This window comes from Myotis daubentonii, chromosome 13, assembly GCF_963259705.1.
Source record: "Myotis daubentonii chromosome 13, mMyoDau2.1, whole genome shotgun sequence".
NCBI lineage: Eukaryota > Metazoa > Chordata > Mammalia > Chiroptera > Vespertilionidae > Myotis > Myotis daubentonii.
The window spans coordinates 30,160,695-30,304,873 of record NC_081852.1 but is presented as its reverse complement, the minus strand read 5'-3'; the positions used below and the strand labels follow the sequence as shown (position 1 = coordinate 30,304,873).

General features: G+C 42.9%; 2 protein-coding genes across 7 annotated transcripts in view; both read right to left on the bottom strand.

The window, feature by feature from the left end:
* MRLN (myoregulin) overlaps nt 1–13,192 on the bottom strand; it is a 13,939-nt gene extending 747 nt beyond the window's left edge. The window contains exons 1-2 of the mRNA XM_059662660.1: nt 12,943–13,192; nt 1,677–1,788 (exon numbers count right to left, since the gene is read on the bottom strand). The gene's annotated coding sequence lies outside the window, so the exon portion shown is untranslated. The remainder of the gene's footprint in view (nt 1–1,676; nt 1,789–12,942) is intronic.
* Nucleotides 13,193–24,696: 11,504 nt separating this feature from the next.
* Nucleotides 24,697–132,027, bottom strand: CCDC6 (coiled-coil domain containing 6). Of its 6 annotated transcripts, none has more exons than XM_059662653.1 (9): nt 131,577–132,027; nt 81,750–81,899; nt 65,224–65,352; nt 48,796–48,899; nt 46,784–46,944; nt 41,193–41,349; nt 38,541–38,680; nt 30,002–30,126; nt 24,697–28,988 (listed from the first exon to the last, which is right to left on the bottom strand). In XM_059662653.1, the coding sequence occupies exons 1-9, from the start codon at nt 131,877–131,879 to the stop codon at nt 28,794–28,796; spliced, it is 1,464 nt and encodes a 487-aa protein (XP_059518636.1). In that variant the 5' UTR covers nt 131,880–132,027; the 3' UTR covers nt 24,697–28,793. The 6 variants fall into 6 exon arrangements, with proteins under 6 accessions (XP_059518636.1, XP_059518637.1, XP_059518638.1 ...); XM_059662654.1 differs by having other exon boundaries at nt 38,580–38,680; XM_059662656.1 differs by lacking the exon at nt 24,697–28,988 and adding an exon at nt 37,899–37,976.
* Between the last annotated feature and the right edge of the window lie 12,152 nt (nt 132,028–144,179).

Here is a 144,179-nt window from a genome sequence, read left to right as displayed (position 1 = left end):
TCATCATTGAAGTTTCTATCTCACTCTCCCTCTCCCTTCCTCTCTGAAATCAATAAAAATATATTTAATTTTTAAAAAGAAACTAAACAGCTCAAGGAACTATCAAAATAACTTCTTTTTTATGTTATCAGTATTTATAAAGTCTTATCTGCTAAGACATTTACATTATTTTACAATGGTATCGGTGAAACTGTCATTCTTCCAACCCATAATATAGTAGGTATTACAAGGAAATGAAAATTTGAAAACATGGAAAAAGGCAGGTAAAAACATTTCTTTTTAGTTAAAAAAAAATGAAACACCAAGCTCTGGCCAGTGTTGCTCAGTAGTTGGACCATCCGATGAGAACCAAAAGGTCTCAGTTTCAATTCCCAAAAGTATGCACCTGAGTTGCAGGTTCTACCTCTACCGTGGGTAGGGCGCAGTCAGGACATGTGCGGGAAGCAGCCTATCAATTGTCTCTTTCACATTGATGTCTTTCTCTCTCTCTGTCTCTCTCTCTTTCATCCTCCCTCCCTCCCTTCCACTCTCTTTAGAAAATCAATGGAAAAAATATCCTCAGGTGAGGATTAACAAAATAAAAAATAAAACAACACAAGGTCTTTTTTTTTTTAATATATATTTTTAAAATATATTTTATTGATTTTTCACAGAGAGGAAGGGAGAGAGATAGAAAGTTAGAAACATCGATGAGAGAGAAACATCGATCAGCTGCCTCCTGCACATCTCCCTCTGGGGATGGGCCCGCAACCCAGGTACATGCCCTTGACCGGAATCGAACCTGGGACCTTTCAGTCTGCAGGCCGACACTCTATCCACTGAGCCAAACCGGTTTCGGCAAGGTCTTTTTCATTATCTTGATTTTTTTCCCCTCAAGATCCTCTGACTCATATTCTGGTCATTTAATATGATATCAATCACTTAATTTCCTCCACATTTCAGTGTTAATCAAACAGTTTAAAAATAGCTGGAATTTTAAAAAGTATAATAGAATTTGTAAAAGTGTTAATTTGTGGTCGGGTTAACATACTGTTGGAGCATTTTACCAAATGTCAGTCAGGTAGGGAGGTTAGGGTTAAGGTTAGGGTTAGGGTTAGGGTTAGGGTTAGGGTTAGGGTTAGGGTTAACTCCTTTTTCAGGAATGCAAGGTCAAATAAGGATTTTGCAGATGCTTACATCAAAGTTTCTTATAGACACTCAACTTGAAATGAACATCAGTACTCTTAAAAAGTGGCAAGTTTGGGTTAGTGCTATTTTCACTCAAAAACAAAAATGCAGGTTGAGTTTTAAGAGAGGAGAAAAAGAGGGGAAGGTAGATGAGATTTATGCAAGTGTCATTATCTCCCACTTTTAGCAATCTTGATTAATTTCTGTAATAAATAGCCTCATTCCTAAAGGAAGAAATAATGTGCCTCAAATTACACAGCAATGACTAGCAAAGTGAACACCTAGAAGTTCCCCCACATTCAACATTTTGCCTATGCTACGGGAAGAATAACACACGGCTTAAAGTGGCTTTCTCTCCTATAAACTCAGCCTCCAGACTGTTTCCTTTGTTTGTGCCCTGAAGGGTACCTTCAATTTCCTCCAACAACAGTAGGAGAGGGACTCAAATAGGAAGTGAGGGAAAGACGAAACAACTGGTAAAGACTGAAAAGTAGAAATCCATTTCTCACCTCACTCAATCCCAGGTTGTGGCAGATAACACGGCTCTTTGGTTTCCTCTCTGTCTGCTCTTGCTAGAACAAAGTGCATTCAGCGCAGGTGGTCTCTTAGCAACCTTGGATCCTGGGTCAAAGCACATTAAAAGGTTTTATTGGATCGTGAGCTAGTGTATGAAGCTGAGGGGCGGGGTGCCTGCATAGAGAAACTCTAAAATTACTCTCAGAGAAGTCAGGAAGATGTTGAAGGGTGGACTTTTGAAAATATGACCCTTTAATTTCATTTTATCACACAATTGGGTAGCTAAAAACTGCACCTTTAACAGAAGAGTTAAATTGAATTCTAGGATTTTCCTGGCAGGGCAAACATTCATGATACTTTTTAAAACTACAGTTCTTCCGGAGGTGGGGGGTGGAGAGAATGGGAGAAATGTTGTATAGTGTACATACTTGTAACTAGTAGATAAATACATCCTGAAGACCTAATACATAGCACAGTGATTATAGGCCAAACAAAAAAAAAATACAACACTATTATGAACATTAAACCAAAGGAGACTTGATTTAGTTATTCCCAACTCTAGAAGAAATGACAATTACGTGATCCAACAGAGATGTTGGATAATGCTTGTATGGCAATTATATTACAATATAAATGTATCAAGTACAATGTTGCATGTTAAATATAACTCAATAAAAAAAATTCCTAAAATTACTTAAAATATTTTTGCTTTAATATCTACCATAACAACAAACGTCTTTGCCTACGTTACAGAACATAACTCAGGAAATTGTCTGCTATAAATTCTATAAGTTTTAAGATTTTTATGGGTAAATTAGAAAGTGGAGGAGTGAATTTACTACAAAAAACCAGGCCATGAAATTCAGTCACAAATGGAATATTTTTTTGTCTAATAAAATGATTATTATATGAAATAATAGAAGCACAGCTTAGAAAATTGTTAAAATATTTAAAGATGATTAAACCAATACCTATGACCCCCCAGCACAATCTTAGGTATGTACCCTGAAGAAATGTATGGCTATCCATACCAGGAAACATATCCAAACATTATTTATAATATCTTCACCCCAAATCTCATTAGTAGATGATAGATAGATTCATATAATGGATTTTTTAAAACAATAATGAGCTACAGCTACATACAAAAACAGAGTTGCTTTTTAAAAGCATAATTTGAAAATTTTTAAAAGCTGGGCCTAAAATAAAATACACTTGAAAATTTTTAAAAGCTGGGCCTAAAATAAAATACACAGTGTAAGTATAATCATGTAAAGCAGAAAAACAGAATTAAAAGTACATGGTTTCAGAAACAAAATAAGAGAACAAACTGATAGTTTCCAGAGTGGAGAGGTGCAGGGAGATAGGCAGAAAAGGAGAAGGCGATTTAAAAGTACAAACTTCCGCCCTACCTGGTTTGGCTCAGTGGAAAGAGCGTCGGCATGTGGACTGAAGGGTCCCGGGTTCGATTCTGGTCAAGGGCATGCATGTACCTTGGTTGCGGGCATATCCCCAGTGGGGGGTGTGCAGGAGGCAGCTTATCGATGTTTCTCTCTGATCGATGTCTCGAACTCTCTATCCCTCTCTCCCTTCCTCTTTGTAAAAAAAAAATTAATAAAATATATTTAAAAAAATAAAAGTACAAACTTCCAATTATAAAATAAGTCATGGGAGCATAATGTATAAGGAATGTAGTCATTAATATTGTAATCACTATGTACAGTGACAGGTGTTACTAGATTTATTGTGATGATTACTCTGTAAGGTACATAAAGGTTGACTCACATCTGAAACTAATACAATAGTATATGTGAATTATAATGAAAACTTTTTAAATTAAAAAAAAATGCAGTTAAGTGCTGCTTATATGGGTGGCAACAGTGTAGTGGCAAATTTGTCCAGAAAAGCAAGGCATTGGCTACCACAAATTCAGGATGGTGATGGTAAGTGAAGGGAAAGGCAAAGATGGGGACTTCCAGCAATGGTTCATTTCTTGTCCTGGGTGTGGTTACATTGGCAATCACTTTTTAACTACTTATTCTACTCTAAATAAAAGTTTTATTTTCTGTATGTATGTGAGACTTCACAATAGAAATATTTAAAAAATAAAACAGAAATAACCTACAAATGTGAATGGTGGTCATAACAGTCAAGTTAGGGTGGAATGACTGTGATTTTTTTTTTCTGTTTTTGCTTTTTTCATTTCTCATATTTTTCATTTAAAATAATGTTGCTTAGCTCTGGTCAGTGTGCTCAGCGGTTAGAGTGTGGGCCTGTGCATCAAAGAGTGGCAGGTTGGATTCCCCATCAAGGGTAGTATGTGGGTTTTGGGTTCGCTCCCCACTCCTGGTCTGGGTGCATGGGAAGGGCAACCAGTCAATGTGTCTCTCTCATCTCTCTCTCTTTTCCCTCCCTCCCTTCCACTCTATCTGAAAAGCAATGGAAAAAAAAATATCCTCAGGTGAAGATTAACAACAAAATAATAAATAAAACAATGTTGCTTATATAACTTTAGAAAACTAAAGAAATTAATCTTCTTTCTTCCTTATATATTTAAAAGTAATATAACCTGATTTTATTTTTGTCAAACCAGTCATTTAACACATGATGATATCCTGGTCTTCTGTAATAAATGCACTCTTTTGCTAAACAACATGTTCTTGTCTCATTCAAAATACTCATGAGAAACAGGAATGTGTTTAATTCCTGTTTGGTTCTTCTCCATGATGTCAGATCTGTTTATAGATCTAAATCATTGGAAGGGCACAAATTAGTATCATCACAAGTTCACAAACACACTCAGATTCTACTGTGGGTCAAGTGAAGAGGATCTCAGTACGTCGATTTACATTAGCTAGAAGCTTAGTAACCAAGTGTTTCTTCTCTGAGATTGCAGGGGCATTCTTTTGGGAGAAAACTATTTAACAGCAGCATATTTTAGGGAACAATTTTGTTATTGAATAAAACATACACCAAAAATATAAATAAATTTCAAACAAGTGAAGTATCCTAGAACATATATAGTGTGACTAGCTCAAGACCTCGGTCTTATCTTGAATCACAGTATTTAAAAATTACAGTTAAAATATAATATCACCTCCAATTTCTAATATAAGACATTGTAGGTTGTTTTGGGCCAGATATATTTCATAATTTCAGATGATTGCAAATAATTTCCCTTCCCATTTGTATGCCTCTACCTACCTTTTTTCTCTCCTATTTCCAGAAGATACTGGGAATACATTTATTATTTTATAGAATGTTGTACTGAAAATAAAATGAGTACTCTTTTATCTAGTTTTTAAAACTTATCTTTATTTTTTCCTTTTGATTCCATCAAGATTCCAAATAATCTAATTCAAATTGAACTGTTCATTGTTTATTGAATGGTTGAAGAGTGGTATCCCACAAAGTAAGTTAGACAGAGAGTAGCGGCAACCTTTGGTCTCTGGGAGTTAAACTTCATTGTATTCTCTGTTCTTCACCCTGACATCACCTTGTAGGGTCTTGATTAAAACCTTTACAATCATATTTTTTTAAAATATATTTTATTGATTTTTTACAGAGAGGAAGGGAGAGAGATAGAGAGCTAGAAACATCGATGAGAGAGACATCGATCAGCTGCCTCCTGCACATCTCCTACTGGGGATGTGCCCGCAACCCAGGTACATGCCCTTGACTGGAATCGAACCTGGGACCTTTCAGTCTGCAAGCCGACGCTCTATCCACTGAGCCAAACCGGTTTTGGCTACAATCATATTTTTATATAAAATAGGGTTTCTAAAATCAACTCTGACTCCTGAAACCATAAGAAGAATGTGTTGGGGCCCAGCCTGCATGGCTCAGAGGTTAAGCATCTACCTATGAACCAGGAGGTCATGGTTCTATTCCTGGTCAGGGCATATGCCCTGGTTGCAGGCTCAATCCCCACTCAGGGGTGTGCAGGAGGCAGCTGATCAATGATTCCCTCTCATCACTGATGTTTCTATCTTTCTCTTCCTCTCTAATATATATATATATATATATATTTTCTTTCTTTCTTTCTTTCTTTCTTTCTTTCTTTCTTTCTTTCTTTCTTTCAAGAAGAAGAGTGTGTTAATTAAATGGCTAGGTCCTCCAGCAAAAACAAAACAATGCAAAACAACAATCTCATCTATTATATAAAACTAGAGGCCCAGTGCACCAATTTGTGCACAGGTAGGGTCCAGGAGAGGGGCCGCGGGCGGTTGGCCGGCGGCCCTGCCCCCAATCGGGGTGGTGGGGGCTGATTGGAGGTGGGTCTGGCCAGGGGGAGAGGTTGTGGGAGGGCTCCAGGGCGTGCCCCCTGGTGGTCAGTGCATGTCATAGCAAGTGGTTGAGCAACCTTAGCATATCATTAGCATATTATGCTTTGATTGGTTGAATGGACAACCGGACACTTAGCATATTAGGCTTTTATTATATAGCATTATTCCTACTAATTATTGCCACTAAGACAGTGGTTCTCAACCTTCTGGCCCTTTAAATACAGTTCTTCATGTTGTGACCCAACCAAAAAATTATTTTTGTTGCTACTTCATAACTGTAACGTTGCTACTGTTATGAATCATAATGTAAATATCTGATATGCCGGATGGTCTTAGGTGACCCCTGTGAAAGGGCCATTCAAGCGCGAAAGGGGTCGCGACCCACGGGTTGAGAACCACTGCACTAAGACATCACCCCTTTCTCAAAGTCTCTTCTATTATTCCCCATATTAAGTGTGGATTCTTGGTCAAGACAAAAAACAGAACATACTTTGTAAAGTCTTTTTCACTAAAAGAAAAACACTTTTCATTGGATTCAAGTTTATAATCTTAAACATGAGTCACATTTCAAAAATATTTTCCTTTTTGACAAAAATGCGCTTATCCTACTTGTTTCCATTAATATCTAATAGTCAAGATAATATTGACAGAAGTTCCCCAGAGACATATGTTTAAAAAAATGACACATAATTGAAATCTGTCCATCTTTGCTTAACAGGTCCCTTAAGTATAATAATGACTCTTTGTTGAGGCCATGTGCCAGGCCATGCTATGCTCTATCAGGACATGGAGCAGCCACCCAGGCTACTCATTATCCAAGTTGGAGCCTGGATACTACTAACTTCTCCAGTCCCCAGATGCCACCCATTTTCAACTACACGGATTTATTAATGTTTTCCAATTAAAAGTCCCGTTTTAAAAGATCTGTATTCCAATGGAAACTGACTGTACTGAAATGGAAATATCCACATGTAATTATTAACGGCCACTCTCTTTCTTTGATCTTGGCTCTTTGCAAAAGTGAACCAGTGGTTGAACAGTGGGGTGGACAGTCTTGCAGTTACTCTCTGGGCCTGATGACCCTGGTTTTGCCAGAATATCTTTACAACAGCTGTTGTCAGATTATTCACGTCAAAACAATCTGTTCTTTGTAAATGGAACATCCACAAACCACCACTAGCAACCAGGGTAGCTGAAAGTACAGTTTTTCTTTTTAATCTATTTTTCACCAGCTTTTACTACCTGTGATTTCATTCTTGTTTATTGATTAGTTCGTTACCTTCCCACTGATCATCTTATAACTGACAAGTTTCTCCCCTTGACCTCCTTATCATTAGCTGGACAGAGAAATAACAAGAATGCTTTTAGGACATGGTGGTTGAGAGATGGGTCTGGAATTAGATGGATAGGGCTTGACTCAGATCTGCCACTTGCCCTGAGACCTTGGACAAGTTACATTAACTCTTCGTGCCTCAACAGGTCTATAAAATGGGGCGATAATAACAGTACCTACTTCTTAGGGTAGTGTGAGAATTAAATAAGATAATAGTGGTGCCTAACACATAAACACTGAATACGAGATGGTGACTATTATTATTCATCGTCATTTAGCACATTACCTTGTAGATGGTACCCTTTGAATGAACCATGCTTTTCAGGTACTTTTAAGCACCTAAACATGCAAAATTATCAAACACCTACTTATCCTTTGAAACCCAATGTTACCTCCTCTGTGATCCATCCTAACTTCCTCAGGTAGAATTTATTGCTCACTTGTCTGTAACATTTTGTAGCTCATGATACTGTATTGTGGTTGCTTGCATGTACCACCCCATAGGTAGTTGCTGTCTTCCTCCTAGGAAGTGAGGAAGGCTTTACCCATCCTGGACCCCAGTACCTTATAATAACTGCATGGAAAGTAGAAGCTTTCTTGGAAAACTGGAAGTGCATGTTGTTCAAATTATCATTACAGCAAGAAAAACACATATAAGAGTGAGAAAAAGTAGGTTTACAGCTGTTAATATGCAAAACGGAGTTTATTCTTGTATTGTTATTTATTATTGTATAGTTTGTCATTATTATTAGTTATTTCATATCCTTACTTATGATTTATTTTTTATGTAATGATGGCTGGTAATTCAACCTACTTTAGCCCACCCCTGTATATTAAGTCTACTTTTCCCAGCAAATATTTTAAAAATAAAATCTCAAAGTTGGGTGTTTTCAATTTGTCTCCATATGGGAAAGGTCTCTTTCCCATAAAAGTTATATTCAATAAAGTATCTTTTAGAAACTTCGGAATCATATGGTAATTATGTCTTGTTGATGTTTTCACTTCTGTGGGGTTTTTTTCTTCTTCTTCTTGTAATTAGGAAACCAAGTCAAGTTGTTGGAAGGCAACAAAAATTTGGCACTGGCCCTATGGGTTTTAGGATAGGAGTGTCCTGTTGGGATGGCTACCGTTTCTATGGTATAATGAAGATTTGTCCCCTTAAGACTCCTGAAATGGGTGCTGTGTGGCAAGGCAGGAGACATGAACTCCTGAAATTTGAGTCATTCGGAACTTAAATGAAAAGTTGGGCCTTTTTAACAGTAAATGGATTTTGTTTGTTCTGTAAATTTCTAAAATTTGAGTTCAAGTTGCATTTTCTGAACTAATTAAGCTTCATTTGATTCTCCCAAAGCTGAGTTGTGTGAGAAAGGAAGTGTAATGTACATCTGAAAAATTAATTCATCAATCATATGTGCCTTGCATGAGAGAAAGCTTGATTGAGAATCATAATAAATGGCATGTGGCTTTCTACTTAAATGATTGCAGGCATGATTATTGTACCTTGTTTCCTAATTAAAATAGGACTTCAAGGAAATTTTTCTCTTCCCAGCTAAAAATAAAACCAACAGTGGTGAAGGGTCTGAAATATTACAGAAATGTTGGCACTGGAAAAGACATGTGAAATTCTGTAAACTTCTCATGTGACAAATGAGAAGTACGAGGTCACAGTTACTTTCCTTCAGAGCTACTAACATAACTGCCTCAGCAATTTTTCAAAATTTCTGATAAATTGGATTCTGCGTTTCATGAGATGTAACTATTTGGAGATAGTCTACCTTCATCACCTCCCAACTTCTTTGACTCAGGCCAAGGTGAGACCAAAGAATCCAGAATAAAGATGGTCACAAGTGAAAACTAGAGAACTTGACCGGGCAGACTCATTAGGCACAGAACTTGACAAATTGGACTTCAACTGAAAACAACTTGGGCTTTGTCACACATGGTCAGTGGAGTGGGGAGCGGGCAAAGGTCTTGGGGCCAGATGGAACTGGTTTTAGATCCTGGCTCTGGCTGGTATTAGCTGTGTAGCCTTGGACTAGGCATTTCACCCCACCAGCTACCCCATCTGGAGAACAGAGATAATGCCAGTCTTCCAGGGGGTTGAAAGGATTTTATTCATAACTATAGTTAAGAAGGGCCTACACATACTTTGACTCTAATCTCATAAAACCTTATGAGGTGAGTTAGTAACACTCCTATTTCCAGAGAGATTAGGTAATAAGATCACACACCAGGGATAACCAGGGATTTGAATGGAGGTCTGTTTGGCTCTAAAGCCTTAGCCTCTGCAGTATCGCAGGACTGGAAAAAGGTAAAACAAGAGCCCAGCATGCCTGACATGGGATAAAATAGTGGTTGGTATGAAGAAGCAGCAGAATCAGAAAGATGGCAGCTCAAGTACAGTTCAGAGAGGTGAGTGATCAGATGGACAAGAGGAAAATCTGGTACTCCAGACGGACAGGGGGCCCCACACCTGGGTGGAAGCCCTCTACTTCTTTTCTCTTCAACTGCACCTCCCATGCCTTCTTTCTATGCCAACACCTATCCAGTCTGGGCCTTTCTGAGCCATCTACAACCATGTCTCCAATGTTTTAAGTAACTATTTTAACCCTAAAATGAACTATTTTTCTACACATGAACAAACATCTCTCAACCATCCACTACCAAGACTCTGAAGGCTGAGATTTCCCGCGACCACATTCCTGCCCCAACAGGAGATTGGACATTGCCCCTAAGAAGACATAAATTATTCAGCTACAGGCACTTAACATTAAGAAATATTCTAGAACCAAGAGAATCAAAATGTTTTCAAACTTCTCCCTGCCAAGTTCCCCAACCCTCCCCATGAATGACAGCTGTAGTGGACTCTTGCAAGGTCAGTGCGCTGCCCAGGCCCTGGCTGGGGCCCTGTCCCCGCAGGCTTCAGCAGGAAACCCCAACACAGCAGTGCCATCCAAGCCCCAGCCTCTGTGGAATGAGAAGTGGGACGGGGCGGGGCGGGCGGGGGGGGGGGGGAGTTGTTTTTTGTCTTCAGGATTCATACATCCAAACAAGTGTCATCACAGGTTTGGGGTTGGTGAGTGGAGGACAGGAGAGAATCTCTGGACCTGTTTGAGTTCTAAAAAGCGTTTGCCAAAATCTCTTAAGCTTTCATCTTGGCCAGCAACATACACTCCTCTGCATAAACACATTGGTAGTGATTTTTTATTCATGGAGGTACAGGCGTGATATCTGATGCTAGCTAAATGTTCGTTGGAGTCCAATTTAGCTGAGAGGATAGGTGACTAGGTTGGGGAACCCAATTTCCAGTTAATGAAAGTCTGTGACTTCTTTTTAGGCAGAGTTATTTTTCCAGCATTTAGCATAGAACTCGGAACAAAATAGGTGCTCAATTTAAAACAATGTGGGGTGGGGAGGATAAGGTATGACTTTAAGGTGCCTTTTTTCTGTGCCTTACAAGCTCATTACTTAGGAGGTGAGCCCAAGTAAATCACTGAGTCGTTTTCCAAGAATGTACAGCCTTCCAAGGGGAAGTCTGAGCAAAAATGTTCGTTTCTGGTAAATAAGTTTTGGGTGGGAAGGCCCCTGTGGAATACTGACACTATCCTGTCCGTACTCCTCATGTATCATGGAACAAGCTCACTCTGATTTGTATCATGAAATGTTTTCTATCGTCTACAGTTAGAGCTTATTGGCCCATTGCTATGTTAGCATTGTGTTTTGCACACTGTAGGAATTAAATAAAAGATTGCGGAAGGAAAGCTTATAGAGGAAAACAAAAACTCCCCCTATCTCCTGAGTTACAGGGTGACACTTAGGCAAGTGGGTATTCCCGGAGACAACCCTCCTTTCTGTCTCATCCAGACTTAGAATCAAATCTAGCAAGGTGGCCAACCAGTCCTTTGTAACCATAACCAAGAGACAAATTTTGGAATGGTGATTAGAGTTGAGCAGGTAAGTTTATCAAACAGTAGCTTATGCTTTGAAATTGTTGTGCAAGGTTACCCATCATCGCTGATCTTAGCTGTAGCCTAATGTTCTGACTGCTAATCATACACCACCCTTTGAGGCTCCCGTCCTCAGCATTCACACAGCCTACACCATCCTAAAGATGAAGTTACTAAAAGCAGTAAAAGCTAATTATTGTCTCTACTAGAGGCCTGGTGCACGAAAATCGTGCACAGATAGGGTCCCTAGGCCTAGCCAGTGATCAGGGCTGATCTGTGGGGCAACTGGCGGGGCGATCGGTGGGTGGGAGGAGCCTTCCACTGGCACTCGCCTTGGCTGGCCTAGGGCCTTCGGGCTGGTAGTAGCTCCTGTGTTGAGCGTATGCCCCCTGGTGGTCAGTGCGCGTCATAGCGACTGGTTGTTCTGCTGTTCAGTCAATTTGCATATTAGGCTTTTATTATATAGGATAGCTTAGATTAATGTGTCCCATCAAATACCACATGGAAGGTTCTAGGTTTAAATTTGAAACAAATGAGATGGCTGAGAAAATTCAGGTCATGGATTTATTGGGGTGACCACTTCATAAGTCATATAAATGTCTCGTCATGGGGTTGCCCATCTGAAATTAATATAATAGTGTATATCAACTGTAAATTTAAAAAGAATAAAAAATTTAATTGAAAAAAGAAGAATCAGAAAAAATTCAAATGGGGGATTTCCTAAATAATGTTACCATACTTGGCCACTTACTTTCATTATGAGTAAACCCCACTACTCTGTAAAACAGGTGATGACTGTTATTTTACAAACAAGGAAATGAGGCTCAGAGAGGCTGACTTCTTGGGTAAGGTCACACTATCTGTGAATGGTCCAAGCTGGGGCTCAGTACCAGGCGGGCATCTGCCTCCTTCCAGTTTACTGTAATGCCTCCCTTATACATTCGATCTAGGCTCCTGACGCACATTTCAAGGGAACTGAACACAAGTAACCAAAGCCGAAAGCTGTATTGGTTTGTAGTCCTGCAGAAGGACCGGAGAGTCAGGTTTCATCTCTGCCCATGAGGACCGAGCTGGGCACCGGCCGTTCTGGGCAGCGGGGGCCTCCTTTCCAGACAGAAAACACAGTGACCTACTTTGCAGGGCTCTCCGAAGCAACCGTTAAGAACGGCCTCAAAGACAAAGCCTTTGGCTAAAATAACAAGAAGGCGTTGAACCCGTGGCACAAGACAGGTGCCCTCTCTGATCCAAATCTCACACATGGAAAAATGACAAGACCCACGTCTCCTGTCCAACACTCCCGTGTGATACTTTCCACGTGTGAAATTTCTCTTTGAAATCAGGGAGGTGCCCTGTTTGAAGAGGAAACACGGGGGAGACAGGAATATCAAGCATAGCCACAGGCTGGTTCAAGTCATTTAAATACCATTAATCCCTTGCGTCTCCTCCTGCCTTCATTTAGCTAGAAGGAAATGGAAAGACTAGAATTCTAATTCATTAATTTATCTACTATTGTGCTTTATAAAAGTTGGAGAGATGCTGAAATGCAGGGAGGGGAAATAAGCTTCATGAATCTAAGTTTGAACTTACTATATTCTCTCTCTGCCAGAAACAGAAAAGTTAGACTAAACTTTCCTCCTATATCAACATTTTAAAATGCTACATTTTTAAAAACAACAACAACAACAAAACTTACTGTTCAGGGGTTAGGGAGCGAAGTCCAAAGTTGAGGAGATGATCGCTCTCTTTTGTGAAAAACACCATATGCTCTTAGGTGGCTCAGGAGAGTCACTGGGCTGTTATTAATAACTGGCCTAGAGCTTTATGAAGAAACATGAGCCAGGCCATTACGGGAGGAGGCAAGTGGGAAGGAATTGACAGACACAGGTGGGATAAATTATGACAAAACTATACTTAGGCCCACTCGGGAGCTCAAATACCCCATGAGGAGGGGGTCAGCCCTTTCACAATCACTAGAGCCTATGTCAGTGATGGCGAACCTTTTGAGCTCGGCGTGTCAGCATTTTGAAAAACCCTAACTTAACTCTGGTGCCGTGTCACATATAGAAATTTTTTGATATTTGAAACCATAGTAAAACAAAGACTTATATTTTTGATATTTATTTTATATATTTAAATGTCATCTAACAAAGAAAAATCAACCCAAAAAATGAGTTCGCGTGTCACCTCTGACACGCATGTGATAGGTTCGCCATCACTGGCCTATGTCAAACACTCTTTAAAAAAAAAATATATATATATATATTTTATTTTATTGATTTTTTACAGAGAGGAAGAGAGAGGGATAGAGAGTTGGAAACATCAATGAGAGAGAAACATCGATCAGCTGCCTCCTGCACACTCCCTACTGGGAATGTGCCCCCAACCAAGTTACATGCCCTTGACCGGAATCGAATCTGGGACCCTTTAGTCCCCAGGCCGACGCTCTATCCACTGAGCCAAACCGGTTAGGGCTCAAACACTCTTTAAGAATTCACCAACCAACTAACAAAAATATCCTGTTCAGCTCTCTTGTAAAATGATGTGACACATTTAATGTAATACTATCCTCTGTTCTTCTGAGAAAGGCTTTCTCAGGGACATACGGTTAACTTCTCAAATTTGTGTACTTTTTCCCCTCTTTTTATATTGACTTCCCCCATTTAAAAATATATATGAACCAATGAATTTTCAAGTGCCCATTATCAGTTTTTTTTTGAGATTTATTTACCTGTGAGCATATCGCCTCTCTCCCTTAGGGATCCCAAAACAATTCCTGGCAGTGTGTGTGTGCATGTGTGGGTTGTGTGTGTTGGGGGCAGGGAGGTGGGTCTTGGGAATCTACAGAAGCAAAGTCTGAAGAAGAGAGTGTAATCCTGACCAGGATTACTGGTTTGCAGAGGCTGTCCTCTCTTGAAAAGCCATATTTCAAAAAAGTCCAAGTCTATGCCTCCAACTACTCCCAGCAATTGACATCAAATTGTTTAGACTACTAACAGTGTGTCTTCAGATCTAAACTATATTAAACACTGGCTCTGTACAAAGTGTTGAAAGAAAACTGATAAGACATAAGTTACTGAAATATATAAAGATATAAATTGAAGTAAACAAATGCTCATCAAATTGCCGCATTCTTTAGGTTCTAGCTGCCTGTTGCCCTGGCTCAGGCCTGATAACTGTCCTTTTATCAAACTAAACCCTTTTTCAACTAACTGCTGGGGAGCCCCTCACTGCAAACCTCACACAATGGAGTGTTATTCTGCCTAAGTAATTGCCAAAAAGTAATAAATCAGCGACCACCAGTTTAATAGATGGGTGAGAGTGCTTAGAGTAGGAATAGAACCTACATTTTTTTAATACTCTGGTCAATTTAATATTTTTGAGTGTCCACTGAATATATGTATCTTTTTAGAACCTATCCACATACTATGGCAAAATATTTTGTTCATTGTATAACTCAAATAGAAATTTTTTAAAGATACAATTTAAGAATTTTATCTTGAGGCATAAACACTCAATTCTGCAGATGACTAGGGAGTAGTTCAGCACCACAGTCCACCACTTCTCAGCTATTGTGGGTTGAACTGTGTCCCTCAAAAATATTTGTGTACGTTTAACCTGTGAATGTGGCCTTTTTTGGGAATACCATGCGACAAAGGAAACAGATGCTAGAGTGATGTGACTCCTAGCCAAAGACTCTCAGGCAATTCTCAAAATGAGGCCCTCTGCTTGACTTCTTTTCCTTATATGTGATTCATAGAATCTCAGAAATTCCAAAGGACTTTAGTGGTCTCCTAACATTGCCCTTAACAGATGGGGAGAGAGGGACCCAGAGATTCCAGTGTTTGAGTTCTAGTCTGATGTCTACTGAAACCTCCTTGAGCCAGGCTGGGTGGACTTGACATCCTTAAGGAACTCAGCCAAGTGGGCAAGACAAGGAAATAGATGAACACACTCAACAATTTCCCCAAACCTATACCATGTCTTGGCACTGAGCTTGCAAATGCCATTTCTTCTGTCTAGCAAACTTTTCTTCCCTTAGTTCCTCACTGTGGATTTTTTTTTTCCATCAGTGAAATCCTAGTTTCAACATTACCTGCTCTGGGAGGGTTTCCCCGTACAATCTAGTATGGATTCCTTGATCCACATGTGTCCTCCCAGAGTGCACTTCGCTTATCTTTCCTGTAATGCTTTTTTGCCTCTTTTCCCCACATGAACATAAGATCCTGATGACCACTTCTAGACCTTGGTTTCCATTGTCTGTCCCATTCCTAACATAAAGCAGCCCCTCAGATATTTGGAGGTATGTGCAGAGCACAAGGGCAACAGGTGGGAAGACTGACTGATGACCGAGGTGATGCCAGGGCCAAGTTCAAAAGAGAGGTAGAAATTCACCAAGGAGTCAACAGGGAAAGGCATTCCAGGGAGAGCTCTTAACAGGAGCAACTATGGGAAGAGTTGGTGGGGTGGGGAGGGTAAACTGCATGTAGCTTGCTTTGCTGGAAGACAAAGAAACAAGGCAGAAATGGCCAGAGATAAAATTGAGATTAAGCAGGAATACATTAAAAAAAACACAACTTTAATGTTCTGTTTCATCCTTCCTAGCAGTTTAACTCCAACCAGGTTATTTAACCTCTCTCTATGCCTCAGTTTCCTCACTTGTAAACTGAAGATCTTAACAGTCATCCTCACATAAAGTTGTTGCAAGGATTGAGTTAACATGTGGGGAACATTTAAAAGAACAAGAGCAAGAACTAGGGAAGTGCTTGCTATTTTTATTATATTAAAGACTTCGTCCTATAGGCCAGCTGGGGGCTCATGCTTCTATTCTCAGCAGGGGCCCAATGTGGTCAGCTTTTCTTTACAAAGATTTGTGGGGTTGGGGTTAGTGGAGCAGGTCAGGGCAGAAAAGCAGCTGGGAACTATTTTCTACAACAGCCCAAGAGTGATAAGGACTGAAGTGACTTGGGACAGGAATGGAGGGGACGAGTAGGATTGAGCAGCCTTTAGCAGGCAAAATTGGCAGGATTTAGTGCCTGGCTAGAATTGGGTGGGAAGAGATTGCAAGCAGTTAAGGACGCCCCCCAGATTTCTGGTTTAGGAAATTTGGACGGGAAAGATACAGAAAGACAAGGAATATGTGAGCACTTTCTATGCATCAGACTCAGAGTTAGACTCCTAATGCCAAGAGACGCTGAGGAACTGGCCCAGGGCCACAGCGAATGAGCAAGTGGCCGAGGGAGACTTGAAACTCTGTCTCCAGTGGCCAAGTGGGTGCATTTTCCAACACACTCCATTGCAATCCAGGAAATGGGTCCTACCCAGGGGTAAAATTTCTGCCTTTCACATCACAGCTCTTAACTCATAAAGAGGATCAACAAGGAAAATTCAGGCACTGAGGGAAGGTGGGGGTGAGGGGGTTAGGGGGGCTTTTGAACTTTTAGGGCTTCCACACCCAAAATAATAACGTGTCTTACCTCAAGTCACCTCACATTGGCAAATTCCTTTTGTTCCATTTATTTTAATGTCAAAAGTGTTAAACAAACTTGAATACTTTGCCCCTCACACCCATTTTTGTTGCTGGAGGCAGATCTCTCAGGTTCATGTCTTACCTTTCTATTAAAAAGTATTGCAGTCTAACACTGCCATTGAGTATAAGAAATGAAGAGCAGAATCTCTGCCTCCAGCCCCAGCCTCACAGCTGAAGGTGGCGGAGGAAGCCTCGGTGGTTTTGGTCCCAAAGAAGCTGTGGTTGTGGGGGAGGTGCCAGTGGGAAGACCTGCCTCCGCATGGTCTTCGCAAGGACCAGTTCCCGAGGTCCAGGCCCCTACCGTCCTCTGAGAACTACATCGTAGACACTGAGGCGAGGGCAAGCAGGACAGGAAGACTATGATCACCTCCAGCCTCTCTCCCACCCTGACAATGACATCCTCATCAACAGGGCCGACAGCTGGGAAACATTCCTGAGAAGGGGACCCCGGAGGTGAATGAAGCGCTCTGCCTGCCTCAACGTGCCTATCATCTTCGTGGGCAAGAAGGACTGGAGGCAAGACCAGGAGAGCGCTGGCCAAGGAGAATCAGGAGCCCACTCCATCTGGGGAAGGCCAGGACACGGCCAGGATCAGTGCCTTCGGCTACCTTGAGTGTTCAGCCAAGACCCAGGATGGGGGTGTGGGAGGTATTGGAGATGGCCGCTCGGGCTGGCCTCCAGCTCCTCCAGAATAAGCACCAGAGGGGCTACCCCATTCTCTGAGATACTCAAGGCCTCCTCCATTTCCCACCAGTTCTCCCTCCACAAGGGTTCAGAAGCACCCTCTGTCCCCATCCCCACCCTCTTAAGGCTCCCTGTTTCGTGTCCCTCCAGCCCAGGAACTGCATGGAGTTTCCCAATCCCCCAAGCCCAGGGCTGGTGGTGGCAGGCCCTGCCTCCCCCCCGAGCACTCTGGGTCCCTGAGGCTGTCCCTGCTCTCCCTCCAGAGGAAAACTCTCCTGCGGCTGCCTGGGTCCAGGGGTGGGGCTCTCGGTCCCTTTGGCCTCCCCAGACCATCATCACACCTCAGCACTTCATACATCTCTGGGTGTCTGGGGTAGGGGACTTGGAGGGTGTAACCCAGAGTTGGGGCCCCTGGTATTTCTGCTTTGGCTACAGTGGGTGGGGGGCATGAATAAAAAAGTCACAGACTTGGACATGTGTAAAAAAAAAAAAAAAGAGGGAGAGAGATGAAAAACACCCTATGGAATTGCGTATTCAAGCTGTTTTTAAGCATCTTTTCCCCAATTTCATTTCAAAAAGCTGGTTGGAGGTTTGTTTGTTTATTGACTTATTTATATTAAGTAGAACCTGGCTTGATAACTGTGTGTTGAATGAGAGTGCCTGAAGTTAGTAAGAAAACCCAGCAAATCCTCAAACAATAAAATTCAAGAAGCAACACATCCCCTTCTCACAAGCTCAGGGCCCCTCCCATTGCCCTTGGAGCAGCAGAAGGAAGTGTTCCTCACACTCCAGGCTCCAGACATCCCTGCAAATGCAGCGGGAGTGGGAGAGAGCCTGATCTCGTTGGTACTTAGCGGATTACACGGGGTCCAGGGTGGCTGCGGAGCTCTTGGAGGAAGGGTGACTGGCTTCTTGCAGGGAGGCTCATGCAAATGAAGGTAACTGGCAACGTGCCCGCAAGGAACTGCCCTTTGGTCCTTGATAACACTTATCAGGAAATTAACTTCCTGTCCTTAATCAGACCAGGACTTTTAAAGAGATGAGACTGGCTTGGGCATGTGGGGGACAAAAAGGAGGAAGTGACAACCATCAGTTATCAAACTCTTGTGCAGTGTCTCCGCCCCATCCGGTTTCAATTTCTGGGCAAGTTGAGGGAAGGTTGTTTAGCTGATAGAAGCAAATGGTGGAGCGTTTGGCCCAGCCTATCAGATATGTCATCACCTTTTCAAGGTGAGAACTTGATAAGAAGAAGCACAGAAGTACAGCGTTCCAAATCAGATTAGACAAAACAGAAAAGTTCTGAAAGGTAATCTGACATCTTTTCACCACTACTGCCAAGAAAAAGAAAAGGTCAGTTTTTGAAGAAAGCAATTGTCTTTTTGTAAAATTGCATTTTCAGAAAGTGAATGTTGACCAAGAAAAACTTAGGGATATGACAAGCTAATTCGACATCTATCATCAGCACAGTCCTGGGGCTGTAAAGCCACGGAATGCAGGAATATTTAGTAACAGCCCGCATATATTGAGAGCTTAACTTGTCCTGAGTTCTAAGTCCCTATTGTAAGAACTTTCTATATAGTGACACATTTATTCCACACACTCGACGAGGAAGATGAGACGGACTCCAAGTGGGATGCAGTTTACCCAAGGACCTCAGTGTCAGAGCCAGTATCTGAAATCAGGTCCTAGTGCCCATCCTCTGAAGATATAGATAAGTAGCTACAACAAAAGCATGTTTTGATGAAGAAGAAAAAAAAGAAGCCACACCTATCAAATGAATTTACTCTGGTCTCCTTGTAATCAGATTGGACCAGGGGGTAAATCTTCAAGAAGTATAATTCTTAGAAACTGATTAACCTGGAGAGATAAGATGAGTGTTGGCACCCTGTTTATATATAAGCGGAACTTTCCTTCAGAGACAAAAACGGGCTCAAACATGCTTATAGATAATTCTATTTATGGTGCAAAAACAACGAAAAATGTAACTCTCGGTGCAGGCTCATAGGAATTTCAAGTCAAACCTGGCTCTGAGTTTGAAATGTGGGTATTTTTATTCTAACATAGGAAGAGACTCTCCAACGCATAAAATGGGCCCAATTAACATGAATAACCTGCGCTTTGTCTGAATGGTGATAAAACGTATTTAACAATTGAGGATCTTAACGTCAATGTAAGGTACTTATTTTCCTAAAGCACACAGAGTAAGTAAGAGAGAAAAAATCACTTGGTATTTAATTGCTTTGCAAATGAAATCACTGCTTTTCCCCTCCAAGCTGCTACGGTTTCCATCTCAGCAAATCAACTCCTGATGGCTGGGCAGAACTGGTCTAAAGTATCTTTTATGACCAAGGAAATAAAAGGAATTAAGAACTTCTTTTCAGATGAGGGTCTGGAATTGGAAGAGGGAGCTCCTCAGATTAGGAAGGGAAGATGGCTAGAAATATGGGCACCAGGAGAATGTCATCAAACTTGTGTTGGTTATATAGCTCAACCGTCCCTGTCCTAGACTAGAACCATGTCAAATTAACAAATTCACCCTTAAAAAGAAGTTAGGAGGAGAGGAGAGAATGTTACAGGTTTTCCCCATCCTACATCTATTTAATTACTTTTAGTGAACCCTTTATTTAATAGCCAAGATTAAATATGTGATGATTCTTTTAGAGATGGAGCTCAGAGCATTAGGAATGTGTTTTCCACACCCATGTGGACATTTAAATTTTTTTTTTTAATTTAAAAAGTTTTATTTATTTATTTATTTTAAAAAAAATATATTTTATTGATTTTTTAACAGAGAGGAAGGGAGAGGGATAGAGAGTTAGAAACATCGATGAGAGAGAAACATCGATCAGCTGCCTCCTGCACACCTCCTACTGGGGATGTGCCTGCAACCAAGGTACATGCCCTTAACCGGAATCGAACCTGGGACCTTTCAGTCTGCAGGCTGAAGCTCTATCCACCGAGCCAAACCGGTTTTGGCAATTTAAAAAGTTTTAAATTTTGAATCATGCACAACCACCACAGAGAAAAACCCCAAAAGTTGAATCTCAGATTTCCACAAAGAGATTGAGTCCAAGTAAAATAAAACCCAATGAGTTCCTCTCCCTAATCACTTTTTTAAACTCATGTGTACTAATGGGGTCTCATTCCATACTTAAGTGTAGACTGTTTCTTTTGGAAGCCTCATTACTGAGGTACCTTTTTGAATACCCAAACCCTATTATGGTCCTGAAGTTCTATAAAGTCAACCCAAAACGTAATGACAACAACATCACATCTTCGCTAAAAAAATCGGAACCCCACAGGACAGCTGCAATCAGTGGCCTTTTCCAAGTGAAAGGGAAGCCTGGACCCTGTCAGACTTATTACCTGTGGAAATGTGTAGGTGGGAACAAAAAAGAGAACATTTTCTTGTTTAACTTCACCAGGACATCAATCATGCCAATCCAGTTACCCAGAGTCAACAACTCACAAACCCATAAATTTATGCTCAGTTCAGAACAACTTCTCACCTGTCTCTCATTTTGGAGGGAGGTATATGAAATACTGCTGCCTTGACCTGCCTGGAGTGGCTCGGTTGGATGGATGTCGTCCCGTACACCAAAAGGTTGCTGGTTGGATTCCTGGTCAGGGCACTTGTCCGGGTTGCTGCCTCCATCCATGGTGGGGAGTGTGCAGCCAAATGACGTTGTGCTTTCACGTCAGTGTTTCTCTCTTCTCTCTTCCTCCCTCTCTAAAAATCAAGAAACTATTCTTACAAGTATATTTAGCTGCCTTCTGGCAAAAATTAGAATTTTCAGTGGTGGCATCTCTAGCACTGACCTTCCCAAGACTCCATTTTTCCTTTCCATTCTTAGACATCTCTTGATCCCTTCCTCTCCATTTCTAAAAATTATATTATGGAAATGTTAAACATACAGAAGTAGAGACTAGTATAACAAACTCTCAGGTATCCACCACCTAGTTTAGGGAATCAACATTCCACTTTATTATTAGCTGGACTTGTGCTAGGAAGTGCCCAGGCAGGCCTCCTCCAAACGCGCTTTAATTTTCACCTCTCAGCCTTTCTCCTCCCTCCTTTCTCTTTCTCCTGCTTATTCAAAATTCTAGCCTTGTCAATCTTCCCTCATTCCACAAATACCCTACGCTAGCAGCTCACAAACTCAAAAGCCTGCAGGAACCACACTCTACTCACCTGTGGGCAGAGTGACCACCGTGCTTGAAGGGGTATGGCCCTATTGCAATCTTTTTCAAGAAAAATCAAGAATCTGAATTTTTTAAAAAATAAAAATCACCATTTCAAATCAGAGGTGATGGATGTGCTAACTAACCTTATTATGGCAATTCTTTCGCAATATACACATATATCAGACTGTATGTGTTAAACTTACACAATGTTAGATGTCAATTATTTCTCGATAAAGCTTGGGGAGGAAAAAAAGGGAAATGAAGCATGTTACATTTTTTTTCATTCTTGGGGGAAATTTTTTGTGTGTGTGCATGAATACTTCAGGCCAAACCAAATAAATGATGGTGAGAGGTATTTAGTGCCCAAGCCACCCACCTGTAGCAGACCTGATGGAATGCATCACACCCCCTTGGTCCACCTAATTTCACCAAACACTCATGCATCTTGCCAGCATCCCTCATCAAACTTGGGGTGGCTTCCCTTGGCTTTGCTACTACAGCCTTTCAAGGAAGCCTCATGCACAATTCAGAAAATCTGAATGTGGGGGTCATTCTCCCACGAGCACCTCCCACCAATAGGTGAAGGAGTTTGTGTATCCAAGTCCCAGCATTCCTGTCCTCTGGGGGTACAATTCTGAGGCCCCTTCTTAATTATTCCTTGGGGAGACCCCATGGGATAACTCCAGTTGCCCACCATGCTAACAGGCTCATCAACACATCCTTCACTGGTCTTGTCTCATTTTCCCACTTTCTCATTCTACTTTCTGGCATCATCTCTCAAGCAAGCTTTCTACACCAAGTCCTGTGTCAGTCTGTGTTCCGGGAACACAACCATCACTTGGAGGGGTGCTCTGACCTCTAGGTTTCACACATGCTGTTTCCTCTGCCCCTGATAATTCTTCATTTAATTCTTACCTCTTCTTCAAGAATTTGCGTAAAGACCATTTCCTCTGGAAGACGTCTCTGACCTTTCCTCTCTCCTAATGCTGAGGGATCCTGCTGCACTGTTTCCACAGCCACAATGCTGACACCAGGTGTCAACTGGAAGCTACCGAAGAGAGGAACAGTGGCCTTCTTACCCTCCACCGCATGCCTGGTACTATACACAATGGCTGGCATAATACAGGTTTAAAAAATATTTGTGGAATGAATGCAATTATATTGGAAATAGTTAAGAAGTTACCATGCAAAGAACCTAATACTATCTATAAAGTTTTAACAGTATGTTCATTGGACCCTAATGACCCTATTCTCGTTCTTATTTTGTAGGTGAAGAAACTGAAGCTCAGAAAACTCTCGACCCAGACTGGACTTGAACTCATGGACATTTTCTACTTGGCTACCTTATACCTCGAGTCTTCGTGCCCAACATTAAAGTGACTAATAGGAGTAGTAAGTCAGTTCCTGAGGTTAACAATTTCCGATAGTGGTTCAATCCAGGCAGAACTATCCCCAGTAGGGGTGGGGGTGGGGGGGCAGGTGGAGAAAAGTATGTCAACTAGACTTAACTTGAATTCCAGGAGTTGCCTTTTTAAAGTCCCTTAGGAACATTTAAAGAGCACAAACCTAAATCCACAAAAGACTTAAAGCAAGTTTTTTGTTGCTTTAAATTTCAGCTATTGTAATTTTTTTTTTTTGTCTCTAGAAGTTCAATTTGTCTTTTTTTACACTTTCCATTTTTCTTACATGGTTGTGCTTTCTTCTACCTTAACACATGGAAAATGTTTATTATAGGTATTTTCACATCTTTGTCTATTAATTCTATCACCTGCTTCACTTCTGGGCTGTGTCTAACTTTGGTTTTCTTTTTTAAAATGAGAATGTTTTAGATCAATTACTAAGATCACTTTTTGGGATAATTAGTAATCTTGAAAGTTGCATTGTCATTAGTAGGGTATTAAAAATAAGATCTTTAGAAAAAGATGTAAATATATTTATTTCAATGTAATTTAGAATTAGGGGTGATATATAAGTGAAGAGAAAAACTTAAGGAACAGGAAATAAGTTTCTCATGTCAATATAAACATCAGACACAAACCATAACTGACCACGCACTGACTTTTTCCTTTATTTCTAAAGGAAAGGTTTAAAAGTTTGGGCCTGGATTAGACATTGGTGACTGAATACAATTGCATTTCCAAAAATTTCCTTGACTTAAATAGCTTATGTGTTTGTTAAAACAAGAACCCAGATTTCCTTAGTTTTACATAAACACAAAACATTTGCTAAACCAACCATTTCAATTTTAGAAGAAACATGTGGATGAACACACAGGCTCTAAAAGGCATTAAAGGGGAAAAAAATGCTTGTGCAGCTTAAACTTTACCTATTTGCTGTTAAAGCATCGGGTGCAAATCCTGTTTTCTTGCAACTCTACCTGAAACCAGAATGGCTATCTCTGTTACACAGTCCAGAAAACCGAAGCTGGTGGGTGGAAGAAAGACTGGAAATCTGAGGTCCTGGGTAACTTCCTGGTCAACATTTTTCAAGTTACCACTAAACTCTAGCTGCCAAGAGTAGAGAAGCATTTTGAAATTTTGGTCATTTCAATTCACCACATGAGTAACCAAATTTAAAACTCACTTAATTAACTATGATAGTTACCGTGGAATCCTGCTTAAGCCAGAGTCGATCAAGACTGGCTCAAGATTTATTTAGCACTTTTACATAGAAAGGGACTCAGGGTTAAACCATTTGAACTCCTAACATGGTATCACAACTGGTTTCCTGAAGACTATGTTCCTAAGACAGCATCCTGCTAAGTACTGTGCTTGCCTCTCAGGACTAACCGCTGGGCCCTTAAATGCAGCTGGCGAGCATATGGAAGGCAACCTATTGTTTCTCTCTCTCTCTCTAAGCACGTCCGTAAAGATTAAAAAAATAAAGAAAGACACAGAACAATACCAGTCCCTTTGTGTTCTCTTATTAAGTTTACTTTCTAAGGCAGCCTTTGGTACTTAGAATCTAAATTTGATATCTATCAGAAGCAACAGGGAAACAATGTTCATTTTCCCACTCAAAGAACAGAAATAAGGTTTAAGGCTCATGAGGTACATTTTAAAAAATTATCTTTATTTAGGTTTCTGATTCAGCACATGTATCAAAGACTAATCAACATAAAGAAGTAAATAAGACATTAATTGGAAGTCTTACATCTCTCTACACTCTGACCGAGAATGTCAAGATTGCCACTATTACAGAACTCCAACCTCATCAAGTTGTAGACCAGCTGTCATGAACACACAGTGTGCACAGAGGTGCAGAGGCAAAAGACAAGCTAGCACTTGGCTCTCTTCTCTTCCTTGCTGATGTCTTTCTGTTTGACAGTCCACTTTGCTTTCCATGCTCAGTTCCAAATAAAGTCCAAAGCAGCCTCAGGGTCAGCCTGACCGAATACGCTTCCGGAGGAATGCATTCTGGAACTGCTGTGCCTGCAGCTTTGTTTTTGCCAGGATGAAGTTCAGATCGAGATGTACAATACAATCTAGATGACGGTGCAGACTCAGTCAAGAACTAAAGTTGAGCAGTAACCCGAGTTAAGGCATGAATGCACACACGCACACGTGCACACACACAGCACCCACACCACCATGAACATAGGATTCCTCCAACTGCCTGACGAGAGGCAACCAGGACTTGGCAGTTAACCACAACTGCTGAGCATTCTGGAAAACGCTCCCCATAATTTTATGCTAACAGCTGTGTGTGTATGTTTTATATTTTAAAAAAAATTAAAGAGAAATAAAGAAAACTAGAAACAAAACAAAAACCTAAAAACCCCTCATTTCTTACAATGGCTCTTGAGCATGGAACTCATGTAGCAGCGTCAATGGCTGGCTCTTTAATAATTTGGAAATAAAAGGTTGTTTTACTATGTATTTCTTTGGTAGTCATCACTACAAAGTTTTCAGTGTTGGTTACCTAAAAGACAAGTACTAGACAGAAGATCAAGTTACACAGAGAAATTTCTTCTGTACTGATTAAGATAAAAATATTGAGCTCTCGCAGCACAAGTTACTATGCTTTTTTTTCTTGTCTTACTGGGCACCCTCTATAAGCAAGCCTTCGTGCAGGAGAAGTTTGTGCCTGCCTAACAAAGGGTGATACATATTCTACTGTCCTACAATTGAACAGGTAGCAAAAATTCACATTGTCAATTATTTCTGGTCAAATCAGAAGCCAATTATAAAGGGACTGCAGCACTTGGTGTCAAAGCCACATTCTGGTCACACATTCATTCCATGGTTGTGGTCAGTATCTCAGGAGCTCAGCATTTAAGGCTCCTTTCAATCAACGAAGGAGCAAGGTGAATGAAATCTTAAATACTCCCACCATCTGCAAATTTCTATAATTCTGCCTGAAATGCCCCAGCATGCTCTTGAGAGAAAAGCAGGTCAGAGCCCAGAGAAGTGTCAGGTATCAGGTTAGCGAATTTGGTTTCGCGTAGAAGGCATGGTAACCTGGCAATGAAGTACTTATCCTATTAGCAGCACAGTGGTAGCCAAGGGTCTCTGTCAGCAAGACAGGAAAATGAAGCTACTGAAGCTACTATTGCTCCCGCCGGCCTCCGGGATGGCTATGGGTTCTACAAAGGCCTTCCGGGAGTCAGTCCCGAGTTACCCTGGGCGAGTGGGCAACAGGAATGGCAGTAACCACGGTCAGCCCCGAGGAGAAACGGCTGAGGTGAGTCAGCTTCCCATGGGTGGGTGGGGGCTCTTGCCTCTCTGAGCTGGGGGTCTGAATCTGCCTTGGCAGGCATTGCCCAAGTGCGGCAGGCTCCACACGGGGTCACAAAACACTTTAAAAAGACACGAAACAGCATAAATTCAAAGTAGTAGTGTTTGTTCTATCAGTTCTGAATGTCCGCAGGGAGAGGACGTTAGATTTATGGTGAGAAGGTGCCGTCTGAAGGAGCTGTGTTCTAGTTTGAAATGAAACAACTAGCCTGGGGGCCCAGCACTCCATCTGGGCAGACGTCTGAATGCCAAGAACCTCGTCTCTAAAAGGCATTGGTCAGGAACTACTTGCTCACTCCAAGTGCTTTGTCCTTCTCCAGACGGCGATGCTCTGACCTTTGTGCTTTCAGGAGGTAATAACTACACTGACAGGCAGCAGAGGGACGGTCACTACATGATGGACTTCCTCGTTTGAGTGCAAGACACTGTCCAACAGCACTGAAGACTATAATCTTGTAGAAGATTCTTGTAAACACAGGCCATATTTCTCCTCTAAGAAAAACCAAGAAATGTACCATGAGGGCAAACGCTGTTTGCCTGCTCTCCGAATGCCGCGGAATGGCAATGTGCCAGGAGGGACAGTGAGCTGTGGGTGACATCCTAGGGTTTCAGCTGACCCCGTCTGATCATATTAAAAACCTAAAGCCTCAGTAATAATATGCCAAGAGAACTGTACTATGATTATGTATATTACACACACATTATAAATAAAATTTATATAGACGTACGATTTCTTCCAAACAATTGAGGAGTGACGCTCTCCGTTTGGGGGTGGGGGTGAGGGGCTGGAAGCAGGAGGAGGTGAAAAATCCTATTGTTGCTTTTACTCTCAAGTTCTTAAAATGCTAGTGAAACACTATTATTCAACAAGACTTTTTTTTCTTTCTGTGACTCTTAAATATGCATTCAAAGGCAAAAATGAAGGTTTCTATACTGTACAATATTAAATATCTACAATGTCATGGTTCCTTATTTTTAGGAGTGTGTTCAATAAAGAGCTAGCTATTAGAGATGGTTGTCACAAAACATGGACTCTTAAAAATTACTGATAAATTAACTTTCAGTCCTCTGATTATATCCAACGGATACACATTCTCATCATAAAATATACATTCTCTAGGTAAGGTATTTCCGTCCACAGCATATATAAATATGCAAACACAGGTGGTAAAAATCACTTTACTACCAAAGTACAAAACAGTAACTGCCGAAAAGCAAAAATAAAGATGTTGCAGTCTTAAGAAAAGAGTGACTCACAGTGTTCCACTTGGAAGTGAAACCCAACGATTTATTTGTGCTAAATGCATGGGGATAACGTATTCAGAATATACTGCTTTGTACACACTGCGCTTCTTATACTGGGTGAAATAAGCAGCCACCAATACTAATGTGCTACTCTCCTATACACCTCTTCTCTCGTCTGCCAAGCAATAAAGTACTGTGTGGCCATTATGCCAAGATATTTCTATAACATTCATTTCAAATAGTATCTTCTAATAATTTCGCACCTTTAAAATATTTGTTCAAACTCTATTTTAGGGAAACACAAATAAAGACTGGAAAGGGAAAATAGCTGTTGTTTGTTATAATCGCATTGCCTTCTGTAGCAGAAATCAAACAGCACGCTCTAATCAGCCATCGCAACCACGGTGGGAGGACAACATTTATGGACGCATGTGAGAGGGGGCCAGTTTGGGAAGATTAACATTAAGGAAAAAGAAAGAATCACACTTTAATATACAATAATTACCCATCCCATGTAGGTGGAAAAGGTACAGCCATGTGATCCATTACTTTTGGCTGTTTTACGAGAGACGTGGATGTTGATCTACACTGAAAATAACCTATAAAAAGGGTATCTGTAGAAAGCTCTATTAACAGTCTTGGGCACTGATCCATCTAACTTTCCATTCTCCGCTGAAAGCTAGATTTCCAAATTGTAGTGCTGAACTATTGGTATGTTTGGTAAACACCATTCTAATGCGGGGGAGGGGGTTGGTGAGAACAGCTCAGTAATTTTTCTGCAAATTCATGGGGGGAAAATATAAAAAAAAGATATCCCTTTTTATTTTACAAACCTAAAAGCCAGGAAAATGAAGCTCTGGGGCCAAGCAAAAAACGGCACATTGCTGCTGAATTACCGAACAACGCGAAGCAGAGGTTCCAGCCGAGGAATGGACGCACGTGTCGATTCAAGTAAAACACTGATGGAAAGAGTCGTCTGGTTAGTGTTGTAACCCACAACACTGGCTGCGTTTCCGACAAACATTTACAACACAATTAATAGTGAAGCCTAGATAACCTCAGTGCAAATAAGTCAGATCCAAATATGCCAGGGGAAGAAGCCTTTGGCATTGAGTAGACGGCTCCACGGTGCGAGTCCCAACATGAGATTCAGACTAAGCACATGCATTAAGGCTGGGAGGAGGGGTGCACCGAATGTGGCGAAGGGGCGGGCTGCGTGGTGGCTGCCGAGGGGACCGCGGGCTGCATGGGTGGTGGAGGTGGGGGCGGAGGCGGCTGGACCGGGGTCTGTGTGTTGGGAGACGGAGGCGGCGTGGGCCGTTTGAATTTGTCAGGACTGTTGCTTCTCCGTGGCGAAGGCCTCTGTAGAAAGGACAGGAGCAGTAGGTCAATTTAGGGACAGACAATTCATTTCTTCCACAGCCTGACTCAAGAGCTGAGGCCAGTGAAATTCTGACCAGTGATTTCCTTGTCCATCCCTACTGATTTCTAAACTAGTAATGAAAACTCCAACAAAGTCAGGTTTATGCCTAACACCTATGAAAAAGCAAAAACACTATGAAACTTGCCTTGACCAAAGTATTGGACTTGTCCCCTTCAATAAATCAGTCCTAAAAGTAAGGCAGAGCTGTCACACCTCCCTTACATTAGCACTAACAAAAGTTTTCAATATCCTAAAAGCTTAAGCTAAACCAAAAACGTTCCTGCTTTTACATAGAGCCCTCAAACCAGCAGAACAGCTTCAGAAAAACCTTAATGCTCTTGAAGAATAGTTTCTTGTTTAAAGATTTCCTTACTGGGAATAGCTTGAATGCAGTCTTGTTCTCAAACCCCTATTAGCTACATTTCCAATTGCTCTATTAGCCAACTAAATAACCAGTTCTAAAGAAAAAAAGATCCCCTGAGTGAGGTTTGAACCAGATGCACTTGAGGTTCCTTCTAATTTCAGGAGGAAAAATTCTGCGTGAAACTAGAAACAAAGCTAATTTCAGAAAGCATATTGAGGGCCAGTGAACTGTGAAGGTGCAGACAATAAATATTCTAGACATTATGGCAACTAACAGTAATTGGTTATGGCAAGGAGCTGGCCAGAGTTCAATCAAGGCATTGGCCAGAGTTCAAAGTTAAGTTTCACAAGGGTGATTTTTCAAGGAAAGCGAAGTTGAAATTTTGCTTCAGGGATAGATTTTAGTGTCAACACCAGAATTCGGTATCAGACTGTTAGGAAGTCTCTATGTAGTTTTTAAGGTGAACTGGTGAAGGGAGGGAGGGAGGAAGAATGGTGAATGTCTAAGGGCATCGATCCTGGTCGCCTGAGGAGGACCAGTGAGACCGCCTTCTGGGGTAAGTGCTGCTTCCCACCACATGGTACTCACTGTGATGCCGTGGGATGCTCCCATATGCTGCACATGAAGACCCGGGGAATTGTAGTAAGACATGCCGGCTCTCGTCAGTGAAGTTGGTGGCGTGAAACCAACCGTGTGACTTGCATATGACAGACCTGAAATATAACAAGACCTTGTAAGCATTATTTCAAACTCAAATTATCTGTTGTCCTTGACCATCTAGGAGGCTCCAAAGTGCAGAAGTTCTCAGTCACCCACAAAAATGAAAATAGATGAGGTGCACAATGGGCTAAGTGAATGGCCGGCTGGGTGACAAGGGATGTAAAAGTCAAGCCCTGGAACAGAATAGAGAACCAGAAATAATCCCATGCATACATGGTCAAACGCTCTTCAACAAGAGCGCTGAGAATTCACCATGGGGAAAAGGTAGTCTCTTCAACAAATGGTGTTTGAAAAACTGGATACCCACATACAGAAGAATGACACTGGACCCCTAACCCCCATGTTATAGCACACACAAAAATCAACTAAACGTGGATTAAAGACTTGAATGTAACACTAGAAACTGTACCACTCCTAAAAGAAAAAAACAGGGAAAGGCTTTCTGATATTGGTCTTGGCAATAATTTTTCAGATATGACACAAAAAACACAGCCATAAAAGCAAAAATAAACATCAAACTAAAAGTTCTGTTCAGCAAAGAATACAATCAATGGAGGTAACCTACAGAATGTGAAAAAATCATGAATCAGATCCGCAATTAGCCGAAACCGGTTTGGCTCAGTGGACAGAGCGTCGGCCTGCGGACTGGAGGGTCCCAGGTTCGATTCCGGTCAAGGGCATGTACCTGGGTTGCTGGCACATCCCCAGTGGGAGATGTGCAGGAGGTGGCTGATCGGTGTCTCTCTCATCGATGTTTCTAACTCTCTATCTCTCTCCCTTCCTCTCTGTAAAGAATCAATAAAATATATTTAAAAAAAAAAAAAAAAAAGATCCGCAATTAGTATCCAAAATATATAAGGAACTCCTACAACTCAATAGCAAATAAATAAATAACCCAATTAAAAAATGGACAAAGGCCTATTCTCCAAAGGTGACCTACAAATGACAAATAGGCATATAAAAAGATGTTTAACGCCACTAATCATCAGGGAAATGCAAATCAAAACCACAACGAGAGCCAAACCGGTTTGGCTCAGTGGATAGAGCGTCGGCCTGCGGACTGAGGGGTCCCGGGTTCGATTCCGGTCAAGGGCATGTACCTGGGTTGTGGGCACATCCCCAGTGGGAGGTGTGCAGGAGGCAGCTGGTCGATGTTTCTCTCTCATCGATGTTTCGAACTCTCTATCCCTCTCCCTTCCTCTCTGTAAAAAATCAATAAAATATATTTAAAAAAAAAAAAAAAACCCACAACGAGATAGCACCTTACACCTCTATTAGGATGACTATTATACTATGCGACAGTAAACAAAGAAGGATCTCATCCTTTGAGACAGCATGGAGGGACCTAGAGAATATTATGCTAAGCAAAGTAAGCCAGTCAGAGAAAGACAAGTATCACATGATCTCAATCATATGTGGAATCTAATGAACAAAATAAACTGATGAACAAAATGGATCCAGAGACACAGAAGCATGGAACAGACTGTCAAATCTTAGAAGGAAGGCGGGGGTAGGTGAAAAAAGATCAACCAAAGAACTTGTATGTACATATGCATAGTCCATGGACACAGATAATGGTGTGGTGAAGGCCTGGGGAGGGGAGGAGGGCAGAGTGGGCTAGAAGGAGTCAATGTTGTAATACTTTCAACAATAAAGATTTTAAAAATAAATACATAAGTAAATAAATAAAATTAAAAAATATATATATGTAAATGTTGGCAAGGAATGTGCAGAACTTTGAACCATCGTGCACTGCTGGCAGGAATGTACATTGGTGCAGCCACTATGGAAAACAGTATGGATTTCCTCAAAAAATTAAAAATAGCACTACCATCTGACCCAGCCATCCTATATCTGGGCACTTATGCAAAGAAATGAAATCAGGATATTGAAAAGCAATTTGTGCCCCCATGCTCACTGCAACAGTATTCACAGTAGCCAAGATATAGAAACAACCTAAATCCTATCAATAGATAAGCGGATGAAGAAAATGTATACGTACAATGAAATATTCTTCAGCCTTGAAAAGAAAATTCTTTTTAAAGAGAACACGAATGAACCTTGAAGACATTATCTATACTAACAAAAGGGTAATATGCTAATTAGACCAGGAGACCTTCCGGATGTCTTTCCGGACAAAGCCATGGTGGTGGGACCGAGGCAGAGGCGGTTAGGAGCAAGCAGGTCAGGAGGGGAGGGAAGTTGGGGGCAAGCAGGCCAGCGGGGGGGGGGGGGCAATTGGGGGTGAGAAGGCCGGCTGGGGGGGGGGGCAGTTGGGGTGAGCAGGCCAGCAGGCAGAGTGGTTAGGGGCAATCAGGCAGGCAGGCAGTTAAGAGCCAGCGGTCCCAGATTGCGAGAGGGATGTCCGACTGCCGGTTTCAGACATCACCCGAGGGGGTCCCAGATTGGAGAGGGTGCAGGCCGGACTTGAGGGACACCCCCAACCCCGTGCACAAATTTCATGCACTGGGCCACTAGTGCTAACATAAGCCAGTCACAAAAGGACAAATACATATATGAGGTATCTAAGTCAGACTCATAGAGGTAGAGAGGAGAAAGGTGGTTGCCAGGGGCTGGAGGTAGGAAGAGATAGGGAATTGTTCCATGGGCAAAAGTTTCAATTATACAAGAATAAGTTTTAGAGATCTGCTGTACAACACTGTATAATATACAGTTAAAAATTTGTTAAAAGGGTTGATTTCATGGTAAGTGTTCTTATCCCAATTCAAAAACAAAGTGAACCCTTGCCAGGAAAAATAATGAGACAAAACCACTGTGTGTGCTCATGCACAGGTGCGATCAGCCGTAAGGCAAACAAAAACCACCACAGAACTTTGCAACTGCAGGATACTCAATGAAGAAAACAAAAGCCCTATATATGTCAATGTTTCCCCAAAGAAACTGATATTCAAGGAAGAAACAAGCCCCAGCGCACTGTAATGTTCTACAGTCTCCCCCTAAGCCCTGAGAATGATCTCCAAGTGTTCTACAAGTGCATCCCCTCACTATTAGATAGGGCTGGGTTGAGGTCCTAACAGTTGTTTTTTTCCAAGCATTCCTAACGTGGTCATCACCCACGTGCAGTCAAGCAGCGCTGGCCATTTCTCGTTTGGTGCTGTTGGTCTGGTGGTCCAGAGCATCACTTACCTATTACTACGTAAAGGTGGCTACCTTTACATCTTTGTGTTCCCAGCATCTACCAGGGCCTCTAGCACAGGTCAAGCTCCATATGAATGAATGCAGTAAAAACGGAAACGAAGGAGCAATTTGGGGAGTTTGGGTAGAAATATCTACTGTCAATCACTGTGTTTCCAAGATCAGCTGTTGGATGCCAAGCAGCATGAACTCTCGGTGGGGCTTGTGTTTTCTCCATTGAATAGCCTGAGGGTGCAAAGCTCTGTGGCGAGTTCTGCTTGCCTCTTTTCTGAATTACATCAAACCCAGAAGCAGTTGGGGAGGCTTTCCCACATTGTACAACATGTGGAAAGCGTAGCCATGACATGGAGCCACTCAGCCCACCTGTAGCTGTCCTGTCCTGGAACTTGCTGCGCCTCCACATCCACGGTTAAGGGTTGGCTTTATTTCTTGGTTTGACTAGCAATAGGTGCTGCTTTCTGTTTGATCTGTTTCCATTTCTGACTGTGGATATTCGGCCCACGTTTACAAAATGGAGGCTGGGGGTAAAGTACAAGGCGTTGGGAGCTAAGTGGCCATTCCCTGGGATGTTTATGCAGGGAGCGGGAAGAAGAGGTTTTCTTTGAACAGCTTTGTGGAATATACAATCCTAAGTCTATTTCTCATGAAAGCAGCGAAATTTAAGAGAAATACTGTAAAAGTGGATTCTTATCCCAGGTAAGAGAAGCTCGGAAGGTTCAATTCATAATAACAAAAATAAGACCCAGCTTATTTTCTAGTATTATAAGGTTTATTATTATGTTAAACTGCTAATCAAAAATCTTCAAAGACTCCTACTGTTTATCTAAATTTAAAAAACTTCTCCTCTCTGGCTATTATAATTCTCTTCTTTGGCCTATGCATTTGGCTCCAAACTATCTCTTGATGTTCCCGGTCAGTGGTTATCAAAGCCCTCGACCAACCCAAATCAAATGAATCAGAATCTATGGGGAACAGGGTCCCAGGGCAGCAGGTGTGAAGAATCACAGTGACCTTATTTATCACTTGATTCTGACCTCCACATCTCAGTTCATACTGTGCCCTTTGCCTGGGATAGCTTCTCTTCACACAGGACTTACTAGTAACTAATCCTCCTACTCCTCAACCCCCACCCGGGTCAATCAGGACCTCACGCAGCCTCCTGGAAGAGGCCAAGAGCCCAGACTCCACAGCCGACTGCCACATTACCTCAGCATCTAGTTCTGCCACTTGGCATTGAGCCACTGTGGACTTCTACTCCTTCAACTGTAAAATGAGATTATCGGAGTGACCTCTCAAGGTTGTTGTGAAGATGAAATGAGTTAATATTGCAAAATGCTGAGAGTGCCAGGCACCAAGTGAAGGCTCAGTAAGTGTCAGCTTATGAAGGCCCACCTCAAAAGCTCTGCAAGCTGGTAGCTCTCTGCTATTTGAACCTCTTTTTAAACTATTTCGCTTTTTTTATTGTAAGTTATTTTAAAATAGTTTATAATTCACAAGAAGCTATAAAAATACTACAGGGTTCCCATGTACCCTTCCCCCAGCTTCCCTGAGTGACACCTTACATAACCACAGCACATTATCAAAACCAGGAAACTGGCATTGCTCCAATACAGGTGACGACTATTCGGATGTCATCTGGCTTTACGGTATTCTCTGTGTGTGTGTGTGTATGTGTACCGCTCAATGTAGTTTCTTCACCTGTACAGATTCGGGTCACTGTCACCACAACCAGGACACAGAACTGCTCCATCACCACCCACCAAGAAACTCCTTTGAGTTAGTCCCTTTAATCCTAACCCCTGGCCAGGACCAATCTGCTCTCCAGGATTGTGATTCTGTCACAATGAGAATGTTATAGAAATAAAATCACACAGTATGTAACCCTTTGAAACTAGCTTTTCTCATTCAGCATACACCCTGGCAATCACTGGAGAATGGAATTAGAAACCATGTGGGTGTGCATGGTGGGCAGTGGGTGGGGTGCACACCCTTTTTGAAACTTAATTATTCCTCACCCTGATGAAGGCACATGAAAATATTCTAATTGGGAATGTCTCTTTCTTAGTCTGTATAAAATAATGGACGACCTGGAAAACACTCTCCCCACAGCTAATCCACATATACAAGTCCACATATAATGAACAAGGAGATCTTTCCTAAGTTCTAGGAAATTTACCTTTCAAATTGTGAAACAGGATTCAACATATCTCAACAAGCTAGTGAAAATGCAAGACTGCCAATGTCGAATGGCGAGGGAGGAAGAAGAGCCAACATGCCTAACGTGGAAATAAAAACTGCAGGAACAGCATCATCCCACTAAGGAGTGATTCTCTGACAACCACAAAGTCTCCCCCCTACAAAAAACAAAGTGAGAGAAGTGGGGGTTCAGGAAGAGATTAATCAGAGACCTTATATGCATGTATGCATAACCCATGGACAGACAAGAGTGCAGTGAAGCCCTAACCGGTTTGGCTCAATGGATAGAGCGTCGGCCTGCGGACTCAAGGGTCCCAGGTTCGATTCCAGTCAAGGGCATGTACCTTGGTTGCGGGCACATACCCAGTAGGGGGTGTGCAGGAGGCAGCTGATCGAAGCTTCTCTCTCATCGATGTTTCTAACTCTCTATTCCTCTCCCTTCCTCTCTGTAAAAAATCAATAAAATATTTTTTTTTTTAAAAAAAAGAGTGCAGTGAAGGCCTGGGGAGGGGGCAGGAGCAAGGTGGAGGGGGTCAACGGGGGCTGGGGGGGGGAGGCAAAGGGGGACCCCTGTAATACTTTCAACAATAAAGATAAAATAAATAAATATAAAATGTAAAAAAGAAAGTGAAAAGAACACATGAAAAATAGGACTGCAATGGACTAGAATAGGAGTAATTCTGCTGCCAAATAGGAGATACAATCTACTTTGATGATATTATAGAACTTAAAATAGGATACAAATATTCTCTCTTAGCCTGGATAAAAGAAAAAAAAAATCCTGGTGTTATTTATTATGTAGTTTAAGGGGAAACCAAATAGCTTATTTATACAAGCAAGCCCCACACTATAGGGACAGGGTGTGATGAAAGTCAAAATTATGAAAATAGTATATCTTCTTCAGAACACTTGTTATAAGAGAAGTTTAATGTTGCCAACAAAGGTCTGACTTTATTTTTCAATGACCACAACATTATATTTAATGAACTGGAAATTACATGCCTCTAAAGATTTCTTTAGGCTTAAATACGCAGAACATTAAGCTATAGGTAATATGAATCGGCATCACCCACCAACCATAAAAGCTACTCTCCATCTTGCTTCTTCCTATGTCATGCCTTCCTTTTAGGTCAGTAAATGAGGAAGCAATAAAGACCTTTATCATGGTAATGAAACCCAAATGCTCTTTGGGGAAAATTGAGAAGCAGCTAAGAAGGGAAACTTTGGGAGAGACAGACATAAAGGCCACTGGGAAGTAGGAGAAACAGTTTCAGGAATATCCTCTGGGCAGGAACAGAAGTGATGACCATGACACAGATCCAGACAGAAAGTTGTTTTTGTCTGCAAACAGCCTCTCTTTATGCGGCTGGGTGCCAGAGACAGTACGCTGGACATCTGTGAGCGCACCGCCACAGCCACGCTTGGTTGTAGGGCTTTTGATTTCACCTCTTAAAAACAAACAACCCACAGCGTCACAGAGCTGGGCTGGGTCCTACACTCACAAAACCAAGCCATTCCTACCTCGCGCTTTCCCTCTGGCTACCTGCATTGCTGCAGCACCTCCCCTTTACCAACCTGAAGAACAGACAATAGGAGACGTCACCCTAACACGAGGCGCGTTTACTTTCCCAAACCACAAGACCTTTACTGCCATTCCCCTTCCAAGCAGTCACTCCTTCTCCATTCCCCCCACTACACACACACACACACACACACACACACACACACACACACACCCCCCCTTTCCCCCCCACCTGTTTAAAATCTGTTTAGCAGCAAGCACAAGTTCAGTCTCTTCACGTCAGTCACAAGACTTAACCTTTGGCTGCTACGTTTTCATTCCTTCCTCCCCTCCACTCGCCAGCCAATCGCCCTGGCCCCGCTGCTTCCTCGTTCTGCCTGGCTCCCAGCCTGAGAGCCCCATGCTGTGCTGGTCCAGGAGCCAGAGACCCCGGGGAGAGTTTTTGGGGTCAGATGAAGACAAGCACGCCGTTGAGGGAGAGGCTTCTGAGGAGCAAAGCCAGCTCCTTCTGCATGGCCTCGTACGAGGGCCGAGTCCCACTCACGATCCACTGAAAATAGCTCTCAAAGAACCCAGTGGGAGGTGTGCAGGAAGCAGCTGATCGGTGCTTCTCTCTCATCGATGTTTCTACCTGTCTAGCCCTCTCCCTTCCTCTCTCTGAAATCAATAAACACAACACCGTCTTTGCAACAAGACACGCCCTTCCCCACCATTTTCTGGCCATGAGACTAGTAGCTTCTGATTCACTGCATCCTCAATTTTAACATGGGAAAAACAGTGCCTAGGTCAACTCTTTGGCGAACAAAAATTAGATAATATAGGTAGAACATAATGAAAAAGCCATAAGATATGTGCTATTTTCACTGTCCTTATATATGTATTTATAAATACCCAGGTCCTCAAAGTGCTCTTTGAAGCAGCATCACCATCTTATTAGTTCCCATGTTAGTGAGTCAATAAATCTTAAGCCTATTAAAAAAATAAAAAGGATACGCTATGACGCATCTTAAAAATCTACCCACGGTTTTGTCAATGCATCAGCATTTAAAATCGCAGACAAAGACAGTCTTTTAAAAACAGTTTGGGGAGTTAAATTCCTTTTAGACTAAAAAAGAGAGAGAGAGAAACACCAGTTCCCACTATAACATTTACGCTTAAAAATTACAAGTTAAGCCCTGGCCGCTGGCTGGTTTCCTCAGTGGTTAGAGCATCAGCCTGTAGACCAAAGAGTTGCAGGTTCAATTTCTGGTCAAGGGCACGTGCCTGCCCCTCCCATAGGGGCAACCAAGTAGATGTTTTCCACGTTGTCGATGTTTCTCTCTCTCTCTCCTCCCTCCTTTCCACTCTCTCTCTGAAAATCAATGGAAAAAATATGCTCGGGTGAGGATTTAAAAAAACAAACTACAAGCTAGGACTCAGTCTTGATAGTGATTTGTTTTTATGTTTCTCAAAAACACATGCCCACCCTCTTCTCTGTTTGCAAGACTTTTATCTGATAAAAGGGAACACACTCAGGGTTGCCTAGTAACGTACCAGAAATCAGTCCCAGAAGCAGCGAGCACAGGTACTCACCCGGGGAGATGGGCCTGCTTGAGCTTGGAGAAGGAGTGTAAGGGATCGGGCTGGACACAGTGCGAGGTCTTAGTCCTTGCGCAGACATCTCATTAAAACACCTAAGAGGAAGGGGGAGATGATCAGGACCGCCTGCATGTCAACAGTTCTTAAGAGAGCTCTGATGAGCCAATGCTTGGGGTTCACATCCCAGTGTGTAGAGAGCGATGCTGTAGCTAGGAGACACCTATGAACATGGGCTCTTGCGAGTCACTGCTCAGCAAACCTCTCCCCAGGGCTTGGGTTGGGGAATCTGGAGCTCCTAGCTCAGCATGGGGACCTAGGGACACAACAGAGAGGCCAGGCTTCTCTCCATCACACAGCAGCTATAGAGACTCCACCTCTACTGTCACAAGAATCACAGAGACGCCCGTGTTTAATGGCCACATTTAAACTGTTCTTTGAAACAAACTTGGCCAAACAAGCCCTCTGGGGTCTGTGTGATCAAATTGAAGCTTAAAGATATGTCTTACTGTGAACCAAATGTTGATCCTGTACAAGGCAAGCCTTCTTAATTAACAGAGTCACACGTTAGGATGTGATAGAGGAGAAATTACTGTGTGAGAGACGTCCTCGTAAGTTATCTTCCACAGGCCTCGCGGCCAAAGGAAGGAACGGGCTGGGATCTGTGTCCCGGGGAAGATCTCAGCCCTGATACTCAATCCGTTCACGAGCGGAACTTTAGCGCTGTCATTGCTACGCTGGCTTACTCGACAGGAAGAAAGCCATGCTGCTGAGTCTGACATACACCTCTCACCTAGACACCCACCACTGACTCTTCTCTGCTCTGTAGAGCAGCCCCCACGGAGGCACAGGCTGGACTTCTTGTATGCTACCATCCAGCCAGCAGCTAAGATGGCTTCTTGGTTTTTGAGGAATAAACACACTTGTAGATGCCTCAAGTGTCTATTTTTTTTCTCCCAAATGTGGTATCATCATTCCCGGTAGGGAAAGGAGATGATGTCTTTATTAGGAAGCTGTACTCTGCCTGAAATACTCTGACGTGCAAAAGATAAAGCAAATCTTCTGGCGTGGATACCAGTTCTGGGAAAAAATGTTCATCTGGAGCCTGAAGGAGCTTTAGTCGTGTCACCATAGTTGGAGGAAATTCCAGAGCGCATCTGGCTCAAGGTCAAGCACAGGGTCCCGTGTGTGCGAACAGACAGTCTGCTCAGTGCCTCAAAGTAGTTAATAAAGTAGTTTATAGGGCTGATGTGTTTTTAATCCCAATGGTTTTCAGAGGATAAGAATTTCAGAGAGAATGGGACACTGTCAGAAAGAAATCAATGAAATTCAGAGGTAAAAATAATTTTATATAAACTTTTGAGACCGAATACTCTTTAATACTCTTTATTTCTATTCACACGAGGAAGCATATACATAGATTCCTTAATTAGGATGCCCCATTACTCTGTTTTTATCCTTTTTTTAAATTATAAAATTATTGACCTTCACTACCGAAAAAATCTCAAACTTTTCTTGAAATGACAATACCACTGTCCACAGCAATTTGGCCCGAAGCCTTGTTAGCGCCCTGGATCTAGTCAGTAGCAGAAACAAAAGCAGAGTGCTGCTGTGTAAACACTGCCCACATGCGCTCAAGCAGACATCCCCAGCACTAGCAGACCCTGGTCTCAGACACGGGCTCCTCGGCTTGTGGAGGGGCCCAGAGGAGGCTCGGTCTCACCTCCCACACTGCGATACCGACCAAGTAAGGCCAGGGCACCCCTGATCCAGAACAGGAAATCTCCTTGCAGAAATCACCTGGTTCTGAGGCAGGCTAATTCCCCAACTGCTGGGTTTCGCTGCTGACTCAGCAGTTTTTCTAAGGTGAGTGTGCTGCTTATCTTCACAGTCACCTTACTCCCAGCGTGGGGGGTGGGGGTGGTGGAAAGGGGAAGGAGGAGGTAGCGGGGAGAAAGAGGAAAGTCTGGATGAGAGAGAAATGCTGATATCACTTTCTCTGGTTAACCAAAGGCTGACTCTTATTTCAGCCCATTTCTCAGTGGGACAATCGGGGGGCTTGATGATACTCTTCCGCAGATAAATGCAGTGCATTATTTTTTTAAAGTAACTGCAAAAAGGCTCAAAAGTTACCAAGAATGTTAAGGCAAGGCCTCTGGCTTTCAACAACCTCCTGTCTCCTGCTAATTCTTTCACCCTGTGAGTGCGTTTCCTCGGGCTGTACCAGGGCTCGCTTACCTGCATCTACAACTTCAAGTGCTCCCAGGCTTTAAACAGACGTAACCCAGGATCAGACCCGTTCACCAACACATGCGAACTAGCCTCTCTACACATAACCCTGCCTCCACTGCTCCCCCTACAAATAATTCTGGGAAGGACATTTCCCCACCTATCTTCTTGGGTTTAAGGGAAATGGTCACTTCTTGTCCCCCATTCTCAGCATCTGCTTTGATGCAGTGGTGTTCATCATCACACCAAAGAAATGTTAGAGCCATCCCCTTCCACATCTAACAGGATGTGAACAGAGACCTTTTAGAGCCTTTGTTAAAATAAACCAAAAACAAACAAACAGACAAACAAATAAGCAAGGCTCATAAGACCAGTGCACACCTTTCGTCATCCATTTCCAAGCTGGACTCGCTCTCGGAGAGCTGTCGACAGAGGGCTTCTCTCCTCTCCATCTCCCTTTGCAGCTTCCTCTGCAGCCGCAGGTTCTCTTCCCTCATGTGACGCTCCTCCTCCAGATACTGCGCCATCTTCTCTGAGTCTGAAAAGCCAGAGTTCTCAATGAAAACGTGGCCCTTGCACTCACTCACTCACTCACTCACTCACTCACTCACTCACTCACTCACACATAAACCTTGACCAAGACACCGGCAGTCCAGCTCCTGGGCTATAGACGAGAACTGCCACAAGCAGGAGTTCTCGCTCTCTCATACTTTAAATCTGGATTTAAAGTTTACCCTGAGTAGCAACGTTTATCGATGATCTGCATTTAGACAAAAATGCAAAAAGCAGTGTTGGGATTTAGGCATCTTCACCCCCACTCCCTTGCCTTCTAAGGGGCCTGAGGTGGAGGAGGAAATGGTGGAGGTGCAGCTAAATCTGGACTTAGCAGCTACCAGAACTTCCTGCATTCCTGGAGCTCCGAGGGGAGGGGGCTCCATCAGGGAAACAGAACCAGCCCCCGGGCTGCCCTCTGGGCACCATTTCTGCTGCCCCTCAACTCCAGACACAGTGTGGCAAGTCACCTATGGAGCCATGACACTGTCAGCACACCCGCGGCGCACTGCGGTGGAGGTGCACAGACAGCCAGTGAGCTACAGCATGCTGGGTAACGGTTATAATTCCCTTTTAAAAAATACATATTGACATAGTAAACAACTTTCATGTTTCAAATAAGATTAATTTTGATTCTGTGTATATGTGTGTGTGTGTGACTCACTCACAGCCGTCCCGAGCCAGAGAGCAGGTAAAGACCTGCAGACAGCCTGGCTCTTGGGATGGCACCTTGATTATGACAAATACCCCTTCCTGAGGAACTGGCCATACAGGGGTGGGCAAACGTAGGTTCACAGTGGTGGGCACGTGAAACAGTTTATTCTTGTGTTAGCAGTCAGCAATTACTGTATTATTTACTTGTATTACAACTGTAAACCTACTGCTGCCCACCGCTACCTGTTGAGGCCTCCACTCCAGCATCCATCTCCCAGCCAGAGCTGTCTAGCCCCGGGGAGACACTGGACCTAGTCGGATTCTCTCTCCCAGATTCCTGAAATGCAGAACGGACACCTTCACGAGGTTCTAGAATCTCCTGCTGAGTCCCTGGTTTGCAAGCCCCGCCGTTGTGAGGTTATTCTGGGCAGCATTCTGGCACATTCCAATAAATGGCATCACATGACCTCCCCGCTCTTTTGCTGGTTTACCTCAGACAGAATCTGTTGTTACTAAGGAACCAAAATAACCTTACACAAAACTCCGTGTCTACCCATCTTCCTGCTTCTTCCTTTTCCCTGTCTTAGCCATGAGTTTGGAAAAAGTAAAACCTCAAAAAAAGGGGGGGGGGAGGGGTAATATCTACTTCTCTATTCTGAAAAATAGCTACCCAAAGTGGCCACGATCACGTCTGAGAGAGTTCTACAGGTTTTGCTCCATAGTTCCAGCCCATTCCAAACTTAAGGAGTGGAATGCCACATTGGCCATTTCTCTGCCACAAACAGACCCTATTTCCACTTCCAAGTCCATCGAATTAGTTTCAGTTTTAAGCAACTCTAGGAAGGTCTGGTGCTTTAGCAAATAATGACTTTTGAGGATAAATATCCCATGACTTCTAAGACATCATCATTACAGAACACATAAAAGCTACAGGATATCCTTATTTTAGAAATTTAAATAAAAACACCAAAATTAATGAACACTATTATGTACACTCAACACTAGATCCCTCCGTTGTTCTCAATATAATCAAAAACCTGCTGCTTCATCCAGTTGCAAAAGTCCCTTTAATTGAAGGCATGCTGGGAAAATATTTACAAAGCACGCTTTTAATATACATGATTTAAATTACTCCATCCCAAATATGCCCGGGCGCAGCGTTTCTCAGCAGCGCTCCAGGAAGCATTAGATTGGCCCCTTGAAGTACTTATTGTTTCCAGAACCAGAAGGGCGCTGTCAGAGCAAGTTGCCTTTCTTTTCCATAAATAGGAAAGAAAGCTTCGCAGAACTGAGGGTTGATGAGACTTCAAGAATAATCAGTTAAGAGGAAACAATTTTTCAAAGGAAACGGCAACGCTTTCACATCTGGGGAAATCAGCAGGGGGAATCCTAAAACAATAATCTACAGACAAGAAAGCCGGTCAGCAGGAGTGATGGCTGGAAGCCTTCCTGGCTGTTCAGCAGTTAACAGGCCAGCGTTGGCCGGTGTGGCTCAGTTGGTTGGGTGTTGTCCAGTGCACCAGAAGGTTGCAGGTTCGTTTCTCCGTCAGGGCACATGCCGGGGTTGTGGGCTTGATCCCTGGTATTGGGCATGCAGAAAGCAGCCATTTGATGTCACAGCCTCACATTGATGTTTCCCTCTCCCTCTCCCTTGCTAAAAATCAGTAAACTATTACTTAAAACAAACAAACAAAAACCCAGGGGAGCCAGAGGCATAGAGAAGACACCAACCAGGTCCAAAACTTCTGGGTGTTACTGACCCAGGCACAGAGAGATGTCATTCCTTGGGTGCCCTCTGCTGGCACACCGCCACACCTGATTTCAAGAGACTAGACTTACTTCCAGAAGTCAGCTCTTACCTTCCCTCACGCAGAGCTCCCTAACACGTAGGGGCCACAGTTTATGCACCCCCTATCTTCAGCCATCTTGCAATATCTAGTCCAAGATAGTCAACTGAGACTGACTTCTAGTCAGAGTCCAAAGAGGTGGTTTCCACATAATCCAAAGGTGACCTTCCCAGTCTGCCTTCACTTTCAAGTTTATGGTTAGAAAATACCGATGCCCAGACCCCACCCAAATCAATGAAATCAGAACCTTGAGGGGGAGGACTCTCGGCTGGTCTATTAGAAACTCCCCAGGATTCCAATGTTCAACCACAGTTGAGAACTATTGGGAGAGAGCTTCAAGTTCAGATCAATTGGACTTGGAGGATAAGGATGAGTGAGGTAGATGGATGAGGAAAAGTTATTAACTCATCCTCTAAACCCAATCCAAACCACTTGTGAGCGGCTGACGGCCACGTGCGGCTGTTCGGTTCGGCTTTCTCTGTTCCCACACTGATGGGTGCCTCTGGTGGTATCTGCAGTCTCTTCAAAGACCAAATAGTGCAGGAGGATGGAGGTAATGGGAATGAAAAATTCTTCCCAAATTTATTCTAAAAATGTTGTCTGGGACACAAGGCAAGTATACATGAGCACGAAAAATGCAAGCTGATGGCACTGGAAAGAATTCAGAAAGGTGCTAAAGGACACTGTGTGCCCAACACACCAGCAACTCAAAAAACATCCTAAAATAACTAATATTTGAGAACTCCCTGACTTGTTTTCATGAAATATATTTAGTGGTTCTCAACCCAGAGTATATGTCAGCATTACCTACATTAAAAAAACAGAGGGCCAGGCTCTACTCCTAGAGGAAGGCTAGAGACCTGTATCGAGTTAGACAGAATAACGGACTCCCAAAGGTATCCAAATCCTAATTGCTAAAGCCTGGGAATATGTGACCTTACGTGGCAAAAGGGGCTTTGCAGATGTTATTAAGTTAAAAACTCTGACATGGGAATTTGTCCTGGATTATCTGGCTGGGCTCAACAAGGTCCTTATAAGGCAGCGGCTCTCACCCTGTGGGTCGCGACCCCTTTGGCGGTCGAACGACCCTTTCACAGGGGTCGCCTAAGACCATCCTGCATATCAGATATTTACATTACGGTTCATAACAGTAGCAACATTCCAGTTATGAAGTAGCAACGGAAATAATTTTATGGTTGGGTCACAACATGAGGAACTGTATTTAAAGGGCCAGGACGTTGAGAACCACTGTTATAAGGGGAAGCAGAGTCAGAGTGAAAAGGAGGTGTGACAACGGAAGCAGAGGTGGAAGTGAAGCCAATGGAACTAAGGGGCCATGAGCCAGAGCCTGCAGGCATCCGGCTGGAAAAAGCAAAGGAATGGATTCTCCCTCTAAGCCTTTTCCTGCTGACACCCTGACTTTAGCCCAATGAGACCTCTTCTGAGCTTCCGATCCCAGAACTATAATATAGACATTGGCAAAAGTAGGTTTACAGTTATCTGTATGAAAAATGATGCAATGACTAACAAATAATACAAGAATAAACTTTTGTTTTGTGTGCTCACAACTGTAAACCCACTTTTGCCCACTCCTGTATAGTAAATTGTGCTGTTCTAAGCTACTAAGCGTGTGGTCTTTTGTTACAGCAGCAATAGGAAACTAGCACATTGTGTTTTTTAAAGGTTCTTGATGCACCATCCCAGACTGAATAAGAGCTTACAATGCATTTTAGAAAAGAAAACAAAGATGAAATCACTGAAATTTACCCTGGAGGTGTTCTTGAAGAGTAATCAAATGTGTGTACAGACGTTCATTGCAGTTACGGCATCACCAGCAAAAAGGGTCTATTGGTATGGGACTGGCTAAATAAAATGTGGTATAACCAAATAATCAAATATTGAAGCTGCCTTTTAAAAAAGGGAGTAAGATATCTCTATAAGTTGGCAAGGAAAATTACAAGATATAGTAAGTTAAAATAGAAAGATGCAAAAGAGTATATTCATTGTACTACTATTTGTATTTTAAAAGTTTATACAAACACATATACGTGAAAAAATGTATAAAAAATGGGTAATTGCACCCAGCTGGTGTGGCTCAGTGGCTGAGCATCAACCCATGAACCAGGAGGTCACGGTTCGATTCCCGGTCAGGGCACATGCCCGGATTGTAGGCTCTATCCCTAGTAGTGGGTGTGCAGGAGGCAGCCAACTGATGATTCTCTGTCATTATTGATGTTTCTCTCTCTCTCCCTCTCTCTGAAATCAGTAAAAACATATCTTTAAAAAAACCTTTTTAAATGGGTAATTGTCAGAATTGGGTGGTTGGGGATCAGAAATAAGAGAGAGACTTATTTTCCCCTGCATACCTTTCACTACATTGCCTATTTGAACAAATAAATTGGAACAACCTAAAAGCAGAAATAGCAGAGACCCCCACAAATGCACAATGATCTCATCAAGTATTCAGAAATTTAGTTCCTTTGACTTCCAACTCAACACTCCGACCTTTTCCAAAATAATAAATATAAATTTCAAAAGCACTTATTCAAGTACCATGAACAAATGTTAGCTATGGCTAAAATTTAGCAGTAAGGAAGATAAACACCCTAATCTCTGCCCCCCAAATATATTGAGGTCTCTTGCAATCCTAGAGATGGATGCAGGGGAGAAGGTTAAAAATATTACCCTGAAATTATTTGAATTATTTTTTAGAAGAATTCTAAACAGGTGCCTGGCCCTACTACAATAATTTTTAAAAAATAATGTATTCCAAGATGACAGGATAAACATGTATTGGTAATGAAATACATTACGAATTTGATTAACACAAATCAAACAGTAAATGTCAGTAAAACCCTTGGTACTTGGTAAGTGGATTAATTCTGCAGACAGAAGACAGGGAAACCAGAGGCTACGTACGCTGTAACTGAGCGGCCCTCAGCTGCTTCTTCAGCCTCTCCACTTCATTCTTTAAAAACCGGATGTGGCGCATCATGTTTTCTGGAGAGTCGATCTCCATGGAGATGTCTCTAGGTGATGGGGGAGCTGAGACTGGCTGGTCTAATTTCTCCTGCAGGATTCTTTATGGAAAAGAAAAAAATCCAACAATGAAAAACTGTTTGCCTTTGAAAGACAAAACATACTAGCCAGAGGGCTTGTTTTAATAGCAACCTCCTGTAATGAATGAATTGCAGAACCAATTCACAGGGTTGCTGATCTCCTCTGCCCATTTCACATGAGCTTCTGGTCACCCTGACCTGGTATTCGGGTCCAAGGGCAGCGCGGAAGGACCCACCCTCCTTTTCCTTCCTTTAAGTTGCCACTGGTAATTAAGCATTCCTTAAAAAAAAAACAACCTCTAACATTTGGTTCTAAGTAGTATGTCTGGCATACAGAAGGCTCCAGAGTTATCTACTCACTAAATGTTTGACATGCTGGTTGAGGACATGGAGATACTAACGGAATGTCACTCTCTCAAAGCTGAAGGTTTACGAACTGTGCACTTTCAATCTCGGTGGATGGTGGCATAACATAAAGAGACTCAACGCATAAAATTCCCTGCTGAAAACCAAGCTGAGGGCATGGCAAACTGATGAGAGGCCCTTGGCTTCTGGCCATAGCTAAGGCAAAAAGTTAAAAGCAAAACAAAACAAAAATTATTAGGTTAATAATTGGCAGTTCCACCTTCCCCACTAATTATCGTTAAGCACATAAAATGCGTATTTGTTATATTCAACAGCTTTTGACTTATAAAATGTCAATTTCCGATTGCTCAACCCAATAATCTGCAATAATTCGGTACTGATTGTGTTCTGCAAAGGGAGACTGAATGGCAACAGACCTCCATGTCCCCTTTTATAGGTTGCTGGGGGGTGGTTTTGGTTTTGTTTTGTTTTTAACTTTTACCTTTGAGTTTGCTCAACGGCTCTAGCTGAGCAAACCAGTATGTTAAATGTTGTAATGGTCCCTACATTTATTACGTTAAATATTTTTCCCTAATTCCATCTATTAGTACAGCTACAATAATGCAAAACGCAGCTGGTTCAGCTACATCCTGAATATTTCCCTGTAGATATACAGTGCCTCTACTTGCACTTTTCTTAAAGCCTGTGGTATGTTTCTATTTTGCAAATCTTGAGATGAACTCAGAATGATTTATGGATTCATCCAAACACAATATTTATGGCAAAAGGACTCTGGTTAGCAAACAAAAGGTCCTTGTAAGGTGGATTAATGAACGTTTTCAAGAAACTCCCTTTCTACACCCATCCTTACATCCCTCATACAGAACTCCTCGCTATTCTTCAAGCCTGGCTCCAGCCACCCAAAGTCTGCAGCACTTAGAAATAAGGGCCTGACAGTACCTTGCACAGAGGGTTCAAGAAATGTTTGCCGTTGAATGACATTTCACATCCGTGTACGTACATTTAACGCAAAGAATGCTAACCTTAAATATGTACGAGCATTTCTTTGCAGCGAGTTTTAAGACAATTACATGGTAATTTTTCTATCAAAATCTCAGTCTTCCTAACAAAGTACATTTTATAAATATATAATAACTGCAGGCACGTAGTACATACGCTATGCAGTTTAGAAAAGAACTGGGGAAGCCAGCTCAATCAAGTAAAAAAGCTGAAACTATAGCCATCCTTCAGAACAATTTAAAGGTGAACAATACCACCTTGACTAATTTCTTCATAGCCTCTGACACCAAATGGAAAGAAATTCTACTGGGCCAGTGCGAGCGAAGTGTAAAGAGGTGACCAACATGAAAAGAGGTCAGGAAGCTTTCAACATGTTTTTCATTTGACAAATTAAATGACGTGCATCAACCATGAAATTAAAGGTCCCATTGTTATTCTTCAGTCACACCCAGAACAGCACCCTGGCCACATACGCAATCCCATATTAAACAGTAAGACTAAACAAACCGCTTTTCAGCTTCAAGTTTATCCATTCTTTTCCAGAGACGATTAACTAGTGCTTCTTGTTCTTGCTCCAAAGTATTTTCAAGGTCAATCTTCTCTCGTCTCAACTGGAGGAAGGAAAAGAAGTTTCACTGAGAATAGCAGGCCACTTAAACTTTGATAATTAGATTTCTTGATTGGACCATTATGACCCTTTTACTTGGAGAAACTGCAAAGAAATGGCCAGTTTTCTAGCACAGACACTTTAAATGCATCTAGTTCTTACACTCTTGAGAAAACCAAGACAGGTTCATTCTTTGATGTTAAAGCTTAATTGCTGTCTGGTACATCACTTGTTTCAGCATTTATTCAAGGCACATGGAAAATCTTCCTTTAAGAGAGTTCAGGGGGAGTTCTGCTTACTAGTCATACCGGGACTTACCTGAATGTTTGCACCCCCATTCTGCCCCCCAGTCCTGCATGTAGTTCAACATTAAAGATTATACCAACATTTATATAAATACCTCAAATGCCCATATTTGTTAATGGGTGCACATAAATATGTCCCAAGATATAAAAATAGGCACAAAATTATAAACACCAAATTCACAGTACTGGTTACCTCCGGGGAGGTAGGAAAGAAGGGAACTTTGATTTGAGGAAAGGTATACAGTTGTGGAGGGAACCCCAAACTATTCTACTTCATAGAAAGAAGCAAACTGGGGAAAATTCACTTAACCAATCAATATTGAGAAATATGAAAATACTGACATCAACGCCAGACACTGGTTAATAAGGAAGTAGCGGGGACCCCAGAAGTCAGAAACGTCTGCCTTTGTGAACTTAGATTTTAATGGCGTCAAGATAGTAAATGAAACAAATAAATTACATATTTGGTAGAGGGTGATAAGGATATGAAGAAAAAGGCTAGTGAGAGGGCTAGAAAATGCAATGATCAGTAGACCTCACAAGGACAGGTAGAGGGAATGTGCTGCATCATTTTTTGTACTTGTCTATGTATTTGAGATATTAAATAATTTTAACAGGAAGCTTCTTTAAAAAGAGAGAAAGGCTATGTGACTGCCCCTATGCTGTCCGTGCAACCAAACCCAATTCACCTTTTCCATCACTGAGTCAACAAATTATCTGTGATTGCACAGCTGCAAAAACGCCACAGTGGCAGATTTCACGTTTCCTTGGGAGGTCACAGAGGCAAGCTCCTACTGATCAAAGATCCCTGCATATGCAATAAAGTGAGACCAACACCATGTACAAAATGTAATCTTTTAACGTAACCAAAGTAGACTTTATCCAACAGGTAAATGAGCCTGGGTCACAGAGTCAACTGAAAATACAGCTTCAGGATTATTTTCTTTGCACGAGGGGAGTAAAGAAAGGGTGGGGGATGTCAGAGTCAGCCAGACACATTTTGTGCTGTGAAGCTGGGAATAGGCTAATTGGACGCATGCTCCTCAGAATGTTAAACAGTTCCTACCTGAAGCAATGAGAAAAGACCTGGAAAGCCGCAGAGAACTCCTATACAACTTAGTGAGATTCTGTGCTGACCACATTTTTGGCCAAGCTTTGAAGTATGACTCACGGCCATTTTTTTTTTTAAAGAAACAACATTCTAAGGCATTTGCCCATGAAGGGCCCTGTTCCTGTGTTTGACTAAAAGCATTATAGCGAGAACTTGGCAGGCAAGAAAAAAGTCAAGTAAGGCATCATTTTGTAGTAGGGAAATGTTATGTCCAGTTACGTTTCATTTTGGAGTAATCATGCACAGTGCTAACCAATAACTCTGAACATCCAAAGCTGCCTTTGCCTATGGATAACTTACTAGACGTGTGGCTCTAGCAGGTACTCACCCGCTGTGAGCCTCAACGTCCCCATCTGTGAAATGAGAAGGTGAGCCTACATGATTCCTGAGGGCCCTTTCAAAGCTACCCATTCTCCATCAGTGTCAGTCTCAAGACGGCCGCTGTCTTCAGTCTGGGCTGGCTCGGAGCTAGAAGCAGTGAGACAAATCATCGAAACCGCCCATTTCATTTCAGAGCTGAAGGAACACAGGATGTTAAGGAGAAAGTAGGATTTGGGGTAAATGATGCTATGGGTTGGGAGTCTACCTCCTTTGCCAAGAATTCTTGGGAGTAGCGGGGTAAGGAGCAGCTTCCTGAGTCTGAGAGTATGAGGACACAGAGAAGAGAGCAGGACAAACGGGTTGAAAATGGACATGAATCTCAGCTTCTTTGGGCACCAGCTATCAATTTACTGCCCGCTTCAGCAAACCGAGGCTTCCTGGGGGTGAAACTTGGGACTGCTTTACCAACTGGCTCTCCTAATTTATTCCCATGAAGTGGGCCACACAGGAGGCCCCAGCTCAGCAGCCTAGACTTGGGTGTTTCATTACGCGGGCTGGCAGCGCTGTAGGAGTCCGTATTATTTAGCCCCCAAAGAGCAGGGTTTCCGGACTTGTTTTTTCAGCTTTAAAAATCTCTCAACTTTTCAGCATCGCTGGGGAGTTTGGATGGACATTAAGGGGCAGAGAAGACAGAGGGAATGGTATTATTTATGATTACGATGAAGTGCCCATTAAATTCCTTATCAGACTTGACCTTCCATCTCCTGCTCATTTATTTCCACAACCTACCCATTTAGAGCCGAATACAGACACCACCAGTTCTGCCAATTCAGGCAGAAGGAGATATCAGGTGCTTCTGACATTGTCCGTATCTCGAACAACCCTCAAATCTGGGAGAGTACGAGTATATGCTAAGTTTACAGGGTAAGTCAGAAATTTGTGCTTGAATCACAACAGTAGCCCAGTGGCGCATTGCTCTCACTATGCTGGTCTCTATCTGTAATGCGCTCCCCTATTCCCTTCCTAAGAATATCCCGTTGCTTTTTTTAATTCAGTGTTCATGCAATTGGCATCTGCTCATCCATCGCCACACATCAAATTCTCAGGCTAACCCAAGCCCCTTCTGCCTGCTTTTTCTGGGAGCATCGATGGATATAGCTGATTCGTAAACATACTCATTTGAAAGGCCGCTTGTAATTAAGTCAGTTCAATGGACTGCCAGATTCTTTACTTCTCTTCAGTAGCTCTCCTTCTCATTACAGGTTAATTAACCTCAGACCAAGGGTTCTTATTATGTTCCCAAAATAAATACAGAGCTCCTTTAATGGATAAACTTAGTGTGTATAAATTTAGCCAACTCATCTGAATTCACAGCTCTTCCTGCCCGTGTCTTCTCAGTGGGCAGATGCTGACCTCTACCAAAATAGCAAAAAAGAGAGGGTGCAGCTGAGAGATGGCTCCCCACACTATCGGATTTCTGCCTCCCGGTAGCCTTTTCCCATTTAAAGAGAAGTATGACGCTGGCTGGGGTGGAGGGAGAGGTGAGGGGAAGGAATGCTTGGCAAGAACGTCTGATGAGAACGTTAGCCTCACCATGGTACTCAGCCACAGAATTCTGAAAGGTTTTAATGGACCTTTTCAATCTACTTTGAAAAGTTTTAGTCTAACTACCATATAATCATCATTTCTACGAGAAAATATATCCCAAACACCTGATTTGAAAAACAAATTTTGGGGGAGGGGGGGGGAGGAGAGCTTAAGATGTACAAATTGCCAGTTACGAAAAACAGTCCCAGGGATGCAAAGTAAAGCATAGAGAATATAGTCAATAATGTTATAATAACTATGCATGCTGTCAGATGGGTACTAGATTTAACAGGGTGATCACTTCATAAGTTACATAAATGTCTAGTCACTACGTTATACACCTGAAACTAATATACTGTGTATGTCAACTGTATTGCAAAAAAGTTTTTTAATAAAAAAAATAATTTTGGAAAGCAGCCTATTACAACAAATCCGAGATAATAAAGAGAGGGCCCTGGCTGGTGTGGCTCAGTTGGTTAGAGCATCATCCTGAGCATCTGAGGGTTGTGGGTTCAATTCCCACTCAGGGCACAAACCCAGGTTGCAGGTTCGATACCAGTTAGGGTCCATATGGATGGCAACCAATAGATATTTTTCTCACACACTGATGTTTCACTTTATCTCCCTCCCTCCTTCTCTCTCTAGAATAAAAAAACACATCCTCAAGTGAGGATAAAATAAATAAGTAAATAAGTAGAAGTAAAAGAGGGGGGGAAGCCCGTGGAAGGGCTACCATATAAACTGAACTCAGACAGACAGATTGTGACAACATAAGTAAAAAGCACTTAGGATGATGATGCTATAAGGAGTGGACCTGATGTTTAAAAAGAGAAATAGCAGAGTACTCTCTAGATTAACCTAATTCATAGTTGGCTAGATTTTTTCTTTTTTAACAGGAAGAGGTTAATCCTAAGAAAACAACTGGGTGATGGGGATTAGCACAACAATCTCCCCAAACCTTCTGGTTAGATAGTATCTGACGGCCATTAAAAGTCCAGCCCAATTTCCTACCAACTTATTATGTTATATCATAGGTGTCCAGAGTGGTGACTGTGGAGGTTTATCAGAATCATCTGGGAAAATAAAAAGCACAAAACTAAGAAAACAACTAAATTGAAGTCAGAAAAATGAGCCCAGTTTTTGCAATGGACTGAATGTTTGTGCCACCCAATTCGTGTTGAAGCCTAAATCCCCAATGTGATGGTTTGGAGGTGGGGCCTCTGGAAGGTAAGTAGGTTTGGTTGATATCATGAGGGTGGCCCCCCTTATGGGATTTCTAATGACCTTTCTAAGAGTCAAGAGAGACTCTGCAGCATGCTGTTCCCTCTCATGTGAGGACGTAAGGAGAAGCAGGCAGTCTGCAACCCTGAAGATGCCCCTCGCTAGAACGCCATCAAGCTGGCACTGATCTCAGACTTCAGGACTCCAGAACTGCGAGAAATAAGTGTCTGTTCTTTATAAACCAGTCTGTGTTCTGCGGTATAGCAGCCCAAGTGGGCTTAACGCAGTTTTGTTCCTAGTAGAGACAGTAAAAGATCTTACTTAGCTCATTCCATCCTACTTTGCCAATACGTATGAGCTAATCAAGGTTTTACGTATTGAGTCCTCACGCAATGTTGTTGACTGGTTCTGTGACTTTAATCAAAACAATGCAGGCTAATAGATATAAACAAGAGTTAAGTTCCTATGGCATCTCATTAACACGATCAAGGTCCGATGGTCATCGAGGACCTGCTGTACACGGGAAAGAAGTGACTAACAAGATTCATGAGGGAGCTATAGAAATATATCATGTGCAACTGACACAAAGGGGTTAGAACCATGCACAATGGTCCTTGGTCCCTGGCAAAGCCTTCACACATTAAAGCGACAGAGGCAAGTAAGGCAAACCTTAAACAGGGCCTCAGCTGGCATCTGCTCAGGCGATCGGTGGAATTGTGCTCAGCACTGGCTATTCTCCTCAGCTAGAAAACATCTGACCCTTACCTTCTGGCAAAAATTTTTTTTTAAGAAATCAAGCAGCCAATTTGTGTTACAGATGAGTTAAGACAGGTGCTCCTAGACCACAGAGCCCCTGAGGTACCTATTGAATTAATCAAGCCGAGGCTGGTTCAGAATTAAAAACAAGTTCTAGGTCAGTGGTTCTCAACCTTGGCTGCCCATTAGAATCACCTGGGAATCTTTTAAAATCCTGATTTCTGGGCCTCGTCCTCCGGAAATTCTGTTTCTTTATTATGGGGTGGGGTCACAACATTAGTAACAAAGAAACAGAATTTCCGAAGGACGAGGCCCAGAAATCAGGATTTTAAAAAGATTCCCAGGTGATTCTAATGGGCAGCCAAGGTTGAGAACCACTGTTCTAGGTCATCACAGCGCTGAGCACAGGAAGAGCCAATGGAAGTTTGTCAGTGAAGAACAGGAGAAAAGGAAAGGAAGGACAGTTACGTTCAAGTTTAGGAGGCCGAAAATTACAACGGAAAAGAAATTTATCTATGTACCTCAGAAATATACTGAGAGAGGGGGAAAACATGCAAAAACATCGTAAAGAACTATTTATACAGCAAGATAAATAGGGTTGTCTTTTGGATGAAAGTTATATTGGTGATAATTTGTATTCCTACCTTTTCCTACCCCCACCCACTTTGTAAAAGAAATTTACTATTTTTAATAAAAGAAAATACTTAAAGACATCTAATCCTAAAAAATGACAATTTCCTAATATAATTTAATAGTAAAACCCTTAATTTAGGATGTTAACTTACATATATAAAATACAGAATAAGCCCATATACTCTCAAAGGATAAATGACAGCTTTCTGAAGACTGAGAATTTCTCACATTGCCCAGAGTTAAACTTCTTTATCATAGTGTACAACTGTTTTCTTCTAAAAAATTATGTTCCTATAAAAATAACTTCAGGATAACATTAATATCCCATTAACATTAATGTGAAAATGACACTATTTCATAGTTTATCAGCTCAATAAATTTTGCTTTAGTTCAGTGATGTTGAAAAACAAAGGCCTTTATGAATTCCCCACACTTATAATTACTCAGATTTATATAGTTTCTGGACTTAAGTTTTCATCACGATGTAAAACAGATGTGATACTAGGTTTATAATTCTAGGGGACTCTTTTACCAAATAATTACCATTGATGGAAAGCAGGTTTCTGCATCTTGGATGGACATCCTTTCACTACATCAAGGAAAAGTGCTTGGAAAGAAGTCATCTAGTGTGTATTACAAATACACTATTACATCGGGGGCTACTATCTGTCCATTATCTAAAATAAGCTTCCTTCACAAAATAACATTTGGGAAACTTCTCTTAATGTGCTTTATCTAAAATGAAAGTTCTTGGATAAAAGAAATCATCTCTTTCTAGTCATGACCATACCCATCCCACTTCTTTACATAGAGTTGTTAGATTTATGACTAACTTTCATTCTCTAGCCATGGTTCAGCGAAGGGGGAATGCAACGCCTCTTCTAAATCATCAACCAAATTCTTATCTTGGTCATAAAGAAATAGACTTTGATTTCGAAATTATAAGCAACTAGGAAGTCTGGGCTTAGTATCTCTGGGTTTTATTACCCTTGCTGTAGCACACCAATGTCCTCCAACTTAACAGGCAGTCTCCACCCCCAGTGCTTTACCAGAAATGCACACTGTGGGATCATGATGAGGTTCCTTTTTACAAAGGAAACACGTTTAATATTTTCCCGGCCGTCGTGTAAGGTCATCTGTACTGTACAAATTGGTCCACATCGCAAGTGGTATCTGATGATTCAAAATAGAGTCTGACAAGATGGAACACAGTGAGTCTCTGTACTTCACTGAAATGAGGTCCAGGGAAGGAATTCTAGGGATTGGGGGAGGGGGAGAGGGAGGTGGTGGTGGTGGTGGTGATGGTGGTAACCACATCACATAGAGATACTTGTCTGTGTCCCTGACAGAGCTGAATCTACTTTCAAAGGTCTGGAGTTGGGACCCCTCAGTTAGCTTCATGACCTCCCGACAGCTCCTGGATTACAAAGCAAATCCACCGCAAAGCGAGCCTACTGGAACTTCAGATATCGCCCAGTGCCCCTAGTTTACCTACTTCCTGGGCACCAAATCCCACTAACTTTTCAGCTCTGCGCTGAGGCGTTTCCCCCTTCAAACAAACAGTAGGCAGAAAGCTTGTACCCAAGCTTCTCAAGTCACCCAAACACCCTCAAGGATTTGCTACAATCAAATTCCCACTGAGGGGACTTTGGGGTTGACTGTGATTATGTCTGGCTGTGCCCCCAGTGCAGCTCATCTGAATGTGCACACATAGGTTATTACATTTTACAAAAAAAAAAAAAAATTAAAAGCCGGGCAGCAAATTATAATACACTGACTGCTGTTAAAGAAAGGAGGAAGAAGAGGAGGAGGAGAATGTAGGACAAATATAAATAGCAGTTGTTTGGGGAGGCTTGTAGTCTAGGTAACGTTTCATCATTTTTGTACTTCTATGTTTTCCAGTTTCTTGAAAGAGCAATAGATTACTTTTAAAATGCAAATGTTTAATAATAAAGATTCCAAGGCTTCCATAATTTGAGACCAGTATTTGAAATCTAATTTCAAAGCAAGCATAGTGTTCATTAAATTTCATGCCCTTAATGCAAGTGAAACCTCAAGGAACGTGGTTGTTCTTTGAAAAAACAAAAACAAAAAAGGCACACAGACACCAGCAGGTGCTGCCCAGAGCTATTACAACAGAGTTCTCCCACTGCCAGGGGCTACAAGGGCAGCTGTTAGCATGAATAAAATGCTTGAAAACCCAGTATGGTCACACTACCCATGAATTTAAGAAATACTTTGTTCCACCACCACCACCACAACAAAAAATCAACCAAGGGACACAAATCTGAACATGAGCCACTGGCCACTCAATTCACAGCTCAGTCACCAGGACATGCAGATATTCTGTGTAACTCACTAGAGTCGGTCGCTGCAGCTACTAAAATAAGTAGCATCTGCCTTGTATGGAGACTGACTATGATGTCAGTTTGGTTTGAAAAAATTAACTTCCAGACAAGTAAGGCAGAACCACCTGGTAGCCTTCACTAAGAACCCCTGTTCTAAAAGCTAGAAACCTAAAACTTGCCTTTCTTCCTCATAGAACTTAAAATATGCCATGGAGAGAGAGAGAGAGAGAGAGAGAGAGAGAGAGAGAGAGAGAGAGAGAGAGAGAGAGAACAAAACATAAACCTTGTCCTGAGAATTGCAAAATATTACTTAAAGCCCCAGCCTCTGCGACTTGGTGAGAGACATTGGGCCAGTGGGTGTCGCCCCTGCAATGCCCCTGCAATGCCCCTGGAAGCCAGAGTCCTGTCAAGCGTCGGCGGCGGATGTTGTCTGCTGGCTAAAGGTAATCACTGGGCACCTGCCAGCAGAGGCATGCATGAGCCTTGGTGCAGCTCCATGGCAGCCTTCCGCATGGCCCTCACTATAAAGGCACGCTTGTGCCCTCAAAGTCCCTGTGCACAGACTGCCAACCCCTCCCCACCCCCTCTTTCCTTGTCTGGCAACAAAGAGAAGGGATTCAACTTCAAATCTTCTTCCTGGGTTATTTTCTCTGTTCTCAGCACCTCTATTCCATGCAGTAACTGCACGCACTTTTTACTGCATTCTCCTCTTCCAGTCCTGTCTCCTCTCACATCCCTGGTTCCCTGAAACAAGCTGGACTTAGCTCTACCAGCCCGCGTGTATCAATTAACAAACAATCAAACCCAGCACCAAGGAGCTTCAGGTCCTCCTCGGTTGGTATGGGGAACGGGGTTGCAACGGGAGCGCTGCTCCTCTCCACAACACTGCACAGAGCATCGCTCGTCACTGTCCATAGGTTCACTGCCCTCACTAGACCAGCCTCCGTGAGGCCAGGGGCCTTTCTCAGCAGTTTGTGGCAGATGGCAGGCACGTAATCAAGGTGTTGAATTAATGCCGGATATGTGCCATACAGGTGCACTGACCGTAGCATGGACAAAGAGGACGTCAAAGTGGTGGGCTCACAGATGACATCTGAGCACAGAGATTCATAAAGTAACAGGTAACCAGGTGAAGGAGGGTGGTGAGACATTTGAGGCTCAACTGATGCGCATGCACATTTATATCCTATGTCATCTACCACGGACATTAGGTGGAATCTTCCATTATTAATGGCAGCAGCTACAATTTTTGGAGCACTGACTAGATGTGAGTCACCAGGGATATGGTGGTGAGGTCAACACCTACCTCTACCTTCCAGGGGACTTAGAGGGAAGACACAATTTGTTTAGCTGTTTGCTAATTACTATTTGTGTACCACGTGTTGCAAGAGAAGGACTGAATGTTAGCAGGTACTTTACAGCACAGACCCCCGAGTGACTGGGAGCGGGGCGTCGGTTAGATGAACGAGGATGGGAGCGGGAGGGAGAAGTAGCCCAGGCAGAGGAAACAGGTCCATGGAGACCTAGGGCAGGAAAGCACTGGGCACATCAGAGCATGTTTTTCAAACTGCAGGTCACAACCCATTACTGGATTGTGAAATTAGTTGAGTCAGTTGTGACCTACATTTTGCTAAACATGAAATAAGGTTGAATGGAAAAATCAGTGCAAAGCACATACGGTTGTTGGATGAAACCTGTCCCAGTCACATATACAGTTACAAAAACATCAGTGCCCTGGGTTGCCACGTAAACTTATTTCTGGCTGTGTAGTCCACACTGCAACCACTGTGCAACACGCATGGAGCGTGAGGAGCGGCACAATGGAAGATTAATCCTCCCAACCAGCCTCCAGGTTAGGGATTATGTCTGTTTCACAGCAGAGAACCAACTGCTTGCCTGAGATCACCCAGCTTATCCAGATGGGAGGAAGATCTGAAGCTACAGAAGAACCTCCCAACTACACAAGGCTAAAATGCTGTCGGTACAAATGGGTGCTAGTGAGTGGAATTACCATTCCAATTCTAAATCCAACCTGCAGATATGGGTATCTGTGCTTTAAAGGACATCTCAGACAAGAAAACATACCCCAAATGACAAGATTAACTGAGAAAACGACCCTGGTGTGTCTGCTACAGGGCAGGCAATCCTGCTCGTCATATTGAGTGTTTGCCGGATTGCACCGCCAATTCTCCACTAGCTGATTCCGGTATTTTTCTATTGTACTACCTAATAAAGGGTTAAGTATGCAGTCCACCCGTTTCTGGCTGCTGTTTTCTTCTTTCCCATAAGATAATTTTCTGAGCCAAGTGCACAGAAGGCCCTCACATCTGGTGGGCTGAACTTCATTTAATAAATAAACGAATGCATGCCTCTTAATGCTGGTTATCCTTCTCCAGAGAAGAAAAATCCTTGTTGGCAGAAATCATTCAGATCAAGATTTGTTGACATAGAGAATATTCCAAGTTCTAAATGTTCTTACCTAGGAAAATGTGAATGCCAAATAAGCAACTGACAGTGAATACATATTTGAATAAAAGTCTTTAAATCATGGCCACCACCAGTGTTTGTTCCAAGCCCCCAGGAGCACTAATGTCCTGTTGACTAGATTAATCCAGTTCATTAGACTAATGCTAACTATCAGTGCAGCAAAGGCCTCATACTTTCACATTATTCTGAACATGCTTTTCTACATTATTTTCAGAATGCTAAATAAATGCCCAAAAGGTAGCTAAAATAAATGGTTAAGAACTCCTTAGCCGTGCAACTTGAGGAAACCTCTTGTTCTCCGTCTGGGTTTCCATTTCTGAAAAAGCAGTGTAAGCAGGTTAGGACACTTACAAGCCAACTCGGTCTACCGAGTTGGCAAGTCACACGAAGCCACCTCCACTGCTTTCCAGAGGCGAGGGGAGCAGGAAACTTGTCCCAAAGCCTGGGAGGAGACCCGAAGACCCTGCCTCTGGATTTCCTCATGATTTCCCCACTGTCTCACATCTCCGCCAGGGGCTGGAGACAAAGATAGTCCTTCCCCAATTCATAGGATTTTAGTTTTCCAGGTCTAAAATCCTATGGATTCATATATTGCAAAACACCAACAGAACAGACCATTTATAGCACAGAGACCTTGATGATGGAGCTTAACATTCCCTACTTGAAGAATGAAAGGATCCCAGACTCTGGGTCTACGAAGAGAATAAATGCTATCTGACTAAGTGTCCATGCGAAGGCCTGACTTTTGGAGAGAAATTTACAAGGAGGGCCTTCTGCCTTGTGAGTTAATTGGGGCCTACTTTCAAAAACAGCCCAAGACGGAGTCTCAAACCCTGTTAACAGGGAGTGGGCAGGTGCCTACTTGTTGGGGTCCTGCCCCAGCAGGTCCAGGGATTTCCAAAGGTGTGGACCGAGTCGGCGAAGAAGGAATGACACAGAGGCAGCGTTCAGTTGATCAGCATAGTGAAGTTCTCTCTTTATTCTCCTGTTATATCTGTATTTATACCATTTGATTTTAATCCTATCCATTCTATTCCAAAGGTTAGGGCATTTGTTATCTCCATTCCAAGGTCACTACTCTATTCTGTTAAGCTACAAGGAAGTAACTGAAGGAGATTATCCTAAGTAAAGATTATGTAGCTTAAGCATGACTGTTCGTAGTTAAAGTGATTAACTACCCTCCTGGCACTTAGTTAAGGAGTTTTACTGATTCCCTTCCTTAATCCTGTTAATCCCTAACTCCAGGGAAAAATCCGAACCTGGGGAAACAACCTTTCCCAGAGAGGTGGCCTTGGTTAAAACACATAGCGCTAAGAAGGGGAGCAAACATATTAAGAACAGTATGCCATATACGCCAGGTCCCTTGAAACATATGCTGTGCAGATGTTTCTTCCTGCAGCGACTGTGTCAAGCAGCAAGGATGGACCGGCTTCCGGCAAATTCCCCCTTTTTTATTTTTTTAAATGATAGCGCGTGTAAATCAGAGGCCACCTCTCGGATTGGGTTAAGACTCGGAAGACCTGTTTGTGACTGCCAACAGGTCAGTCCGAGGCTTAACCCTATATCAGCTCCCCACACCTACTTAAAAGCCATTACAATCCACACTATACCTTTAAAACAAACATGTTATGGCCAACACAAATCCATGGTAGAAGGCCTTCCAATATTCCTTCTGCACATGCAACCCATTAGGTTCAAAATATGGATTATTTACAAATTAACAGCAGCATCCAACTTATGCTGAGTGCTTATACAGGAAGCACTGTGTGAATCACCTTACACTCTCTTTCATTCATGGCATCTAACATAAGTTTGCTACCATTGCCATTTTATAGATAAGGAACCTGAGGCTCAAAAGTGAACTGACTGGGACAATGGGATAGCCACACTCAAGAGAATGAATTTGGATCCCCTACCTCACACTATACACAAAAATTAATAACTCTAATGGATCAAAACCTAAATGTAAGAGCCAAAAGTATAAAACTCTTAGAAGAAAACAGAGGGATAAATCTTCATGAACTCCGATTTGGAAATAGATTCTAAAATATGACACCAAAAGCAAAAGCAACAAAAGAAAGAAATAGATAAATTAGATTTCACCAGAATTTAAAACTTCCATGTTTCAAAGCACACGATCAAGAAAGTGAAACACACACACACAGAAATGATATACCTGATAAGGCACTTGTATCTAGAATATCAAGAACTCTTAGAATTCAATGATAAAAAGACCTCGAATAGACTTTTTTTCTAAGAAGATACACAAATGGCTAATAAGCACCTGAAAAGATGCTCAACATCATTAGCCATCAGGGAACTATAAACCCGCCAGGAGATACCACTTCATCATCAGTGTGGCGCAGCCACTTTGGAACACAGTCTAGCAATCCCTGTAAAAGGCAAACAGAGACATCACAGCAATCCCACTCCTAGAGATACATCTAAGAATAATGAAACAGATGCCCACACAAAATACTGTATATGAACGTTCACAGAAGAATTATTTACAACCAAATGGCTGAAACAACACAGATGAACATCAAATGATGAATGGATAAACAAAATATGGTATGTCCATACAGCGGAACGTTATATGGCCAGGAAAGGAATGAAGTACCGACACATGCTACAACATGGATGAAAACATTATATAAGTGAAAGAAGCCCATCACAATCACAACAGACCACATACTATATGATTCCATGTATATAAAGTCTCCAGAATGGGCAAATATACAGAGACAGATAATGGAGTGGTTCTTGCTTAAGGGGAAGAGCCAATTGAGTAGCAGCTGAAGGGTGCAAGGTTTCTTTCTGAGCTGATGAAATGGTCTAAAACTGATTGTGATTATCGTTATACAACTTCGAATATGCTAGAAACCACTGGATTATACATTTTAAATGGGTGATTTATATGGTGTGTGAATTTTATCTCAATAAAGATGTTACAATTAAAAAAATGGGAAATAAGATATTGAGCAGAGGAAACAGTTCACACCTGGTTTCTTACAAGCAATGTGCCCAGGCCCTGAACACTATACTGAATTGCCTTCCAAAATAGAAAAGACGACTCCTCAGTCACCTGTCCAAATCCATACTTCTTCCAGCAAAGCACGTAGGGCATAAGGCACCTTGAAAATCACCTTCAAATAGCTTCTAATTTTAATTTGTCAGATAGAAGAGCATAGGCATGTACCACACACTAATCATTATAAAGCATAGTACAGTACATGCCTTTGCTCTTCTGGTAATAATGCATAATACAGGATACATTATATAACATAGATTACAACATACTGTATATAATATAATACAGATGGTAATCCCAAGAGATGACCACAGAGAGGGTCAGATCACATCCAAGGAAACATAAAACAGATTTATTTCCACCCAAAGAAAAAAATAAACATTTCCCCTAAACACTGACTACAATAATTTATAGCGAAGCAAAATACAGAGTAAAATCTCCAACATTTACTCATCCTGAACATATCCAAAACAAAGGGGGAAAGTTCTATGATTATGTTCAATTTCTCCATGTTAATTAAAACAGGAACTTGATATCCGGGATCTGAGGTTTATTTCTGGTACACGTCTTAGCAAAGCACGTATTCCGTTGTGGAAATCCACCTCTTTACTGTTGAGGTCTGAAATTACCTAAAAATGCACTAAGTCATTAGCTCAGAGAGAATGTGTGCCTTGGGCCTCATTTTAAAGGGGTTCAGTTAGTGAAACCACTGAAGAGTCTTAAGGGGGTGCAGCAAGCCATCCTCTCTCAGGGACTCTGGGATGAGACTGCCCTACTCTCTGACACTAGGCTACTACCTCCCCCTTGTGGCCACCCTGGGGGTTACAGCCCTCATCCCAAGATCTCCTTAGGAGCTTGTGAACACACACAAGAGCAAAGCCGTTTCCATTATTGACCACCTTCACTGTGAAGGCCATGGCCATGTGAAGTTCTCGCAGTACCAACTACTGTGAGAATGTCATTTGGTTAATTCTTTATTAACGTGTACCACTAACAAGTACTTGGTATATCAGGGACTTAACAAGAATCTTCAAAGCTTTAACTTGAATAGAACTAACTGGCTATTGCCTACCCTGAGAATTAAACAGGTGAACTTTAGGACAAAATGTTTTTAAACTGGGGGGCTAGTCTGTGTGGGGGGAGCCTTCTAAATTTAGATATTGCACCTGAATTCTGAAGATAAGTGGTAAAAATAGATTACTCTGAATATATATAAAATAGCAAAACCTTGGGAATGGAACTTATTTTTCTCTTTTATCTGAAAGGGACAGAGGAAATATTTTTAGGGCCATTATTCATAGTCTTGGAAAACCCAGTCACATTCTTACTTCTGACATATAGGTAGGGTCAAGAATAACATGCAAAGTCAGCTAGGTAAGTTTCAAACAAACCCTGACTTCTCAAACCTCGCGTTCCCATCACCATTCATTCGCAGGCATAATGAAGAAGCTAGTGCGGTTCTGAGGTGACTTAAGAACCAGTCAGCATGGATACACAGAAAGATACACACAGAGAGCCTAGAGGTGGGATAAATCAGACCACTTTGCATGAAAGGGTTAGACAAATCATCAAACTGGCAATCGGGATCCATATTACGAAGAGCTGGAAGGTGTTAATCAATATACTGAATTTTACATGGAAACCAGATAACAGACGCTGTGATCAGCCTCTTATTTGTCTCAGGGGAAGTAACATTTCAGGACACTACAGTGGGGAAAGCATGAAGGAGGGTGTAGGCCAGGGACTGACAGGTAACTCTGTCCGACACACCAACCTGTGTGGACCAATCACCGCTGCCCACAGTTCTACGTGCTGGAGTCTAAGAGCCAGTCTGGACTCCTCAGGCAAGGGCTCAACCAAATACCAACGTCTGCCAAGGGCAATGGACAAAGGGATTGTGCACTGTTTCTGTCTTCCTTCTGCACCTTTCTAAGCTTAGCATTCCTGAATTTAGTGTGTCCTTCTCTGTTTACAAATGGAAAAGTTGGGCCAGAGAAATGAAGTTAATTCAAGGCCACACAACTAGTTAGTGGCTGAATCAGGTGTGCAACCGAGACTCTGATTCCATATCTGAACCCACAAATCTAGGTGGGAGAAGACAGAGTTCATATACGGTTGCTAGTAATTAAAAAAAAAACAAAACAAAACAGAAAAAAGCTAACGTTTGTTCTGAAAAACCCTTGAAATAGAAGCAACACTGTCTCGGGAACTTTCACAGAAACTATCCTGTGGTTAAAAACACATTCTTCCCCCTTTGCAAATAGGAACCTAACGTTTCCTGCCTGCCAATCAGAGCAACACAACATCTCCTCAAGGTTTATTCACGGCGGTTAGAGAAAGAGAAAGTGTGCGTGAGAGGGAGCAGGTGCTGTGCAGACCTTCAGTGCTTCCTTCAGAAACGAAGTCTCCCCGTGGGAAGAAGAGCTGAGAAATGTTCTTCCCTGAAAGTCCTCATGGCACCCTCAGGCTTGAAAGAACAGGGGGTGCCCCGAGGGGGGAAATGTGTGGCGAGAGCCTTCCATGCTTACCTGCTCTAAGGTCAGCTGCTTAGAAATGGTATCGTTCTCCAGCTTCTTAATTTTCTTCATCAGTTTGTTGACCTGGAATTCCTGCTCCTGCTCGAGGTGCTGCTCCAGTTCGGCTTTCTCATGCTGCAACTGGAAAGTGAAACACACACAGACGCTGTGGAAACCCCGGCTCCAGGGGCTGGTTATACGGAGAGACACCACCGCAAGAGCGACGCTGCTCACCTCTGCTCATATATGCCCAACGTGTGCCTAGTAACTGCTGCTCACCGGTCCCCTAACTTAGAACCAGCAATTACACTGCACACACACACACACACACACACAGGCACTCGATCTTAACCAAAGGCCGAGAGATGAAAGGACAAATACATTACGAGCATCAAACCATGATTACATGGATTTCAATTTTAAAAAACATAAGTGGTTGCCTCTGTAGAGAGTAACTGGGAGGCTAGGGAATGAGGAAGGAAGGAAACTTACTTTTTAACATATAACCATAGGCATAAAAATTAATAAATTAAAAAAGAAATTTTGTACTGTCAGTAAATGAATTACAGTTTACTCAGAGTTACATAATGTGTGTAGAGAGGAAATAAATGTTACAATCACAACACATACTTCCTAAATTATTCTGGATGCTGTTTCCCAATGTTCTAGAGAACATGCTTTGGCAAAAATAATTCATTATCTTCCTATAATGAGATCATGCATCACACCTCCTACCATCTTTCTTAAAAACCAAGAGGGGGAAAGCCTCTTATTTATGCAATTAAATAAGCTGGAAGAGAAAATACAAAAAAATAATTTACTCCAACCTTCAAAAAGGAGTAACAGAAACCCAGCGGACACAAGACAAGTGGGGTTTTCAACAGTCCCCATGTGCTCGTTGGACATTCTCAAGTGGGGGGTTGCTGGTCCATGGCAGGGATTGGAAGAAACAGTGTGCAAGGGCCTGCTGCGTTCAGAACCCACGGGAGATTAAGTAAAAGCTACTGAAACACAGCGAAGGAACTCGCGCTTTATTTGGTTTGAGATGACACTGCTCCCTCGTTTTCCCTTCAAATGCATTTCTTTGCACAGACGCTGTATCCCAGGCCTTCACATGCGTTAGGCAGGCATGATCACCCCCACTTTTTATGTCACAACAAGGTTCCTGGACCAAGGCAATTCGGCTAGAAAGCAGCAGAACCTGGAACCAAAACCCCACTCGGAACACCAAACGGGTGTTTCCCGCACTGGATCCTGAGCAAACCCCTAAAACAGGTCAACTCTAGACTCCTCCACCCACTCATGCCTAGTGCACCCTCGGTGTTGTCAAGCCAAACGATTAAGCACAGACAATGATGCCCCGCAGGCTCGCCCAGGGGGTGCCGTGTCTCTTTGTAAACCCCGCAGAGGGTGCGATGGACAACAGTGCAGGCTCACCAGGACCTGATCAGCCTCTAAACGGCTACCTGCCCCTGCCCACCTCTGACAATTCCCGCTGCTCTGAACGCACAGAGTTGGTGGGGGAAAAAAAAAAAAGGTTAAAATCCAACATCATCTTCTAACGCTGGAAATGTTGACTACACAGAAGCTGTTATTCCTCCAACTGTTTTTGATATGCAACTAAAAAAAAAAAAAAAAAAGAAAAAGCTGGTCAACCTTGCAGGGACCCAGAAAAAAGCAGATGTGAGGAGGTGCTTACAGTGACAAGTCTATTTTTAGCCAGCTCTTTACAACTCAGGTTCTGCAAGATCAAGCAGTAATTAAAAGAACTAAGAAGAATGGACAGCGAACAAGAAGAGTTCCTGGCATTTCAGACACAAAAGGTCCAAATGGGAAAAAATATGGCTTATGAGAAGAAAAAAACAAAAAACAAACACAGCAAAATGGGTACATCTATCTGTGGATACTATGCTATAGTTGAGATAGTATCTTTACCTTAAAATAGTTTATCAACACTAAGCTTAAATGATATTTACTGGTTTTAGAAAAATGAACTTTACAACCTTTAAATCATTTGCTAAAGCTTTTTTGTTAAAGCTGTGGTTTCCTCCAATATGTTTCCAATTGCTGCTATTTTTATTTGAGAGAACCCCCCCCCCCACACCCATCCTTTATTAAGGTTAGGCTTTGGTCCTGGGGGAAATTAACACAATAAAGGATGCAATCTGAAGTTGGAAAATCTCTTCCCCACCAATATTAATCTTAAAAAAGAGAAGGTTCTCATTGGCTTACTGGAAAATATTCATATTGGGACAGATGGTGTAATTCTATCAATATCTGATTAATAAATCTGTAAAAGCTCTCCATTTTAAGAGGTTTCTCACTCTCAAAAGCTATACTCCAAGGAAAATTGGACGGTAAAGCTGTCGTTACCAGAACTCAAGTTAGGTCCCTTGGTTACACTAACCCATTTGGAAAATATCAAGTCACCCTGAGATCTGTTTGCCAAAAACTCAGTTTTCATCTTCCCCAAAAGACAGATGAAACGAACAGCTTTGCTGCCTGCTGTGTTCTGCCATCTCTCAGGTGACATGCAATGCAAAAGCAGGGCATAAAGTTTCTGCAGAGAACACTGGGAACAGAAAATATGCTTCTTCCTTGAAACAAAGAAGCCAGCAATAAAAAGAGAAACAGAGAGAGAAACACAGAAACAACCCCCTCCCCCCAAAAAATCCACGAGATGAGAGTTAAGATGAACAAATGAACAAGACGGGGGGGGGGGGGGGGGGGGCGGATTCTTGAGGAAACTAATAACCATGGAGTTTGCCTCATTACAGTTTGCATGAGAAAAATTCAGAAATTGTTTGTGTTTTAAATAGATACCATGCAAATTCAAACCATTTGGCCCCATAGGCTTAAACCAATACCCTGAATTCATCTATTTTAAAGCTGTAGCTCGTGACACTACAAACACAAACCCTAAACGGAAGCCTGGTTGAGGCTGGCCCAAGACTAACTATCAGAAATAAACTCCTGTTTCATCTCAGAGTAGCATCTTCAATACGGGCATAAAACTCAAGGCATGATTTTCAATTTCTAATCAAAGTCTTAATGCTTTTATGAGCAATTTTAAATCTCCCAAGAAGGTCAAAACATCCTGAACTAGAACAAAAAGAATTCAAACTAAGAAGTACATAGTCAAGCACATTCTATTAATGTGTTTAAAATATAGCTCATGTGTTTGCCTTAAATATACCTAAAGCAAAACGCTTGCTTAGGTAAATTAAGTTATTTTTCAAACTCAGAATTTTCTGTAAATGCACTTTTTATAAAGTAAATCTCAAACATTATGGAATAGCCTTCTGTGTGCAATATACTGTTTACATTAACGAAAAAGGCAGCCCTGTGAAACCTAGGTCACATTATATAACAGATGATCCATCGAGGCGCAGTACATTTTTCAATGGAATTAGGATTATATAAAGATTTGTTCCTTAGGAATCAGCATGAAAAATCTATCAACATTAACTGAAAAAGTCACTGGCAAAGCTATAACTCTAAATCTGTAAAATTCCAAGTACTACTGAAACGTGAGCATTTTCTTATTATATCTGATTCCATGTGTGGAGTCCCAAAGCAAATTTCCAGCCCATTAAAAAAAATACAAGTATAGCGTTAATTTGACCTGAAACAGGCTAACTGTAAGCATCCATTCAGTTTTCAATAATTGTTGTCATATCATTTGCCAAGGCTTTCTGGTGACCTTTCTGTGATCCAGTCCTCTTATATAAGTGAATCAGGAACGCTTCACTACATTTATTCTGGGCAAAATTCTCTCTCGCAGGTAGAGGCACTGAAAATCGTTCACCTGAGAGACGCACCATAGGTGCACATGCAGGTGGGCTGGGCGACGTGTGTTTGCAAACCTGGGCTTGTTGCTAATCCAGCCCAGGCCAAGTGAGGCGAGCCTTCCGGCCACCAGCCCCAGGACTCAGCTTCCTCAATGCAACTTGAAAATACACTCAAGATGCCCCTGCCTCTGTTTTCACTCGTCAACACTCATATTTCTCTTTTGTGTACTCACCACAGTCCCACAACCATCTGCTTTAGGCAACATAAAGGCCACCATAAGACAATAGCCGCATTAAGTCATTGGACTGTCAACCATTATCACGTTATTAACATGAGCTTTGAAGAAGAGTTCAAAGAGGCTCGAACACTGAGTCTCTCAAAAACCAACTTTTCACAACTGCTGCACTGAGCAGCCTGAGCAGAAAGTCAGCCTCCCACCTCAAACGGAGAGAACATCACCACTTAATGCCTCCCATGCCCACACTGATTCCCACCTCCTCCCCCTTCTGTTGCTGGAACCATTATTCTCAGTCAACACCTCAGGTCGCTTCAGTTACCCAATGCCGTTAAGTCAGCCTCTGTAGCAGCTGTCAAACACGCCCTCTTCTTTCTGAGCTTGTGCCCCAGTCTAGCTCAGGTCTTTGGTTCCTCTTCACTGGGCCAGTCAAAGCCTCCTAACAGATCTCCCAGGTCATCTGAGCAGACAAACCCTGTTACTTCAACACCCTGCTCAAAACCCTTCCATGGCACCCGGGGACTTAACTCCTTAGCATGGTGTTCAAGTCCCTCCACGTAAGTTTCCCATACTTTTCTTGTGCTATTTTCACACCCAGCCCCTTTGACAGTCTAAGGAAGGTTTGTAAACATAAATGCCTTCAGAGTCTAGGCATCTAGCAAACTAAAAATGAACGGGTCTAAGCACACAGAGTGGTAGCAACGGCCGGTAAAGGCAAAGCTTACAAGGTTTTAACATGAAACCCACCAGGCTGGGCAACACTTCTGGAGGCTCCTCTGGTCCAGGGGCTGGTCACACTGGACCCCTCTAACACAAGCTATTGCACACTTCCTGCCCCTAGTGCCCTCCGCCTCGAGTCCCTGAGTCTCTCTCTCTCTCTCTCCTTAAACTTACTGAAACTGGGGAATAGCTCAAAAGACATCTTCCAGTGTCTTCCCACACACCCTAGCACAAGGAAGACTCCCCCTCCTTTAAGCTGTGGCAGGTGTATTTTAATGCCTAGTTCATTGTGTTTTTCACATCCTTTCTATTAGCGACTTCTAAAAGCGGTCAACACTGCAAGGCATTAGTTACTATGTACCAAGCACTTTATGCACGTCAATACACTAAACCGCAATATTCTATGGTAGATACTATAGTCTGTACTTTACAAAGGATGAAACCACAGGTTAGAGAGGTAAGGTAACTTGTCTAAAGTCACACAGCTGGTAAGGGGTAGATTCGGGGTTAACGCCTAGGTCTCTAGCTTCAAAGCCTTTGCCCTTACCCCTGATGTGTGCTGGGACCCTCGAGCACGGGGCGCATTCTCAATCACCTTTATAGCTCTGTGAAGGGCACTGACCAGGACTTACTCAATTCTACTCCAGAGCATCTAGAGAACAACTTATCTATGCAAACACCGATTAGATGGATAATAATATCTCCACTTCCTACGAGCTGTTTTCCCCTAGATTCAGCCTCAAAATGAGCACAAGTAGGCAACTACAAGCAATACTGTTAGTATACGAATAGAGCCTCCTCAGGTGACCATCACCCACATAAAGGAATATAACATTGCCAGCTCCTCCAAAGCCTCACGTGTCCCTTCCTGATCACAGCCCATCAACTGGCGGTAATCACTCTACTGATTCTTCAGGTATTTGCTTCCTTGCATCTTTTTTTCTTAAAAGAAATGTTACTGCCTATTTACTTCTAAACATTAGTTTTGCCTGATTTTGTATTTTTTGCCTACCTTCTTCTGCTAACTGAACTTGTGATTTCATTCACCCATGCTCCTCAGTGTAATTGTGACTTCCGTTTTTATCGCCTTAATCCCACTGGTGAGCATAAACAATCTATCCCCTCTATGAAAGTTGGGCATGTGGGGCATTTCTAGTTTTTCACTGTTATGAACAATGCCACAAAGAGCACTCTGCTCCACATCTGGTGCACACGTGCACCCATTATGAAACATATCCAGGAGTGGGACTGCCGGGTCACAGTGAGGTAATGGCAAAGTGTTTTCCCCATGGCTGCAACCGTTTCCATTCTCCGAGGGCGGTGCATGAGAATTCTCTAGTAATGTCTTGTGCTTAATCTCATCTTTCCCGATTACTAATGGGGTTGCGTGCTTTCTCATTTGTTTACTGACCACTGGCTATCTGCTTATTGTGTGAAGAGCCTGTTGAAAGCTCTTGCCGTTTTCTTCTGGGTTTTCTTATTGGTTTGTAGTTTTGTGTCAGTTATATATGTTGCAATTATCTTCCCCCGCTCTGGTGTGTCCTTGTGTTCTCTTTACGTGACTTCCTAGGATACCTCTTTGGTTGTCTCCTCTAGGAAACACTCCCAAATTTGGATGTGTAGCCCAGGCTTCGCTGTTGAGAACCTCTGTCCCGCTGCTTATCTGTTATCTCCACTTGGATGTGCAGACGTCTTGACTCAACTTCTGACCTCCTCACTCCAAGTCTGTCTTTCCCATCTTACATAATTCTAGTCGTCGAAGCCAAAACCTCTAAGTCTTCCTTGATCCTGTCTTGCTCACACCCACTTCAAGGCTTTAGGAAGTTGTTCTCTTTGGCTGGAATGCTCTTCCCTCAGAAATCCACATGATTATCTCCCTCCTTCCCACGATTTTGCTGATACTACCTGAATGACTAACTTAAAATTTCAACAGCTCCTTACCTGTCCTTACAGTGTCCTAATTTTTTTCTGCAGCACTGAATATATTCTCATAGTTTTTGAAGCTATCTTTTAAGTTTTCACATGAACTAGTTATTGCTGAATACAGAAATACATTTAATTTGGGGAAAAAACCCAACTCAATTCTAATTATTTACCTGTAAGTTTAAGATTTTTCAATTACCCAATCATACATAAGTGGCAGTCTTAATTCCCCTTTTCAATCCTTGTATCTTTTATCTTTTTCTTGCCTTTCTGTACTGACGACGAACTATAATGATGAACAGAAGTAAATACAGCAGGCATCTTATCTTGTTCTTGACTTTAAAGGGAAAGCTGTTAAACTGTCATAATTAAACACAATATTTGATAGTCTTTTTGCAGACACTAATACATTTAACTTCTATTCTTAGTTCACTAGGATTTTATGAGTTATTACATTTTATCAAGTCCCTTTGCTCCATATATGAATATGATCATGATTTTTTCTTTTGAGTCTGTGAATATGGCCAAGTACACTTACAAATTTTCCATTTTTCCATTAACCTTATATAAATGCAACTGGCCACAATGCATTATCCTTTCAATATGCTGTTGAATTCATTTTCCTTATATTTTATTTAAGATTTTTGCTTTATTTAAGATTGATATTTCACTGTAATTTGCCTTTCTTGAACTGTACTTAAGTTGGAGCATTATGGTTATGTTAGCCTTAAAATAAGCGGGGAATCTTTTTTTTTTTTTAACTTTAGAGTTTACAGAAGATTAAAATGATTTCATCCTTGAATGTTTGGTACATGTCTTAGTGAAACCATTTAAGTCTGAAATTCTTTTTCTAGGAAGTCTGTTGATCAATGATTCAATTTCTCTAACAGGTTAAAAACTCGTTTTCTATTTTTTCCTCATTCAGTTGTAGAAAGTTATGTTTTTCCAAGAATTTTGTCCATTTTATCTAAAACTTCAAATGTACTGCCATTGTTATTCACAGGTTATTAACTTACCTTTTAAATGTAAAAAAAAAAATGCTGTGATGTTCCCAGTTTCCTAACAAAGATTTCAAGCTTGGCTTTTATTTCTTTGAATGTAATAAGCTCAGTAGTCAATGTCTGATAAATCCAATATCCAAAGTATCTGTCAAGTCCATTTCTGTTGTGTTCTTTCTACTGGTTTATCATTCGTGAAATCTCCTATCTCCATCTGCCTGGTTCTCCTTGTGTGTTGGACAACGCAGTTGAAATTTTGTGGCCTAAGATGATGGTCTCTTCCTCCAGAAAATTCCATTCTCTTTTGCCACGCACCATCCAGTTTGGAACTACCTTAATCCTAAACCAAAGCTTCATGTTCTCTGCCTTCCCCGGATGATGCAAAACTGGTACGCTCTTATCCTGAAGGCATAGCTCTTCAAGACTCCAGCTTGAAGTGGGGCGATTTATCCTTGTCTCCAGCCCTGGCCAGCCGCAAGATCTGACTTCAGTAACACCAGCCCCTCACAACTACCAAAAGCACAACTCAAGTTTCTCAGCTGTTTCTTAATGAATAGCAAATGCTCTCAGTACAAAAGCCACCCTGAGTGCTAGGGTCTTCTCTCAATTCCCATCCTCCCCAGACCAATAGTTCTTCACTATCTTGTTAGTTCTTTCAAATAAAAATTTCAAAGCATTTTGTTTAGCTTTTATTCATCTTCAGTGAGGTTTGTCTGAATTATCAAATCTGTCATTTTCTAGAGAGGAAGGCACAAGTAACTTTTTCAAGGAAGAAAAATAGCTAGGTCCTTCCAGAAAACTGATTATTTTTTAAATGTTATTTCCTTGTCAGTATTGTCAACACCAAGGACTAGTGTCAAGCCTTCACTTCTGAGCAGATGGCTCCACTAGAACAGCAGACTTCCCATCCACTCAGAGTACTTAAAGGGCTAAGTTTGAGTTTCCTGGATTTCTAATAGTATGATGCTGCTTAAGGTAGTAATACCTTCACAGAAACCTGGTTAGAAAGGTTAGAAAATGATGGTCCACAAATAAGATAAAGAAGTCGTTTAGGCTCTGGAGTTAACCTACTGCCCTGAAAATACATTTCATACAAACTAGCAGTTTCTTTTTCCAAGGAATAGAGAGTGCTTTGCCCAGAGAAAGAATTCATAGTTTGAAAATGAACTGACCCAAAAAATACAAAACATTGCAACATTTATAAATGCAAAGTTTTTAAAGCATTTGAAAAGTGTTTCTAGTTCCTGAAGGACACGGACGTATCCTTCAATAACCCAGACTCACCTTTTCAACTAGAAATAAAATGCTCACCGCTACTCCAATTCAACCTCTCATGACCAGCTTCATTGAATTATTTTTACTTCACTTTCCTTTTACTGTTAATTTCTCTCTGCCTGCATTTTCTCACATATTGTCAGGAAGCTGGCATAAGAAGCTTCTAAGTCCTTCCTCTTGCCCTTACATTTTTGGGAATCCGTGCTGGTATATCAAATCTAACCACAATGCCAATACACATACACACATTTTGAAAGAAACTCAATGATCTCTTAAGACTATAAAGGAGTGCATCAAGGTCCCGTCCTTTCTAATCACAATACACATTATGTAGGACCGAGAAACTTCTGGCATGCAACTGACAGGAAAATTCTGGTTTATAATTTGGACTCTGGTGGTTGCAGCATTTGAAATGCATTAAAAATATCCCGGGAGCTCTTGGCAGATGTATCATGAATTTGATGCATAAACTCCCTGCTCTATGAACAGAAACAAGGAACAGACAAAGCTGAGGGTCAGATAATTTGGAATGAAAAGCAACATCTAAAAAAAAAAAAAAGGAATAACACCCCCCCCACACACACACAATTTAGCCCCAGCTGTTTCCTAAGCTATTAGGTGAGAGCATTTTTTTTGACCAGCAATGGTAGCCCTGAAAAACTAAAAGCCAAAAGGACCACTAGTTTAGCCACCTTAATGAAGAAGACATTTCAAGGTCTCTTCTCCCTGCCGTCGGGAGGACCAAGTTTTCATCCAAATGGATGCAATGACAGTCTTAGCCCAGGTGCCCTTGAAATGAACAGAATTACACACATGCATGTCTCCCTGACCTGACTTTACTGCCTGCACAAAGTCACTTCACTGTCATTTTAATAACCTGGGTAACTTGGAGGGGGGAAAGCTGCCTCAGATTCTGGTGTACTAGCACCTGACGGAGAAGAACGGGATTGGGAGTCTGCCCTCACTTCTCATACCTGCAGACACATGCCGGCTACCCGGAGACACAGCCTTCCTGGAGTCAGGGAAGCATCCGCTCCAGAAGACCGAATTCATCAAGATGGTACTGGAAGGAGAAACTACTAGGGAATTTAGGGGGGAGAGGGAGAAGGCAAATGAAGTGTGGTAAGCCTTTGTCTAGATAAACAGGCAGGTTTGGGGACTTGTTAAAATTCTTCCTCCCAGGTTTTATTCCTGTGCTAACAGAGATGAAAGAATCATGCGCTGCATGATATCTTTCTGAACTGCTCAGCTATCAATCACTTGGCAGAGGCAGCTTCAGCAGTGGTTTCTGCCCAACTTCCTTCCTTTCTTCTGCATATCATCTTTCCATAGATGCTAGGAAACTTCAACTACTTTAATCCCAGGAGGCCTTCTAACCTCAGGGATCAAGCTAATGGTAATAAAAATAAGCCACGCCACGTAACAACAGACCCAGAGAATTTTTACTCTTAAGAACTTCCCATAATCAATCAGAATGTGCCCCCTCAAAAGGACATGAGTATCATAATTTGTATGATAGCTATAGTGGCATTATTTTCTGAGGACAAGATCCAATTTCAAACGAGAATCAAAATTACAATACTACAAACCTATTTATTATTCTAAGGTCTGAAATTTCAAAGTTGGATCCAATTGAAAAGAATCGGAGATATATGCAATACTCAGTACTCTTCTTATCTCAATCCTGTTTCAGGGTTTTAAAAAAAGAAAAAAGTATTCACTAATTCTGGCAGTGGTATGGTTGAGAAGAGTGCAGGCAACAATTGAACAGGGTTTCCCAGAGAGCAGGAAGTGAACTTGATGTATCAGGCTTACATAAAAAGCAAGTGAGAAAATCCACACATGCTAAAACCATAATTAATCTCAGCAATGACAGGTCTTCCAGGTGGCAATGGTGACTGATGGTTAACAGCCAGGGGAATTAGGAATAAAATAAAATAAAAAAGTTTTAAGCCAGTGGAATGAATCATATCAAGAATGATAAGACAGTTAAACTCATCATTAGAGTTTTCTATGTACAGTTGCTATTAACTATCTGGGCAGTCTAGAATCTCCTATCACCTGCAAATGAGCCTGACTCTGCAGGGAGTTTCCGTGAACTGCTGTCCATGACAAACAGATGCAACTATCATAGAAAGAGCTCTCAAAGTCAGTGACACAGGAGGAAGTTTCATAAAGTAAGGATGAAACAAGCATCAGAATTTTTAAGTTTCCTCAATAGAAAATAACATAAGCCCTAGCCAGTTTGGCTCAGTGGATTGAGCACTGGCCCATGGAATGAAGGGTCCCAGGTTTGATTCCGGTCAAGGGCATGTACTTTGGTTGCAGGTTCACGGTCCTGGTAAGGGTGCATGCAGGTGGCAACCAATTGATGTGTCTCTCTCATATCAATGTTTCTCCCTGTCTCTCCCTCTCCCTTCCACTCACTCTAAAAATCAATGGGAAAATATCCTTTGGTGAGGATTAACAAAGAAATTAAAAATTAAAAAAGATACAGTAATCCTCTTTATCTGCAATCTTACTTCCCATTGTTATCTGCAGTTAACTGTGGTCCAAAAATATTAAGTGGAAAACTCCAGAAATAAGCAATGTATAAGTTTTAAATTGCATATCATTCTGAGTAGTGTGATGAAATCTTGTAGCATCCCACTCCATCCTGTGTGGGACCTGAATCATCTCTCCGTTCAGCACCCAAATAGAAGTACCGGTAACATTTGGAGAATGGCTTTTCAGACTTCTTAAAAAAATATATATATATATATATTTGACATATAATACTGTGTAAATGTAAGGTGCACAACATATTGATTTGATACATTTATATATTGTAATACGAAGGCCATTGATGTGATACCACCTCTATCACATCACATAATTAGCATTTCTTTTTTGTAGTAGGAATAATTAAGATCTGGTCTCTTCACAAGTTTGATGGTTATAATACAACATTGTTGTCTACACTCACTATACTGCACATTAGACTTTTTTATTTAAACACTAGAGGCCTGGTGCACAAAATTCGTGCATGGGTAGGATCCCTAGGCCTGGTCGACAATCAGGGCCGATCTGTGGGGCAATTGGGGGGCCCCTGCTGGCACCCACCTTGGCCAGCCGGGCGCCGCCTGCTCGCCAACTCTGCCCCTCGCTTTAGCAGCCGCCAGTCACCTCCTTCTGCAGGGCGACTGGCAGGTGATCGGGGACGCCCCTCTGGCAACCACCTTGACTGGCCTGGGGCCTGCAGGCTGGGGGCAGCTCCTGCATTGAGCTTCTGCCCCCGGTGGTCAGAGTGTGTCATAGCAACCAGTCATTCCACCGGTCATTCCATATTAGGCTTTTATTATATAGGATGCATGTTCTAAATCAAATTCTGATGAAGAGTTTGCTAAGGCAGCATTTCTTATAAATTTTAATTACAAATTATGATTAAACTGCAACCTCTCTTTCAAGATATCCAGGGCATGCCCTAGGCAGTTTGGCTCAATGGATAGAGCATCAGCCTGAGAACTGCAATTCCAGTAAAGGCACATGCCCGGGATTGTGGGCTCAATCCCCAGTAGGGGGCGTGCAGGAGGCAGCTGATCAATGATTTTCTCTCATCATTGGTGTTTCTCTCTCCCTCTCTCTCTCTTCCTCCCTGAAATCAATAAAAAAATAAAAAAATAAAAAGATATCCAGGGCAGAAGTTAGTTCTGATGCAGGCTTGTGCTGAATTTACCAAAAGCATAAGAAAGTGCTTTATAGGACAATTTCTCACTCAGGTGACCAATCCCAGTCTGGGCTCAGAAGGATACAGATTTTTCAGATAAAAGTTTTCTCAGAATGAAGATATAATTCTGTGTCTATCTACTGGATATATACAAAAGCAAGGGAGAAAAGCTGCATATTCTCTTTTGTGTGTGTGTTTATTTCAGGAGCATTAACATATTCGGAGGTGCTTTAAGCTCCCTCCCAAACTTGATCCTCTAAAAGGGCAAGGAGATTTCCTCTCATCTACACTTGAAGAGACTCTCTCTTAGAGTTTTTAAAAGGTGTTAGATACCAGCTCAGCCAGCCAATGGGAAGGAAGGTGTCTCCTCCATAGCAATAATCTAATTTTGTTCTCAGGCCCAAAGAATTCCTTTGAAAAGTACATAAAAGCAATGTCTAATCTCTAAGAGAGACAAGAGCCAAAGCATGACGACAAACCCAAAACTGTTCTATAAACAGCCTCTCGGCAGCCTTTGGGTGAAAAAATGCTCAACACTTTCACGGTGAACAGATCAGTTCGCATGTGTCTGTCAGTCACACCTGCAGTACGGTTGCTCTTAGCAGGTTTTTCATAGCAAAGTCCTGTCCAGAAGCAACCATCCTAGAGAGCCACAGTACAGTGATTACACAGTGGGAAGGGCTATCGGTACCGATTACGCTAAAGGTCTTCCAGATGGAGATGGGTTCTTCCACACTGGGTGGCAGAAACGGTGAGCCTTCCACCAAGGACGGGCTGAAAACAGGAAATGCATCCTGAGGGGGGTGGGTGAGGGGGGGTAACATAGGCCGTCAGCCCTTCTTCCCTGCAGATCTCCTCCCTGCAATCTCTCCGACTGGCCAGCAACAGAAGAGGGTTTCTTAGGTCTTTACCACAAAATGGCACATAGTGAAACCCGACGTCTAAGTGAGAGATCACCTATGGTGCCACGGAACAGACATAGCTCTAGAACTTGGCCCAGACCTCAACCCCAAACTCCCTGCCACCCATCTGCTTTCCCAGAAAAGTCTAAGAACCAGGAGTGGGGAGTGAGGAGTTATTAATGGGTACAGAGCTTTTTTGGAAAAGTTCTGGGGATGCATAGTGGGATGGCTGCACAACCATGTGAATGTGTTTAATACCACTGGATTATACATTCAGAAATGGCAAATTTTATGCTATGTGTATTTTATTATATATGTACCTCGTAAGAACCAAGCTGGGAGTCATGAGAGATCATCTCGGAGACGTGCTGACTATTGGTTTGTCCAGATGCTACAAGTTAGATCACTAACAAGCAAAGACCCACGTAGAGCTCCCCAAGCAACAGAATCACACCTTCATACCAAGCCTTTTGTTAAGACTCGGCCACATGAGGACTAGTACTACACATGATATACCACTTCTGGCAAAAAGAGTTTATTGTGCTGTTCAATTATTTATCATTAGTCTCTTTAGAAAGATTCAATGCCCCTCGAAAAAATTTAAGCTTTTAATATATGACATTTCTTTTCTCCTGACCAAGTAAAACTATTTTTTTTAGATATATGAATTATTTTTAAAAATCACAATATTTCTCCAGGTTACAGCTTTATTTATAGGATGCTCAGAGCTTACATTCTAAGTTCAAACTTTCTTATGCCACGTGTATTACTATAACTAATGCCCCTCTCTGTGGCACATAGCTCTCACGTTTTCATTCTTATTTCGTATCTTATTTTAATGTCCTTGGAAAGTGGGTGGGTCGTGACCAGTGACTGAGAAGCTGATTAGAAGCTACACACTACAGAAGCACGCACACTGAAGATGAGTACAGAGAGAAGGAGCGTGATCTGCATCGGTTCTGATGGATTTATAACGCACTTTGGTCAAAGACTCCAAACACTAACAACCATGAAAGCTGAAAACAAGGAATGTTTCTGAGAGTGTTAAAAAATTAGGATGCCCGATTGCACACCAAACTCAGAACAACAGACTATAACTGCATCCCTTTAGTGCTAGAAGCAACATAAAGAATAAGTCATCGAACGCTACCAAGGTGATGCAGTCAAAGGCCAAATTAACCTTCTCCCTCGCTTTTTTCCCCTCAAAATCAGAATGCACATGAATAAGCAAAATGTGTCCATGAGAAACTGCCATAAATCTCTACCAGACATGAATGCCTCGGAATCCCTGTTCTTCACATTTCAACAGTGGCCATATAAATAAAAAAAAATTTTTTTGCAAGACTGTAATGGTATCTTTCTTCAGTAGTCAGGTAGAAAAATGAGAATAAAACAAAGATTGAGTAAAAGTTGCCTGGACCATATACAGTTTTAACACTAAAGTTTCTATTCTAAAGTGGAATTCTGGTCTTCTCTTATAGGACAATCAATTTGGATGGTAAGAAAAAAATCAGGAAGTTTTTTTAAAAGCCTCGAATATCCTTTTATTATCACCTCACTAAAACACGTATGTCAACCAAATTTAGTGATGCCAGGAAACAGAAAATACAAGGGCGTGTTTCTACCTGTCACAGCCTGCTGACAGAGTGAGAACAGTGGTCCTCCCGGGATAATTTTATCTCTGCTCACTATTCTGGATAAGCTGTGTTAAATAAGAAAAACTCCATATCCTACTTATTCTTTTTTTTTAAAAAAATATATATTTTATTGATTTTCCACAGGGAAGAAGGGAGAGGGACGGAGAGCTAGAAACATCGATGAGAGAGAAACATCGATCAGCCGCCTACTGCACACCTCCCACTGAGGATGTGCCCGCAGCCAAGGCACATGCCCCTGACCGGAATCGAACCTGGGACCTTTCAGTCCGCAGGCGATGCTCTATCCCAGTGATGGCGAACCTTTTGAGCTCGGCATGTCAGCATTTTGAAAAACCCTAATCTAAGTCTGGTGCCGTGTCACATATAGAAATTTTTTGATATTTGCAACCATAGTAAATAAAACAAAGACTTATATTTTTGACATTTATTTTATATATTTAAATGCCATTTAACAAAGAAAAATCAACCAAAAAAATGAGTTCGCGTGTCACCTCTGACACGCGTGTCATAGGTTCGCCATCACTGCTCTATCCACTGAGCCAAACCAGTCAGGGCTATCCTACTTATTCTTAAGTTCATACTAAGTAGCCCACAAAATGTTTGCCTTAAACAAATTTTACTTTTGTACTTCACTAGTAAGTGTTGGGGAGGCGAGGGGGGAGTATAGGAGAAAAAAGGAGGGGAGAGCCTTTGAACTAAAAAAAATAAATAAATCAAACCTTCCTGTATGTTTTGTGTGGTATCTTTTACAAACTATTAGTGATTAATGTTGTTTTAATATTTAAAGCAAATAATTTTTTAAGTTTTAATATTCGTTTAGTAACATATTACACACCCACTTGAACACAACTGACTGCGTGTCATTTTAACCATGGATTGTGAAGACCTTTTATGTTTTTTCCCCAAATGGACATTTCACTTTATATCCCCATATTTTAGTACAAAAGACCTAGTTCTGACTGCCAAAAATGTTTATGCATTCATTACAGGTTCAACATAAAAGGGGAAAGAAATCTCACATTTGGTATTAATTCTCCTATATCCAAAAATACTGCATACAGCATTCACTCCCAGGCGGAGGCCTTGGGCTCCTCAGCTGTTACTTGAAATGCTGATGTAAAGTAGCTTCCCTCCCCTGAGCAGATGAGCTAGGGAACCACAGTCTTCAGTATCACACTGCTGCCATCTTTACCAGGCATTTTTAATCTCCAAAGACTGTTAGCTACAAGCTCATCAGCAAATGTTTTGAGCAAACTGCTCCATCAAAGTCGTTTTTTCCTGGAGAGGACAGCAGGCAGGGGAGATGAGAGGGGAGAATAGATAATTTACCTGCATTAATTTTCTGGAGAGCTCATTAGTGAGGAACTCTTCTTCCTTCTCATAATTTACAGCAAGGGTTTCCTTCTCCTTCTGCAAAGCCTGAATTTTCTTGAATAACGTGTTACTGATGAATTCTTCTTCCTGCTCAGCCCTGGCTTGCTGTTTTAAAAAAAAAATTAAAAGGGAACAAAAAAAAAAAAACACAAGTTAAGGAAACAGGAAATTTACTAATTGAAATATAGTTCTTATTTCCAGCGAGAACACCCATTTTAATTAGAGCCCTATTTTTAACTGTGAACCAACACACCCCAAGACGCACAAATCTGAGGAACTCAGCAGCAATCCTACTATTACCCCCAAGGGCCTCCCTGTACTATGTACGGTCCCTCTTCTTAAAGTGATATTTCAAAGTCATTAACAAAGATTGTTTTTGCAGTTTTTCAAAGCAATCTCAAGTCAATCACCAGAATACAGAAAGCGCCTTCTCACATGGCAGATAAGTCCAATTCTGGGGTCCGTGCATCAATCCATAACTATGTGAAAGTCACTACATCTCACAAGTTTATCTGGCAGGTCCTCACATAATGTCATTCGGGTCAAGATCGTTTCATCACAGTGTTGATGAGATCGTAGGAACTCAGCTCTTGCGAATATCAAATAACCTGTTTGACAGCAGTTCCAAGAACCTATCCACAAGGTTAAGTGAGAACTTACTGTAATTACAATATCTAGGCAACTTTGTTTTTTAACGGCAGCAGAGAAGTTCAACTCACCTTAAAAAGTAAAATTATGTCACCTCTTTAGGGTGTTTCTGAAAGGGTTTGGGTGTGTCATTTAAAAAGCACTACAGATACACATGGATTCATTACATGTTCATTGAGTAGTTACTGTAAGGAAATAAACCAATTGGCTGGAAAGTAGTTATTGCAAAGCAGTGGGGACCCAGGGGGTGAAGAGTGAGGGTGGACAAAAGGAGTTTCGTTTTTTACCTATTTCCCTACTAGGAATTTTTTTGGAGGTGAGGGCAAGAAAGGTCAGACTTTACTGAATTTTAAAAAGAGATTAAAACAGAGTCAGGCATAATTCAATGGAGTTGAAAATATTCTTCTGTAAATCCCGCCCCCCCATCTATGTTTGAACAGAATAAACAGAAAAACCAACCACCCTTGAAGGAAATTAATGTTTTCAGAAAGAAAATACTTATTTCAGGTGGACTCCACTATATTTCAAAGCACTTTTTAAGCTGCAGCATTTTGATGCATTAATCCCCAATAATGCATTCCTGTTTCATCTGCCAAGTCAAGGGAAGGAAAGCTACATCAATTCCAAGCCTGGTCCAGCATCTGTCACTTAAAATAACAGGAGAGCCAGAGGGCAGGACACAAAAGGGCACCTGCATTAAGCAACTACCACCTTTTATTGTAAAAGGTCCGACAACCACTCCCAACACTGGTGGTTTAGATTTCTGTCCATATTCACTAGCTTCCCCAACACCCACACTTTAATGGGCATGGTTTCTGGGAGTCCATCCTTCCTGCTCTCCATCACAGTGGCCCAGAGGAAGTACGCCAGGCTCTGGAACTGCCTGCCAAGCAATTCTCCAACAGAGAGCCACATGCAGTACTTAGACTGAAAAACACAGCTACATAAAAAGTGGAAACTTTGGGAGAAGCTCCAGCACTCCGTTTCTTTAAGAAACCATTTGGGATAATCCAGGAGAGTTGAGCAATTAGGAACACATCACAGCTAATAAATTTTTATTCCCAGCCCAGAGCGTCCACTGAGCAGTCCCCTAGGTCCCCAGGGGTTCCCTTACACACTTCATATTTCGTCAGCATTTCTCAACGTCTATTCTTCCAGACACTATGGTCAAGGAAGACTGCTGGGGACTGGCGCTTCCCCTCCCACTTTAAATTAATCCCCAGCCATTTTCAAAACTCATATACTTCAAGATCTCATACATGTGCAACGGGCAGAAATCCAAAGAATTTATTCAAAGCATATTTGACACGTATATCCAAGTCCACAATCTGTTTAAACTACCTGTTTTTCTGGTTTCGACTGACCAAGTCCTATATGATTTGAATTCTGAGTATTCTCAAGTTATAGAATACAAAGGTAGAGAGGAACTTCAATGCCTTTTTGGTGATTTGTACTTAGAATTCAAAAGGGTGTTTTCCACAAGTTAATTTCATTATCAAGTCAGGCTCAACTTCTTGCATGTTACCACCAGACATTCGATATTTTAGGTAAATTTAATCACAAGCTATAAAGAGAACCAGCCTCACAGGCTCAGCTGACCAAGAGGAGAGGCCCTAAGAGTCTGTTCATGTAGCTTCCACCCACTTCCCATATCGTCTAACCATTAAGTCGCAGGGACGACAGGTTTCAGTGTAATAGAAAGCAGAGCATTTGATAGAAAGTAGATTAGTGGTGGCCAGGGCAGGGGTAGGGGAGAACAGGCAAGGACTGCTAATGATACAAGGTTTCTTCTCGGGGTGATGAAAATTTCTGGAATTAGACAGTGCTGAGTTTATACAACCTTGTGAATATACTAAAAACCACCGAAGTGCACACTTGAAAAGGGTGAATTTTATGGTATATGAGTAATATCTCCATTAAGAAAAAGAACTCTGGCCCTGGCCGGTTTGGCTTAGTGGACAGAGCATCGGCCTGCAGACTGAAGGGTCCCAGGTTCGATTCCGGTCAAGGGCATGTACCTTGGTTGCACGCACAGCAGGAGGCAGCTGACGGATGTTTCTCTCGCATTGATATTTCTAACTCCCTATCCCTCTCCCTTCCTCTCTGTAAAAAAAAATCAATAAAATATATATTTTAAAAATAAATAAAGAAAAAGAACTCTGATGATAAACAGGGCCAGTATTTCACAGAACACCTGGTTTCCTTTGCAATTCTTCCCAGGGTTAAAAAGAAACAAAATACCCAAAATGGAGTTCTTTGCCATAAGCCCCACCAAGACCTCAGTACTAACCTAATTGCAGCCTCCGCCTCTCCCAGGAATGGAATTTTAAAACAATCAATCTGAACTTTCCTGGTCCGGGCTGGTGAGGTAATCTGTAATCTGCCTGATAAAACCCGCTGCCTTCAGGAAGATGACTCTGCCTGAAATAATCCACTCCTTCAACTTCCTCGTCCCACCCTCGTCCCACTCAGAAAAACCTTCTGTTTCATGCAACTGCTCAGGGCCCCCTTTCTCTTTACCAGATGGGCGCTGCCCAATTCGTGAATCGTTCAACGAACCAATCAGATCTTCAACTTGACTTGAACTGTTTTTCTTTAACACCAGGGAAAGCAGCAAGTTTTTTAAATTGGGGGCAGGGAGACGAAGAGGGCTACATCTGCTCTAAAAGTACTTTCAAAGTAAGTGACATGTCACCAGTCGTGAGAGACGGAGGCCTTGGCAAACAAAAATCATTCTCCACTTTCGAATAGGCACGTATTTCTAGGCAAAGCTTAATAAAAAATGCCACTCTCAGGGCCCATGACTAACATGAGGAAGCTGGTTAAACCAATCTAACAAGGCGGCGAACAGAGCCTAACGGAGTTTATTAACGGTCTCCTTTAACTAAGTTTTTGCCACTTACTAATTCTCACTGAGGGCTGTTACTCTGCCTCCCAAACCACCTAAACAGCCAGAGAAAAACCACCCATGGGGAGGACAGGATTGGGTTCCTAGTTCACCCTGTTTCCAATTGGTTTCAGATCATCTTAGGAATTAACACATAAAATGCTGACAAAAAACCCCCACCAAGCTGCTGTATCTAATTATAGCCTCAGAGGAGACTGGTTTTAAAAGAACAGATAAGGGGTACTGACAACCATGAGTAAAAGTTAATTATCAGAGTATGAGCTATGTAGTACAGAAAAGCAGTAAGTATCCACTTTTTTTTTTTTTTAATCTTCACCTGAGGGTATTTTTCATTGACTTTTTAGAGAGAGTGGAAGGGAGGGAGAAGAGAGAGAAACATTGATTGGTGGCTTCCTGCATTCCTTGTGACCCATCCGGGGATGGAGACTGCAACCCAGGTACATGCCCTTGACCAGGAATCGAACCCGAAACCCTTTGGTCTGGGCTGTCGTCACTCCAACCACTGAGCCAAACCGGCCAGGGTGTAAGTATCTACTTTGATCTTGATCTTAGTCCTGGCTTTTTCTTCCCTAACTCCAAAACAGGCCTTTTTATCTAAGACATAAAATAAATTACCTTTTCAATTTATTCTCCCCCAAGAAGCCAAGAGCCAGAAGCAAAGGAGCAAACCGCAGGCACCATCTGCAAAAGGGGCGCCAAACTGGCTATACTGTATGGAATTTCATTAGTTGTAGCAATATATTTTCCTTTTTACCTGAAATGCTTAAAAATCTCAGCATACCTAAACACATCCAAATTCAAAAATAAAATTCTATTTCAATAACTCAACAAATAAAATTGTATTTCAAAATTAACTATATAACTCTATAAACTCTCCAAAGAAAAGAAACAAAAACATTAGAAAATTTTTCAAGGAAAACCCTTTTCTCAGTGTTTTGCATATGTTTGTAGATTGAAGATTTAAAAAACTGGAGGAAATTTAAAAACCTGTGATTGTATGTTCATGTTCAATATGATTGATTCTATTTGCTATGTTTAGAAATAGAGTGAATTTGGTATAATCTTACTCATTTATTAGTGTCTGCTATTTTGCTCCTCATTTAGCAGTAAACACTCAATGTCTGCTACTGTGAGGCCTAGCGTACAAAACATTTCTCCATCATTATTTCCCCAGCCTACCAAAAAGCCAATGTAACAACGCGGGCTGGGGAGGGGGGACAAAGAGACATGGGACGAGGGGAAACGGGAGAAATGTACCAGGTCCCCTGGAAAAAATAAACACCAAAAGAATTATCAGAGAAAATTATTTCCTCCTGAGGCAACCATACTCTAAATGAGCACAATTTTCTGCAGATAAGAAAAACACAGTTCGTGCTGACCCGCTGCTGTTATGACCAAGGCACAAAATTGATAGGAAATTCCAATGTGATTGTCTAGTGTTTCTGTTCTTTATCAGTGGCATTTGGAGATCCAGGGTTAGTACAGAAAGGACAAGGCAAAAACTCTCAACAGTAGCAATCACTGCTGAGGAGAGAAAAATCCAAGTGCCAAAACCAAAATTATGTGGAATGATGCAATTCATGATCTGTCAATTATTTTTTTTTAAAAAAAGGACAGCTTTTCAAAGTAAGAATTATAAGCAAAATGGAGTTGATAGCAGCCATACGTAAAGAATATAATCAAGAAAGTTCAAGTGACTACCAAAATAACAATGTTGCATTTGTTTTTTTTAAAAAATTCCTTTTAAGTTGATTGCTGACTTGTTTTAATACAAAATAAATAAATAAATAAATATCCTACAACTAAGATATCTTGAAGCTTTAATGCAGCAGTCGCCAACCTTTCAGACCTCACAGACCAGCAGGGGTCCACAGACCACTGGTTGGCAACCATTACTCTAATGCATATGAATCCATGCAGGCTCTATTTATCATTTAAATTATTTACATTTATGAATATATTTAAATATATCATTCTAATTATTTACGTTTACTATTCTGTTGACTAGTCACAGTCCACATTTATTGATTTTAACCCCTCAGCTTTAAGTAGCATCTAACACCAAATTAGTACAAAAAGCAAATTAGTACAACACAAAACCAGGCAACTATATAAAATCCTGTTCTTTCTGTTATTTATTAGGAGCACCACTGCACAACTGATTGTTCCGGGAGACGCTCAGAGCTCAGCAGAACTCATGACTGATGACTGGCACCTCTTACAGGATTAGCTGGAAAATCCATCATACCAATGGGTTTAACACCACAAACAACTGTCCTGCACTGTCTCGCATTTAAGTGTCGGTATTGCAGGGGTGGGTAGCAGGTGATGCTTTCATTTCCTCTATTAGAAAATCTAGGAGATGACTTCCATTACCTGCCCGAGGATTATAATTCTCTATTGAGTCTGATTTCCTCCACACATTGCACACTATCTTATAGTAAAAGCAATTAATAGTCAACAAGTGAATATATTATTTATTACATTCAGGATTGCCAGCAAATCACTTAAATACAGAACAGAATTCTGATTAGGCCTCACAACTGTGCTGCTCTGCCCCAGATACTAACAATGGCCAAGGCCACTGTTACAGGATGCAGGACAGGAGAGAAAGCAGCAACAAGGGTGACTTTCAGGACAAGAACTCAGAGAATCTTGATGCTAAGAAGGATCCCTAACAGCTACCAAGTTTGATCGAGCTGCAGTGCCTCTCAAACCAGCGAGAGTGAAAGACCAGTCTTCACCACCCATCTACAGTAGAACAAAACCTATACCTGTGTGCATGTCCTGTTACACATAACTAGAACACAACTCTGATTACACGGCTCACCACTTGAATTCAACACCACCCAAACTGGTCCACACCCAATTCAAAATAAGTCCACTGATCACTTGCTTGGATATGGAACAATGAGAAATTGTTAGAGAAGTTGCTAAATGTTTATATTTAAAGACCATAAGAAAAGTGAAAAGGCAGCCCTCAAACTGAAGGAAACTTGCAATACATGTAACAAAGTGATGAGTAGTATCCAGAATATATAAACACTATAGAGAAATATAACCTCCAATAAAAAAGAAAACCAAAGATTTAAATGGAAATTTAAAATATTTCATAATCAACAAACTCATGAGTAATAAAAAAGGTGCAAATTAAGATCACCATTTTCTACACCCGAGACTGGGGAAAGTTAAGATGTCTGGCAATACCAAGTGTTAATGTGGACCAGTGAGAATTCCCCTATAATACAAACACAAGTGTGAATTTGGTATGGTATTTTTAAAAATTAAATATTCTTATACTTTACTATGTACCAATTCTACTGATAGGTCTATGCCCTAGAGAAAAACCTTCAACATGTACAAGGGGGCAGTTCAAAAACATTCACTGCATTCTTGTTCTTAATAAGTAAAATACTGGAAACACCCCAGATATTTATTCAGAAGAGAAACAATACAATCACACAGAAAATTAAAAAGCAATGAAATCAAAAGACGCACAGCTAAACACAACATGAAGGAATCTAAGAAACATAATACTGACTGGGGAAAAATGAAGCTGTACACATATTTTTATTAAAGTAAACGAACAAGCAGAATAAATGATGTACTATATAAGGATTCATTTGTAGGATAAGAGGTGAGGGAACAGGATAGGAATGAAATTCCTGGGTAGATGTGATGGTATCACCAGCATTCTTGTTCTTAAGTTGAGTGGTGGGAATCCAGGAGTTCGTTTTGTCATGTTTCATAACTTACTTGTGTTTTATGGTCTGTTCATTATTTTTGTTTGAATAAGATATTATACAATAAACTTATTAAGCAATGGTTGTATATCCATGGTGGCTAAATCATTTTCCCTCTTAGGACTGAGACATGCTACAACATGGATAAAACTTCAAAACCATTTTTTGCTAAGTGATAGAAACTTGATGCAAAAGACCACATATTATATGATCCCATTTAAAAGAAATGTTCTGAACCGGCAAATTTAGAGACAGAAAGATTTGCGGTTGCAAAAGGCTTGGGGGGCGGGTACTGGTGCAGCAGCAGGCAAGAGGGAAGAAGAATGAGGAGAGACTGCCAATGAATACAGTTTCATTTTGGAATGGAGAAAATGTTCCAAGATTATAGTAATGATTATACAATTCTGAAAATGTACTCTTTAAAAAATATGTATATCCTATATAATAAAAGCCTAATATGCAAATCAACTGCCTGGTGGAACAACCAGTGGAACAACTGGTCGCTATGACACTCACTGACCACCAGGGGGCATATGCTCAATGCAGAAGCTACCCCTAGCCCACAGGCCCCCCCATCACCCCGCTGGTCACCCCGCAGAGGGAGGTGACCAGCAGCAGGGGATGGGGCCGGCGAGCTGGTGGTGCCAGGCCGGCCAAGGCAGGTGCCAGTGGGGGTCCCTTGATCGCCCTGCCAGTTGCCCCACAGATCGGTCCTGATCGCCGGCCAGGCCTAGGGACCCCACCCGTGCTCAAATTTCGTGCACCAGGCCTCTAGTATGTATGTGTGTGTGTGTGTGTGCGCGTGTATGTGTGTGTGTGTGTGTGTGTGTGTATTGATTGATTTCAGAGAGGAAGGAAGAGGGAGAGAGAGATAGAAACATCGATAATGAGAGAGTCATTGACTGGCTGCCTCTTGTATGCCCCCAGGTATGTGCCCTAACTGTGAATCGAACAGTGACCTCCTGCTTCATAGGTGGATGTTCAACAACTGAGCCACATTGGCCAGGCAAAGCACTCTCTCTAACAAGTATGTTTTTCATTTATATCAGAAATATAAAGGGAATATAAAAATGTGAAATGGACTTAGAAAAATAGAAACAAAAGACAGACTTAGAAACAAATCTATAATAAAATTAACTATATAGTGATAATTAGGGCTTTTCATTCCATCTCTGAATGAAAGGAGCAGTAAAATACTGTGCCTCTAAAACTCAATTGACCATACTCACTATAACAATTAACAGACTTGTAAAATAATTATGTCTAATATTTTGATAAATTTAGAAAAGTAGCTAGTCCATTTTTCAAACACCAGGCCTACTATGGTAACCGGCAGGCCCCAACCTATCCAAGCTCTGAAGTTATAAATGCTCTAATTTACAAATTGGTTGTTAAGATAACATGTCCTGTTATAACAACATAAACTGTAGGCAAATTCCCAAAGCCAGATTTCAAAAACTCATTCATGTCATGATTTAACTAAAAAGAAGTAGCTTGAACCTGGCTTCTAAGAGCAGAGAGATCCTATACAAGTAGGATAAGGGGGAAATTTCCCCCCACTTTAAGTATGGAACCAATCCAAGGCACAGTTTTCAAAAGTTTCTTTGGTATTTTCTCAATTTTCCTCTCAGAATTATTTTTTTTCTATTGCTACACGTTGCACACCAGTATAGTATATTCAAACTACTCCCTATGTAGCATTAACTCCCAAATAACCCTTTCCCCAAAATGAATCATGCCCCCCAAATTGGCTACCTTCCTTCCCTGTGAGCTGTGAGCACCTGGCAGTCCTATCAGCTGGTGACTAAGAAGAAAGGAATCAGATTGATCAAAATTATACTAAAATGTGAAAGACGTTCTTCCTAATCCTGATGATTTTTTGAGAATAGGCGGGCATAACAGGATCCCTGCCTGAGTGTTTTTACCAGAGGAAGTTCATTCTATAAGTTATCGATTGCTATGCAACAAACTATCCCAACGCATAGTCTTCAAACAACAATACGTTAGTTGCCATCATCCTATGGATTGATGAGTCATTCCTCGCTTGTTTCACGGAGGCTGCATCAGCTGGGGGTTCAGCTGAGCTCTACCATCCCAGACCCATAGAGGGTAGGAAACAGATTCAAAGAGCCCCATCTCTGAATGGGAGGAGCAGTAAAATACGGTGCCTCTCATTCTCAACCAGGATACTTCCCTTTTTCAAAGCTTCTTCCCTTTTCCCGAAGGCACAGATTTCCTAAAATGTCTCCAGGTTTTCCCGTAACTGATCAGCGTGGAAGAGGAGCAACGCTAGCATATGGTTCATACTGTAGGTCAGGCGCAAGGAGGAGGACTACCTGCCTTGTTCGTGACCAAATTAAGTACAGTCGGAAGCTTTTTTCTTTTTGATCTTATATGCTATATTCAGACTGCTAAAACATTCATCTCCTCCCCTGATGACAGCACTAGAGAATGTACAGTCTCACAGTGGAGTCACAACCCATTTTCCCAATTATAAACACAGGAACTGCTCCCGCAGCGTCAGAATGAGTAATCTCGGGCTTATAAGCAATATATAAAAAGAGATCAGGCAAAAAGAAACATCTGTGCCCAACAGTCTCCAGACACACGCCATCGTAAGAACAAGAGTCACACAGTAGATAGAGATCTACGGGTAGAAACCCAGAGAAACGACCACATCAGCGTTCTGTGTTTGAGAGTCACGTCACCGGTTACCGTAAATCCATGATCTTCACGGTGATGAAGTTACTACCTCCTGGGGCCATGGGGGAAGTTACTCATTGCTCTTGGAAGATGTGTTCTTAAAAACTGAGGTCTCGCCCTAGCCTGTTTGGCTCAGTGGACAGAGCGTCAGCCTGCGGACTGAAGGGTCCCACGTTTGATTCCGGTCAAGGGCACATGCCTGGGTTGCGGGCTTGGTCCCCACTAGGGGATCTGCAGGAGGCAGCTGATCAATGATTCTCTCTCATCATTGATGTTTCTATCTCTCTCTCCCTCTCCCTTCCTCTCTGAAATCAATAAAAAAATATTTTAAAAAAACTGAGGTCTCTTATCATTTTTTTTCCCCACAAGAAAGCTGACAATGCCATACCCTCTCCACCTCTACCTATCCCCAACCAACCTGAAGTGTCCAAACCTGACCCTGGGGCAGTGACTGAAGCCTGGAGAATAGGGATATGAAATGTCTACAGCTCTATCTCCTTGGAAAATGAGGGTTACTCCTCAGTTGCCACCAGCACAGGGAGAAGCCCGTCAGGCAGAAATGTCATACTCCAAAGAATCAATAGGGGGCAGTGTGGTAAAGGGACCTCAGTGGAACAGGCAGGCAGGCCAACGACAGCAATCGTCCACCTCTCCTTCCACTCTCCCCGCTGCAAGCTATATTCCAAAAGCCACAGAAATCGTGAAAGAAATTAAAAATGACAAAACAAAAATTTGTGCAAAGAATAAACTCATTGGCAGTCAATTTCACCCTGGAGGTTAAACTGATTGCAAATGAATATTACTCCAGATCAAATACTGGCCACGCACCAGTCACCATGTGCCTAACTCACAGCATCCCCATGACGGGAACCCTGTATTTCTAAACATGTCCCCACTACTGCTGACAGGGGCAGGGGTGAGCCTCAACACTACTCCCAGGAGGCTTCCCCCATCTGCTTCCCTCCAATAATAAGTTCTTAACCAGAACAGCTAAGTAGCAGCAGCCACTGCAGTCATTAAATTTTTTTTAATTTAATTCAACACATACAACAGAGCATCTCCTGCATGGCAAGCACTATGTGGATATGGCAGTGAACACCACAGACACTGTCCCTCCCCCGCAGGAGTACATAACACAATCCTCCCGGCAAGTAACATCATTAATACATACATTTAGCAATTGGCCTTGAAATGATCTTGGCTGCAGAAAATATAGCCTGAAGAATCTGGAGATTTTAAATGAGATTAAGCTACACAGAAGGAAAAAAAGCTAAATATTTTACCCACCACAGTAGCAAAAGAAATGGCTGGGCACATGCACTCCAAAACCCGCAGAATAATGAAGTGCATAAATGTATACAAATACACAAAGTTTATATTAGTGTGTATGCTTATATAAACATACACATGTATATGTGTATATATATATTTATAAATGGATATTTAACTTTATGGACTGCATTCCTATAATAAATGATAATGGCGGTCAATGTTTAGGTATTGTTTGCATTTATGGAACTGTAGCAGTCTCTTCCACACATTATCTCTATGGATTATTTAATTCACACATTTCAGCCCCAGATCATACATGGGTTAACGGGCCGAGAAAGGTCAAGCAACTTGCCCAAGGACCCAAGCTACTAAGTAGCAAGGCTGGGAATCACACCTAAACCTTGGACTGGCTCCGGAGCTCCCAGTCCCCCTATGGCCCTCCCCACCATTCAACGTCTCCCCTGCCCAAGGGATGCAGCATCACCCGCCAGAAGCCAGACCCACTCTGCTGCTGCTAAAGCCAACACTATCTGAGCTGCCCCTCGGTGCCTGCGCATCACAAAGCAGCTCTTCTTGGGGAGGAGACACCCTGTAATTTCCTTTCCCAAACAGAGTGGCTTTGGGTGACCGACAGGCAATTTTTATGAACTGCAAAGGAGCCACTTTTTGCTACTGCTACCACTGCCGCTGCAAGTAGGAGATTACATGTTTCCTGATGGCACACACAGCCCGTACGTATTGTTCCTGTGTGATGACAGCAAGCTCTGGGCATTTAGCTTTTCTCCACACCCGCTCCGCTCTTTCAGAGAATGAATTAAGGGGTACCTGGCAAGGGTAAGAAAAGGCATGTCTAAGAGACCACGGGTGGGGGCAGGTCTGCAATAGGCAGACCAGTGAGGATATGAATTCCAGTCTATAAAGAAACTGCAGGATAAGAAAAGTCCCCCAGTGGCTATCCACCCCACTCAGAAATAGTGATTCCTTCCCATCACCTACCACGCCTCCTGTGAGTAAGGATTTCTTTAATAAGGACATATAAAACGCATTCCTTTATTGTACGCACACATGCAACGGGGAGGGGCTGCCTTGTCCGCAAAGGATTCCCAAGCCCAAGTTCAAGATTGCATTAGTACCACCCAATACTCATGTGAAAAGAGAAAAGATAAACTACTGGGCCAGCTGAGGGGTGGGGCTCAGAGGTTGCGAGGAGCAGCAGTGCAGGAGGTGAACCAGAGCAGACGAAAGGACACTGCGCCAGCCATCGGGGACCTCAGCGCTCGTCCTGGTCTTATGTTAACTCCTCACTGACTTGGCAAGCTTCCTGCTTCCCTAAGCCTGCGCGTCGCCCTCTGTAGAATATGAAATAACCTAACATCCTTTATGGCACAGCAGCTGAGAACAAACAAAATCAGTCACACCCCCAGACGAGTTCTAGGAAAAACCTGCGGTCGCCAGCGGACACTGACGCCAGGGAAGACAGTGGTCAGTAGCGAAGTGGGAACCAGAACCCACCTCTCCCTATTCCCCGTCCACTGTTCTCCCCACGTCAGCATCCTGCCCCGGGAGGTGGTGGGAGTCTTACCCTGCTGTGAACAGCAATTGCTAGGAAGTATCCCCCAAATCCAGCTGACACGTAGCAGTAAAAGAGAATAGTTCTATGATTAAATATAAGGGAATACAACTCTCCCCCAAGAGTAAAAGGCCTCTGGATCAAGGGACTTAAGAGGGAGGAGAGGAGGAAGTGAATTTTAAAAAATAGCCTTGTTACAGAAAACTTCCACTTACATATTTTTAAAGTGTATTATGCGAAGCACTGTTAACGTTGTTCCATCCCTTCTAGACGCGATGCTTATACACGTGGCAAAATTGGTTCACGTTATAGGCACACTCTATCCCTTCACCCCACTTATTATAGTGTAAGTCTTCTCTGTGATTAAATGTTCCTCCAACCATGTTTGATGTCGCAAATGTCCTATCTCACCGATGTGCCCAAACCAGCTCCCTGACATTCCAGATGTTTCCAATTCTTTCTGCCGTAAGAACTGTTACAAAGAACGTGCTTCAACAAAGTCCGATACTGTACTAGCCAGAGGCTCTTCCAGCAGATTCCCCAAGCTTGGGTTTCGGTATGCAGTTAAGACGTGAGGATTTAAGCAAACTTCGACCCACACTCACAGCTACAAAGCTGTGTCTGTTTCCTGTGCAGTTGCAAGTGAGCAAGTGGCAGCCTTTACTTCCCGTTCATCGTCTGCTGGCTCATCTCAAGGCGTCTCAAGTTTGGCCTCTCCACGACTTTCTATGGGAGCCAACCACAACACTTTGGCTCGAGGGGAGGACTGGCTTTGTGATCTGGGGGATGTTGATGTATAGACATACTGTTTTTCTGTGAGGAAGGAGGAAGAGAAGGGCTTTCACTTCTAGCAAAGGTTTAACTTTCAGCATAATTTCTATTTCGGTTGGACACAGGGATCTAGTGGTCAAACTACATCACCTCCTTGATACCCGGAGCTGGGTCTGTGCATCCAGGGAGCACAACTGCCCAGAAAGTGTGTGTGTCTGTGTGTGGGGGGGGTGGGGGGGTGGCGGGGGGAGGATAATAGCATGAGACAGTACATGAGCAGTCACTCTCCCCAGATAGAACTTCCAAGAAAGCTCACGAATCCACTGTTAGTAATTAAGGTGAAAACCTAACATCCGTCCTCAAGCCTTTAAACACAACCCCCAAATCCAAGAGACTGAAAACCACAAGCTGCAACCACTTGGCAGGAAGCCCACCAGCCTGACCTGCATTCATGCGGTGGCAAAGGCCTGATGTGAAATGAATACAAGCCTGTTTGCAGCTTGACTAACACACTCAGTGCGACAGTCCACATGTTTCGCTGGACTGCTGCTCTAACCCATGAGAAGTGACGTTGCAGGTAGCATGCGCTCAGGATCATCCCTCCATACCCCAACCCTTATGCCTTGCATTGAACTGTATCCCCGCTCGCCCTCCCCCACCCCAAACCCCAACCAAAGGATATGTTGAAGACCTAACCCCAAGTACCTGCAACTCTGACCTTATTTGGAAATAAGAGCTTCGCAGGTATAATCAAATTAAGACGAGGCCATTAGCATGAGCCTTAATCCAACAGTCTAGTGTCCTTGTGAGAAGGGAGAACAGAGACGCACAGGGAGATGCCATGTGACTGCGAGGCAGAGACCCGTCAAGGGACATCAGGAAGTGCCAGAAGCTGGCAGACGGGAGGCCCTCCCCAAAGGCTTCTGAGGGAGCACGGGCCTGCCAACCCCTTGCCTGCAGATGTTCCGCCCCCAGAGCGGTGAGGGAATACATTTCTGCTGCTCTTAGCCAGTCTGTAGTATTTTGTTATGGCAGCCCCAGGACACGAATGCACCCCCATTCTTGCCACCAAAAACCTTCATTCGAAAACACACCTGGCCCCATGGACAAGGGACGGTGCCATTTTTATTCTGCCTATTTCCAAGTAACCCTGTATAAATTTGTGAAGATTCTGTAATAAACTGGGGGGGGTTTTGTTTGTATTTTAATCCTTTGCGGTCCAATGTTAATTTTAGAATTCAAACAGTCTGGTCCAAATTAACTGACGGGATTGAATGTTGAACTTTTTAATGTTCTTATTGCTTGACGTTGGACCTGCGCTTAGCGCCTGGTCTGTCGAGTCAGCCTCGAGGTGGGACCGAAAAGGGTTAAAAGGAGAGGGGAGGAGAAAGAGAAAACACAGGACACCAATTTAGCCTTTAACATTAGCAAAGACAGAACAGTTGAAACCATCCATCTTAAACACTTTATATGAAAATAAATGTCCCCCATTTCAATGATGTTGAGGCGGTATTACATTTAAAACCGGAACAGCTGTCCACACTCCAAATGCTGCAAAATTAACCATGGTTAGTAATTCAGACAGAACATCCATTGAGATTTTATATTGGGAAGGAAACAAAGTGAAGGAAGGAGTTCAATGGTGAAACGCGCGTGCATGCGTGTGTGTGGGTCCTAAGTGTATACACTCATTTCCTTACTCATTTATCTAGCAAATATACACCAGCAAACACGTACTACATGTGCCAGAAGGCACAGAGAATAAGACTACAATGAGAGACAGGACCTTACACTCTGACAGGAATACTACAAAGGGACAAACTGGTCTCCTCCCAGCTCTAAAAAATTCTCTTTGGCACTAAACTTGCCTTCAGTTCTCCTACCCAACCAAGACTGAAGTGTCAGTAATTTGAACATCTTTGTCAAACATATTAAAATTATCATTTTGAAATATTCTAACCACAGAAAGCTGGTCCATGGATTGACCAGAGATACACAGAGATTGACGTATGAAGACGTTCACTGAATTGCCATCTATATGAATGCAAGCAACCAATTAATCCCATATAATAAAAGCCTAAATGTCTGGTCATCCGTTCAACCAATCAAAACATAATATGCTAATGATATGCTAAGGCTGCTCTACCAATCACTATGACATGCACTGACCATCAGAGGGCAGACAGTCGACTGGTCAACCAGTTGCTATCATGTGCACTGACCACCAGGGGGCAGATGCTCCAACTGGTAGGTTAACTTGCTGCTGGGGTCTGGCCGATGGGGACTGAGAGAGATGGGCTGGACATGCCCTGGAGCCCTCCCGTGGCCCATCCCCGGCTGGTCAACCTCCCGCATCCCTCCCTGGCCCTGATTGTGCACCAGTGGGGTCCCTCGACCTAGCCTGCAATCTGGGACCCCTCGGGGGATGTTGGAGAGATGGTTTCAGCCTGATCCTGCAGGCCAGGCCGAGGGACCCCACTGGTGCATGAATTCGTGCACCAGGCTTCTAGTCCATAATAAGAAGCTAGAGTCGGCAGAATAATACCAACACCCCCCACCCCCAAAAAAGCCACATCCTAAATCCAAGAATTTGCAAATATATTACTTATGTGGCAAAGAGAAACTGAGATGGAATTCAGGTTGCTAATCAACTGGCCTTAAAATAAGGAGATTATCCTGGGGTAACTGAGTGGGCTCAATGTAATCACAGGGGTCCTTTAAAATGGAAAACAGGTGGCAGAGGAGGTCAGAGTGATGCCACCTGAGGACCATGCTGCCATTCCTGGCTTTGACCAGAGAAGGCCCACCAGCCAAGGAATACAGGAAGCCTCCAGAAGTTGGGCAAGGAAAGAAAACAGATTCTCTAATTACCCATAACTGAGAACAAGTGACAAAACTGTCCTAATATTATGGTCAATAGGAAAACACAGGCTAGGAGCCACACGATCCTGCTTTTGCTTGCTGAAGCGATTCACAACAACCCTCAGGTGCATTAGAAATGACCAGGAGACAAAACTCAGAGCAACAGAGGTCATTCTGAGGGTGGTACTGACAACACAATGTCTGTATAGTGAACCTGTTTGTTTAGTTGGTTTGTTTTTTTATCCTATTTTTGTGATTAATTTGTTCTGCATCCTTCACAGGTTTCTAAGCACTTTACCCGCCACTATGCTGCCCATTTTGCAGACAAAGAGAATAAGGTAGAGACAGGCAAAGCAACTGCGTCCAAGAGCACATGGTTTACAGGGACAGAGCTGGATGCAAACCCCAGCAGGTGGGCTCCAGGGCCAGGGTGAGTGACTGCGTTGGGTTCCACCAGCCCAGGTCAGGAAAACAGTTGTCACCTTGTCCCATGTGGGGCACTGGGCCAGGCTTTGTGCAGGACCCAGAAGCTATGATGACACTCCCTTGTGTGCAAGGAGCTCAGCCCCCCCCCCGGGGGATACACACAAGGACTTGGAGAGATTCTGAGTGCATCTGCAGCCCTGGCCACACCTGGAGTGCAGACAGAACCAAGGCTTTTACAGTGACCCATGACCCCTGTGGCGGCGAAGGAAATGGACCCAGGACGAAGGATCCGAGTAACGCTGTGAATGAAAAGTGACAGAACTCATGGCTACTTGGCTCAAGGAAGAGGAGGTAGGCCATGGCACTGGCTTCTGGTTGGGGTCCTGGCAGCACACCTGGCTGGGGTCCCTGGCAAGGGTCCCAGCTCATGGGAGGGATGACATCTTCAGGATGAACTCTTGATCTCATTACCACTCCCTGGCACTGGCCTTGCGTGCCCACACCTGAGGGGTGACCTGTCATCACTGCAGAACGTATTTACAGTGGAGCCAGACACTCACACTCACTGGGTAAACTTGTTTTTCAAAGTTTTTACAGTAAAGAGTTACCAGAAACAGATGTTTAAAATCTGGCAGAGATCACTCATCTAGGGCAGCTCCTCCGTAGTGACCAAACCCAGTAAGGCCTGGGAGAGACACACTCAGGGTAAGGAAGGAAAGGCAGACAGAAAAAGAGAGAGAGAGAGAGAGAGAGAGAGAGATCTGAAGAGCCTAGAAGTTTCTTGTCCAGATAAAATTCAAAAAAAACACGCCCGGGGGCAAGTACAAGGAAACACCAGTAGCCAACAGAGGAAAGGAGACTGACCCAGAGCCTACAGATGTTCGTGGAATAAGAGGGCAGAGGAGCCGACGCTGTTTGCACCAGTACTCTGTTTACTGGGTATAAACAGCTGAGCATGTCAGGTTAAATGAGAGTATGACCTGATTCTACGGTGACAGGAAGATGCTAAAAAGAAGGGGACACACACTTGTCATTCCACGTGTCACCCACCTGAAAAATGCAAGAGAACCAACAACACTTTTAGTTCAGCAAGGTGACCAGAAGCCAAGCAACACATTAAAAACACGAAATAAAACCATTCCTATATATGAGAAAGTAAAATGGAAAAAAAAAAAAAATTCCTACTCACAATGGGAAGAACAGGGTACCTAAGAAAAAAGATGGAGTCCTAGACAAAGGAAAGTAGTTTTAGCAGCTTCACTGGAGCATTAGAGTCAAGAAATATAAACCTTAATGAATAGGTAAGTTGGGATATTTGTAAGATAGAAATTCTCCCCAACATAAAATCCCCACAGGATTTAAGAGACGTGACATGGGGACCGTAACAGTCATAACAATTCTGAAAGCAATGTGTCAGAACTTGCCATATGGCCTAGTAAAACCCCCTGTAAAGGCACAATAATCAAAATAGAGTTAACACAGGAACACAGAGATTAAGCAGCCAGAAAAGAGTTAAAGAACTAAATCCGGGTGTTAATGAAATTTCAATGGGATTAAGTGGCCACATATTTAGACAAAAATAAAATAAGACAGGTCCTCAGAACACAGTAAGGACTCTACCTACCAACAAAAATATCTACTTTCTAGCTCCTCTCTCTTTTTTTTTTCCCCACCCACTTGCATTGGTTTGAAGCTCTTTTTCAACTGACCTGAACACTCCTCTTCATCTTTTCCCTTTCTTTTCTTGAATATTGTCAGGCAGGATATTGCCAGGTAAAGCTCACCTTCCTCAACAGCCTGTTTCACATTCTGTCCGTGAAATCGGATGAGAATTCATATTCAGCTGCAGCCCATAGACAAGGCTACATGCACAAGCATTCTAGTAGCAAAAGGCAGGGGCCAGAAACCAGGAGGTTAGATGCTCTGTTACACAAGAAAATCAGGAAAGCAAGCTAGTCAAGGCCCATCCTTAGCTCACGTGAAAGGGTCAGAGCCTCAGGTGACTCAGAGTGGACCCACAAGCCCCTAACTACTCACAACCCATCAGAATACTGGGCTCGTCAAAGTGCAAGCCTTCTGCTCAAACCCTGCTTTAAAAGCAAACACAAGGAGGTACTTCAGTAGCTCCATGGGCATCCCTTGATGAAATTTTCTTAGACTGAAGACCTTACTTTCAGAAAACTTTTCTTTGTGGGCAAGGAGTTGTATCCCAACGGTGAGTGCTCACTTAGGCCAAGCCACGGAAGAAAGGAAGGGGAAAGGGAAAGGGAAGGGAAGATCCGGATGGAGTGCCCAGAGGGAAGACACATCCTCTCGGCCACCCAGAATCCTTGTCGGAAGGAGGTGCAGTATAAATTAGCAGACATCACCTGGTTCTGAGATCTAACCATTACATCACAAGGGGCCATTAAGAAATTTGGGTCACTGTTTTAATTACCCTCACTCCACAGGTAAGGAGAGAAGGGGCAAAGTGTGATTAAGCATTTGCCAGAGGCCCATGTGACTTCACCAGGATTACCTAAAACTCTAAAAACAAGTCCACACTGGGCAGCCCCAGTCACCAAGAAGCCTGAAAACAAGGATCAAAAGGATAATGTCCTAAATATACTGTCTATTCAAATTCTTATTTAGTATCTTAAGAAATAAGTATCTACTAAAGACCACCCATATTATAAAGTGTAGATTTATGAAAAACAAAAGCCCAGAAATTTTCCTTAAGAAAAAAAAAGCAGCCCTAACTGGTTTGGCTCAGTGGATAGAGCATCAGCCTGTAGACTGAAGGGTCCTGGGTTCGATTCTGGTCAAGGGTACATGCTGGGATTGCAGGCTCTATCCCCAGCAGGAGGCATGCAGGAGGCAGCCAATCAAGGATTCTCTCATCTCTCCCTTCCTCTCCGGAATCAGTAAAAATATATTTTTAAAAAAAAAAAGCAGCAGTCCTTGATATGCAGGAGCTGATTTGATGCTTACAGCTAGACCTCAATGTTACTGCAAATCAATCTGGCACAGGAGGTCAGGCTGCTCTCCTCCAGGACACACTCTCCTAGAACATCCACAGCCAACAAGGTCACGCTGAGCCCATGACAAAATGAGGCAAAACAAAATCTCTGGGAAACCCAACAAATATCCAACCCTCCCTACCCAACCCGAAATGAGTGACTGCTGCTTCCTTACCAATTACAGTTTCCTCAGACTCCACTCTGCCCTCTCCACAGGTAGGATTTATTGAGATTCTCAGAAAACTGCCCTCACTTTGTTAATCCTCACCCAAGGATATTTTTTTCATTGATTTTCAGAGAGAGTGGAAGGGAAGGAGAGAAGGGGAGGGAGGGAGGGAGGGAGAGAGGAAGAGGGAGAGGGAGGGGGAGAGAGAGGGGGGGGGGACATCAATATGAGAGAGACACATCAATTGGTTGCCTCCCAATCAGGGATCTAACCCGTGACCCTTCGGTGTTTGGGCCAATGCTCTAACCACTTAGCACACACCAGCCATGACTGCCCTCACTTTTGAAAACACCCAATCTAGAGAGTACCTGCACTTTTGTAGACACTCTCAAGATTACCCAACCAAAACCCAAATCCTACAGTCGGTTCTTTCTAACACCCTCTTACACTCCAGGCAGTATTCTCCCTGGTTGCAACGAGCAATATTATACTTAACTTGTTCAATGACAAGTGTGTCCCTGGTGGTCTCTGACTAAAGGGCACAAATTTCACATTGCAAATTTCCAATTTCTTTTCCCATCAAGATCCCACATCCTATAGAATGAAACCCTAATATGCAAATCAACCGAACAGCGGAATGACCTGTCGCTATGAATGCACTGACCACCAGGGGGCAGATGCTCAACGCAGGAGCTGCCCCCCTGGTGGTCAGTGCACTCCCATAGGGGGAGCGCCACTCAGCCAGAAGCCGGGCTCATAGCTGGCGAGCGCAGCAGAGGTGGTGGGAGCCTCTCTTGCCTCCACAACAGGTGGACATCCCCCAAGGGGTCCCAGACTGCGAGAGGGCGCAGGCCAGGCTGAGGGACCCCCCAACTTCCACCCCAGTGCACGAATGTTGTGTACCGGGCCTCTAATATGCTTACATTTTGATAAAACCAAATTTAACCTCATTTACAAACAAACTTTTCAGGATCCCTGGATACTGGACAAACGCACATCACATCTATAAAACAAAAATGCATCTGGCGGAGACTCTGAATGCATCAAGATTTTTAATTCATCCTTTTTTTTAAAAAATATATTTTATTGATTTTTTACAGAGAGGAAGGGAGAGGGATAGAGAGAAACATCGATGAGAGAGAAACATCAATCAGCTGCCTCCTGCACACCTCCTACTGGGGATGTGCCCACAACCAAGGTGCATGCCCTTGACCAGAATCGAACCTGGGACCTTTCAGTCCGCAGGCCGACCCTCTATCCACTGAGCCAAACCGGTTAGGGCTACTTCATCCTTTTAAAAAATACTGAAAGGCATCTCCCTGTTAATATTGAATCCTTTATTCCAAGGACTCTGAAAATCCAGATAGCTTTTTCTCCTATAGGTCATGACACCTCCTCGACTACATTTTCCAAATTCACAAGTTTTGAAGAAACCAAAGGGGGACTCCGTAGTCCCACAGTATGCTTTTCCTAGAACTCTAGGTCCTGAGACCCAATCTCAAAAAGGAAGAGATCAACAACATGAATGAATCTCACAGACAGGATGCTGGGAGAAAGAAGTTAAACAGTAAAGCGGGCATCCTGCATGATTCCAGTCTAAAGGAGCTCACACTCAGGGCAGTGGCTCCTCTGGGAGGAATGGCTGGCCGGCGGCAAAGCGAGAGTCCACAGTGTTAGTGACGTGCAGTTTCTTGATCTGGGGGCATGTTATACAAGTGCCTCCAACTGTGCCGATGCATCAAGCTGTATGTTAATTAGCATGCATAAGTGTGTATCATGTACGTCACACTTCAAAAAAAAGTTTTAGAAGGTGAGGGGTAAGGATAAAGTATTAGCATGTCACAGAGCAGCCTCCACGTAATGGAAAGCCTGGAGGTAGCACATTTAGAACAGCTTAACCTCTCCAGGACCCACGTTGCATCTGTAACTGAGGGTAACTACTTGTATTTTACGGGCTCTTTTAAGGGTTACATCAGATAATGCTTGTCCATGGCCTGGCGCCTGGCGCACAGAACATTAGGGTGATTCATCCAACCATCTGGATGCACTACAATCCAGTCTCTGCCTAGTGTCTCCTCTATACAACTTGGGCACAGTCGTCATTTCTGTCATGAACCAAAGAGATGGCACCGAGCAGATCAGCATCTGACTGACCCCTTCCACACTCTCTTTATCTCCTCCTTCCCCAACCTGGGTCGTCCAGTCCCGGTCAGCGGGTCTCACCAGATTCCTCCAGCTGCTCATGCCTCTGGCCATCTCCACCATCTGCTATTTCAGACAACACCCACCTCCATTCTCAAAACTCCACCAACACCCTTTCTACTGTCTTCGCTTTGTTCTCACAGATGTAACCATTTAAGGGGTGCCCACTTCGCACCCAGCTCATGGGCCCCCCCGTAAGGAAAGTCACACCAGGTCAGAGTGGGCAGTGCTTGCCCTAAGAGAATGTGAGGCTCGGGCCCTCCCCGAGAAGTGGGCACACACGCGGGTGTGCCGCGTCCCGTGAGACTTCAGATGAGAATGTTTGTAACATGAACATCAAGGCAGCATGTGCAAAAGAAAAAAGCCAAACTACTGGGGCTTCAGGTGGGGGAAATTCCATCTACTTTGTCCTGGTGTCCCAAAAGGGGCACAGTGAGGTGAGACAATTATGGCCCATTCCTCTCGCAGGGCCCGCTGCAATTTCAGATTCCCTTTGGGCTCACTTGTATACATAAACTCATTCTAAAATTCACTGTTCTTTGCATAAATATATGCGATTTTAAATATATTTAAAGGGGGAGGAGGCATGGACAGTTAGAGGGGAGAAAAAGTCTAACAGCCAAATAGAGCTAAAAGTTACACAGAGGCTAATCAACAGGTGCTATGCTTTCTGAAATTTTAGTTCTGAGTGTCCTTCTAGCAGCCTGGCCATTTTTGGTGTCCTAAAACTGAGGCGCTTTACTTCGTATTAGGACCTGAGAAAACAACTTCTTCTGTGAGTCCCCATAGGGGACACTGTGCGACAGGGTGGATGGCAGCCTCAAAATATTCTCATTCTCATGCCTCTGTTCCTGGGAGATGCACACCGAATACTTAGGAATGAAACCTATTGTCAGGTGGTGGGGCAAAAGGGAACAGAGACAGATAGACAGACAGACAAGAGAGGAAGGGATGGAGGCAGGGTGGAAGAGGTGTGTGCTGTGGGAGTGGTATGATGCTAAAAATTGGTGAATTTAGGCGAGCATATAAAGATGTTCATTGTTCTAATCTGTCTACATTTTAATTGAAAAAATATTTAATTTGGTATGAAAAAGAGGGAAAAAAGGAATCTATTGTTACCTCCAAAACACAGTGAGTAACAGGGATTCTGAAGAGTCATATCAAGTTAACCAATCAGCTGGGTACACCGCCCACTGTGATCTCTGGTCTCATTTCCCTGTCCTAGCAATGGCCCTCAGAATCCTGGTCTTTGAGTTAAACAGCAATGTCGTTACAACAATATCAGTTCTGCAAAAGACTGAAGTTCAGCAGTGAAATGTGATATTGGAAGTTGGGGAACAGGGAACTAGGAAGGGAAATAAAGTCTCCCTTTTGACTTCCAAGTGAGATGATGGCATCAATACCTTGTAAAAAATGAAAGGGTCCCAAAACTCAGATGTTCTCAGATGCAGTGGGTGACTCAACTATCATGACTGACAGCAGGAGCAGTGGTAGCTATCTCCTCCCTCTGGAGACTCTGTAGTTAGAAATCCAGGCTTTCCTTTTTCTTCTCTTTGCTCTTCCCTATTCTATCAACTAAATCCAAGTAAAGCACAAGTTAATGATGGGGGGCGGGGAATCTAATTAGAAATTTTTATCAAAAGGTTACTCAAATTATAAATCCTGTCCAACTGGACCCATAATATTAAAAGTTTACTTCCTTTTATTGGTTCGACTTACCTAAAAGTTTACTTCCTTTTATTGGACTTACCTGAATTATGTATTTAATGAGGAAATCCACTTTACTCTAAAACTCCCCTAGGATATATTTGAGAACATAGGCTAAAATTCCTATCATGTGAACTGATGGTGATCAAGGGTAGAGCCTGCTTTACGAAAATGGAACTCTCCACTGTGTACACAACATACACCAGATAGTTTAATGTGTGGTCAGATTTCAAAACCCTCAACAGAGAGTCCCAAACTCTGAACAAATTTCCTATCATTTTATAAAGACCACCACCTTCTTATGTGACTTGAGGAAGTGATCCATGCTAGCGAAAGACAGATCTTTAGTGATGCTCCAAAAACACTCCCAATACCTCCCAATTTGCCGATTCTTACTGAAAGGAGAGTTTGATAGTAAACGTCATATATATCTGTCCTCTTGCTGACTTGTAAGTTATTTAGGCAAAAGAAGAGTATTCAATGATAAAAAAGTTGACTAACTCCTGGGGGAGGAGGGGGGGGGGGCAATATAAACAACCTGGCAGTTACTTCTAAGGAAAATCATAAAAGGATTCCCTTTAAAACTCAAAGAATTAAAGATGTTTCTACCTAAAGAACAAAGAAAAGGCCAAAACAGACACCAGGTTTTATAAAAAGAAGAATTACAAGAGAAGAGAAAGAAGATAATAAATAAAAAATGACTTAATACTGCCCAAGTGAATATAAACAACAACATTTAAAAACACATACTCCTTGCCCAGCTGGTGTAGCTCAGCGGTTGAGTACTGACCCAGGAACCAAGAGGCAGCTGGTTTGATTCCGGTCAGGGCATATGCTCAGGTTGCAGGTTCAATCCCCTGTGGGGGGCATGCAGGAGGCAGCTGATTGATGATGTTTCTCTCTCATCAATGTAATTCCATTCATAGAAATTTATCCTATAGATTAGAGGCCCAGTGCATGAATTCGTGCACTGGTGGGGTCCAGCTGGCCTGCCCGATGGGAGCCATCAGGGGTGGGCTGGCTGGCCCTGTGGGCGGTTTGCCAGCCAGCCCCTCCCCTAATTGGGGTGGGGGGCCCACTCGGGGACGGGCCCGGCCGGGGTGAGTGGCCACGGGTGTTCCAGTCGTTCCTCTGTTCGGTCAATTTGCATATTACCCTTAAATTATATAGGATAATATAAAATATTGCTAAGATTTAAGTTTTAAACATTCTTAAGAATGTTTAATGTGACTTTAGTTGCAGAAAGCAAGACTGGAAACAATCAACAGAGGAGAAGTTAAATAAAAACTATGCCTGTATTTCAAGGAATAGTTTATAGGGGGCTCTTCAGAAGAATGAGGCAGTTCTATACCCACTGAAAGGAATGAACCCAGGAGCTGCGTAAGTGAAAAAACCAAGACCCAGAATAGCATATGCAATGTGCTCCCATTTCTGTGTATTTTTTAAGGGGGACAATATAAGTCCACTCTTGAACCTGCATAAAATATATCCAGAAAAATACTTAAAAATTTCCTAAGACACTAGTAATAGTGATTATGTCCATGAAGATAAACTGGGGTCAAGGATAAGAAAAACTTACCTTTCATGTTTATATGGCTTGAATCCCAAATGCACCAATTACTTAATTTTTAAACCTACCTTTCCTAAAAATAAAAACCCCTACTTATATTTTTCAGTCTTAATATGGAACCTAACCTTTTTGTAGTTAATAAAAATACGAAGGAAATACAAGTCTCAGATGATTTCTACAAAGTGAATAACAGAGGGCTCAGCCCTGGGGACAAGAGATGAGCAGTTAATAATACTTAATGATGGAAAGGGGTAAAGGAAGAACACACAGTGCATACTGGGGGAGACGCCAGTAGGATATTCCTGCTCATCTTCTATCTACCGACTTAAACCCACCAATATGCATGGAGATGTATCAGCCTCGGGCAGGAAACCTGGAAAGAGCTCCTACTTACAAGTAAGCAAACCCTGTTCGGGCTGCCAGTGCCCTGTGCAGACCCAGATCACAGCCTGGATAACCTGATTCTTCTCCATTCACTGCCCTAGGAGGCTCACCCATGCAGGAGGGAACTTTCCTACATCTGACCCCAGCCTATCTACGACTCTAATATCAATTGTTCCTCCTCACTCGCCTTAACCTCTCCTCTGACCCACCTCATTGGTATCACCAGTGAATCCACTTTTTCCTCTGAAAATTAAATATTAAGCCTCTGGTTCCCTTTCCATCCCCAACATAAGCAGCCAAGATCTGAAATGTGCACATGAAATACTTCAGGGATGACTACACAAAAATGCACAGGCTCCAATACGGGGAAGTTTAGTGTCTTTGACTCATTACAGGTATGGGTGAAAGGACTCCTCGACACATTAGTGAGATGCCCAAAAAAAAAATAAAATAAAATAAAAAAAAAATCCCACTAGAACAGGAAAGGAGAAACTATTTTGGATAAATTTACTGTGTATCTACAGTCCTCCCATCTTCATTCCTTCTTCAATCCCCCAGCCAAGTCAGGAGGCTTAACAAACAGTAAATCTTTTTGCCACATTTGGATTTTAAAACATGAAAACTATTGGCAAGAACATATCCCAGAGAAAAACTAAAAGGGAATGGATTAAAATGCCGTATTCGCAGGCCAAGTGTATTCATCTGAAGAAAGTTCTAGATTGGCATAATCACTGGAATAAAAACCTATTCCTAATTTGAAAGGCACATGTGCCAACATGGCTCCTTGAATTAGATGGTCTAAATCAGCAGTTCTCAACCTGTGGGTCGTGACCCCTTTGGGGGTCGAACTACCCTTTCACAGGGGTTGCTTAAGACCATCGGAAAACACATATATAATTACATATTGTTTACAGTAGCAAAATTACAGTTATGAAGTAGCAACAAAAATAATTTTATGGTTGGGGGTCACCACAACATGAGGAACTGTATTAGGAAGGTTGAGAACCACTGCTCTAAATACTAAAAGGTTGTATAGAGCTACAGGATTAGAAGCATGGTCTGGCCATGGCCTTAGCAGATCCCACATTCTAGAAGACAGTTTCCCTTTTTGTGTTTAATAAATGTGACTCAACAAAATTCTTAAGTGATTTAATTTTTATACCTTTCATACAAGCCAGGGGGAAAAAACACACACATCAGAACACATTTTCTCAGGGGAGAGAAGGTGCAGAGTGCTAAGAACAATCTACATATCAGACCTAAGTTCAAGCTCTGATGCTGCTACAAGAGTGGACTTAAGTCATTTGATTTCCCTGGTCTATCATTTGTGTTTGTGTGTGTGTGGCAGGGGGCGGGGGGAGACAATATGCATAAGGCTAGCAATAAGTGACATTTAGGGTACTCTCAGGTCAGAAATTTGACGATAGCAAGAGATAAAGCTAAAGAAAAGGTCTCTTCCTTTCAAATGGATGCCTTGCATATTTTACTAAAGGTTCAGGGCTTACTCACAAACTCGGTAGCCTAAGAGAGACTATAAGCCCTGTCTCAACTGGCCCCACCTACTTCCAGATCCTTCCTCAGGCCACATCCAGATCATACTCTGACCACACTCATCTTTCAGTTCCTCAAATTCACCATGCTTCTGGTGCTTTCAAGATCCTTGCAGGGCCTGTTCCCTTGGCCCGGAACATGCTTTTACCAATCCTCTGCATGGTTAACTTCTGTTCATTATTCAGAATGATGGCGGCCCACATGTCACCGCGGGGAAACTGTCTCTGGCTGCTCCAAACTAGTTCAGTTCCCCCTATTCATATCCTCTGAGGACCATCTGCATATCCTTTGAAGCATCTTTCACAATTTCAATTCTGTAACCTGAAATTAGTTGTCTGATATCTATCCCCCACCTCCTCCCACGTTAGAATATAAGCTCCAATCGGCAGGGACCCTACCACAGTACCTGGTACACAGAATATCCTCAGAAAGGTTTGAGATCAACAAACATTTGGCTAACTGGTCAATACAGAAGAAGATTAAATTTAAGGTCCAGAGCTTTAAACCTATCTTTAAGCAGGGGAAATGGAAAATACTGTAGGGTAAAATAAAACCACCAGATAAACAGAGTTGGAAACCGACCAGGAGGGAGAAATCGTGCCAATTAAATTTCAGTCCACTTAAGAAGGTTCTGGAGCGAGGAAAAGGCTATGATAATAGTATCCAAAATGCAAACAATTCAGTAACTAATTAATTTGTCAGAAGAGATTTAACCTAATTCAAGATCTTACATGAAATATAGTCCCAGCTGGTTTGGCTCAGCGGATGGAGTGTCGGTCTGTGGACCGAAGGGTCCCGGGTTCGCTTCTGGTCAAGGGCACGTACCTGGGTTGCAGGCTCCTCCCCGACCTGGGCCCGGGTCGGGGCTCATGCAGGAGGCAACCAATTGATGTGTTTCTCTCACATTGATGTTTCTCTCTGTCTTTCTCTCGCTCTTCCACTCTCTCTAAAAATGAACGGAAAAATATCCTGAGGTGAGGAGGAAGGGAGGGAGGGAGGGGAGGAGGGAGGAAGGGAGAAAGGAAGGAAGGGAAAGAGATACTGTAGAGAACGATGAGGAAAAAGACACGAAGAGATGTGCTTCTAATATTCAGCTATAAATTCAAGCAGTTTCATGTAATTCAGAAGAATATCTAGCATCTTCTATGATTTATTCTGAAATTCTCTTAAAGGCACAGCATGTCATTTAAACAAAAACACAGTATTAGTCTGCCCTACATTTTTTTCCAAAAGAGTATACACAATGTATGGTTTACCATAACATCATGTCAATATTTCCTGTAGATTATAAATGACATTAAGAAAGCATAAAGAAACTTCACTGTGGCTTAAAAAACCACCTAGGGCCAAGTCAAAAGATAAGTGACAAGTGGGAAATTTTTTGCAACTCAAAATTTGAAAAAAGAACAAGTCTCTGTAATATATAGAGTGGTAAGAAAAAAAATGGGTAAGAAACCAACATCCCAATAGACAAATGAGAAAGACTATGAACTAGGCATTAACAGAAAAGGAAATACAAATGCTCTTGCAAAACATATGAAAAGATGCTTACCCACCCACCCATCCCATAGAAATACAAAGACCACTTTGCAATGACCGAATTGACAAAATCCAAGTTTGATAAAAGTGTGAAATGGGGCCACACATACTCTCTCTCAGATCCTGCTAATGGAGGTATAAATGAGTACAAGCCTTATGGAGGGCAATTTGGCAACATCTATTCAAATTACATATATAAAGCACATCTGACCCAGTAAATGTCTCTTCTAGGAATTTACCCAGAAAGGCAGTATCTCAAAGTGAAGGAATTCTCTGGAGTCAACTTGCCTAAGAGTGAACTCTGGCTGTGCCACTCTCTGGAGTATGATTTTGGGCACATACCCAATCCTCTTTGAGCCTCAGTTTCTTCATCTGTAAAATGAAGATCATAATACTACTGGCTACCTCACAGGATTGATGTGAGGACTGAGGAAATGGTTTAAGAGATCGTTAGCCAATGCAATGCATCCCCTTAGATAATACTCACCCACATACAAAATGATCCACGTTCAATTTACTGTAACATTGTTTGTGAGACCAAAGACTGAAAACAATTTAGATGCCTAATGGTTAGAGACAGCCACACAATGGATTACTATGCAACTGTAAAAAAGAATGAGGAAGTAATCACCGTACTCTTATTCAAAAAATCTCCAAAATATTATTAAGTGGGAGAGATAAAACCACAGAATAAAGAATCATCTACACCACCTTTTGTGTAAAAGGGAAGAGAACATATCATGACATGTTTTTCCTATTCAAAAAATTTAATTAAAAAATGAAAGAACACTTTAGGGAATTATGTGTTGTGGCGAAGGTGTTCCCTAAAGCTATGGTGGTAAGTAACCATTCTGCAATACACACTTGTCTAGCAAATCAACACATTGTACACTTTAAACTCACACAACTTTATATGTCAATTACTTTGTTTATATATATTTTATGTCAATTATATCTCAATAAAGCAGGGGGGAAAAAGAACATTTTCAAAAGGGCAGCACTTTACTCGAGCCTCATGTGAAAATAATATGTACTCACAAATGTGTAGACCACTTATTCCCAAACTCTGTGGCTGAGTCAAGGCAATTTAAAAATTACCTGGGAATCTAAAAAAAAAAAAAAAATGCTCATGCCTGGCTCCTTGCCCAAGACACTGACAGATGTGGCCCCAGGTATCATGACTTTTGAAGTTCTCCAGGTGATTCTGATGGACAGCAAAGTCTCAGAACCACAGACTGAAAGGTAAAAGGCTATTGTCAGGGGTCAAATTATACCCACAAAGAGCGACAGCTTAGAAAATAACCAATGTCGCAAGTCCCCAACTCAGCGGCCCACTTTAAACACTGGCTGGCACAGGCAAATGACAGCAAAATGACTGGACCATCCCTCAGAGGTAATATCTACAGCTCGGACTGTCCACATTTATTTTCCGCGACTCCTGTAAGTGAAGGGCTTCATGTACTGGCCCATCTCGCACAGGTCCAGCCAGTGTTTGGAAAACTTCTAGTAAAAGGAGATTTGCTACCTTTCACCTCATTCTCCTTCATGAATGACCGTCAACGCTCCATTCAGTACGCCCCCCCCTTTTTGTTCCTAAGGGTTGAACTACTAGGCCCCTTTTCTCCTTCTCTGCCAAGGAGCTGGCAGAGTGGAAAGAGCCCTGGCCTGGAGTCAGACCACCTACCTTGCAACCCCACCTGTCCCATCTACCAACACTGTTCCCTGGCCAATAATTTAATAGCATTTCACTTGAGCCCCGGATGCTTCGTTAGTAAGGCAAGGCTCCCACTACCTACCTCACAGACTTGCTTTCACACTCAAACGGAATGTTGAAACCATCCTATAGATGCTGCACGAGCTACAGAATTCAGAGCTGGGGGTTCTGGGCAAAGATGCTCCTCTTCTGCCCGTCCAGCAGACATCAGTCCACACACTGCCCACAGCTTCCTGTCTGGTGTTTTCCAGACCTGCACGGCTTCACACACAACAGACCTCCTAGAAGCCCTATGTGCCAGCCCATCTTCTATGTCATACTTCCTCCATGGTGCTCATCATGAAAGGGGCAGCAATAGAATTTGGGGATCCGCTAGTATTTTAAGAACTATCAATCATGTTCTATTAACCATGATTGCTTTATTCTGATTAAAGAAGGCACTTCTACCCTGGCTGGAGCTGACCTGAAGATGCAGCCCATCCTCCCCTGTTATCATAGAAAGATGAACAACTATGTTGCAGAAACCAGAATCGCCAGCCCTTTGAAGATCCCCAGCCCTTTTTGCACACCTGCAGGCCTTTGCAGACCTCCAGCCTGCTCACCTGGTAACTGCCCATCTGGCACTCCCTGTGGCTATTGCCCCATGCAACCCCAGCTCTTGCATATCACTAAGCCCTTTGAAGACTCCTAGTCCTTTTGCATATTGTAAACTGCCCTTTCACCTACTTTTCCTTTGTACTTTTATTACATAAGCAACTGGCTTATGGTGGGGTGCAGAGCAGATTTCTGTGGCGCCATGACCTGCTGCCCTCCCAGCGGCCGGCAGTATTGGAATAAACGCTCATATATGATTCAACCCTGTCTCTGCTTCATGGACCCACTGTTTGTCTGGTTACAATCAGACACTTCTCAGCTAAAAGCAAAGGATTCCTCACTTCACTTCAGATTTCCTTGAGGCCTAACTATAAAAGCCACGATTCTTGCCCCACATGCACAACCTGAGATTCATACCCCTATGTATCATGGGGACTGGGGAGCCAGTTTGCACCTGAGGGCAGAACCAGTATGCCTGGGATGCCTAGGGGACTGGCACCAAGGAACAGGGCAGCAGGTAAAAGATGCCAAACCACACTAGGGGGGAAGAAGAGATTTAGATCCGGGGCCAGCAGTCTCAGGGGTAAAGGCTTAAAGCAGAGAGGGAAGCAAGGATAACCCCTATTTGTTTCTAGAAAAACTTTGCTGGTTACCTTTCAAACACAAATTCACTAGGGAAAATATTAGTATTTTTTTAAGATGTGATTATGGAATGGTGCTTGTAAAATCCTTATCAGAGATGCAAAACGAACTATGGGTGAAACAATTTTAAGACTAACCATGTGTTGATAATTGGTAAAGCTGGGTTGTTTGTACATTCATTCACTCACCTTTTGTGTATGTGTGCAAATTTCCATAATAAAAAGTTTAAACGAAACTCTCTACCATCATAAAAACCAATTCCAGCCGAAACCGGTTTGGCTCAGTGGATAGAGCCTCGGCCTGCGGACTGAAGGGTCCCAGGTTCAATTCCGGTCAAGGGCATATACCTTGGTTGAGGACACATCCCCAGTGGGAGATGTGCAGGAGGCAGCTGATCGATGTTTCTCTCTCATTGATGTTTCTGACTCTCTATCTTTCTCCCTTCCTCTCTGTAAAAAATCAATAAAATATTTAAAAAAACAAAAAAAAAACCAATTCCACAGCAGAGGAATGTGAGACACGGATTCTGACAGCATGATCAAGTGCCAGACGTTTGGGGCTGGGAGACAAGGTCACTAAGGCACTAAGGTAAGCAGCTATTTCTCCCCCCAAGGCCGTGAGCATCCTCATCAGAGCCCTGGCTGCACTGGGACCCAGGCGCCAAATCTAACTGTCACTGGCCATGAACTCCTTCCGGGGACTGGCGAGGCACCCCACGCTGCTTCCCACTGTTAAATGACAGGCTGAGGATTTAGGGTGCAGACTCCCCACCTGGCTTTGCCCTGTGAGAAAATTCAGGTCAGCCATAAAAGACAACGTGGACAGGTGAGAAAGTATCCTTGGACAGGGGCTTCTGAGGCAGAAGAAAGAGGGATGGGAAAGACCCCAAGTATCAATTCCGCCATTTGGAGCTGCATGTCTTGCTGAAGTGGAGCCTGCTGTTTCAAGCTGCCATGCCTTTGTCCACGCAGTTCCTTCTTCCTGGCGTGCCCTTCATTCACATCCTCTTGGGGGAATAAAAACCTACAAGTCCTCCAACATTCTGTCATCTGTGAAATGTTCAATGACCGCCTGAGCCAAGCATAGTAATTTCATTGCCATTGCTTCCTGAGCCAGTGCTGGGTCTCTCTGGCCCCAGATCCCTCCACTGACCTTCCCCTGCTCTGCAAGGTAGGGGTGACCTCTGCAGATCGCATTTCCCAGTTCTCAGAAGTCAGCTAAGTTCCAACTGGACTGGCCAATGAGAGGTACTGGTAAGAGCCTGGAGGGTGGAGGAAGGGGGTGTTTCTACCCGTTCTTCTCCACCTCCTCAGCATTCCTGTGCCAAGGCCCCCTGTTGGTCCACCTTTCTCTGGATGACCCTGCCCCTGGGTCTGATAACAGCCCTCCTCCCTTTGCTGGCCAGAGGGGATGTGGGAGTGGTGTCCTGCTGTTTTGAACCACCTGGCTGCCACTGTACGGCCCAGTGAGTTTTATTCTCAGCAAATCCACCCCGAGGACAACCAAGTCTCTGGATTAAGTTCTCCCTCCCACTGCACATGATTTCTGTTTTCCTGTGTGAACCCTGACTGGTCAACTTATCATCTTCCTTCAGCCGTGGTCACTGCTTTCCCACCTGTCTCTCCTACCCACCTCTGAGCTCCTTCACAGCAGGCCCAAGGTCTTTTTAGGCCTGGGGTGCCCTTCATCCAGGGCAGGGCACTCAGTTACTATTCTTACCCTGTCTTGCTCCTACAAGGGCATCTGAAGCACATAGCTGGTGCTTCGTAGGTGCCCAAAAACTGCTGAGTTAAATGAACAGCAAGGAAACTTCATCATCCATAAAGGTTAGAGAAAAGCCACAGGAAGAGAAAACACTTAGAAACATCTATAAGGGACAGAAGAACAATCCTTCTGAAAGGAAACTGATTATAAGGATGTACTCACTAGTCAAGACTCAGGAGCACATGCCCACATCACAGGGCAAGGACTTAGGCTATGCATTTTATAAACAAACCCACAAAACAGTGCTGTATTCGGAACTCCTACAAGGAATTCCATAGAACCTCGCAGCTGCAAGTGGTCACAGAGACACAACACAGTGGCTAAGAGCAGGGGGCCCTAGAGCCAGGCTGCCACATCCTGGTCCCAGCACCTACCAGTGGGATGACCCGGGCAGGTTAACGTCTGTCTCTACCTCGGCCTGTAAGGTTACAAAACGGTGTCCCGTGCTTTTGTTTCAAGGGTTAACTCAAACCGTGCACACTGGCTTCATTAGTCACTACCTGTGGCTCAGCTCCCGGGACCTCAAACTCATTGCCCCTCAGAGAAGGAAATGAGTAAGCATGCGACAGCCGCCACAGGTGAGAAGCCACAGGGACAGGTGATGCCCGAGACAAACCAGAGGGTCTGTCTGTGCCTTTTCCAAGACGCTCTTTCAAAGGTCTTTCAAAGGTCAGACGCTAAGCCACTCACCTGCCGGCCAAATGCCAGCTGCCAGTTTGCAATCCCCGACTTCTAAACAGGCCTCATCGGTGAAATGAGGAGAAAACCAAGACCCCAAAAGGGTACGTGTTTGCTGCCTGGCCCCACAGACATCAAGAGACTAACAGCCCCGTTCTTCCAGTGCCATTTCACGCTCAAAAAGGAAAAGGGAAATGAAACTAGAGGGCTGGCAGCATGTGGCCAGATACAGGAAGGCACCTGAGGCATACAGGCAAAGATGGCCTTCGGAGAGGGAGAAATCAGGAAGTTGGTGGTAGAAGGGCAGAAAAAATGAAAGCAAACTGGGAGCAGCTTGAGGAAGAGGCGGCGACATCCTGAGAAGACAGACCCCAAAGAGCCGCACCGAGAAGAGGACACTTGGTTGGTTTCATGAAAAAGAGGAAAAGGAAGAAGAGGGACAAGGCGTAAATCCAGAATCATTGGAAAAGGATGCTGAATGCGTCCCGAGGGCGTTCATAAGTCACAGCCTTGCTCCCTAGCACCCGAGAAGTGAGCTACCATGGTCCTTGTATAGAAAAGAAGGCATGGTGGCCTTCGGGTCAGTAAATTGTCACTTGACTTCAGAGTGAGGAAGAAGAGCTGAGATTTTTAAAAATCCTATGGGTTTGTTTGTGTTTTTGTTTACTGAATCTGGCAACCCTATCTGGTTCCCAAGTCTCTCTCCATTATACCAAGTTCTCTCAAAGAACCCTGGGGTGGAAAAAAAAACAGAAAGAAGTTAACTGAATAAATTGAAAGGAAGAATAATTCATGCAGGTAGCCTAATGGAGAATGCTAATCTGCAACACATAAAGTTAAAAGCTTAAAAACAAAAACGGTGAGCAGTGAAGCCCAGAGGAATTTGAGAACTAGAGAATGAAGACACTGGACTTAGGAAAAGCATTGCCTGACTGCATCACCCATCAGGTACCAATGACCCAGAGCAGCAAGACTCTGGGCCAAGTAAGAACCAACAACAACAAAGAATTTAATGGGAAGGCATTCAAAGAAGATTTGGAGGGAGGCAGCAAGAAACCAAAGACTCCTCATAGTCTTGGCTAGAGCCTCATCTCCCTGGTGGGCAGATGGCAGCCAAAGGGCTAAGGGCATTCCTGGGTTCAAGGTAGCTTACTTCACCTTTACAATGCCAGCTGAGTCCCTGAATTACACAAACTGTCTTCCTTCCCCCTCTCATCAAACCAAATGCCTTCACACCAGGACAACAAAACCACAACACACTCCTAGTGAGAAGCATGTTCTTTCAACCCTCAGCGAGTCCCAAGGCTACCATTCCCATCACTAGAGAAGTCCAGAGCCAAGAAGAAGAAAAGGGGTCACACCCAGCTGGTGTGGCTCCCCGTGGTTGAGCACCAAACTATGAACCAGGAGGTCATGGTTCGATTCCCAGTCAGGGCACATGCTGGGGTTGTGGGCTCGAGCCCCAGTAGGGGATGTGCAGGAGGCAGCCAATCCATGATTCCCTCCCATCATTGATGTTTCCATCTCTCCCTTCCTTCCTCTTTCTGAAATCAATAAAAACATTTTTTTTTAAAGCGGTCACTTGAGGAGTCCACTGGCAAACAGACCTGTCCCTGGCTCACAAGTGGGACTGTCCTTCTGTCACTGGGGTACTGAAAGGGCAAAAGTCGGCCAATTTCAAAGACGTTCACGTTTTGGTTTCTCCAGACCAGCAGTTAAGCAGAAGTGGTATTTGTGTTCTCAGCCATCCAAGTCCACCCCCTCTGGAATCCACACCCCCATGAAACAGTGTCAAAAGTCACACGACACAGAAGCGGGCTTCGACTGGCTGCTGCCCACAGTGCTAAAGACAGGAAACCGGGAAAAGGCACACGTTGGCTCTTTTTCCCCCAAGAAATAATGGAAAGAGCCCTGAAACCGACCCACAAGGGGGGAAAAATGGATCTTTTAGGAAACATGTTTGCCTCCTGCTGTCCTATTACTTTTACAGGGCCACACAGGCTGGTTTGATCCTGACTCACCAAACCCTAGGATATCGGCCGAGTTCCCAGGCATCCCCAAGTGCCAGAGAATGCAGGGCCTGAGCAGGGCTGCAGGGCTGCCCAGCCTGAGGTCTCCGGAGAACTTGGTGCTTGCTGCCTCCACCGCCCCCTCTCAGCTTTCTAGACCTTATTTTGCTGCCATCATCTTATAGGATAATCAAGAACCGTTTTGATTTTAAAATACATTTTGAAGAATAATAGAAAGGATTGGTTAGTGATCATCTTTAATATCATTTCCTACAGAGTAATTCGCAACCAAAATACTTTGATGTGTATTGTCTCATTTGATTCCCGTAACAACAGTGGGATAGAGACAAGACTGGTATTAACCCTAAAGGCTGTAGTGGTTTTTTGGTTTTTTTTTTATGTTTATTGATTTTAAAGATAGAAGAAGGCAGAGAGGAAGGGAAGAGAGAGGGAGAGAGAAACATCAATGTGAGAAAAAAACATCGATTGGTTGCTTCTGGTACCTGTCCTGACTAGGGATCGTACCCACAACCTACATATGTGCCCTGACCGGGAATCAAACCGGCAACCTTTCAACACTCCAACCAAGTGAGCCACTTGGCCAGGACAAAACTGTAGTTTTAACAGGTTAAGTCTGCTGAGGCTTAAAGACCCTGATTACCATATAACTTGGCTGGTAAGGTAGCCAGAACCTAATTACCTGGAGCCTATGCTCTATAGGCCCCATGCCCACTGCTGTGCCACACTCCTCTCACACCGTCCCAATGCCCACAATCAACACTGAGGGGAGGGGGCGGGGCTACTCGGGGGCAGAGGCTAAAACTGAACAACTCCACAGACTGTCATGCAGTGGAATACTGCACAGCAATAAAAAAGAATTACTCCTACATGCAACAACATGGGTACAGTGTAATATTAATAAATGAACTAGGATAACTAATCAAAGAATCTACACACACACAAAAATACATTCTCTATAAAGCCACTTCTAAGAGGTTCAAAAATAAGCAAAATGAAATCTATAGTGATAGAAGTCAGAACAAGGTTACTTTTGGGGAGATAATGCCTGAAACAAAGCACAGGGCAGCTTTGGGGGGAGAGGGGTTGCTGGTGACCTGTATATCGACAGGGTTGATGATTCCATTCATTTGTCAATTTATGGCACACTTTTCAATAAATGTGCACGTGCAAAGCTTGTGTACTTTACTGACTGTTATACTCCGTTAGAAGAGTTTATAAATAGTCAACCTGGGAACTTCCCAAAATAAACTCTTCAAACTTTATTGAGCAGCTACTGGGTTAAGGCTGTGGAAAAATGCAAATGACCCTACCAATGGCAGGCTTTTCACGTTCCAGTCACCAGCCTAGGTACCATCAACACTGCCTACATCCAAATCCTGTCCTACACTTACTGTGACTGACAGGCTGCTGAGACTCCTAACCCTCATTTCTTCATCTGTGATGTGGAGACCGCAAAGTGTTGTGTGACAAAGAAATGAATCCCTAAACACAATGTGTTTAGATCTCTACCAGGCACACAGCAAGACGGTAGTATGTAGCCATCATTATCATGGAGTAAGACAGATCATCTTATGGCTGATATATGACAAAGTCTCTGTCTTCAAATAGTTTAGAAGGAAAACATCTGCAGTAAGCAGCCAGAGTGGATCATTACAGTGCCTCTACATGCCATTACTCCCCTGCCCCCTGTCCCCTCCTCTGTAGTTAGCCCCTGGATGGAGCCTGGTCCCTGGTCTCCTCCCCATTTTATTTCTTTCCCACATTCAGGTCCTGCCTGAGTCAGGGAGGCATGCCCCCTCCTGCCACGACCCCCACCCCCATCTTCCTCTAGATTAACTTCAACTTATCCTTCAGGTTTTAGCTTGATAACCACCTCAGGAGAGAAACAGCCCTCGTTGACTATGATCCCAGCTCCTCAGATACAGTCTCATCCCAGTTCTCACCTGTGGCATTCTGTCTGGCATACAGCAGGTGATCAATACATGTTTTGAAAAAAAATCCACTATTACTATGCAGGTTGGACTATTTTTAAACAGAGGTTATAACATAAGTAGTCCAAAGAGACTGGTTCCAGACTGGGATGGGAGCCCAGAGGCTGTGCTATAAGCAGAGAGGGCAACCCACTGGGCTTCACTGGGCAGGGAGGGGCAGGGGTCGAAGAGACCAAGGCCCAGTACTGGAGGAAGACAGAGCCCGCTCAGGGCACACAGGCTGTCCCCCAGGCACTGAAGGCACCCTGCCCATCATTGTTTCTTTCCCGAGGCAGGGAGACTGCTGCCCTGGAAAGCCTCCCTGGGGCCTGGCATCCTGAGAATTTGCTGTGGTGATAGGACAGCCATGATGCTGACTAAAGGAATAGAACAGTGGGGAAGCAACTAAGAGGAAAATGCCCACAAGATAAAGATAAACCTGCTCATAAATTAATTTCTATCCCATCTTCTCACAGGCTGTGTAGCCTCATGCTTAAGCACTGAGGCCAGACCTGGGTTCAAATTCCAGCCACAAGTTAAATAACCTCTCTGGGCCTAAATTTATAAGATTGTATTAATGGATAACATCAGTAACACAGGATGGTGGTGAGATTACATAAGAAGATATATGCAAGCCCCTCCCAATAGAACCTATCCCACAGTACACACTGGGTAAACACTGCTGTTATCACAGCAACACAAAATAATGTGGAAGTGGAGCAATGCTGGTAAATAAGAAGTATTCTTCACTACTTCAAGCTTTTCTTTTCTCCAAACTTTCTTAAATTAAGGTATATTCAAAATGCTATAGAGGAAATTAAATGCTTACAACACATTTCTTAAAAAAAGAAAAAGCAACCATTAGATATTCGGTCTTAGAAATATCTCTTGTCCAGGAGGACAAGTCCTCACTGTGGATTATGCCTATCAGTGTTCTGCACATCTGGGTGCTTACTCTAAATGCAAATTAGAAAGGAAAAAAAAGGTAGAAAACCAGGGTTGGGGTGCCATACATGTATGCTAAAGACAACAAAGAACCAGATGCGTGATAGCCAAAAAGCAATAAAAAATTAAGCTGGAGCAAGATATCAAAAGCACTTTAATTAAAATGCTTTAGGTACAAATTCCTAACTTTTAACATCAGAGCACTAAAAAGCAGGTAGCTATTTCTGTAGAGCAGAAAAGAAAAACATTAAATCACTAGGGATAGAGTTACCAGGGGCGGGAGGTAGTGGGAAATGAAGAGATGTTGTTGAATCAAGACAGAGGTTCTGGTTGGGATGATGAAAAACTTCTGGAACTGGATAGTGGTGATGGTTGCCCAACACTGTGAATGTACTTAATGCTACTAAATTGTATACTTAAAAATGGTTAAAATGGTCATTTTATTTGTGTATACTTTACCGTCATTTTTTAAATCACACGCAAAAAAGTCACTGACCCTATTCTCTGGGACCTAAGGTACTTCTCGATAATAAGCTACATGCATTCAAGTTTCAAAATGATGTGACATAGTTCATATACTTTCCAAAACCCATGGCACCTTATCAAGTAGTGATTTGAACCTAACTAAATCCAAACATCTACGTTATGGCATATACACTTAAAAGTGTACTCTTTGGTTAGCCGGGATATTTATATTATCTAGCCGATTTTCCCCCCTCAAATTTTAGTGTTTCTATAATCAGGAGCTACTAAATGAAGCAGCAACACAATGTTTTGACTCCCAGCAAACGCCTTTGTTTAAATAAATTAAGGCCTGTCCAACGAAGAACCGAAAAAACAACAACAAAAAAACCTCAATAGAATAGAAGTTATTATTTGAGTTGGTATCTTACTTAGGACAACTGGGAAAAAAAATCACCACTTACATGCAAACGATTTCATGAGCCTAGAAGCTCTTTCTAAACACCAAATAAATTATTTTTCTCAAGATTATTTTAGCCCTTCTAATTCAGTCTCCGAACGCTGATAACACTGAAGACTCTGTTCACTTATGACAGCAACACGTGAAGTGCTTAATGCGGGCACAAGATTTCTAGGAACTCACTTTAGCTCACCCATACTCCACGTTGCTCTCATTCTTTCGCTTTCCTCTTTCCTTCTATGGAAAACTTTTTTGAATTATGACCTATGTCTGGCTGAATATCTCAACTCTGCTCTGGGGCACGAGTGGCCTCATTTGATCCCAAGTGCCCTGAGATGCCCTGGAGGGCATTAACCAGATCACTCCGGCCACACACCTGGCACCTAAGGCTGATTTGATCTGGAACAGATGCGCGGAAGATTATCCTGTCAATCAACACTGCTTGCAAACACACACACACACACACACACACACACACACACACACACACACGGCATTTAAAAGTGCCCGTAAATTAGTATGGGCAATTTTTAACATAAGAAGTCTTGAAAACTCTGGTCCATGCAACAACATTCTGTGAAAGGAACGTGGGTGGGGCCCAGAGTGTGACAGAAATAGAGGAAAAACCACCTAGATCATTTCAATCTGCAGGCAGATGTAAATCATGACATTAAAACATCAATGGCCTCTCTTTTCATCCCTCACCACATAAAAAAGAAAATTAAAAACAAACAAAAGCCTCCCAGGCCACCTCGACACAGACAAATTGAGCAACAGCTCTCCCTATCTCTGCCTCACAAAATAAACTACAAGCTCATTAAACTGAGTGAATATGATACATTGTTTTCCTTAAAGATATTCATAAAGCAGACGAGCCTCACTTCGGAAGGTGGAAGGTAATGGCCCTCCCTGGGCACCCCTTCAGGAGCATGCCTGAACTTCCTTTCTTGCTTCCACTTATATGTGGGTTATCTCTGTCCTTCGTGACTCTCACGGCTGGAAAATGCTGGAGGAGAAGGGAGGCCGTTCCCTCTATTCTGCATTCCCTACAGCACCCAGCCAGGGCCAAGCTGAATGAAAGTCAAGTGCAGTCCTTGGTAGGCTGCTGGAGAAGCCCGTACATTCCTCCCGAATATTTCGGAGGATCTGGCACACAGTCAGCCCTTCATAAGTACTTGTAGGTTGAATCCTGCTTATTTCGGGCTGTATTTGTCACATACCAATTTGTGCCTTACTGAGGAGGCAAGGAGAGGGGGAGAAAAAAAAATCACAGAAAATTTCCCAGCATTAAACCATGTGAGTATTATAATAAATTTTAATCACTAAACTTAACTCCCACCCCTCCCACCCACCCCTAATGCATAAGATCTAAGAACCAACAAGGAGTTAAACCTAGATAACCATCAACCAAACTATTAACTCTCTGTTTTAGCATTCTTCTCCCTAGAAAAGAACACCTATACAAAGTGAGTTTGCAATGTACTGGTATGAACACTGGGATAAAATTCACAGTTGTGAGCTTGACAGCCATAAAACAAAACAAAACAAAACAAAACAAAACAAAACAAACAAAAAAAAAAAACAAAAAAAACCAACCTTGGGGAAGTTAAGAAGAATCTGCAAGTTAGCACCACTCCAAGATCCTGACGATTAGAAATTCTTTCCAGAGCATTAGTTTCCCTGTCAAGAAAATTTCAACCACCAGCAAGCAGGAACACACTGAACCTGCGAACAGTCACTTCCCGGGCTTTGACAATGATGCAATCTATCTAAAAGCAACTGCATTGTAATCGAAAACAAAGAGCAACACCTTACCCACAGAGGGGAAAAGTATGGGGGGGAACAAGGAAGATGATTGTTACTCCTCTGCTCCTCCAGGTTGGAGTTTAAAAGCTCAGATTAGCATTTCTAGCTGTAATTGCAGTTAGCTCCGCTTGAGGCTGTATGTGGCGCTACAGCAATCTACCAAACTCCACTCTGCAGGCCACAGTGGACATCTACAAGGAGTCAGCAAGTCTCCTCAAATTTGCAGATACTCCCTCAAATGGAGCTTCAGGTACTTGCACTGATACATCCCCTCTATCACAGTTCATAATTGTATCCCAGAGGCGGCTGTGGGGCATTTCAACATAAAAAAAAAAAATCATAAGAAACGCCTGGAGTGATCTGTCACCATGGCAAAACTGAAGTGGCAAATCTTAACACTTTCAACAGTCACTTCTTCCCCTAAGCCAGGGGTGGGGAACCTTTTTTCTGCCAAGGGCCATTTGGATATTTATAACATCATTCACGGCCACACAACATTAGCCTGCTGTATCTGGTCAAACATTTAGTTAACTCGCCCCTGTCGCCTTGGCAGGGCCAGACCAAACGATTTTGTGGGCCTTATACAGCCCTCGGGCCGGACGTTCCCCACCCCTGCTAAGCTTTACTCAGAAACCCTCAGAAAGGTGAACCTGAAGACACTGTCCCCTTCCAAAGGTGAAATGTATCACCAGCATCTAGACAAGCCTCTGGTATATGCTACAAGGTAGCCTACATCACCCATGGTTAGAAGGCAGGGCCTTGGGGCACACGCTGATTTCACTGGTCCCCCAAAGTATACAGTGTATCCACTCATCCATCCAATCTGTTCAACCAACCAGTTATGGAGAAGATGGTGCTTGCGTGCTGTTGTTGACACATGCATGGGAGTGACCCTATGAACATAAGTCAGGAGACAGCATCAGCACCCTCACCCCAGTAAAAAAAGAACAAAAACACCCCATCACCCAATGCCTCTGGAGTCAACCCTAATACTCTATCACACCCAGGCACTGAGGAACGGGAGTGAATGGACATAAAACCCAGTGTGTGGCTGGCAAAGAGACAGTGTTAGCGTACACTGCGGGGGGGGGGGGGGGGGGGGGGGCGGGGGGAACAGTCCACTTCAGTGGTTCTCAGCCTTCCCAATGCCGCGACCCTTTAATACAGTTCCTCATGTTGTGATGACCCCCAACCATAAAATTATTCTCGTTGCTACTTCATAACTGCATAACTGTAATTTTGCTAGTTATGAATTGTAATGTAAATATCTGATGTGCAGGATGTATTTTCATTGGTACAAACTGAACATAATTAAAGCATAGTGATTAATCACAAAAGCACTATGTAATTATATATGCGTTTTCCTGTGTTTTCCGATGGTCTTCGGCGACCCCTGTGAAAGGATCGTTCGACCCCCAAAGGGGTCGCGACCCACAGGTTGAGAACCGCTGGTCTACTTGGATTTCCAAGATAAATGGGAGGGGAGAAGTAGGAAGAACAGTAAGGGCACGAGGTACAGCCTAGAGGAGCCAGAGAAACCTGCTACAATTAATTCCAGGAACTAGCCGTGAAGCCCGGTGAGAGCTTCCAATGTGAGGGGTGCGTCTGTAAAGTAAGCACAGCCAGCTCATGCAGAGTCGGGTACACCTCCAGAATGGTTACGGGGATCCAGAGCGCCATGGGGAGCCCCTGAAAGCTTTAAAGCGAGCAATGCCTGCTTCAGATTTTTGCTTTAGACCAGTCTCTCTGGTCTTGAACAAGAGTTACCACAAACCAGATACTGGTGATTCTCTGAACTATTCCCCACACCCAGCAAAATAAATAAGGAGAACACTGTAAAAGACTGTCACCACCTACTCTAAAGTTTTGTTTTTTGGCAACCAAATACAAATAGATTATATGAAACACACAGAAGGAACCTACAAATGTGAAGAACTTTAACTGCAGAAGAAATCCAAGAATAGCCTCTCTTTAGGAAGAGTGAACTTGCATACAATTAGACCTATCCGGTCATACTTTTTTCAATGTTGTGTCTAAAGCGGGGTGTTTCGATAAAAATCTAAGGATTTTTTCAAACAAGAAAAAAGACACACAATATACCTTTGTATAAGAGCAATGTTGATCTCCTATCTTCAGAGAATCTGCCAAAATGAAGTCTTAAAAATGGAAAATGGTGTATTGGGCTTCCAGAATAAGTAATCCAAAATCCAAAACATTAACTGTATATGGTGGGCTTTTTCTGGTTAATGAAATCATTACACTGCTGATATTCAAAATAGCCAGGTTTTTCTAATCATGCCATACCAACATGTTTTTCTACTGTAACTTCCAAATACCTTTGTATTTCTGCAAACTTCTATAATGAAGGACTAATTTTATGGTAAGAAAGATATTTAAATACTAGTGACTTATAATAGGACTAGTGGCCCAGTGCACGAAATTCATGCAGGAGTGGGGGAGGAGGGGGAGGGGGGTGAGGGGAGTGTCCCTCAGCCCAGCCTGCACCCTCTCCAATCTGGGACCCCCTCAGTGGATGTCCGACTGTCGGTTTAGGCCCGATCCTAAACCGGCAGTCAGACATCCCTCTCGCAATCCAGGACCGCTGGCTCCTAACCATTCTCCTGCCTGCCTGCTTGCCCCCAACTGCCCCCCACCAGCCTGCTCACCCCCAACTGCCCCCCCCGCCAGCCTGCTCACCCCCAACTCCCCCCCGCTGGCCTGCTCACCCCCAACTGCCCCCCCTGCCGGCCTGATTGCCCCCAACTGCCCCCCCCCTGCCAGCCTGCTCACCCACAACTGTCCCCCCTCCCCCCGCTGGCCTAATCACCCACAACTGCCCTCCCCTCCTGGCCTGATTGCCTCTAACTGCCTCTGCCTCGTCTCCCGGTCTAATTAGCATATTACCCTTTTATTAGTATAGATTTTTCTTTTCAAAGGAAACACATGCTGAAGGTCTGAACCAGTCTAGAAAAGCATACTCTTTAGAGCAGCCGTCGCCAACAGGTGGTCCGCGGACCTCTGGTGCTCCGTGAGGTCCAAAAGGTTGGCAACTGCTGCTTGAGAGGACTAGCCATACCAGGTGTGAGGCCCTGGGTGTACTCTGAGAATACCAGCAACTAGTCCAGAACTTGGAAGCCATCCAATTACTCCCCAGAATTGCATTTCCTCACCTTCTCACAGACCACCACTCCTGGACACCCATCACTACACTGAATTAGATAACCTCCAATTTCCCCCCACAGTACAAACCACATGGATCTAGCCTAACATCTACAAGCTACTCAATAGGGTGACTGAGCAATTTTTGTTTGTTTATTTTCTCCACTCCAAAGAAGAAGTTATGGTCTATAATCAGCAGCCTGTTCCCACTCCTGATTTACGAGGGGAAATAGGAGAATCACTCAAAACAGTCCATTCCACCTCTAATTCACAGATAAAACACTAGGGGCAAGCTCTCACTCCCAGATGCCCTTTTGGACACGCATGAAGGGCCTCATCCATCCGATTCTTCCCCACAGGTGATGTTTACCTCTAAATGCTGAGAACACATGCCCATGAAACCAGTCCTTTACTAAACGGGTAGATTGAGCAGAATAAGCACTTACATACAAAAGAGACAGAGATGACCATTAGTTACAAGCTTCTATTGGCTATGGGCTTAAAAAAAAAATGAGGGCACAACAATGAGATACCACTACACATCTATTACAATATTCAAAATGCACAACACTGACTATTTCAAATGCTGTCAAGGATGTGGAGCAACAGGACTCTTTCATTGCTGGTGGGAATGCAAAAATAGTACAGCCACTTCAGAAAGACAGTTTGGCACTTTAACAAAATTAAAAGCACTCTTCCGTACAATCCAGTAACTGTGCTCCTTGCTATTTACCCAACTGAGCTGAAATTCCTGTCCACACAAAAACCAACACACTGGTGTTTATCGCAGCTTTATTCATCATTGCCAAAATCTGAAAGCAGCAAAGTCCTTCAGCAGGTAAGTGGGTAAATAAACTGTAGCACATTGAGATAATGGAATATTATTCTGTGCAAAAAAGAAATGAGCCATCAAGCCAGTAAAAAGACATGAAGGAAACCTAAATGTCTGTTACTAGATAAAGAAGCCATTCTGAAGAGGCTGCAATACTGTATGATTCTAACTCTATGACATTCTGGAAAGACAAAACTGTGGGGACAGTATAAAGAGCAGCAGTTGCCAGGGGTTAGGGAAGGATGGAAGGGCAGGGCATGGAGGATTTTTAGGGCACCATATCTGCCTAGTATAATACTAGTGGATACATGTCAGTATATATTTGGCCAAACCCACAGAATGTACAACACCAAGAGTGAACCCTAAGGTAAACTACGGACTTTGGGTGCTTACGATGTGTCAGTGCTGGTTCACTGATTATAACAAATGTACCACTTTGGCAGGGGATGTTGGAAATAGCGGGAGGGGGGGGAGGCAGGGCAGGGAGTACAGGGGAAATCTCTGTACCTTCCAATCAATTCTGCTGGGAACCCAAAGCTCCTCTAATAAATAAAGTCCATTAAAAACACACACACACACACACAAAAGAAGGCACCTCCCTCTTCTCCAGGGTGAGGCTGATGAGCCATGTATTTTCCTGATCAGATGCAGGGAAAAGAAAAGACCATCCATACACATCTTTGTGCTCATGAACATGCTAATTACTATTGTAACTAGAGGAACTAATAAGAAACAGGAAGGCAGCCCTGACCAGTTTGGCTCAGTGGATAGAGCATCGGCCTGCGGACTGAAAGGTCCCAGGTTCTATTCCAGTCAAGGGCATATACCTTGGTTGCGGGCACAACCCCAGTAGGGGGTGTGCAGGAGGCAGCTGTCCGATGTTTCTCTCTCATCAATGTTTCTAACTCTCTATCCCTCTCCCTTCCTCTCTGTAAAATATCAATAAAATATATATTAAAAAAAAAGAACCAGGAAGGCAAGTAATAGGATTATGGTTTCATCTTCACTTCACATTAACTAAAATTATTATTATTTTTTTTAATATTTTATTGATTTTTTACAGAGAGGAAGGGAGAGAGATAGAGAGTTAAAGACATCGATGAGAGAGAAACAACAATCAGCTGCCTCCTGCACATCTCCCACTGGGGATGTGCCCGCAACCCAGGTACATGCCCCTGACCGGAATCGAACCTGGGACCCTTCAGTCCGCAGGCTGATGCTCTATTCACTGAGCCAAACCGGTTTCGGCAACTAAAATTATTTTAAGTGAAAAAATCTAGCAAGGCCTCCACTTAACTGAATATCTTAGGTCTTGTCACAAACTTCCCAGGCAGCTCCAAGCAGGGTCTATGTTTAAATTAGAGTCGTCAGGGGTTGTACAGCTTAACCTTGACAAAAAAGACAACACAGTGTGGTACCAGGGACTACTTACATCCACAGACCCATTTCATGTAGCCACACATTCTGGGCCCTAGTTCAGTTAACAAAACTTTCAAAAGCTTAAAGGAACCTCTTCGCTGCATTTTGCCTTAGCAACACCTGCCAAGTACTCGAGAACCAAGTAAACCACAAGCACTTTTATTTGTCTCCCTAAATATATTCATCAGAGATTAAGGAAGAATTGAGAGGCTTCTAGTACTTGTAAGCTGTCATCTAAAATAATGTTTAAACTTTACTCATAAGGCCACAGAACATTTCACAAAGTACATTTGGTTGGATGTCAGTTTTAGTTGAAGGTAAGCGCTAAGAAATAAAGCCACCACCTCACACACGCTTCAAGCCAAGTGTTCAGAGGGCCTCTGATTTTATACACCAGGAATGAACATGTTTGTCCTTGCAAAACCAATGTGCTTGTGTACAACTTACAGACCTACTTATAATATGGTCAAGTGTCAAACAGATAACCCTTTCATAGCATCTCCACCCCGCATTCTCCCTCCCAAACTAACAAAAACAGCCTGAATTGCTCACTGTATGCAAGAGGCTAGAGATTCTGTTTCATGTAAGTTTTACTACTTTCCGTGGTTCACATTCTCCAAGAGACTAACCCTCTCATTTACTAACTCAAACATTAAATAAACTGCTTCCACCAACTTCGCCCTCTTCTCAAACCCTCACTCAGCAGACATCTCTCTTGGCCAAGAAAGCTACAGAGGAGGCCTGGAAGTGGCTGCCTATGGAAATTTCTCCCCCTTCCTACCAAAGGGGCAATTCAAGAATTTTACAGTTCCAATTCCATTCATGAGGACTGGATTTGACCATACTAAGTGTTTCTACAATCAATTTCTATCTAGGCTGCCAATCACACTGAAAGTTTGGTGGAAACCTGCTTTTCTAGGCTAATTCAGAACGTCATCCAGTTCCTGTGCATGACCTAGAGTTGGGGGAGCACACACACACACACTCACACGTAGACACTCATTCCTCCACTGAGGACTTTCCTGGCACATGGGCATCTACACTTGCCCCCACTTCATTCCCAGTGTGATCTTTGATCCACCTCCAAATCCGTATCTTTCTCCGTCTGAAGATTTGGTGTAGTCAGCTATTGTGCAGCAGCGATGGCAATTTTCCCCCTTGATTTCTTAACGCTTCCTTCTCTGCTCCTGGCTGGGAAACCGTTCTGATCTCAATAGGGTTGTCTGTATGGGGATTCTGCATGTTAATGATGCGGCTAGCAGACAGGGATGTTAGGTGAGATCCCTCGGTGTACTTTTTCCAGTTATGTTTTGTCTCATCACAGCTATAGGGGACTTTCTTAGACGCCTATGAGGGAGATCTATATCCCTAATCTTACCCCCTCTCCTTCGGGGGAGCCTCCGGGGACCAGGTGTTAAAAGGACAGCCTGTTCTCCTGTCAAGTATCTGGACTCAAAGGCAAAATACCCCCCAGGCACTTCACCACCAATGAAACAAACACACGTATGTGCATCTTGCTCAGCAAGGGAGTCGCTACCTTTCACGCTGGTTTCAGCCTGTCCAGGCTTCATACCCTTCACGGTGCAGACCAGGGTAAGATGCTGCATTCACGCGGCTGTACACCGCCTCTGCCGCCCCCCCGTCCTCACACCCTCCCCACCAAGGAAAGGACTTCCAACGGAGGTAGGAGCATCAGCTCCGGTGCCCGCCCTTCCCTCTCGATCCTGGCCAGAAAACTCCACTTCCCGGATTCCCGGCCACTCTCTCCCGCCCCCTCCCCGGCGATCCAGCCAGCGCCGTCCAGATGCCAGCCAAGTGCCCAGCCCAGCTGCGCACCCCCGCACCTCAAGCCAGGCCCCCGACACAGGCCCCAGCTTCCTCCCTCCTCCCTAGCGCAGGGCTCCCCAGATTCTGGAAGCACCCCTCAGGCACGCTAGTCCTGAAAAAGTCCCACCCCGCCCCCCCAGCCACGCCGCTAGCCTCCAGCTCTGCCCGGGAGGGGCCTCCGCCCCAGGGGTGAAAAGGGAACGTGAGTGGGTTGTCCCAGCAGCCTCCTCCCGTACCCCGAGCGGCGCCTGGCCCCCGGGGGAAGACAGACCCGCGTGGCCCCGAAGGGACACCTCCCTCTCCCCCACCCTCCGGAGGCCGGCAGGTCTCGACCGAGAGTGTGCTCGCTGCGGGACCCCGGGAACCTCGGGGAGAACCGGGGGCTGCCCGGGTCCTGGGACTGCCTCTCCCGGGGCGGGCGGAGGTTGGCGCTGCGGCGCGCCCCCGGGGGGCACTCACGATGGTCACGCTGGCTTTGCGCAGGTCGCGGTTCTCCTCCTGCAGCGCCTTGCACTTGAGTTTGTAGGTTTCCAGCTCGATCTTCAGCACCTTGTTCTCCTGCTGCAGCGAGGCCAGGCGGTTGGTGAGCTCCTCCAGGCGGAACGGCGAGATGACAATGCCCCCCGACTTCCCACCGCCGCCACCGCCGCCACCGCCGCCGCCGCCGCCCGAGGTCGACGAGCAAGACGACTGCATGGCGGCCGAGCTGCCGCTGTTGCCCCCTGCCCCGTCCGTGTCGCTCTCGCTGGCGCTGTCCGCCATGGCCGCGGCGGCTGGGGGAAGTAGGAGGAGCGGGAGGCGGCGGCGGCGGCGAAGGCTGGGCTGCGAATGAGTGGGCGCGGGGCGAGCGCAGGGGAGCGCCGAGCTGGGCGCCTGGCACCAGGGCGCAGACGCGGAGCGGCGGCGAGAGAAAGAGAGGGAGCTTCCCGCTGCCAAGGGACCGCCTCCGCCAGAGAACAGAGACCCCGCCCGGGCTCGGGCAGTACTGCACTGAGGCTCGCGGCCGCCGGCCCGGCGCGCTCAGGAGGCCGCCCCGCACAGCTAGCCGAGAGCTCGGGACCGGCCCGCCGCCGCCGCCACGGCCCGCCTCCAGGCGTCCGCCGGCGGGGCAGGGACGCGCGGGCGCGGGCGCGGCGGGGAAGCCAAGCCGACCTCCGCACCAGCTGCTCGCCGGCCGCACGTGTTCCGAGGGCGGGCCTCCGAGCCCCCTGATGGAAGCCCAAGGCCGCCCAGCCTCTTCCGGGCTCGCGCCCGCGCCTGGGAAAAGGAAACCCAACGCCCCGCTAGCCTTGCAGGTGCTGGGGACACGTGGAGAGGTCAGCCGGCCCCTGCCGCGTCGCGGCCCCGTCTTCCGCCGGCTGGGTGTGCTCGTGTCTCCCTCTGTCTGCTTCAAACCTCCGCGCAGCCCTTTCAGTTTTATCTTAGGGAGCCTGCTGGGGAGGCGTTGAATCGCGCCGAAAGAACAGTGAGTTCCCCTGCAAGGAGGAGAGCGGGGCGCAGCACCGCCAGCCACAGGTTAACCTCTTTAAGGAAGATTTGCAGAAGACACACCACCTCCTTGACTCCTCCTAATGATCTCCCAAACCACACTGCGCTCAATTGTTTGAATGAGGTGCAACTTTTTCTTTTTTTTCCTTCGCATCTTGCAAACAGTACCAGGACATGCCTCACAGTAGAATTAGAACACTAACATCTAATCCAAAAAGAAAAAAAAAATGATAAACACTTTCTGTGGATTGAAAGTCATCTCTTTAAGCGCCAATTTCCCAAAGCAGCTGCTATACAAATAGTGACGATTAAGTAGGAATGTAACAGAACCATAACCATCACCTTTCCTCACTAGTCCTGCCACTCCTAGAAAACTTTTGTAAGTGAAAAATAAAACATTAATTACTCTAATGTGGTCTAATTCAGGATTCTAATTTTGAAGCGTAGGAAATTTAAAATAAAAACTTTTATCTCCCCTCCCCTCCCAAAGAAAGACTTGTAGGAAATTGACCCAGCAGGTGAGATGATTCTAAACACTTTACACTGTTGACACTAAACAGCTTTCACTTATGTATAAAAATTAGAAAGTGAAACTGACCAGACTAGTTTTATTATCCAAGCTTAGTCAAGGGAAGCACAAACACATGGAAACAGAAAATGGTGGTGGAGGGGGAAAGGGGGGAATGTCAATTTCTTTTCTATTCCTTTGAACTTTTAGAGAAGTTAATAATATATTAAGAAGGATAAAGAGGTGTGGAAAGGAATTATTTTAATTCCCACTCCTTCCTTAGCTTTAAACCTAAATTTGATCTAATGATTAAGCTGTTATTCAGTGGCTCATGGAAACTGTTACCTCTGAAAAAACTAAAACTCCAAGTCTTCCAAATGACATCATCTTTTACCAAGATGGCTGCTTCTAGCAGAGAGCTCAGAAATGCCAACCGCAGTTACACCCCAAATTTCTCCCAGTTTTTTTTTGTTTGTTTTTTTTTAGTGCCAGAGGACTTCTGAACTTAGTCACTGTTGGTGTGGTGGAGGGGGAGGTCGTTGACTTTGCTCTTCAGAAACGTATAGCCAATGTAAATAACTCTGTTAGAAGTGATCCCGTTTCATTTTCACTAGAACTTAACTTCTCTCCCCAACTTTTCCTTTTGGGGATCTGGTACAGCTCCTTAAATTGCAAAGGGCTTCTGGAAAACTCACTTGCTGCGTGAAATGGAAGAGTAAAGCTAGCAGGGAGTAGCACCACAGGAGGAAACGGATTTAAAAGCATTCTTTCCACTTTATTCAGCACCATGACTGAATCTTAAGGGCCGATCTGGCTTCCATACTTCACAAGTTTCTATTGTTCCCTAACCCATAGCATGTGAAAGCTTCCACGTTAGGAGTTTATTGCAACAGAAACATTCCTTCCAGGCAGAGCAGAGGGAGAGCTGGCTATGTCTTAGCTTTATCACCAAGTGCCTCAGAAAGGCGGACTTACTGCTTCAAGTCAGCAGAGGGGAGGGGTTTAAAGTGCCTGGTTTTCTTAAAGGGCCCACTTTATAGTGAGCTTACGAATGTATAGGTCTTGAATGGGATTTGGAGGAAAAGTGCATTTTGACGAGGTACTTTTAGGCAGTAATCGTGTTTAGGAGAAGTTTAGGGGGAAAGCCATCTTCTCAAGCTTCCCTGCTGATACAGATGGGAATAAACTGGAGAATATTTTTTTTCCCACTGTGGTTTTTATTGTTATTGCAAAGCCGAAGCGTGTCTAATTTTCTACTTCTTGTAAAAGTGAGTCCCCTTATAAACAGACCATTTATCACAACATTGGTTCAGTAATAGCATTACAATGGAAACACTAGTTTAAAAAAAACCCCAATAATATCGTTATAGAACTCCTTCTCAGCTTTCTGGGGGAAATGAATCAGAAGAATAAATGGTAGTGTGTGCTGCCTGGAGGAAGAAGAGACACATTTAGACAATCACTGCCATTTGAAAAACAATGGCATTTACCTTTGCCCCAAATTTCAGCTATAAAAGTGTAACACAAAGGAAAAGGATATCTTAGAGTCTAATTGCAAGACACAACATCAACATTTTTCTTTGTCTAATGCCATTTGTGCAGCTGATGTACTCCACAGCCTTGGAACTTTCAATAGTAAAATTAAAATAATGCTATGAATCACAGGGAAATTTTGTTGTTTAATTTTTAATGGCTCTAAATAAATCACTGTACATATCTTTTTACATTAATGTCAAATCCGAGTAATTTTATTGAAACTCCGACTGGATTTGGTGGTTGCAGGACCCACCATTACGGTTTTGAAAAGAATTGGAGTGAGCCAGGTATGTGGTAGATACCATAGACTGTCAGAATTTGGATAGAATCATAGAAGAATGTGCCACTGTGCTGCTATCATTTCTTGAAAGATAGTTGATAATGTTTACTTAAATATACTTTTGATTAAGAGGTTATGTCCAGTCCTTAGATCTAGTATAGAGTTTCTCATCCTTGGCTTTATTGGCACTTGGGACTGGAAAATTCTTTGTTAAAGGGTGGAGGGTGCAGGGGGTCTGTCCTGTCCTTCAGGCTGTTTACCAGTATCCCTAGCCTCTACTCACCAAATGCCAACAGCATGCCAACCAAAAAGGTCTCCAGACGCTACCAATATCCTCTAGGGCAGCCGTGGGCAAACTACGGCCTGCGGGCCAGATCCGGCCCGTTTGAAATGAATAAAACTAAAAAAAAAAAAGACCGTACCCTTTTATGTAATGATGTTTACTTTGAATTTATATTAGTTCACACAAACACTCCATCCATGCTTTTGTTCCAGCCCGGCCCTCTGGTCCAGTTTAAGAACCCATTGTGGCCCTCGAGTCAAAAAGTTTGCCCACCCCTGCTCTAGGGACAAAATTGCCCCCAGTTGAGAACCACTGATCTAATTGAACAATTACTTTTGCAGGCAAAGCAAGGCCACTTTGGGGTGGCTCTTCTGGCAACACATAGATTACATCCCACTGAACCATCAAGGATGTCTCCCTTCCATTTCCTAGTCCCATCGTCAACTAGCCAGGAGATCCTGAACCCAAACAACCACATCCACACTTCCTACCATTGCTTGTATGCAACCACCCCATTTCTTTAACATGCATTTTCAATATTTCACACCTAGGAATGTCAAACCAGCCTTGCATCTGCAGCATCCCATCCAGGCAAAGGATCATGCCTATGGGATTAATTACATGTCTCATCTCTATCTTCCTGTTTGCGTTTACTCATCATTAGTTCACTGAATCAAAACCACTTCTACAAATGTAGTCTAAAGAAACAAATCAAAGGCTAACGTAAATTGGATGAGAATCCAGTGAGAATTTCAACAAACACTGAAACATATGACCTACATGTCTGGTATAATTTAGTAGCCTACAACACCTAAAACTTGTCTTGACACAGATCATACAGAATTGCTGACCAGGAAATGCTTTTTAAATTCTACTAAATACACAGCAGAGCTTGAAAGAAAATACAGGGAAATCCCAGGCTCCTAAAGCAAAGAGGAAAACTAGAAATAACCCAAATGTCCACCTACTATATAAATTCTGTTATATTCATGCAATGGAATAATATACAACAATGAAAATGAAAAACATGAAGCACCATGAGTAAGCTTAGAAAACATAATGATAAGCAAAGGAAGCCAGATATAAGCTGTGTGATTGCATTTATATAAAGTTCAAAAATAGGCAAAATTAATCCATAATGTTAGAGGTCAAAATAATGATTCTCCTTGAGAGGAGATAGTGTTTGGAAAAGAGAGGAGATTTCTAGTAATGTTCATTTTCTTTGTCTGGGTCAGTTCTGAAAAGGTTTAGAGCTATATATTTATGATCTGTGTACTTTTCTATATGTATGTTATACTTTATAAGATGTATGAATCAAAAAGGGATAGGATGGGCATTATAATCCAGAATAATGACCTGTCAGCTGGAACTGGGGCAGCAGCCCTGTGGGCCTTATTAACCATGACATTTGAGTTCTAAGCCCCTCAGAGCTAGGACTTGAGGCCTTGGGCTTAAACAAGACAGTAACTAAGACACTTACAAAATGCCAGACTATCAAAGAGCTATGTACACATACTGAAAGGCTGCACTAAGCGGGGAAGTCTTCCAACCGGCAAACAGGAAAATAAAAAGGAAGCTTGTTTGTTTATCTTAAACTGCATTCAGAGATGTGTGTTTTTTAAGTCTTTTTGGAAAAGTTATCATCTAGATTTAAGCCTCACAGAGTCAGGAGTTTCACAAATATAATTTATACTAGCTACATGGATCAGAAATCCCCAAGATGACATATCTTAAAAGTTGGGATGGGATGGAAATTCTTGGGGTAATGCAGTTTTGCAGTTTTTCTATATCTTGGCTGTGGTGGTTACACAAATGTATACATTTGTCAAATGTCACCAAACATACTCAAAAAGGGTATTTGTACTCTATGTAAAATCCAACCAAAAAAAAAGTAACTAACAAAAAGTAGTTGGTGTTGGGATAGTACTATCTGTAGTGCACCGGCAGAAGCAAGCAAAAATTCACTCTGGCAGCAGTCTCAAAATGAAAATGGGATTACAATGGAAAATTACAAAACACAAAGAAATAATCCATCTTGAACAAAAATTAGGAAACAATAAAGAACTGGACAGTATCCCTAGAACTTTAGTTAGGACAAATGTTGGCTATAATTGAATTTGATAAGATTAAGCATGTTTAAAATAACTAGAGCCACAAAAGAAGAAATTAAAAACATAATACAAAAAAAAAACCACCAAAAAAAAAAATCAATAACAAAAAGCAGCCAGAATTGAAGGCAGAACAATCAAAATTACAAAAGAACCAAATAGAACATCAAGAACTTAAAAATAGAGTAAGTTAAAACTCACTAACCGAAGACCAGGGCCACACCTGCAATCAAAAAGCTAACTTTACCTAGCTTGCTACAGCAAAGGAAAATGTACATTAGCACAGTTGTGAGAGAGATTTATTATAGGATTTGTGCTTGAACTGGGTGATTCTAAGCAGGGTTTAAGAAAGCAGGAGTCAGTTCTAGATCAGGTGTTGTTAAGAAGTGGAAGAAATTTGTTGATTAAATATCTTGATAGTTTTTACCTGAGAGGCAGGAGTATTAAAGCAGAGTCGGAGTTATCATTGGCATAGAAGCAGTAGTTACTCATATCAGTTACGAGTTCTTTTAGTTATTTTTGTGACTGCAGAGTGTTTTTTTCTGTCTTGTTCCAAACATCAACATGGAAAGGCCATATCTGATCACTGTTCTTATTTTGTTAGCATTGTCTTTTTTCAGTTAGGAACACCTGAAGTGGCACCTGAGCAGTTTTTCATTTTATTAAGTGATTAAAATGTTAAAAACCCTCAAGGAGTAAACCAATGAGCAAACTGGACACAGCTGAAGAGAGAATTAAAAAGAAGAAGGTAGAGCAGAGGAAATTAGAATGCAGCACAGAGACATACAAAGATATCAGAGCATATAAGAGACTTATAGGCTAGAGTACCAAGGCCCAACATACATCTAATAGCTAATCAGGAATTAAAGAGCAAGAGGAAGGATGGAGAGGCAATATTTAAAGTGATAATGGCTGAGAACTGCCCATAACTGTTAGAAAATATGGATGGAAAATATTTAGGTGGTAAAATGAGAATGAAATAGGGTAAGTAAAAGAGCTATATCCAGAGAAATTCAAACATATACTGGTAGAAATTCTGAAGAACAAGTGCAATACATACATACATACATGTAATTTATATATATAAAACCCTAATATGCAAATGGACCAAATGGCAGAACAACCGAACAACCAAACAACTGTTCGCTATGACGTGCACTGACCACCAGTGGCCACACGCGGAACATGGCAGGTGTTGGCAGCAGGCGGCAGAGCGTGGAACATGGCAGGCATCAGATGTGGCGGGATGGTGGAGCAGGTGAGCAGAGGCAACAGACCAAGGCCGGGTGCCAGTTGCTGTCATCAGGATGAGTTTCTGGTGGTTACTGAAAATCTTTACTCCCGCGTGCTGTGGTCCCGCCCGATGCCCGCACCCACTGCCAGTGCCCAGAGTCAGCCCCGATCGCTCGGTGCCATCAGTGACTGTGAGTGGCAGCTGCCAGCCCCGATCACCCCTCAGGGCTTCTCTACCTCCCCCTGCTCCTGAGGGGCGATCGGGGCCAGAAGCTGCACTCACACCCGCTGCCAGCAACAGCCCTGCTTGCACACATTGCAGGCACTGACCCCGCTCACACCCACAGCCAGCACCCGGCACCCGGCACCTGGCACCGTTCCCAATTGCTCACCACCATCAGTGAGTGCGAGCGGTGGCTGCTGCCCTGATCACCCCTCCGGGCTTCTCCACCTCCCCCTGCTCCTGAGGGGCGATCGGGGCTGCCACTGCTGGCACCAGCCCCAATCACTCCGTGCCATCAGCAGGTGCAAGTGGGGCGGGCACCATCAGCACATGGGAGCAGTGGAGGCGGGAGGGGACCAGGGGCTGCGGTGGGAGGGGCCGGGCGGGGGCACGGAGGATGGGCTGAGACCTGCCCCTGTGCCCACTGCAGCCTCAAGGCCCACAGTTCCTTTCAAGGTGTACAAATTCATGCACTGGGCCCCTAGTCTTATATAAAATTAGAGAGAAAAGAGAAAACAAAGATTACCTATAAAAGACAAGTACCTACAAGTAGAGTGACAATAGATTTCTTAATAGAAAAGACAATCAGAGAAAATCAGAATTCATAGAAACCACATACATATACAAGATTATAAAAATGTGTGCAAATATAGCAGGAAGGATAATAACTGTACTTGAACCTACCTATAAAAACACAGAAATAATGGGACTGGGAAAAAGGGAACAAAAAATTCAGCCATATTTTTTTACAACTCTATAAAACATTAAAACTTAAAAATTTTGAAAGTAAAATAATGTGAAAAGATCTACAAATACCTACCAAAAGCAAACAGAAAACTGGAGAAACCATATTAAAATGAGCCCCCTCAAGAAATCAAAATCTCTATAAGATTTTTTCAAGTAGACACCTAATAATTAAAGGGACAAATAACTACAAAAATATAACAATTAATTTTTTATATGCCTAATAATATAGCCTTAATATATTTATTAAAAATTAACAGAATTATAAGGTGATCATAGCATGTCTCTTTGTTGAAAGACTATACAAATGAAAAATTTTATAAAAGAATGTGAAAGATTTGAACACAATTAACAAACTTAATTGTGTGTGTGTGTGTGTGTGTGTGTGTGTGTGTGTGTGTGTGTGTACCTGCACCAAACAATTATAGAACAAGTATTTTATTCAGGCACACAATTTAACAAAACTGACAATGAACTAGGCCACAAAGCAGGTCTCAACACATAATATCTGATATTTATTAGGTGCTTATTCTGTGTCAGGCACTGGTTAAAAGCTTTATTGCTTCATATTTATTAACTTATTTAATCCTCTCAAAAATCCAACTAGAGTAGGTACTGTGATTATCCCCATTTTTAAGATGAGGAAACTCGGGCTAAAAGAAATTAGGAAAATTGCCTGAGCTCATCAACTGATAAATTGGAAGACTGTGGTTCAAAATAATGCAACTTGCCAACATGTGCTTTTCTTTTTTTACAGATAAAACTTAAAGAGATACACACAAGAACACATTCTCAACACTCTACATGAATAAGTTTTGCCATTTGGTCATATTCTTTTGGGATTTTCCTAAAAGACTTAGAACATCTATGGTTAAGTCCTTTTTAACTCAGTTTGATTCCTACCCTCATCCTCATTATAGATATGTATCCTTCCAGCTTATATTTTATACATGTATAATGACCAACACTTGCACTATTAAAACTGTTTAATGTTGGTTTTGGTGAACATGTATATGCAAGTGTACACATATACATGGCATTAATTTTAACAGTTATACGGAGAAGGTAAGAAAGGGCATTTTTAAGTAAGAAAAATAGCTTATGATGTAGACCAAAAACCAGTGAGAAATTTAGTGAGGCAGAGCATAAGCTATAAACAGCAAGTAACTAGAGGGAGGTGTAAATGGAGACCATATTTGAAGTTGTTTTTGTTTTTTTTATACCACTGGAAGAAGTTGGGATTTTATTCTATAGGAAATAAATCAGAACAGTTGTCTTTTTCTTTCTAGGGAGGTGAGAGGTATATTCAGATACTTTAAAAAACTGTCTTTATTGTTGAAAGTATTATAGGTCTTCCCTTTTCCCTCCCCCCCCTCATTGATACCTTTCACCTCCCCCCACCCCACCTGCCCCTCCCAGACCTTCACTGCACTATTGTCTGTGTCCGTGGGCTATGCATATATGCATATAAATTCCCTGGTTAGTCTCTCCTGCATGCCCCCTACTGAGGGTCAAGCCACAACCTGGCCATGTGCCCTGACAAGGATTCAAACCAGTGACATTTTTAGTGCATGGGACGGTGCACAACCAACTGAGCCACACTGGCCAGGAAAGATGTGGTTTTATATTGCATTTTTAATACTTTTGGAATTGGGATGCACCATATAATCTATGCCTTCATTTAATATAGAAGTGGGGGTATTTTTTTTATTCCCTCAAAATGTTATTACACTGATAGTGGATTGTGTTATTAATGGTATTTTACAGTATAGAAAATATGGTCAGTTTAAGTAATTTTAATAAACTTTACTGTTATTCAATGATTTTAAGGAGAGTCGGGCATGGGTTGGTGATTAAAAATGTGCCCTGAATGTTCCCCCTGGTGCTCTGCCAGCCTTTGCTCTACTTGGGCAGATGTCACTGAACTTCACCATAGTGCTTCTCTTTTTCCTTCTCATAATGGAAAACAAGAGAAAAGAGGGAAGGACTTTTGAAGAATAATTGTCTCAGATAAGAAAGGCTGAGGGACGCTCCGGCTCAGTTGGCTGGGCATTGTTCCAGGGCACTGAAAAGTCACTGGATCAATTCCCGGTCAGGGCCCATGCCTGCGTTACGATTCATACCCTGGTGGGGGATGTGCAAGGCAGCAGGTTGATGTTTTGCTCTCACATTGATGTTTCTCTCTCTCCCTCTACCTTCCTCTCTCTCTAAAAATCAATTTTTAAAAAAATATTGGGGGGGAAAAAGGAAAGGCTGAGGGATGTGTTAGCAATTCGGAGTGTCTGCAGATTAGAGGGAGGGAGAGAGTAGTTTCATAAAGGTAAGAAAAAGAAGGGGAGGGTGAAGTGGTATGAAAGCCAAATCTCAGAAGGTATGTGGTTATACAGTCTTTGAATTTGGAACCACATCAATGTTTTGCATACTTAAAAAAAACAAAACAAAATGTTTTAATAAAAAAAAATGAATTCCTACAAATGAAAAACTAAGTCAAACAAAGGAATATAGGCATCCTCTGTACTGACTTTGCAACTCCTCTATAAGTCTAAAATTATTTTGGAAAAAAAGAACTTCTTTAAACTAATGGAAATAATCCTAATTATATATCAAGTTAGTGGCACAACCACAGAGAGAAGAGTTACCACCAGCCTTTGCCAGCTTCGGGTTCAAAGAAAATGTGGAGACATGCGGGGATGGACCTACACCCAACTTGCACCGTGATGTCTGGAGCCTCTGTACAGAGCTGGGAGCTAGCCAATCCCGGTGAATCCAGGTGAGTCCAGACAAGCACAGCCAAACTGTATGTGGAGGCAGAACAACAGCCCTTCCAAGATGTCCTCACTCTCATCCCTGGAACCTGTAAATATGTTACATTAAAATGGCAAAAGGAACTTTGCATATGTAATGCAGATTATGGATCTTATAACAGGGAAATTATCCTGTATTATCTGGGTGGGTCCAATCTAATCACACAGCTCTTAGAGCAGAGAAATTTCTCTGACCAAAAATAAAAGGGATCTGGCCCTAACCGGTTTGGCTCAGTGGATAGAGCGTCGACGGCGGACTGAAGGGTCCCTGGTTCGATTCCTGTCAAGGCCATGTACCTTGGTTGCGGGCACATTCCCAGTAGGGGGCGTGCAGGAGGCAGCTTATCGATGTTTCTCTCTCATAGATGTTTCTAACTCTCTATCCCTCTCCCGTCCCCTCTGTAAAAAATCAATAAAATATATATTTTTTACAGAAATAGAAGGGATCTGGCAGAAAGGAACATCAGAGAGAGCCTAGGCATGAAAAGGATTCAAAATACTGTTGCTGGCACTGGGATAGAGAGGCCCATGTGCATGAAATAGAAAGAGGTTTCTAGAAGCTAACAGTGACCTTATGCTGATAGCCAGCAAAGAAATGGGGACCTCAATCTTACAGTCACAAGAAACTAATTTATGCAACAATCCAAGTGAACTTGGAAATGGAGTCTTCCCTAGAGCCTTCAGATAAGAGAGTCCAGCCAGGCCAACATCTTAAGTTTGCTGGTGTGAAACATGAAGCAGAGAACTTCTGGACTCTGACCTACAGAACTATGAGATAATAATGTGTGTTGTTTTAAGCTGCTAAATTTGTGATAATATAGTTTGGCAGGAATAGAAAAGTAACACACAATAAATCACAATATTTTGGCTGGATATTTCTGGAGGGGTATATTTTTAGGACAAAAAGAAGTACCATAAATGTGAAACTTCATACTGAGAAGTCTTATTTTTAGTACTTACAAAGGCATTACTATTTTGAAATGATTAACAGATTTATCAGTCATTGTTCCAGCAAGTAACAAGAAACAGTCTCAAGTGAAGATAATTTGAGGAGAGTTTAATAAAAACACTACAGAAGTGTGAACAGAGTAAGGAAGCACACACAGAGTGATGCGGGAGCCTGCCACTCCTAGACCTGAAGGGAAAAGGGAATCATTCCTAGGACCTGTAAGGTGAGAGCTGTATGAAGGCAGTTACCTGATAAAACCTGTAAATTCATTGTTGAATGAATGAATGAATGAGCAAACGAATGAATGAACTAATTTGTTAAATAGTGATTCTGAAAAAAATCTGCCCATACAAAATACATAAGCAGAAAAAGAGATCTATGGATCTAACATGCTTTCTCTAACCTATTCCTGACTCCATCTGTATGCCTAGATTTTTTTTTTATTGGGCCTATCGGTCCCAGTTACTGAGTCCCCTCTAATAAAAATATACATCCACCTCTTTGTAATGTTCTTTCTCCATGAGCAGGGTGTGCTTGCTGTCCTATTGACATGAGCAGAGCCTTTAAAGGTGTTTTCATGATTTCGGCTTAGCCTCTTACTCTCCTGTGACCCACCAATCATTGGTAGCTGCAAGTTCTAACAAATTGTGGAGTCATATGGTGTGGACATAAACCCAACTTACATCCTGGAATCTGGAGCATCTCTCTAGAACTGGGAGATAGCCAAGTCCAGCTGAATCCAGCTGAGTCCAGACGAGCACAGCCAAACTAAAGCCTGAAGCAGAGCTTCTCAGCCGACCCACAAACTCACTCACATTGACTCAGAAACATTGTATTAGAGGCTGTAGGCAGAGGAATTAGGCAAGAACATGCAATAAAAGGCATCTGGATTGAAAAGGAAGAAAT

Coding starts and splice junctions, on each gene's coding strand:
- CCDC6 (XM_059662653.1), bottom strand. CDS start 131,879: ATGGCGGACAGCGCCAGCGAGAGCGACACGGACGGGGCAGGGGGCAAC. Junction 48,900..65,223: donor AGCAGCTGACCTTAGAGCAG/GTAAGCATGGAA, acceptor TCCTTCCTCCAG/TTGAGACGAGAGAAGATTGA. Junction 41,350..46,783: donor GAGGGCCGCTCAGTTACAGC/GTACGTAGCCTC, acceptor CTGGCTTTTCAG/ACTCAGAGAAGATGGCGCAG.